General features: G+C 42.0%; 3 protein-coding genes across 7 annotated transcripts in view; all 3 read right to left on the bottom strand.

Moving 5' to 3' along the window:
* Positions 1-6,158: 6,158 nt before the first annotated feature.
* Positions 6,159-6,899, bottom strand: LOC148035077 (heat shock 70 kDa protein 4-like). The gene has a single exon (XM_087680775.1). The coding sequence runs from the start codon at positions 6,897-6,899 to the stop codon at positions 6,159-6,161; it is 741 nt and encodes a 246-aa protein (XP_087536901.1).
* Positions 6,900-44,520: 37,621 nt separating this feature from the next.
* LOC148035078 (uncharacterized) lies at positions 44,521-110,166 on the bottom strand. The gene is made up of 5 exons (XM_087679998.1): positions 109,346-110,166; positions 108,284-108,487; positions 94,965-95,150; positions 45,864-46,160; positions 44,521-45,547 (listed from the first exon to the last, which is right to left on the bottom strand). Exons 1-5 carry the CDS (start codon positions 110,018-110,020, stop codon positions 44,708-44,710), a joined length of 2,202 nt encoding a protein of 733 aa, XP_087536124.1. The 5' UTR covers positions 110,021-110,166; the 3' UTR covers positions 44,521-44,707.
* Positions 110,167-143,709: 33,543 nt separating this feature from the next.
* The window catches only part of LOC148035079 (5'-AMP-activated protein kinase beta-2 subunit protein), an 18,894-nt gene continuing 18,424 nt past the window's right edge, over positions 143,710-144,179 (bottom strand). For all 5 annotated transcript variants that reach the window (XM_087680001.1, XM_087680002.1, XM_087679999.1 and 2 more), the window contains one exon: positions 143,710-144,179. This exon is cut by the window's right edge and continues 30 nt beyond it. In XM_087680001.1, coding sequence (XP_087536127.1) covers positions 143,895-144,179 — 285 coding nt within the window. In that variant the 3' untranslated portion in view covers positions 143,710-143,894.

Raw genomic sequence — 144,179 nt, forward strand, 5'->3', positions numbered from 1 at the left:
TACCTTCGTCTTCCATTTCACTTTTGCCTTGGCCTTGTCTTCTACTTTAGATTTTCCAGATGTTTCACCTTGTTTAATAGCACCTGAGCTATCTTGTGGATAATTGCCATACATCTAATGGCTTTGAGCATTTGTGCTAGGATTGTCAATATGAGGCACCTTAAAGCATTAGCATATGTTGTCTGAGTAATGAGGCCGCTTAGGTTGACAAAAGGTTGTACAAAGCCACTTGAATGTCACCCCCATGATGCAAGAAGTATATTATTTGTTATTAAGTAGGAGAACAAACTTAGCATATGCTGTCCAAGTAACGAGGCTGCTTGAGTTGCAACTAGTGGTATCATTTCAGATTAAAGGATCAAAGCCATCTCATGGATAATCACCATACATCTAGTTGAAAGCACTAAGAACTCACTAGGGTTAATTGAAAAGGCTTGCTCTAATTAACACAATGAGAGAGAGAGATACTATTAATATTTAATTAGTTTGAGTTATGTAACATTAGTAACAGTTAATTAGATAGATTGTGCAAACTCTTTGGCATGCTCTATAACCTGTTTTTTTCTCATTTCATTTGGTTTTTTTAAAGTTTTTCAAGTATTGTTATTGTTTATTACTTTTATTTATTTATTTTATTAGAATTACTATTAAGAAGAAAAAAATCATAATCCTTACATGTAAAAAATAAACTATATTAAAAAAAAGAAATTACAAAGTATAGCATGTTTTTTCATGAACAATCGTACTGCAATTTTATGATAAAAACATATTGTTCTGATTACCATCAATGGATACTACGAAGAAATAAAGTCGCATGGCATCCTTCAAGACTTCTAGAAAAAGAAAAAATATAGCTTCTAGAAAAACATAATTAAAATCCTTTGTTGCAACTTGGTATGACATATAAAAATTTGAATAATCTTGGGTGACAAAATGTTAAAGCATAATTGGAAGACTAACAATATGCATATCCAGTGGTATAGTCACAATGCAACATCATGCTGCCAACTTGCAAAAGAACAATCAATCTATATAACAAATACAAGTGACAATGGATTTATCAAGCACTATTTTCATCGTTGCATGCCAACAACATGGAGTCAACATGATATTAACTAAATGCCAACCATATCTTGCGAAGAAAGAGAGTAACAAATATGTGTTGTCACTCTTACTAAACTACACAAAACGAATTCTCAATGCAAAGTCGTTTATAGCTTCAACTATTGATCATCATTGATACATCCATCTCGATTTGCGAAACGACAAGAGAGATTGTGAATGGAACCTTGGACCGTCGATCTATTCTCGACAACCCTCTAGTCTCTTGGAATGATGGATCACTTTCGTAGCCATCTACTAGAATTAACTTGACTACATTTGATATTGTAGATGTGTTCACATGCTACATAATGCATTGATCTAGAAGTACATGGCTATAATAGAACATCCACATCCAAGGACAGGGCTTTGCATCCTTAGCATGCAATCCATTGAAAGGATTATAGAGATCCATTGTGAAAGCTCTCCATTCAACCCAATGCTCCAAGCAGAACACGAGAATGAAACAGGTTACAGTTTGCTTGACAATGTAGTCAAGCCAAGCCGACGGGCATTCCAAAGAGATGATCAACATGAGTTCGCATGCATCATATTATAGAATAATAACCATCTCGTTGTTGAAAGAACATCAATGCTCAGGATGGACGGCTTGCTTGCAATAAGCTCACCCTATGTGGAGCCCCAAGAGAGACACCAAGGAAAATGGGTTTCTACTGCAAGAAAATTTATCTTGTAACATCAACAAGCTTTTGTTTCATTCTTTAGAGAACCACAACAAGGAAAAGAACACCACTAGCAAGAAATGTTCATGCAGCATCATAGAAAACAATTCTCCCACGGCTTTAACTTCAATAAAATTCATCATCCTCTTCATGTTCTCCATAGAATTCATCAACCAACAAAGGAAGCACAAAATAATACCCCACTTTGAATGGAAAAATATCACATAGTATTCATCTTCACGGTCTTCTTAGTTTTCTCTCACAGTCTCTCATAGATAGATACATTGTTTGCATAGAATTGGCTATCTCTAACTCTCTCTTTCTCTCTCAATCAATAGTACATCATATCCTTACTACAATACTCAATAATCACTCATAATAATCCTTATTTGGTTGTGGATGCCCCTTCCAAAAGGTGTGTCTGATATGAAAGGTCACCAGACCCACTACATTGACTCTTCATAGCTCATCACTGTCACTTCACTCTAGTCTTCTCTTGAGTCTTCAACAACTGCTTCTTCCATTTCATTGAGCTCTTTTGAACTTACATTCATATTTTTCCAAGGCTAGAAAACTTTCCCAAAGTCTCACATACATTTCATAATCAATATCATCTAAAACACTATCAAACACTTCCAAAATAATTTAACATAATTCAAAATCAATCAAAAGTCAACCATTTGAGCTTTAAAAACAACAAAAATAAACCAAAAAACAAGTCATTTCAGCATTCAACACCCTGCCTAGATATCACCTTGGAAAATGTAGTGTTTTTGTTCTTATTCTAACTTGGCTATAGCACCTATGATGGCAACATCTATCTTAGCAAATACATCAAGATGCAGGCTTCAACCTTGTTCTACGTGTATACCTTATGCAAGCGTTATATCCCGATTCTATACCAACTAAAACATGTAGTATTAAGGCGGTACACTGTACCGAAGGCACACAAACAAGCATAGTTCCAATGAAGAGGTCATCAAGCACATCCTTCGGTATAATGTTCCCACCTCAATACTACCAAGATCCCCATCTTGGCATCGTTGTAACTTGAAGGACCTCCTTATGTTCATTGTTTTGTAGAGGAGGTCACTAGTATAAGGTGGGCCGAGATCAACAAGTTGGAATGCATCGCAAACAAAGGAGTTCAATCCTGAATTCTCATGGAAAGACTGTCCCCTCAAGTGCGCCATCCTCTTCCACACCAAGTTCCATCTTTTCTTCAACCAGTACATCCTTGGCGAACCTGCTTGCGTTGGGCGCGTCCAGCACCTTATAATTAGGTATGAGATCCAACATAAGGGCTTCTTACATGCACACATAATCCTATGGTTACAAGAGGCAGATGTTGCAAATATGACAGACGAGATGCCATCCAACGATGATCCGTGAAGGTTGACAAGAAAATTAAGAGCCCTCATAATGGCAAAGCAAATTCATAGGTGCCGTCATGCTTGCTACATATGCAAAAGTAACGGCCACGATAAATGCAAGTACGGATTTTCATACGCCTCACACGATGATCTGGAACCAACAATAGACCCTAAAACTCAAAGATAGATCTACTACCATCCTAGATATGAGCACCAAAATGTTGTGCCTTATCACCCAATGTTACTGCTCCTATGGGGAGCACACATGAATATTCAATGAGAGTAACAAACTCTTCCATCTCTTACTACCTGCTCAAGTACACAATGAAGGTGGAGCCAATCAAAAAGATAAACATCTAGATTGAAGATGCCAATAGACTTAGATTGTAGGACTTGACTCAAACAAGCAGAAATTAATTTTTGCCACAAAATTGTGCAAGCAAGTGTCACCCACCGAAGCGGTGCTGAATTACTTATAGATCCCGATAGTCATCACAAGAAGCAACTTTTGTCGAGTACATTGACAGCTCCCTTGCACAAATACGACAATGGAAGCTCACAAAGGATAGGAAATATCATCATGCATCTTGTAGATCTTTATTGCGCTCGGCCATCAAGCTTAGAGCATTGACATTCTATCACTACTACAAAAACTACATCATAACCAAGACCATCATTGCATCTGATCACAAACCCACTCTTTCCAGCGATGCTTATCGCAATAGAGTGTAGGAGCATACAAGATTGGTATGTTTCATCGGTTTTCACCAAGGCTGCCAAATTGAAGGTTTATTCTTCAACACATTACTACAATGAATAACCTTCAAGTCAGAGAGCGAATTAATAAGCACCGAGCACTCGCCACAATCATACTACATTGCCAACTCAATGGTCTTGAGTCTGACAAGGAAGACTTTGAAATGTTCATCACGAACTATATGCAAAGAAACTTACTCACCTTGGACCAAACCCACCAACTGATGAACATGATCATTCAAAAGATCCCTTTCATCAAAGACAACCCAACAACATTCACAGTACCTTCGACAACTTTTGATTATGAAAGTGCCATCGCATCAATATGGATAAAGATGTTATCATTGAAGGTAGGAATGCAAATGAAGTTGAAGATAGGGTGCAGTACTCCAACTGAGCTAAGCAGAGATGGAAATGAGCTGAGAGGAGTGAAAGGAGAGTTGGGCCATGCTCAGTTGAGCTCTGATACCATGTCTTGTAAGCATAGACTAAACTCATGATGACATTGACTGAAGACCACAACTGTTACACAAGTGAATTAGGTTCCAAGATGGAAGCTTGGACTCATAAACACAATCTTGTGTAGGACTGACAAGTACAAGACTGACACTAACTGATTAAGGATTAAAACTAAGATGTCTTGAGATTCGTCGGATAACTATGACTTTCGCCAATCCAATGAAGGGTTGGGTTATTGATCAATGTAAGCGCGATCTATAGAACCTACATCGTGTACAGTGTTTGAACCCTTAACATATGCCTTAGGCGAAGAAGGGAGTGTTAAGTAAATTTTACATAGAATCGCTCTTTGATCCCAAGGGGGAGAGCAGATATGCGATGGAAATGTTATCGTGTCTATTCTCGCATTGTTTGGAGAAAATGCAATTGGTTTTTGTAGGTTGATCGAAAAACATCCTAAATGCTTTTACATTCAACTGATTGTTGGAATGTTGTTTGGATGATTATTCCAAATGCTTGTGATTGATGGTAAATTCATGGTGGGAGTCTGTGATGAAAAATTGCCATGAGAATAAAGGAATGTTTTCTTAGAAGATGATATTAGGGCTGATTGCCTTGATTGTGCTTGATTCTTAAATGAATTAATTAAGGAAATGATATTTTGCATGGGTGGATCATCTCCAAGATTGCACTGTGGATTAACCTGAGAAGGGCATTGCTTGATTCATGGGTCGAAGGTCGAGTGTGGTAAAAAGGCCAACCACGGAAATGGTGTTTCACTCCTAGGAAGCTTCTAGGTTAGGTGGAGCTTTGGACACCCCTTGCCAAGTCCAGAATGGAGTTGAGGACATCCATGGCCCCAATGTCTTTGGCATTGGAAGATCCTATTCTAGATAAAGGATGGAAATTATGGTGCCATGTGATTTGGACTGGGTACTTTTGTAGGGTAGAACAGACATATAATGTAATGAAGCAAATAAGGCCAATGGCAAACAATGACAGCAGGCTAAAGCAAATAAGGCCAATGGCAAACAATGACAGCAAGCTAAATGCCTTTGTGATAAAATTAGAAGTCTAGGGCTTAGGGTTTGCTATAAATAGGCAGCCCTAGCCAAAGTTAGGGGCCTTTTTCCATTTGGACATGTTATTCATGTAAGTTTTCTTGATAGTTACATTAGTTTTCTTGTCCTTCACCTACATGGAGGTGAGTTTCCATGGCACAAGCTTGGGGTGTGTTCCAAGAATCCTTTCTTGTATTCATGTTTTCATCATAGGTTAATGTAGTGATTTCTTCATTTTCCATTGTTCCATAGTTAGATTTTATGGTAGTCTAGGACCTTCATTACAATGGTATCAGAGCCTTGCTTTGATCCAAGGAAGGCTTTAATTCCATCATTTTCATGATTATGATCTTGCTGGGGAGGTCATTTTCATGGAAGATCTAGTTACAGGCATCATTTCTGTGTAACTGGACTTGAAGACACAGTTACATGGTTTGGTTTCTCCTTGACAGTGACTAGACTGGTTGTACTACTTCAAACTGTGGTTATTTTAGTGTTTCTTCACAGAGATATGGGGGCAAGATGGAGGTTCATAACTACTTTGACAGGTCGTCATCAAATTTTACCTCATTTTGAAAACATATGGATCAAAAGAGGGTCAGACATGGCTGAAGGACACTTAAACCAAGGTTACTTTTGAGAGGGAAGGGTTTGCTTCTAGACTCAGTCTTTCTCTCTCCTCTTCTCAAGCTTTTCTCCATGGCTTCTACTGCTTCTATCTTCTCTCAATGGTTTCTACTACCTAATGAGACACCACAGCTTGATTCTTCATGTATTAAGCTTCCTAAAGAGTAGACATATGCCTTGATCAAGGAAACTTTCGTCTTGAGGAAGCATCTGCGGACGGAAGCCATGGAACCAACATCATTCGTCGCCGTCGTCGTCTTCTTCTTCTCGGCAGGGTCCAGCCTCCCCGCTATCTTCTCGTCCTTGATGGTGTTCCTCATGTTGTAGGCATAATTCTCCAGGGAGTTCTTTGATTCTACCTTCTTCTTGTGCTCCTCGTCCTCGGACCTGTACTTTTCTGCATCCTGCACCATCTTCTTGATCTCCTTCTTGCTCAGCCTGCCTTTGTCATTGGTGATGGTGATCTTATTCTTCTGGCCCGTCGTCTTGTCCTTTGCAGACACATTCAAGACGCCATTGGCATCGATATCGAAGCACACATTGATCTGCAGGACCCCGCGTGGGGCTGGAGGGATGCCTGACAGCTCGAATTTGCCAAGGAGATTGTTATCTCTTGTCCTGCTCCTCTCACCTTCATACACTTGAATCAAAACACCGGGTTGGTTATCAGAATAGGTAGAGAAGATCTGCTCTTTCTTCGTCGGAATGTTCATGTTCCGAGGGATTAAGATTGTCATCACGCCTCCAGCAGTCTCTAGACCGAGAGATAGGGGTGTGACATCCAGAAGCAGGAGATCTTGAACCTTCTCATTGAGGAAGCATCTGCGGACGGAAGCCATGGAACCAACATCATTCGTCGCCGTCGTCGTCTTCTTCGTTGCTAACCTTCTGCTTCGCTCTCAGGATCAGCCACCGGCTTGCTCCACAGCAAGCTGCAAACAATGACAAAGCACGCACCAGCAGATTCTCAAAGGATTCCGAAACATCTGTTGGAGAAAATGCAGTATTACCATAATTCCAAACAGTTTACCCATATGAAGGGACCTCATGATAAAATCACATCTGTTGTCATTTCTTTAGTTCTTGCAGGAACAGCTATAGTCATGATGGCACGTGGATTCTGGAACATGGCTTATGGAATTGGGAAGAAAGAATAAGTTGGATTCCATGTGCATCTGATTAACCATTCTCATGAATTTTCATCAGAAAGACCAGCGCAATCGGCCCAGGCCAGACAGTTTCTGGCATTTGAGCGAGCAATCCCTCTTTTGAGAACTCACACCATCGCTGTCAAAGAAAGAAGAACAGGGAGAAGAAAAGGTAAGTTGCAGCAACAGTTTTGAGCTCGGGAAAACGAGAAAACACCTTCCATTCATTGTAGTGCCTAATTCCTCGCATCTCATTTACCTACTGGTGAAAGACTCTGAGAGCCTATAGGCCAAATCCATTTGGGGCTGCACGCCCTAGGGAACAAGTTATAGCTGAAAGAGAAGGCAAACAGGAAACATATGTGTTGAAAGAGCAAGCCAAAGAATGGAAGCCTCAGATTGCATTGATGGAAGCACAATGGGAGGAGAAATCTGGCAGCCTGGTCCTTGGCAGCCTGGTCCTTGGATGCTCATAGTCCTCATTTATGCCTAAAGACTCTGCGCCTGCTGTGGATGATCGAATCTCAAATGCAGTTGGTGGCCTTTGTACAGCATAATAGAGTGTGTGCAAATCGTTTTAGTGATATGCATTTGGGAGAAGAAGACTTGCAAAGTACAGGTTGATAAATTGAAAGATACAAGAAAACAAATCCTGCTGCTGTCTCTGGAACATTGCTTCCAATGCTATGATTTGCACTAGCAGAAGCACCAGTTTCATCTCCGCATCATCATCAACAAGAAGGCATTTCTGGTATCAACAAGCTTTCTTTCTGCAATAGCCATGGCGAGTGATCCAGAGTAGAATGATCCACATCGTCATCAACAAGAGCACGAACATAGCAAAGGCCAACAAAGTCGTGAGGAAGAGGCGGGCTGATATTCTCAGATTTCCTCATCTTGATAATGGGGCTTTTGGCCTTTGATGCTTCCTGAAGGTTCCTCATATATATAACCAACAACAGAAGTGTGATTTATGCAGCAGATTTCATGGACAAATGTACTTTGCTTTGGTGTACTGCTTGAAAATATGACATGCATGCTAGTCAACTTCATATCAGGGAAAAGCCTTGCATTCAAAAGGAGTTTGTAATTCACTGCTGCCCACATCAAAATATCCATGACCATTTCTTGAAGGTTGAAGAACTTGGACAACATAGACTGATGGAGCATTCTCAAGGGTAAGATGCTCAAGTATTTGGTTGTTTGATCAATGGAAATTGATCAATGAACATCTATGGACAAATGGTTCAATGTTATGGATGCAACATGGTAATGAAGAATGGCAGCAAGATGTATTCTCTCTTGGACAAATGGAATGTAGGGATGAGTATGCAATGAATGTACAATACAATCTACTTCAGCCCTACACTTTGGAAGAGTTAGTACTTTGATGTATGTAGGGGTATGAATAGGGCATACATGTTCATTGGCTTTCCTATGGGCAAAAGAGAGTCTCTTTCAGTGAATCTTGACTTGGATTCATATTGACCATTTCTTGGGTATTCTTAAGCAAGATTTGCTTCAGTTTTGGAATTGCAGAGGTTATTTTCATCTATTTCAATACCCTACAGCTCTTCCCTACTCCTTTGAGTGTTTTGGTGTTGGATATTTGCTCAAATTTTGATGAGAAGTACAAAAGACACTTGAAACAAGGCATTCACTCTTTACAGAGTGTGTCTGGCTGACAACAAAAAAGCATTTCCAGAATTGTCTATACTTATCCATTTGCAGAGCTTGATAACTCATTTGAAAGAGTATTGTATAAGCTTCAAACAAAGCCATAAAGAACTCAATTTGGACAATTGGAGCTCAAGTTATTGAGGATTTTCCACTGCTGTATACTCAGACTGCATGTATAAAATGGGAGACAGACATGGATATTTTGATGGAAGGGTGGATAATCATGCATATAATGATCCATGTGAGCAGTATGAAGCTTGTGCATTATGCATGAATGGTGGGCAGCATCAATCTTATGCATATGAGCATGATATGGGTGCAAATAATGCCTATGGCACACACTATGCAGGGTACCAAGGACAGCCAGCTTATGTCATGGATTATCATGAGGAAGAAGAAGTACTAACCCATCCTTTCTCCTTCAACAATGTTCACGGTACCTACTTTTCAAGCCGAATGTTGGATGATCTCATTTCTAGAGGTCTATGCTACAAATGTGGAGAGAAGAATGTTATTGGTCATCCAAATGTATGCAGGGCACAGCATGTTAGAATTTCAGTTATCTTAGAATGGCCTACTCCTTTTGGCACCCGAATAAAGCTTATACCTCATCAAGAGCTGATGGAAATGAAAAGACAACTCATATGCTATAAATGTGAGGGTCAATGGTCTCCTAATCATGAGAGTTACTGCAGGAATAGTCACTTTGCTACAGCCCTTGTATTGGAGGATTCTAATGTAAATGTATCTCAAGTGGAAGTGCAAGTTTGTCATGGACAGCAAGAAGATGATAAAGATGTTGATAATAAAGTTGAAAATGTAGTGGGAAAGCTTAGGGAAATGTTTCTTAATGCAATGCATGCAGAAATTTGTAAAGAGCAAGCATACTTGGAAGATCAAGAAGAAGAAGATGATTCAAATGACCAAGTTGAAGAGCAAGATGATGCAGCTGAAGATGAAGAGCAAGAGTATGCAGATTCAAATGAAGATAGTGCACAAGAAGAGTTTGTTGCAGATATGAACGACAATGTATATGTGCATGATGATGAGTTATCATGGGGTAATGATGAAGACATGTATCAGCCTATCCTTGATCATCATCAGCCCATAGATGATCATGAACTGCGACTACCTTATGATGGCATTTCGACTGAGTATGATTTTGGTTATGGGGCTGATATGACATATGGCTTTGATGTGTCATTTCCTTATGATCTAGGGATTTATCTTGATGATTATGAAATATTGGATGGATTTCCATATGACCCGAGAGGTTGTGACCATTATTTTGGAGGATTTCCATATGATCCCGGAGGTTATTATGGATGATTGGATGATGATTTGACATCCCTTGACCTGCAAATTTGGTTGATAGCTTGTCTTCATTGATTTTTGACATGGTTTATGGAAAAAAAAAAAACAGTTGAAGAAGCATGAGCTCATTGTTTAATACAGCTTGCTGTATTAAATTACTGTCATGAAAATAAATGGTCTGACATCATCAAAGTCATCATTTGATGATTGGATATGATGCTTCTAGGTGTATTCTTCAAAATGACACCTCATTTGTTGGATTTGGAGCTATATTTAAGAAGTTATGACTTTTTTTCTATCACTGCCCTTCTATGGACAGCATGAGCAACATGCAGGCAGTCATCAATTTCTTGGACCATGGAATCTTCTTCAAATTGTGCTTTCGGACATTCATGACACATCCATTGTAATATCTTCCCATTTGCAGCTTTGAGGACAAAGCTAATTGAGGCAGGGAGGGTTTGTAATGAAGCAAATAAGGCCAATGGGAAACAATGACAGCAGGCTAAAGCAAATAAGGCCAATGGCAAACAATGACAGCAGGCTAAATGCCTTTGTGATAAAATTAGAAGTCTAGGGCTTAGGGTTTGCTATAAATAGGCAACCCTAGCCAAAGTTAGGGGCCTTTTGCCATTTGGACATGTTATTCATGTAAGTTTTCTTGATAGTCACATTAGTTTTCTTGTCCTTCACCTACATGGAGGTGAGTTTCCATGGCACCAGCTTGGGGTGTGTTCCAAGAATCCTTTCTTGTATTCATGTTTTCATCATAGGTTAATGTAGCGATTTCTTCATTTTCCATTGTTCCATAGTTAGATTTTATGGTAGTCTAGGACCTTCATTACATATAATTTCTCCTGTATGGGCAGGAGGCAAAGATTAACTTGAAGATAACTTAAGGAACTTGCTTGTCAAAAGGATTGCTTGCTCTATTTTCGTGTCAATGCTATAAGTTATGTGAACGAACCCTGTTCGCTAAAGGTTTAATTAAGGAAATTGATTTTAAATGCCACACATAAATGTGATAGGACTTAATTAGATAACTAAAGGACGCCTATTTAGGGAAGAGGGTGGGTAGAACCCCTGACAGGTTTATCCTATGGCAGGGTGGTCCCAGAGAATTGGGAGGCTTCTCACAAGATTTTACCGACGTCTGACCCCTAGTAATTGTTAGGTTAGAACCCCGATTCATGTTGTTTTAGGGGACCGGAATGGGACTATACCCTACGGGTAGAGAGGTTGAGGGATGCATCCCTCTTGTTTTCCATTCTCTTTGAACCAAGTGTGGCATGGATCTGCTTTGGCTTGGGTATCTCTACTTAAAGTAAAATGTCTAGGACCCGATGCGAGAATGCTATTAGGAGACCTTGACCACTAGGGACCCAAGGTTCAGGTTGATCCTAGTGGGTTTAGCCATGAACGTTCCGTTGCGAGGCGGACTGGAGAAACCCTAGGTGACAAACCCCGTAACATTCCACGGGAGTGCTGGGGGGCGATGCTTAGATTCTCTCGATGGACCGGTCAAAACGTGCTTGGACAGCCGATAGATGGGCATGTTATGATAACAAAATTGTGAGAAGCTCTCGGCTTACCTAGACCACCTTGACTTAGGGCGGCTTAGGGCAGATCCATCACAGATCATGCCCTCTCGCTACCCTTGGTTGGGTAGTTTTAGTTATCTACTTATTTAACACATTTAAGCTATATACATAAAATTAGTTTCCTTAATTAATCTCTTAAATCATCGTGTTCATTTACATAATTTAAAATTACAATACACAAACAATGGAAACAAACCCTTTGAAAGATATATTTTTTATTTAATAAAATTTCTTATACGACTGTTAATCTTTTGCCCATACAGAAGAAAGGCGTGAATGCATTTATTTATCCAAGGTTTCCACCCCTAACTAGTACTAGGGCCTTAGGAAATCTATTTTGAGTCATGGAGGAGTTTGGGCAGTTTCTAGGAGCCTTAGAGTCTACTGACTAAACCCCCCCTAGCACCCTCAACTCCTCTTGCCCAAGGACTTCCTACAGAGTGACCTCTCCCCATTGGGGTTGGTCCAAAAACTCTTAGAGACGACAATCAGTTCCCCCCTTGGAAAGGGGTCTGCAACTAGCCTTGGGGGAGGTCTAGTGCACATTCCTTTTTATCCTGATGCAAATTTAGTATATTAGGGTTTTTTTCGTTATTTAATCAACTTTCCAAGTGCATTAAGTCAAACTTGCATGCATTACTACAAGTACAAGCAACTTCTTTCAAGTAATATTCCTAACAAATAAAGAGGCAATTGAGTGAGATCTTAACTTGGAAGCAACCCTAACTCGGTTCTTTTCTAACCCTTGGGTTTCTCCTAATTTCCCTTTAGAATTGATTTTTTTTCTAGAACTTCCCTCTTTAAACTTCAATAAACCTTCCTCTTCTTAGGTCATTTCCTTAGTTTTTGTTGGTCTTTTTTTGTGATCTTTCGTTTGTAATTCTTGTCAAGGATTGGTCATTAATCTCACCAATAATCTAGAGATTATCCTAAATTAGGAAAATTTATTGAATTTTTGGAATTTATAGTGGAATTCTTCTCCCTTAAGAAGGACCCCTAATTGATAATCTTAATAATCTATTTTAAAATTTTTAATTCACTTAATATAAGCTAAAGCTATTTTTTATTTATAAATACTAAGGGAATATTTTTAAATAATTAACAAATTTGCAAGCACAAAGAGAAATATCCTTGATATGGTTTTCACCATCCTTATGTTCACATGGTTTGTAAAAAACTGAAGAAACTATTATTAATGCAACTTCACTTATCCTAATATTTTACGTAAGTTATAAACGCAAAAGAATCATTCTTAATGGAACTTCCATATTTTTCATGTTTACATAATTTATAGATGGGAAAAAAAGAGAATTTATTCTCAATGCAACTTCTATCCTTCCAACTTTTTCATGCAAACAGTCTTGAGATCTAGATGGATTGGCAGTTCCTTGTGGGATCACAATCTCATTGGGGAGGAAGGACTTGTGTCAAAAATATCTCATGGGCCAGAGTGGTACTCTTGTGATTCAGGGATGTCCTTCTTTGTTCTCACTTCACCTCTTTCATTACTCCCCCTTCCCTCTATCCTTCTCTACCTCTTCAGCTTCCTTCCTTCTCTTCTTATTCCCTTTACCTCTTCTTCTCTCCTTTTCTCCTCTCTCTCACCCCCTCTGTACTTGCTCCTTTCTTGTTCCCTTTCTCTTCTCCCTTCTCCTCTCCTCTTCTTCACTTCTTCTTCTCTCCCTCTCCCTTCTTCTCTTCTCTTCTCCTTTCACTTCTTCCTCTCTCTTGCTTCCTTCTTCTCTTCCCTTCTTCTTTCACTTCTTCTTCTCTCCTCTTCCCTTCTCTTTTCACTTCTTCTTCTCTCCTCTTTCTCTTCTTCTTCTTCTTCTTCTTCTTCTCTCTCTCTCTCTCTCTCTCTCTCTCTCTCTCTCTCTCTCTCTCTCTCTCTCTCTCTCTCTCTCTCTCTCTCTCTCTCTTTCTCTCTCTCTCTCTTCATAAGCTTAGGCTAAGCCTTAGCCTATCAATCTATTTGACCATGAGGATTGCTTCTCCTCCTCTCATTTGTGGCCTACTTTGTGTATTAGTCCTAGGGGATGGTGGGATCAAGGTTCGTTAATAGGATCGAGGGTAGTGGTGGCAATTATTAGTCTAAGTGGCGGAAGATTTCAATCATTTTCTTTTCTTATTCTTTTCTTTCTTAGGATTTTTCTTAACCTTATAATCTATCCCCACCCCCTTTGACCCTTTAACACTAGTTCATTTGAAGGCGAGGGACATTACATCCTCCTCTCCTTATAGAGGAATCAAGATGTCCTAATCTCAAAGGACCTTAGAATTATTGATTCTAGCAGAAGCAAAGATAATAGTGCTTGTGGGTTAGGACTCATTAATGCTCCTGATGCGCTACATGACTAAATGCATCACTGAAGTTTTAAGATTATAAGGACAAGACATAGTAATTATTACAGTGCAAGTGTAAGATTTATGAAGAAGATATTTCCAGGGTCCTAGTCCTTTATTACAAAAGAAATTGGGGATGTTGTCTACATAGAGTATCCTTGCCTACCCAAGTGGCATCCTCCTCAGGATACTCTTTCCACCATTGGACAAGATATTGCCTAATGGTCTTGCTTCTAAGGGTGCATTCTTTTACATGAACTATATCATTATGTTGGAGCTCAAGGACTCCTTGGCTTGGCATTACAGCTTGTTGATCATTAAGAACCTGATCAGGATTGGTACATAACCTTTTAAAAGGCTAACACAAAATACATTGTGAACTTTTAGGTGAGTCAGGAAGGTGTGGCTTGTAAGCATTGAGCCCTACACTGACAGTCACCGCCACTGCACACTACAGGTGGCGGGCGCCCATCACCGTCACTTTATTCTTTATTCTTTTAGTGACAGTTTGAATAAAGGAAGGCCTGGTCACACATTGTGACTGTTGGAGCTCCCATTTCTAGTCTCTCCCTTTCTTGCTCTTGCTCTCCCACCATAGCTCTCGAGTCCAACCTTCGATTTGTCGCTCCCTTTCACTATCAACATGGTAAGAAGAAGCTTTCATTAAGAAAAGCTCAAATGAGATGTGCTTAAATATGTCGCTAATGCTTGAGTTGCCCATGATTCTCCTTTCTCAAGACATCCATGCTATGAAAAGACTATCAACATGGTAAGAAGAAGCTTTCATTGAGATGTGCTTAAATATGTGATTAAAGACCTGAGTTTCCAAGGAGTCAAGGCTAAGCGTGTGAAAATGCCAAGGAAGCTCCAACCACTTGACATTCCACAAATAAAGTAGGAATTTGTTGACATGGATTGTGTAGTTGGGTTACCTTATGTCCAAGGAGGATATAATTCAATCTTAGTCATTGTGGATATGCTAACTAAGGTTTCTCACCTTATGCCAATTAAAACCAACTACAAGGCTTCAGATATTGCAAGGATATTTGTGAAGGAAATCTTTAGGCTACATGGATTGCCTTAAAGGATCATTAGTGACCGTGATTCTCTCCTCACTTCTCGTTTTTGGAAAAATTTGTTTGAGACCATTGGTACCCAACTTCATTTCAACAGTACCTATCACCCTCAAATTGATGGGAAAACTAAATGAGTCAACCGAGTCATTGAAGATATACTCAAAGCTTACTACTATAGGGAGCCTAAGCAATGGATAAAATACCTACCTTTGGTAGAGTTCGCCTACAATGCATCCTATCATCAGAGCATCTAGATGACCCCATTTCAAGCTTTGTATGGACAATAGTGCCTAACCCCACTAAACTTTTTAGAACCTACCTTGAAGATAGAAGCTTCTAAGAAGATGTTAGAAGAAATAGATGAGCAAGTTAAGACTATCAAACAAGATATCTAGGCTACCAAGGATCAACAAAAAGCATATCTCAATTTAAGAAGACAAGAATAGATATTTAAAGAAGGAGACATGGCTTTCGTTTGTGTTCATCATAAGAAGAGCTCTTTCTCCTTAGGGAAATACAAGAAGCTAAGCCCGTGAACCCTATACATTGTGAACTTTTAGGTGAGTCAGGAAGGTGTGGCTTGTAAGCATTGAGCCCTAGACATTTGAGAATTGTATAGGGTCCACGGGCTTAGCTTCTTGTATTTCCCTAAGGAGAAAGAGCTCTTCTTATGATGAACACAAATGAAAGCCATGTCTCCTCCTTTAAATATCTATTCTTGTCTTCTTAAATTGAGATATGCTTTTTGTTGATCCTTGGTAGCCTAGATATCTTGTTTGATAGTCTTAACTTGCTCATCTATTTCTTCTAACATCTTCTTAGAAGCTTCTATCTTCAAGGTAGGTTCTAAAAAGTTTAGTGGGGTTAGGCACTATTGTCCATACAAAGCTTGAAATGGGGTCATCTAGATGCTCTGATAATAGGATGCATTGTAGGCGAACTCTACCAAAGGTAGGTATTTTATCCATTGCTTAGGCTCCCTACAGTAGTAAGCTTTGAGTATATCTTCAATGACTCGGTTGACTCATTTAGTTTTCCCATCAATTTGAGGGTGATAGGTACTGTTGAAATGAAGTTGGGTACCAATGGTCTCAAACAAATTTTTCCAAAAACGAGAAGTGAGGAGAGAATCACGGTCACTAATGATCCTTTAAGGCAATCCATGTAGCCTAAAGATTTCCTTCACAAATATCCTTGCAATATCTGAAGCCTTGTAGTTGGTTTTAATTGGCATAAGGTGAGAAACCTTAGTTAGCATATCCACAATGACTAAGATTGAATTATATCCTCCTTGGACATAAGGTAACCCAACTACACGATCCATGTTAACAAATTTCCACTTTATTTGTGGAATGTCAAGTTGTTGGAGCTTCCTTGGCATTTTCACACGCTTAGCCTTGACTCCTTGGAAACTCAGGTCTTTAATCACATATTTAAGCACATCTCAATGAAAGCTTCTTCTTAGCATGTTGATAGTCTTTGCATAGCATGGATGTCTTGAGAAAGGAGAATCATGGGCAACTCAAGCATTAGCGACATATTTAAGCACATCTCATTTGAGCTTTTCTTAATGAAAGCTTCTTCTTACCATGTTGATAGTGAAAGGGAGCGACAGATCGAAGGTTGGACTCGAGAGCTATGGCGGGAGAGCAAGAGCAAGAAAGGGAGAGACTAGAAATGGGAGCTCCAACAGTCACAATGTGTGACCAGGCCTTCCTTTATTCAAACTGTCACTAAAAGAATAAAGAATAAATTGATGGTGATGGGCACGCGCCACCTGTAGTGTGCAGTGGCGGTGACTGTCAGTGTAGTAATACACGGGCGACTAGGCAGAGGTGCCTTTACCCCCAACAACCTCCCACTTAAAGGCGAATTTTCCCCAGTGAGGAGTGAAAAGAAAAAAGAAAAAAGACAGTACAACATGTACACATGTACAACAGGATGAGGAAAGACGTCATCTCATCCCACGTCCATCAACCTCTTGAGGAAGGCAAAGCGCTCTGTAGAGAGGCTTTTCCTGAGCAGATCTGCAAGATTCTGGTCAGTCGAGGTCTTGACAAGATCAACAGACTTGTCCTCAACGACCCCACGTATGAAGTGATACCTCACCTCAATGTGTTTCGTCTTCGCATGGAAGATCGGATTCCTGGCTAATTGAATAGCACTCATAGAATCCGAATGGAGTGTAGGGATAGCATCAATACCAAGGTCAGCAACTAAATGACCCAACCAAATGGCCTCCTTGCAAGCCTCATTGGATACAACATACTTGGCCTTTGTAGTAGAAAGGGCCGTGCATTTTTGCACCCTGGACATCAAAGAAATAGCACCTCCAGAATAGGTGAATACATAGCCGGAAGTGGACTTCCTACTATCTGCATGTCCTGCATAATCAGAGTCAGTGTACCCCACCACTCCTGTATCCTGGCTGCCATAGCATATACACATATTTGCAGTGCCCTTTAGGTACCTCATGATACCCTTCACGGCATCCCAATGCTTCTTGCCAGGTGTAGCCATATAGCATGCCACAACACCAATTGCAAAGGCAATATCTAGACGAATGGCTATCATAGCATACATAAGATTGCCCACTGCGGATGCATAGGGAATCTTGGCCATCTCAGCCTTCTGCTCTTCTGTCTGTGGACAATCAGCCTGTGATACCTTTACATAAGAAGGCAATGGACAGCCAATAGGCTTTACATCCTGCATGCGGAAGCGCTCAAGGACTTTATGAATGTACTCCCTTTGTGACAAGTAGAGGAGTCCCTGATGCATGTCGCATGTAATGCACATACCAAGTATGTGAGCGGCCTGTCCCAGATCTTTCATCTCAAAGCTCTTCTTGAGCTGAGTCTTAAGAGCATCTAGCTCATCATGAGCTTTCCTTGCTATCAACATATCATCCACATAGAGTACCAAAATCAATAAAGAATTATCACGAGCTTTCTTGGTGTAAAGACACGGATCCATAGCACTCCGGCTATAGCCCTGTGACTGCATAAAGGCATCAAACTTATGATACCACTCCCTAGGTGCCTGTTTCAAGCCATAAATACTTTTCTTCAATTTTCACACTAGGTGCTCCCTGCCAGGTTCTGCAAAGCCCTTAGGCTGCTCCATATAAATCTCATCATGCAAGTCCCCATGTAAGAAAGCCGTCTTGACATCCATCTGGTATAAATCCAAGTCAAGCTGAGCAACCAAAGCCAAGACTAAGCTCAGGGTAGTCATCTTAACCACAGGAGAAAAGACCTCATCAAAGTCCACACCGTGCTCCTGCTTAAAACCCTTTACTACCAATCTAGCCTTGTATACCGGCTTGGGGTGTCCAGGGGTACTTTTTAGCTTGTACACCCACTTGCACGGCAAAGTTTTCTTGCCTGTAGGCAAGGAAACCAAATCCCAAGTGTCATTCTTATGCAGGGAGTCTATCTCAGACTGCATAGCCCTCTCCCAGGAGTGACTGTCACCCCTACGAATAGCCTCATCATAAGTGAAAGGCTCTCCTGCATCTGTAACCAAGACATGATGCATCGAGGGCTGAAATCTATCTGGTGGACGTCTGTCTCTAGTAGACCGTCTCATGGTAGGCTCTGCTGCCTGCCCAGCTGCATGTCCAACACCCTGACCATGAGCATCTGCTGCAGATGTAGGCTGTCCAACTGGCTATGCGGGAGCTCTCGGCTCCTCCTGAAATATGACCCTGCGGATGTCAACAACTCTCTCAGGCTGCCTATGCATTTTCTCTTCATGGAAGACTACATCATGATTGCAGATGACTTTCCGCGCGTGTGGATCCTAGAGACAGTAGCCCATCTCGCTTGCATCCCCATAACTAAGGAAAATGCATTTGACACTCTTGGGATCCAGCTTACTTCTCTTGTCCCTGGGCACATGGCAAAATACCTCACATCCAAAGACACGGAGATGTGTATAAGAGGGGGGTTTTCCAGTCCATACCTCCTCTGCAACCTGGAAATCCAAACCACTAGAAGGTGATCTGTTTATGACATGCACAGATGTACTAACTACCTCAGCCCAAAAGCTCTGTGGTAGGCTTGCATGGCTAAGCATACTGCGTACACGCTCCTGGATGGTTCTATTCATGTGCTCAGCCAAACCATTCTGGGGGGATGTAGGGGGCGGTCAATTGATGCTTAATACCTCTCTCATCACATAACTGCTCAAAAGCACATGAGACACACTCACCCCCATTATCTATCCTTAGGCATTTTAGCCTATACCCAGACTGGTTCTCAACCAATGCAAGCAATCTCTCAAACACAGCCAAGACATCGGATTTCACCTTAATGGGATAAGCCCAAACTTTCCGTGAAAAATCATCTATGAATGTAACAAAATACTTTGCACCACCCATAGACTGACAAGGCATAGGCCCACAGACATCCGAATGTACCAATGTCAAGGGCTCACTCATGCGTGGCCTACCATACTTCTTATGCGTATACCTAGTCTGCCTGCCATAAAGACAATGCTCACATGAATCAAAACATGCATAATCAAGGGCGGTAAGTACTGCAATCCAGAAAGCATTTTAATTCCCGTCAAAGACATATGGCCCAAACGGGCATGCCAAAGAGATACATGTGGGATAGAACCCACAGACAAAACATGATCAAGGGAAGAAGCTGATACAATCAAGGGGTAGAGACTGCCAGCCTTGGCACCTCTCGCAATCACAAGTCTCATGTCTCCAAAAGATACATGATAACCTACATCATCAAGCTGTCCAGCTGACATGAGACTGCATGTCAAAGCAGGTACATGACGTACATCCTGCATAACAAAACTGCTGCTAGAAGGAAACTGCAGCCTAACATCACGAATGCCCACAATATCAAGAGAGTTGTCATCACCCAAGCACACAGTACCCGAAACAGTACGGTATGAATGAAACCACTCTCGGCAAGGTGTCACATGAAAGGATCCACCTGAGTCTAAGAGCCAACACCGTGCATACATAGAGTGTATCTTTGTCATCTGCGAAGCACTAGAAGAAGCTGCAAGGATATAATCATCATCATCAACATCCTCAGGTTGCATAACATTGATCTCTTCAATTTTAACACTGGACTTTACAGGCACTATGCTGCGATCAGAAGACTTATCCTGCACTTTGTCTTTCCCCTTATCTTTGCGCCTTTCATTGTGCAATTCATGGCATTGTGGCCTAATATGGCTCTTTTTCCCACAATGGTGACAAGTAACATCTGCATTCCTGCCACGGGATTTGCTACGTGACTTTTCACGAGACTTGGACTGATATTTTTGAGAATCCCGTCCACGGCCACTGCCACTACCATGCTTTCCATATCCATCATTCCTGCCTCCAACTGTCATAGCATGTGACACACGATAGGCATTCAAATTCTTACGGTTAACCTCTTCTTGCAGAAGAGCACTCTCAACATCAGATAATTTCAAGGTAGCAGTAGAGGCACATAATGCAGTGCGGAATACATCCCATGACTCATTAAGAGTACCAAGCAAGAAAAGAGGAGTGACATCCTTTGCAAAAGTGATGTCCTGCGAAGTCAAGTTCTTGAGTATAGCATGGAACTGGCTCAAGTGAGCAGACATAGTCACATTCTCCTTCATGCGCAGATCCATAAGCTGCTTCAGCCAATACATTTGACTCGCTGGACTTTTCTTGTCATAGAGATTCTTGATTTTATCCCACAACTGCCATGCACTCTGTTCTTCCTCAAATACATTGTAGTGAACATGTTCTGTGAGAGACAATACAATGGTGGACTTGCATAACTCATCAAGCTCAAGCCATTCCTCATCTGGCATAGTTGCAAGCAGATGCCCGCTTAACCTCAAAGGTTTGATCTACGTTTTCTGCACCAACACCTGCCAAATCTGGCTCTTCCAATAAGAGTAATTCGTACCATCAAGCTTAGTGATGTTGAAAATAGCATGATCAGTGGACGAACTCGCCATAATGCACGCTGGAAGATTGTAGATAGTTCAAAACTGCTTACTGTTTACTGCAGAAAATGACCAAAAAATCACCAAAATCGAGGGAAAATGGCGAGGAAAGTGGAACCAAAGCTACTACCCACCAAGTACCAGTGAAAGTATATCATTTCAGAGTGTTTCAGTATGAAAAATCCATGTCAGTCCATACATATATGCTTGCTGTAATAAATTTCAGATTTCAGTAAAAGAGAGCTAACAGTGCCAAAATCGGATCCCAAGGCAATCAGATATTGCCAAGACCAAAGCTGGCATAATGCGGGCATAGCATAAGCATATGACGGTCGATAAGCATGAATCCAATACCCAAGTATGTCATACAAACATCCGCTCTAGTGAGTAGGCACACCCCCAGTCAACGGGGCAAAGTGTTCCTGCCACTACCAAAATTTGATACAAGTAGGTGTTAGTTCACAAAGATACAGATCCAAAACTGAGACTTAGCTCATAAGCATACAATGAACCAAGACATATGATGTATCATCCCAAAAGGTAAGAAGTCCCAAAGTCTCAAGTGTCTGTAACTGCTCAATGGCATGTAACGGCTCAATGCATAAAAGTACCGCTTGCTCAATGTCTGATAAGCATTCAAGAATTCTCCCACTAGCACAAAAGTTGTATGCACGAGCTCAAGAGCTCAGGCCAAGGCAAGACACAGTGCCAATGACATAAGTCCAAGACAATACATCATAGCATAACCCAAGACATACATTCGGAACCAATAGGCATATGTCAAAGCATGAAAGATAGCTTCAGCCCAAGAGTATTTAGCATGCATTTACTGTAATAAACTATGTATTTCCAGCCCCAGAATTAGACAAAATCATAGCATTACATGTAGCTTCAATCCCCCAATCAATCAGGATGCAATAGGCATCAAACCGATTATGTAGTCATGCCCAAACAAGCATAGGCATACAAATACATGCTGTCTCAGACCTGAAATCTGTTGCAGAAGATTTTGTCATCAGAATTTGGCAAATCCGACATCACCATCGCGTCCAGAGCGTGCTAAAACCCCAACTTAGACTCTTACCTGCCTGAATCGGGTTTCGAATGCCCGAGATATGACAAAAAGAGTGATTTTTGGGACAGATTTTGAAATAGGCACAAAAAAAACGTGAGCTGGTTGGGGGGGTTTGTTGTCCCACGTGTCAACAATGGGGCCCAAAGGGGGCACAAATGAGGGCCAAATAAGGCCTACACCAAGCCTCAGCAAGCCTTGATAGGCTGGAAGCAAAATCTAGGTGAAGGAAGCTCCAAGAGGTGTGAGCTATGGTTGCCCACAACTTGTTTACAGCCTGTGAGACCTGAGAACTGAAGTAAACCCTGAAGAAAATGATCAAATACCTCTGATGTGATGCCTTGAAGGTGCTTAACAGTGCCGGGAAGGTGCTTGAGAAGCCGGGGAGTAACGGAAGCTCGAAGGAGTCAGATATGGCTGTCGGGAAGGAGGCCCAATGCAAGTAGGGAGTCGATGGGATGCTGAGAACGCCACAAACCAAGCTCAAGAGTTGGAAAGCAAAGCTCTAATACTAGTTGAAAGGGAGCAATGGATCGAAGGTTGGACTCGAGAGCTATGGCGGGAGAGCAAGAGCAAGAAAGGGAGAGACTAGAAATGGGAACTCCAACAGTCACAATGTGTGACCGGGCCTTCCTTTATTCAAACTGTCACTAAAAGAATAAAGAATAAAGTGACGGTGATGGACACCCGCCACCTGCAGTGTGCAGTGGTGGTGACTGTTAGTGTAGTAATACACGGGCGGCTAGGCAGAGGCACCTTTATCCCTAATAGATAATCTTTGCATAGCATGGATGACTTGAGAAAGGAGAATCATGGGATTCCCAAAGTATCTTTTTCTTGAGGACTTAACTTGTTGGAATGCACAATCTTGTTTTGAAATACATATGTCCTCCTTCTATAGAGAAGTTCAAATACTTGAACTTGAATTTAGGGTCTATCTCTTTGGATAAGACTTCTCTTATCATCTATTAGTATCTTGGGTCCTTACCTACTTCTTCCTTAGCCATTTATATGATTGGGTTACTAAGCATTAACACCATTGTCATTTGAGGCCTTGCTTTGGAGGGTTCTTCTGAAATAAGGGCACTAAGAAATGCTTTGTGGCTTAGGTTATCCGCAACAACATTCTCTTTATCTAGCTTGTACTTGATCTTGAAATCACATTGTTGGCAAGACTTCAATAAATTGTTGTTGCCTCATGTTTTGATCAGGTTGAGTGAAGAACCATTTGAGGCTTTTATGGTCAGTTACTAAGGTAAACTTGCTGCTAAGAAAATAGTGTCTCCATAGTTTGAGAGCATGAATTACAACAAGTAGTTCCACATCATGGGTAACATAGTTCTTCTTATGAATCTTCAGTTTTCTAGAAGAGTAGGCTATCGACGGATGGCCTTCTTGCATGAGTACACAATCTAATGCAAGAGAGCTTGCATCAGTGACAACTTCAAATTCTTGGTGGGTAGTTTTAGGATAGGAGCTATGGTCAAGATTCTTGAAGCTAGGCTACTTAGTGGGAGTCCATACGATGGCCGTTTGCTTCTTGAGTAAGTTAGTCAAGGGTGTCGCAAATCAAGGCATAATCCTTGATAAAAATCATGTACCATCCAAGCCTAGAAAACTTTGGACTTCCTTAACTATCATTGGGGTTGCCCATTCTTGTACATCTTTAACCTGGGCAAGGTCTACAATAATCCCTTTGTCAAAGACTACAAATCCAAGGTACTCGATTTGCCTCTTACAGAAGGCACATTTCTTCTTCTTGGCATAAATCTTGTGTGTCCTCCTCATTTCAGGGACAACTTAGAGCTGAGACTCATGATCTTCATCCTTCTTTGAGTAGGCTACAATGTGATCGAAGATAAGAACAAAGTCATCACAGGGTTGAAAAATGTCTTGCATCAGCTTGTTAAAGGTTATGGGTGCATTGGTTAACCCAAAAGACATTACAATCGTAATAGTTTGCTGTACCTTGCATTGAATGCAATTTTAGGAGTGTCATCTTCTTTAGTCCTTACCTACTAATAGCCAATCTTTGAAAAGATCTTTGCACCTTGAAGGCGATCAAGTAATTCAACTATCCTTGGAATTGGATATTTGTTCTTGATTGTCACTTGATTTAGCCCTTGATGCAAAGATAGAGGGTTCCGTTCTTCTGTTGGAACAACATTGGTGCTCCCCATGGTGTTTGATGTAGCTTGATCCAAAAGTTTATCGAGTTGTTCTTTAAACTCAACGACTTTTGGAATGGACATACAATAGTGTCGCTTTGCTACCGATGCATGTCCTAGTCTTAGCTCGATCTGATGATCAACTTCTCTTGGTGGAGGGAGTTCTGTTAGCTCTTTAGGAAACACATCTATATATTCTTTTAGCCATGATGGATCTTCATCGACTTTATTCTCTTTCTCAACCTTATTAAGTTTGATTAGGTAGATAGGCAATCCCTTTCTTAGTCCCTTCATGATTTGAGAAGCTTTTGCTAGTTGAATTCTAGTGTTCCCAACTTTGCCTTAAGTGGTTACTAATTTCCTTTTTGATATAGGAACATGATTTCAACTTTCCCATAATGAATGTGAGCATCATTGAGGATTAGCCAATCCATTCCTAACAGGCACTCGTAAGCTCCTAAATTCATGACTCTAAAACCCATGTTGGGAAAAATTACCATCTAAGTTAAAATCCACTCTCCTAGTCTATTGAGCAGAATTTACCTCTTTTTCATTTGTGAATTCCGCTAATAATTTAGATGCAGATTCAGTGTTTACTCCTAGCCTCTTTGCACACTTTGGTGAGATAAATGAGTGGGTGCTTCCACAATCAATCAAAATCTTAAAGGTTTTACCTTGGTAGGTTATTGGTGTCTGAATTACTAAGATCTAATGGTTGGGGCCCTTTTTGTTGAGAGTAGCACATACTGTTGCTCTTTTCATGTCTACTTCTACGGTGGGATCTTCTCCTTCTTCCATCTCTTTATTTTGTCCCTTGAAGGTTATTCAAGCACAAACCCTTTGGTGGTTGATACTGATCGATTCTAGCCACAAAATTGTCATGGGCTAACTGGTTGTCCTAACTTTGGACATTGTCTTTTAAAATGGCTGGACTCATTGCAATGGAAACATCTTGGTAACTCCTTATTGCCGAAAGTAGGTATGAAGTTTCCAACAATGCTTTTCTTGGCCTTCTTCATTTGCCCGGTTTGGTATTGTCCTTGGATCCTCTTGGACATATCTTTGTAGCCCTTTGTATGGAGAACTTTGTCCCAAAATCTACCACTCTTGGATGTTGATTGTAGCTCTCGTGTAATGGGTCTTGATTGAATTAATGCATCTTGTAGGTTAGATAGGCACATTGCTTCAATACGAGTATCCAACGGAGAGTTTAGCTTGTGAAACTTTGACACCTATTGTGTGATGTCTATGGGTGGATCATACTTCAAAAGGGACAAAAATCTACAATAATAAGCCTCCAAGGTTAACCCAGATTTCTTCAAGCTAAAGAATTCATTCATTTTTAGTGTATAATAATAGGCTAGTGGGAGGGAGCACCCATGTATAGCTTCCTTTAGCTTGTCCCAAGTAATGGTCGCTTTCGCAACCCCTTGGTCTTTGCACCATTGCTTCCACCAAAGTCGAGCTTTGCCTGTCAACTTTAGCTTAGCTATCATTGCCTAATTTGGAGGAGCAGTTCCTATAGCAGTGAAGTAATCCTCCATAGATTCAATCCAAAATTTGACTTCTGATTTGACATCCTTTCCTTTACCATCAAACTCAGGCAGTTTGATTTGCTTGAGAATGAATTTTTCCTCTTGCACTTTGGTTGAGGTAAGCATAGATATGGAAGATGTAATAACCTGATTTAGTTAACATTCACAAGATTAGTTGCATGCTTTGAGCGCTTACAATACTCACATTTCTTTAAGGTCTTTCTTTCGACACTTGTGCCTATGAATCTTAAATTTATAACGTACGGTTAGTATAAAGTACACAATGTTGCCAAAAGTTAAGACTCTTTCATTGTTCACACGATTTGTGAGACAAGGATAATCAAATCTCTTTATTACATTGAGTAGATAGTCAAAATCAAGCTAGATAAACTTTTTGGGTTACAACAATTCTAATTGTGAAATTCAAATACATAAATGGTTTGGTAAGTTGGGGGTTTATCAAATATTTTCAAGATGTTGTACTTCTTGGGAAGATTCGAGAAGCCATCTTTACAATAATTGTGATAGCATGAGCATCCTAAAATGGCAACATGCTCTAGTGGGAGAATTTGGAGCAGTTAGTCATAATAAAGATAATGGTTTTAGCAAACTCATTCTCCACCTATGTTTAAGATGTGATTTAGGTGTGATTCTTCAAAGATGAACAGTAAAAGGTCCTTCATCCATTCGATTCTCTTAAGGTTTTTTTGAAGATAGACAAGTTGATCGACGTTAATGAAGCAATAGACCCCGCTTCACATCCATCAATGCTCTTGCTACTACAGTGGCGAAGCATTGTATACATGCTCAACGATCCTCATAAAGTGATCCCACTGATCAAAGTCAAGGGAATGCATTGTTGAGATAAATATTGCTCAGAATACCAAATTTTTTTGCCAATCTTCATGGTTCTGAAAGAGATTCCATCGATTTTTTAGAGCAAGTCATTTTTGCATCAAATGTTCTCTTAATAAGGTTACCAACAAATCTTCCTATACAATAGTTTTATGCTTTTTGTTCTGATACCACATGTGACATATCTGTTTGAGTTATCCTTGGTGACATGGTTTAGTGGTCCTTCGAGATGATCCTTTCTATGAAGTGCTACTTGATATCCTTTCAAATAACACAAGCTTTGTTATCTAGAATCTCTAAAATCCACTTCATAATGGATGGTCCTAGCCGTTCCCACAAGAATTGACCTTTTTTTCTTTTGTTTTTGCATCAGCTAAAGTCTCCTATTTGGAGTTAACTGGCATTAATCTTTAAGCAATTGCTTGTGTTAGATTGCTCGAGCTAAAGCAACTCATGTTGCACTTGATTTAAGGAGAGTGATAAACCAGGGGGAGTATGCAAATGCCAACCCCTCTATCCATAAGGTAAAGTTTCACTTTGTTTCCCTAAAACAATATGGAGTCAAGGGTCCTAGTTGATTCGAGGGTCAATTTCTCTATATTCTAAAGTAACGAATTTGTGAGAAGCTCTCTCTATCAAGGCCACCTTCCCTTAGGGCGGATCCGTCAAGGATCATGCCCTTGTAATATTTCCGCAACGAAATATTAACGACTCTAGATCCCACGTAAAAGCGATCCAAAGTAATCTCCCGCAACAAAAAAAAAAACTTTGGGCTAAGTGCTCCATCCTCGTGCACTAACAAATACTAGCCCGCGTTGTGCATAGGAGACCGTGACTAAAAACTGTAGCCCACCGTGGGAACACCCCTTCACGAGAAAAAAAGATAATGAAATAATTGCAAATTTTTTTATCATTCCCTCCCCTTCAGCCATTGCATGGCGGGGAGAGGGAGTATGTGTGGAGCTTGAGTTGTGGAGGGGCATGGGGGGGAGGGCATGCACCCTGCCACTTGTGTGGCCACCCCCCCTCCACCTTCCTCCCATATAAACCCCCCCTTCCAAGCTTGGGAGGGGATCGTGCTACCCGCCGTGAGGAGCTGCCTGTCACCGCCAGTCTGCTGCCACCGTCATCACAGGCTGCTGTCGCCCTCGTCACCATCATCACTATCATCATCATCATCATCATCGTCGTCGTCGTCGTCGTCGTCGTCGTCATCCTCATCATCTTCTCCATCTCATGTCATCTCCCTGTTTCTAGAAGCTTGAGAAGCTTCTATTGAAGCTTCTCTAGGCCAAGTTCACTCGTGCCTCCCGATTTTTTTCAAAACTGTATCTTGCAAGGCCTAATTCCTGTGCGGAAGAGGAAAACTCTTAAAGGATATGTTCGTATGCATCCATTCCTCTATCATCACCATGAATCTCCAAAAAGGTATTTTCTCGACGAGTTTAAATATCCAATCACGACCCTATCGTACAAATAATACACAATAAAGACACTGAATGCAAAACAACCACTTGAATGGCACCTCTAAAAGAGAGATATCACATTATAAATCATCAAAATACATCCAACGATATCAATGAAGGTGATCCCTTCTTATGTTGTTGATAGTGCACAAAGGAGTGATCTAGAGGAATAAATTCTTGGAACTGCTCAAAGCAAGTCCATAACAAATCCATTTTTGATCTGTGTGAAGGGCTCTTCCATTAGATCAAAATCTCGATGGTGAGAACTATCGCATCTGATGGGTTATGATGCTTGCCATTTTGGAGTCCTATGATTTAGGGGAGCTTGTTACAGAGGCTATTCATCGTCCTTATTTGCTAGATGAGTCTAGACAGTTGGCAAAGGCTCAGGCACATTGGGATAAACTCTTGCATTCACTCATTTTTATTTCTCTCATGCAATACAATTGTTATCTCTCATATTGAGCATTTGATGGTGGCCCAGGAGATACAACAAAAGCTTGATTAGATGTATAACTATATGACCATCATGAAATGAGTTTCTTTGAAAGTGTAGATGAGGACCATGAGCGTCAAAAAGTCATCTTCTATACGGGAGCATATTAACAAGCTCATGCAACTTCAAATGCAATTACAAAATGCAGGGAAGGTAATCACTTTTGAAGACATGGCGATAACTCTTCTTTCACAGTTATCGCCCCATTTCAATGGCTTTTATTCCACCTTGGTTGCTTCAAGGCGGTCTAAGAATCTTCGATGGAGGAGTTGGTTCCTATGGTCTTGGAGGAGCGGTTGAAAGGGATCAATGCTTCTAAATCTAAGGCCTTGGTTGGTCAGTCCTCTCAAAAGGAGGGGAAGGACCAAGAGAAGAAGAAGGAGGACAAATCAAAGAATGATAAGGTGTAACGTGCCCTGTCCAGGCACGTTTTTAGTGGTCCATCGAGAGACGAGTCTAAGCGCATTGCCCAGTACTCCCATGGAATGTTATGGGGTTTGTCGCCTAGGGTTTCTCGAGTCCTGCCTCGCAACAGAATGTTCGTGGCCGAACCCTGATTCCATGGTTACGGGGTTTGTTGCCTAGGGTTTCTCGAGTCCTGCCTTGCAGTGGAATGTTCGCGGCCGAACCCTAGGCATCAGTTTGGCCGTGCAACGGAACCAGTGGAACGTTCACGGCCGAACCCTGGGCATCAGGGTTCGACCGTGAACGTTCTGTTGTGAGGAAGGGGAAGGACCAAGAGAAGAAGAAGGAGGACAAATCAAAGAATGATAAGGTGTAACGTGCCCTGTCCAGGCACGTTTTTAGCGGTCCATCGAGAGACGAGTCTAAGCGCGTTGCCCAGTACTCCCATGGAATGTTACGGGGTTTGTCGCCTAGGGTTTCTCGAGTCCTGCCTCACAACGAAATGTTCATGGCCGAACCCTGATTCCATGGTTACGGGGTTTGTTGCCTAGGGTTTCTCGAGTCCTGCCTTGCAGTGGAACGTTCGCGGCCGAACCCTAGGCATCAGTTTGGCCGTGCAACGGAACCAGCGGAACGTTCATGGCCGAACCCTGGGCATCAGGGTTCGACCGTGAACGTTCTGTTGTGAGGCAGGACTCGAGAAACCCTAGGCGACAAACCCCGTAATATTCCACGGGCCGCGAACATTCCATTGCAAGGCGAAATCGAGAAACCCTAGGTGACAAACCCCATAACATTCCATGGGAGTGTAGGGTAGCGTCGCTTAGACTCGTCTCTCAATGGACCGCTAAAAATGTGCCTGGACAGCCAATAGAGCGGCCATGTTATAGTTGGTATCAGAGCAAACCAACGAATAAAACAACCAGGATAGGAATAAATCAAGAAGAGTGAAGTGATGTTTTCACTAGAAAATATTTTTTTTTCTTTCACTCATTTGCGGATTGTTACTACTTCTAGACTTACGAGGCATGGAGCAGGTTCCTCATATTTCATATCACGTTTGGGATGACTATGAATTCTTTAAGTTATCACAGATGAACCAACATGATGGGGATCCTGGATCGGCTCTACAACCCTTCGTCACTGTATGTGGAAAGGTGTTGGACTTGGAGCGCAGGTTACTATTACATAGATGCCAACCAGCTTGCCTATCTTCAAAACAATTTGAAGAGGTTAAAATGGTTGGAGGACTTGAAGATTATCAATTTATTCATCTCCATGAGGCATGTGTGAACTCGATCCTACACATCGGATGCCGGCAGGTAGAATAGACTCGCTACATCTATGAGGAGGTGGTCAAAGTCTTGCAAGTGGATAGAATTAAAGTGATGGGAAGAAACGAATGTCATGGCTATCAAAAACGGGGATTTCTTGAACTTCCCATGACTTACCGCTTCTTGAGAATCCATTCCCCCAATCCATATTACTCTACTATCCCTGTAGAGCTGAATCCAATACTAGGGATATTGAAGGCTCAAATTAAAAGGGCGCAAGGACAGAGTCAAGGCCAACGGAAGAAGCCGAGAGCAAATGCAATCAGTGACTTTGTCGCGACTCAAAGAAGTGACCAAGGCTGCGATGTTTTCACTACAATGAACCTAGGCACTTCAAAAGGGAATGTCCCAAACTTGGCGGAGATCGCCGTCAAGGAAAATTTAGTGGCCAAGCCAGGGCTACTTGTGGCCGCGGTCATGCAGCAATGGGAAGGGCAAAAACTTCCAATATCACCATTAAGGGAATGAACGAAGAAGAAGATCTGTCCATGGAAGTTGAGATTGAGAAGGCATCTGTTCATGCTGCTCTTCATAAAAAGGGGCCAAACCACCAATTTTCGGTGATCCAAACACCATCGGATTACAGAGATAAGAAATTCAAAACCATGATTGACTGTGGCAACACTCATTCTTTCATTTCACCAGCTTGTGTAAGAAGGTTAGGGATATCCACTGTAGCTGCATCTACTTTGCTTGTCAAACTAGCAAATGGGTGAGAAATCACTTGCACAACGAGACAAGCTGCTAAGGTGGAATTTCTACTCAGAAACGAGCCCACGTATGTTAAGTTCAAGGTAATGAATTTGGGAGTCCATAAGTGCCTACTCGGGATGGATCCAATGACGCTCACATCCATTGTGGGAAAGGACAAGTCTCCTTTCGGAATCCTAAAGGTGAGCTAGTTACAACACAAGGAGAAGCAGGTAAACCAAAGATCTAGCTAGCTAAGGCAATGCGAATAGTTCAAGGAATAAGAAAAGGATTACTTGTCTATTTGATCAAGCAAAACAAGCTGGAACAGACAGAGGACTCCAGTGAAGAACCACCATGGTTAAATGAGTACGTATATGTGTTTCCAAAAGAATTGACACAATTACCACCGCCTAGGGAAGTGGATCGTGAGATTAAGCTGATACACACCAGGTGTGAAAAGACCCTACAAGATGTCAATTCCTGAAACTATTGAGTTAAAAGAACAACTCAAACAACTATTGGAACAAGGGTACATACGCCCCAGTAGTTCTCCTTGGGGGGGACTCCAATCTTGTTCCAAAAGAAGAAAGATGGTACATTTTGCCTTTGCATCGATTATAAATAAATAAACCAAGTAACCATAAAAAATAAATATCCTATTCCAAGGATAGATGAGTTACTTGATCGACTACAGGGGGCAAAAATCTTCTCCAAGATTGCTTTGAGGTCATCAGGATACTATCAGATCCGCATCAAAGATGAGGATATTCCTAAGATGACATTCAACACCAGATATGGTCATTTTGAATTCACAGTGATGCCCTTTGGATTGATTAAAGCCCGTGCCACATTTAATAGGCTAATGCAGGACATTCTTAGACCATATCTCGATGATTTTGTACTTGTCTTCTTTGACGACACCTTGCTTTATTCCAAGGAAGAGGAGGATCATGAACCCCAAGTTCCCATTGTCCTTGAGACCATGAGGACACACAAGCTCTAGCTAAGAATAAAAAGTGTGCCTTCCTCAAAAGGCAGATTGAACATCAAGTGTTTATTGTGTCAGAAAAAGAAATCTGTGTAGACTCTACAAATGTTAAGGATGTCCAAGGGTGGCCTCACCAACCACTGTCAAAGAAGTGTGTAGTTTTCTTGAATTAAACAAGTTGGTACATGATCTTCATTAAGGACTATGCCTTAATTGCAGTGCCCCTCACAAATCTACTAAAAAGGCAAGTTGCCATAGCATAGACGCCCATCGAACAATCGAGTTTTGATCAACTCAAGCGTAGCTTAGTGACAGCACCAATTCTAAAACTCCCTAACTTGAGCAAGGATTTCGAAGTTGTGACGGATGCTAGCTCGCTTGCACTAGGTTGTGTACTAATGCAAGAAGGTCATCCTATAGCATATTCTTCGAGGAAGCTAAAAACCCATGAAAGGAATTATGCCACCCATGACATGGAGCTACTAGCAGTTATTCATGCCCTCAAAATTTGACGACACTATTTGCTTGGTAACAAGTTCTCTTTGGTCACGGACCATAAGAGCCTTAAATGGATCTTCACCCAGAGTGACCTCAATATGAGGCAATGTCGTTGGATTGAAGTTCTGTAGGAATATAACTTTGAGATCAGATATCGACCTGGAAAAGAGAATATGGTCACTGATGCCTTAAGTAGCAAGGCGTTCCTCAACTCTCTTATTATGGAGGAACCCTCAATGGTGGAATCATTAGCAACTATGGTGTCAATGCCCAACAACCCTATCCTTGAACTAGCTAAGGAGGAAGCTAGCCATGACCCATAATATCTGAAGATGATAAATGAGATTTTGGAAAAGGATCAAAACCCTAGACTTAAGGTCAAGTATCAAGAATTCTCTGTCAATGAGGGACTTGTCTATTTTAGGACAAGATTATGTATACCCTCAAGCAAGAAAATCAAACAGAGAATACTTTGGGAAGCACATGACTCCCCCTTTTCAGCCCATCCCGGATATGTCAAGACCCTCAACATAGTTAGTAAGAGCTACCATTGGGAAAAGCTTAAGGGAGACATGCTCAAATATGTCATGGAATGTTTGTCTTGCCATCGCATCAAGGCAAAACATGTCAAGATGCCTAGGAAGCTGCAACCTCTTGACATTCCCCGAATGAAGTGAGAATTTATCAGCATGGACGTTGTTATTGGGTTACCCTTAGTTCAAGGAGGATACAATTCAATTATGGTTATAATAGACATGCTCACCAAGGTTGCACACCTCATTCCAGTCAAGACAAACTATAAAGCTTCAAATATTGCCAGATAATTCATCAAGGAGATATTCAGATTCCATGGGTTGCCTAGAAGGATCGTTAATGACCACAATTCCCTCTTCACATCACTTCTAGAGAGGGATATTCAAGGCCTTCGGGACTCAACTCTGTTTCAGTATAGTCTATCACCCTCAAACTAATGGCCAAATAGAGAGAGTCAACCAAGTCATTGAAGATATCCTTAGAGTATATTGCTACTGCAAATCCATGAAGTGGATCCGATATCTACCATCATTGATAGAGTTCGCCTATAATGCTTCCTATCAGCAAAGCATTCAAATGAAACCTTTTCAAACATTGTATGGACATGATTTCCGTACTCCATTGAATTTTTCAAATCCTACCTTAAGGGTAGAAGCTTCCAAGAAAATGCTTGAGGAAATGGATGAGAAAGTCAAGGCCATCAAACAAGACATTAAAGCAATCAAGGATAGGTAGAAAGCCTATGCAGATCTAAATAGACAATAGCGGCTCTTCAAAGAAGGGGATATGGTTTTTATTTGTGTACAACCCAAGAAGAGTTCCTTATCATTGGGAGAATTTAAGAAACTGAGTCCAAGGTATTGCGGACCCTATAGGATCCTCAAGTACCTAGGGCCCAATGCCTACAAACTCCAACTCCCCGAGAACGTAAAGGTTCACGATGCATTTCATGTTAGCCTATTAAAGAAATATGTATTCAATCCTAGCCATGTACTCAATGATCAACAAGTTGTAATGCCAAGCCAAGGAGTCCTTGAGATCTAGCTAGATAGAATCCTAGACATTCAGGAAAAGTGATTGAGAAGTAGAACTCTCAGAGAGTACCTCATCCAGTGAAGGACTATCCAGAAGAAGATGTCACATGGATTGATGAGAATACTCTCTCCCAACAATACCCCCAATTCCTTTCGAGATGAGGATATATTGATCCCTTAAGGGGGGAAGGATGTAATATCCCCGCCCGTGATCTGTAAGACCCCCCTCCTCCTAATAATTAAAATGAAAAATTTTTAACTCTCTCCCTGTCCATGCCTCCAGCTAGCGGAAGGAGGGGAAGTTGCAGTGAGATGACAAGCATGACGACAAAGCTGCAGATGTGGTGATGATGTTGAGGATGCTGATCAGGACGACAGACACACCATTATTCCTTCTCTCCCCCTTAAGCACAGTCTGCATGGCGATGGCCCACCTAGCCACCTAGATGGAGATAAGGGGGGGGCTCCATGCCACACCATCCCCCCTCCCCCCTAAAAAAAAAAAACTATAAAATCCCCCCCTTAGGCAAGAGAGAACACATAATTTATTCTCCCCTTGCTGTCGGATTGGAAAGAGAGAGAGAGAGAAAGACAGAGAGAGGGAGAGAGAGAGAAAGGGAGAATCTTCCAAGCTTCCTCTCCCCCTTTTTGAGAGGGTCCCCACGGCTGTTCTCCTACGAGGAGTCAACTCCTTAGTAGTCGTGTGTGTATCCGTGAAGGAAAGGTCGAACTATACGATGCCTCCTAAGCGAAGTAAGGTCCAATCGAGCATGAATCCCGCATCAACTGATGGAGCTATGGGTCAAGGATTTGCGACACTTGGTAACCAAGTGCATTTCATAAATCTTACTTTCGTAGGAAACTTTTAAAACATAGATTGACTACATTAGGTAGGAAGAAGTATTCATGTAAAAATATATGATAGCTAACCACCAATTAGGTTGTATTATAAAATCATGTTGGAAATTGTGTTTTATCGCACTATGGCATGTTATAGAATGAACAATTTGCATAAAAGATTATGCATTGGTGCACACTGAAATCAAGGATTTTATTGATTGTGTTCGTAGAACATTAGATTTATGCACTAGCATTGGCATGCTTGAGAGGTAAAAGGAACTGAAAAATGGGTTATCGAGTCTAAATGCTAATTTGACACTCTAGAACCAGGTACTATTACGATGTCAAGCCCTATGAACGGAATGATAAAGCATAGTCATCGTTAGAAAGAAATCATACTTTTGCATCACGTAATTTGCATAACTGGAAAAGTAGGTGTAAAGGCTTGAATCAAGTTCATGATGATCATGAGTTGCCACGGATCGACTAAGTATCTATGGGTTGTTGCAATGCTAAGCCGAGTAGTAGGCTCGAATTTTTGCAAGTGCATATGCAAGATCGTGCAAGACGATGGCATCCTATAAACCCTTAAAGAGAAGTAGCTTGCATTTGCATTAGGCATGATGATTTCATGTTCCTCGCACAAAGAAAAATACAAGTTACAATTTACGATTTGCATAAGTGCATTAAAATGAATTTCCAAGAATAGAAGCTCCGCATTGCATCATCAACTCAGGAAAGACTCGCATCTAGATTTGTGTGGCATCATGGATAGTTTCTGTTTGCACTACATAATAGGGATTCATCTTAAAAGATAGATTTAAGATGCACATGTGAATTGCTAAACTTAATTGCATGAGGTAGTTCGATAAATGAAACCCCATCTAATACGTAAGAATAGGGTTTAATTCAACTTATTTAGGGTTTAATTGTAAATAAGTCAAATTATTGTTATGATCATAGGTTGACTTAGAGTCAAGTAAACACGCTCATTGGTCTCTATCCTATAACTAGCAGTGATAAGTCCAAAACATCCTTGGAGATATCATCTTTAACCATGATGCAACTCGATGTCAATACAAGAAGACTTGTGTGTTGTATCCACAAGAAAGAACGACCATTCACCACTTGTCGATTAATGCTCGTGACTGTTCAAGGATTGCAAAGGACCTAATTTGCTCTTGGCTTGCGGAAGGAATAAAAGTTTCTATTACGAATTCTTAAGGGAGTGAAACCCTAGGGTAAACTTAGAAACACTGATAAGGTTCCAATGAGAAAAATGGTTACCGAATAACCAATTAAAATCCTAGGTTGAATTATTTAAGACCTATGATCCCAAGACAAGAACCCTAGATTAAAGGCTAGCAAATTAGGGCAGCTACCATCCGAAAACTATCAGATATATATCCAATAGCGTAATTGCTCACTCCTATCACATAGGAAGGATCAAAATGAGGGTTTCTCGAGGCCCTATTACTAGTGTAGAGATGGAAACTTAGAGGAAATAAGACACATCCTCACGGATTGCAAAAATCGTCCTTTTTGGACAAGCTCCTTATTCTAATAGGTGGTTTACATTGTCCAAGAAAAATGAGTCATTGAGATTGATTCAAGATATGTAGTCGATTGATAAAGTGACCATTAGGAATGTAGGAGCAAGTCCTATTGTGAATGAGTTTGTAGAGGCTTTAGGAGAGCTATACACTCTTTGGGTGACTTATAATCTAGTTATGAGTAGTTCCACTTAACAATTGAAAGTAGGGATCTCACTGCCATAAAGACACCATTGGGATTAGTGGGGGATGTGTTATTGTAGGGGGAAATGAATTCCATTATACACATAATGAATGCAATGTATCCTAGTTAAAATGCTAATATAAAGTTTGCTTCCAAGAAACCTATTTGAATTTTTTTTATGTCAGTGCCATAAGTTACATGAACGAACCTTGTTCCCTAAAAGGCTTAATTAAGGAAGCTGATTTTAAATGTCATACATAAATGTGATAGGACTTAATTAGAAAACTAAAGAATGCCTATCGAGGGAAGTGGGTGGGTGGAACCTCAATGGGACTGCAAGGTGGTCCCAGATAACTAGGAAGCTTCTCACAAGGTTCTACAGTCGTACAACTTGTAGGTATTGATAGGTTAGAACCTGACTCATGCCATTTTAGGGGACAGGAATGGGACTATACCCTATGGGTAGAGGGGATTGAGCAATGCATCCCTCTCGCTTCCCATTCTCTTTGAACCAAGTGCCGCATGGGTTTGCTTCGGCTTGGGTATCTCTACATAAAGTAGGATATCTAGGACCCGACGCTAGAATGCTGTCAGGAGACCTTGTCCCCCACTAAGAACCCTGATTTCAAGTCGATTCTAGTGGGTTCAATTGCAAACGTTCCATTGGGAGGCGAACGTGAGAAACCCTAGGAGACAAACCCCATAACATTCCATGGGAGTGCTGGGCAACGTTGCTTAGACTCGTCTCTCGATGGATAGCTAAACACGTGCCTGGATAGCCGATAGGCGGGCATGTTACATAAGGAAAAGGATTCCACTTGTCACAAATGTGGTAAGACAAGTCATTGGAAGAAGGATTGTCTCAACAAGGAGAAGAAGGAGAAATCTTCAAAGGATTCCGAAGTGATGGTGGCTGCTCCCTCATCAGTTGCTTTCCTCCACTTGGAGGTGGTTGAGAAATCGACCTTGAAGGCTTTTGATGTTGGGTTGATGGCCCCATACACTCGGGAGTGGATTGTTGATAGTGGTGTCTCACAACACATGACTCCTTCAGTAGGTGTTGCTCATTTGCAGCCTCGCATGGCCAGATTCTCATTGGTGATAGTTTTTCTATCCCTATTCAAGGACGAGGTGACATGCATCCTATTCCTCCAGATGGGTGAGATAGTCCCCATACATCTAAGGTACTTTATGTGCTGGTCTTGGGATGCCATCTACTTTTGGTACACAAGATTTGTGCCCTCGGCCTCTTGGTCGAATTTGATGTGGATTCTTTTTGGATTCTTGATCATGGATCAAGATAGGTTCTTTCTTCAAGATATGAGGAGAATGGAGTCTATAAGTTGCAGTCTCTTCTTCTGTCTTGACGTCTCTTCTTCCTACCTCTCAAACTCAGTCCGAGCTTTGGCATGCTCAATTTGGCCACCTAAACTATGATTATCTTTGAAAGGTATATAAGGGACAACTTGTTTGAGGTTTGTCGGATATTATAGTGAGCCAACAACATTGTGTATCTTGCATCCATGGGAAGCCTCCTCATAAGAAGATCATTGGAGTCAAATGGGTCTTCAAGACCAAGTATCACAGTGATGGTACATTGGACAAGCACAAGGCCTGCCTTGTTGCTAAAGGTTTTGCACAGCACCCATGTATTGATTTCCATGATACTTTTGCCCCTACAGTTCGGATGGCTACTATTCATGCAGTTCTTGCCTTGGCTAGCAATATGTGATGGCCAGTCTATCAGTTGGATGTGAAGTTTGCATTCTTAAATGGGGAGTTGAAGAAGGAGCAACCTCTAGGCTTTGGTTCTTCTGATGGTAAGGTGTACAGGTTGAGGAAGATTGTCTATGGCCTTAATCAAGCTCCTTGTGCTTGGAATGAGAATATCAACTTGTTCCTTGAAGAAAAATTGGGGTGTCAGTGTTCCAAAGTCGATCCCAACTTTATGTTCACACCTCAAGTTGAGGTCGTGTGTTGTTTGTCCTTTATGTGGATGACTTGATTGTTTTCAAGTGACCATATTGGGATGGTTGAGCAGATGAAGGCAACACTTCATGAGAATTTGAGATGACGGATATGAGACTTCTTCATTTCTTCCTTGGTCAAGAGATTTATTAGACTTTGAAGGGGATCTTTATTTCCCAACAACGATATGTACAGGAACTCTTGACTACGTGTGAGATGGAGGGACGCAAGTCTCTTATGACTCCTATGGAATCAAATTGAAAGGCTGCAACTCATTCCGATTCTCCTTTAGTGGATGCTACCCATTATAGGCAATTGGTTGGCTCCTTGATTTAGCTTCTCAAAACTTGTGTTGACTTATGTTGTGTTGTAGGTGTGTTGGTCGGGTTCATGAGTGAACCCAAGATGGTGCATTAGCAGGCTACTCAGAGGATTTTACAGTTCCTATGGGGGATCCTGATCTTGGGATCTATTATCTGATAGGTATACGTGCTATAGACTTGGTGCTTATTACAGGATAGAGTAATTCAAATTGGGGTGGCGATGTGGATCATCGGAGGTTCATGATAGGTTATTACTTTAACCTGGGTGCTGGTGCTGTTTCATGGAGCAAAAAGAAGCAACCCACGGTTGCCCTATCTTCAATTGAGGTGAAGTATTGGGTGGTGTCTTCTACTACATGTGAGACAGTGTGGCTTCGTAGGCTCGTGGAGGAACTTGGCTGCCCATAGAGAGATCCTTCTATTCTTTAGTGCGACAGTGAGAGTTGCATTGCCTTGGCCAAGAACCTTGTGTTTCATGCTCAGACGAAGCATATTGAGATCTGGATCATTTCATTTGGGAGAAGATTTTGGATAAGACTATTGCCCTGGTCTACTCCAAGACAAGGGAAAATCTTCCAAACTTCTTTACAAAGGCCCTTTCTCAAGCTTTACTTCGACAACACTCCAGATCCCTTAGCCTTTTGTCATGTCCAACAAGATTTGAGAGGGGGTGTTAGAGATTGACATTTTTTGGACAAGCAGGTGCTTCGTAGGCTCTTGGAGGAACTTGGCTGCCCACAGAGAGATCCTTCTGTTCTTTAGTGTGACAATGAGAGTTGCATTGCCTTGGCCAAGAACCTTGTGTTTCATGCTCAAACGAAGCATATTGAGATCAGACCATTTCATTCGGGAGAAGATTTTGGATAAGACTATTGCCCTAGTCTACTCCAAGATAGAGGATGATCTTGCAGACTTCTTTACAAAGGCCCTTCCTCAAGCTTTACTTCGACATCACTCCAGATCCCTTAGCCTTCTATCATGTCCAAGATTTGAGAGGGGGTGTTAGAGATTGACATTTCTTGGACAATCAGGTGCATATTTAAGCAATTTCTAGTAGTTGCATCAAGCAACCCACATGATAGGAGCTAATGATAGTAGCAGGTAGCAAGACACGTGGTAGGTCGGATAGCTGCAATTGGTCGGACAGTTTTGTCTAGTCGACTACATTTAATGCAATTGATTTGTATTATTTGATGCATTATTTTGTGGCCTATTTATTGGCCCTAATTCCACATCCTTGTTGAGCTGTGCTCTCAGATTTCATGCTATTGTAGACCATGGAGATTGCCCTCGAGGTTCATGGAGTGTGAGATCTTGGAGGTGGAGACACACGTAGACATTCTCTCTGCACCTGTGTATATACCTGCATCCCTATACAAAATTCTTCATTGTAGATTTTTTGTGTTTCACTGTCTCTTTCTCTCTCTCTCTCTTCTCTCTTTGTTCACTCTTTGTCTTGGTCATTTGCTTCCGTAAGTACTGCTTCACTCTGACATCATTGTGTATGCATAATTGACATGCAACTTCAACGACTTGTTAAAGGCAATACAAGTGTAAAAATGGACATTCTCAATGCTAATCGGAAATATAGCTTCCCAATTCTTTTCAAGATTTGACCTATTTAATAGTGTCATAATTGAATATATACTTCAAAGTCTTGAGATTGCCATCTAAGTGCCAATTAATGTTGAATTCTTTGACTCCTTCCATGTAGAGCTTCTTCTCACTTATTTTCTTGAAAATTATATTTAGATATGGAGTACGTTGGAAGATCTAAGAGAGAACATTATGGGTGTCCTTGGACACTTCAGTTGTTACCAACTACCAAATTTACTTTTCTAGTTGCACACTAATGTGCTTTATTTTGCTATGAGCCAATGCATTTTCTATCATACTATATGATGGCCTTATAGTCATGTTGACTAACCTTGGTTGTATCAAATGCTATTTGAATTTCTTCCACAAATAAACTATTAAGAATATTCATAAGAATCTCATTTAAATTTAGCAAGGCAGAGGACTTAATGTCAACAGTCTCTAAAAATTTCAACCAAATGCTTGCATTTTAAGAACACCTTTAGAAGCTCCATCTGCTAATCTTCACCCTGGCCTCTAGCATCATCCAAACAAGAGATATTTTAAAGAAATATAATAAATTTAGATTATCCTTTAATAGAAAATGATAAACATTAATGCTTATACGTCTTTTCACATCCATTTAAGGATAGTGATAGCATTATTAGTACTTGGTGTTTCCTTTCCTTATAACCCATAGGAGTTTGCTTACACCTTTACAACTTTGTTTCTACAATATTCTTATCATTCTCCATTTGCTACAAAAGCAATTTAGTAAAGCATTTTTTCTCCTCCAAGATTGAACTTCTTTGTTTGTTCTCTGCCATCTCTTGTCTCGTCTTTATATTGCTTCAATTCTTTTTCAAGCTTCTACACTTTGATTTCTTAATCTTGAAAGGCTTTTTGCAACACATTAAAGAACCCTAGGTTTATAACAAAATAATATTTATTGATAATATTGATGTATATAAATACTTTCACATAAACATTTGTAATAACCTAGTATATCATTTTTACCATTCCCAACAAAAGTGAGCAACGAAGAAGTGGAATGAAAAGATGGATTTAGTTGAGTACTAGGGTCATTAGAATACAAGGAACTACCTACCAAAAGATTAATGTTTTTTTTCTCTCTAAATGATATTGAAAAGTAGTTGTATCTAAATCAGGCTTGTTATAAGAAGACTTTGTAATAGCATACTCTTCATCTACACAGATATGCAAATCCACCTTTCTTTTACAATTGCTTATTTTTCTAAGCGATTCCATTAAGAAATGCAAGACAAAAATAAAAATGAAGCAGATTCAATTTTTAGTATAATATTGATTTAGAAAGATTAAAGGACAAAAGAGAGCATGAAAAATGCTTAGATTATATAATATTTTTTTCACATCACTAGAGATGAAAAAACCATGTTTGAAGAGAAAAAAAGCACTTTTTAGAGTCATAATTAGTCTACTTTGCTAATGTGACACTTAGGATTAATGGAACATAAAGTGGATATGTAACTACCTTTGTGCGGACCCAAAGTATCACGTGTGGGTTTTGAAAAAATATAAACAAATTTAGAGAGAAGTTATATTAAAAAGTGTATAGAAAATGAGTATTTCAACTTATAACATGATTGTGTATCTTTTAAGAAAAAAATACATTTTGTGTAAAAGTTAAAAAGTCATTTTAATGACAAAAATAAATTCAAGTTGGTATTGACACTTTTAAAAGAGTGATAGTCTCATCTTAGAGAATGAACTAATTTAAAATGCATATAATGTAAAATAAATAAATAAATAATAAGCATTTCAACTCGCAATATGGTTGTCTTTTAACAAAAAAAAAATATTTTTGGTAAAAAATTAATAATAATAATTTTGTAAAGATAAAAATAAATCCAAATTGATGATGTGACACTTTTGCTAAAGTGGTGGTCCCATTTTGGAGGATGAAAAAGACTAGTTACTAAGAAGAAAAAAAAAACCCTCTCCTTTCTATGTGGAGTCCACAAAAAGTAAGATGGAGCCTAAAAATGTAGGGAGCCATGAGACAAAAGGCTTACAATGATGACAATTGAAGAGACTAATCCAAGATTAAAGATTCCTAATCAATTTCTTATGAGGCTATTTTAAGTCCATATTCCCCCTCATGAAGACACTCAATCAGCCACATTTTTAAAAAAATAGTATTGACGAATCTTATTATAATTATAGGCTTCTAACCACTAATTATAATCTTATTATAATTATAGGCTTCGTTAAATAAGAGCTAATAAGATGTTGACTTGATAACAACACCAATATAAGTATTTAAAAGCGGTAGTCGACTTCTAACCACTAATCCAACCTAATACTTGATTACAAAATTCTTAAGGACAAATTCCCAACTTAGAAAGTTAGCAAGGAGAAACAAAGTTAGTCAAGTTTTAATGAACCATGAAGCTTAACAAAGGCTTTAATTGGCTATATTGCACACAGGTCACTTTTAGGCATATGTATATATCTCTATGCAAATCTAAATCACGGTCAATACAAAGGGTAATCCAAGTAAGGATTTCAAAATCTTTGCTTTAGTACTTGCGTGTTAAAGGTTTGGCATTGCAAGAAATTGTAGACTCTTGGCTTATTTTTGATGTTGAAAGATCTTTTATTTATATTAGAGGTAATAATCTATACTATCTTATCATTGACACATCTACCAAAGCTACACGGGCATTGTATAATAATTGAGCTTCATTACAAAAGGAGGAAATTAGGCAATACAATTCAAGTTTCTAGCCATTTCCCAATCATCCATTTTTTCTAAAGAACACGAAGTGCCAAGGAGGTATCATTTTAATTTAGAGACTGTAATCTCCCATTCGACTTCTACACTCTCACTCACGCCTTCTAGGCTCTGTCGGCGGCAGAGGGAGACCTTTTAACCTTGGCCACGTAGTTGACTACCAAGACAAGACCACAAGTTACAAAATACCGTATGGTTTTAACTTTCTGTGCTACTTCTTGCCATTTATTCATTTTATTTTATTTTTTGTTTTTTGGAACCCAATGTCTGTTTGTCACTCACTATGCAAATCTGCCCCCCAAAAGGCCTTGTGTGCTGGAGGAGGAGAAGCCTCAACAAGTACTGTCCTCGGTTGGTTGTATACACCCCTAGGCTCTATTCATATACAAGGAGCAACACACACTACCTCCACTTAGTTATATAAACTATCCTCCAACTTATTCGGCTTTACTTCTGGAAAGATGCTTGTAGGCTAAATTTTAAAAACACAGAAACTTTGTTTCTCTAAAATACATCATTCGACGGGAATCCATTTCCATATTTCTGTTGGCCCAGATGTGTTTTACGGCCATTGCTCGAAAAATGTTCCATACTTTGGGGGACTGACTTCATCCTCATCTTCACTCATGTGAAAATAACAATGGATCTGGATATAAACAGCTCCTTCGGAAGAGTGAACTCTTGCAACAGATACATGGCCTGGACAGTGCAAGGGCAACATACAAGCATGACAGAAAACATAGGTGTCTCCATGCATACAGTGGGGGGAACTTCAAGACACAACCTCAATGTTTACGAGTCCAAGCCATCACCAGTACACTGCCATTCCAACCAGATCCTGTCAAATCATGGAAAACAGAATGTGCTCTCATTCAAGACAAAACCACATTCATCTTTTTTAGGCATGAATCTCTGTTTATCAGACATGCAAGGAAAAAATCCCAGAATAGTAATAGCAAGGGATTAACGTCTACAGCTCATTACATGCAATATTTCTAAATTTTGCAAAATACATGAGATTAACTAGCAGCATTGGTTTAGTTGAGCTTCATGAAACCCAGGGATCTGAAAAAAAATTGATTTGCTTTGAATACCGACTAAGAGTTCAAAGATCCAACAATAAATCAGCAGCCAAATGTTTCGTGGAATCAATTGGACAAGAGTGATGTATTTGGAAGATAAATATCAAACCTAAAGATACAGATTGGGGATTATTTCATGGACTTATCAACATCTAGTTGTTAAACCTAGAGCTTTTTTCAATGCGCCCTTTGCCATCCAATTCAATACATCACTTGCAGCAGCTTGAAGTTTCTTTGAACTTTCTAGTGACTCCACAAAAGGAGAGCCACACTCCGTCAACATGGAGAGTAGGGTCAGTTTTACACCCCCCACCTGAGTTTCTCGAGCCTTGTGCTCAGCAACTTGAGACCATGATTCACCACTACCAGTGATGATTACCATCTTAATGCCATCTAGGAGCATCTGATTACTTTCTCCCTCCACAGAAAGCAGCCAGTCAATTACAGCAGCTTTTGCACCTCCAACAGAGAAACCTTGAACATTCAGAATCCATTCCATGGAATGAAATTGAGGATTCGTGTAATCAGCATAAACACCCCTTGCTCTGCCCAGGAGCATCCTGACTACTCCTATCATGCCTCTTTCCCAAAAGCAATCAAAAAATGCATTGTAAATTGACATAAGAGCATTAGCATCATCTACAATTTCCCATCTTCCAAGATAAGTCACCACTAAATCTATAACCTCGGATTCCATCTTGGGACTCTCAGCCTCTTTCAGGAACAGAAGTGTAAGTAGCTTACAGACCTCAAATTTGCTGGCTTGGACAGCCAAGGCTATTGGAAGCTTCATATCATCAACCCTTCCAAAAAAGCGAATAAGTAGTCCATTTGATGTGACATCAAGGTTAAATCCTTTTCTTTCAATTTCCTTGAGCAATACAGCTGCATGATCATACCAGTTACCCTCGATATAGAGAGCCAAAAAAGTCCCATAAGCCAAATCACTCAGTCGTACCCGAGATTTGTTCAAACTGAGGTATATCTGTATCACAGTCAAGGATGCCAATAAGAAACACACTTCAGAGGACCTGTTTTTACTGCACTTCTCTAAAACACTAGACTATTCAAGAACCTTACTTGATTTATATATCATACATCACTAATGTAAACTTGATGATGAGTACAACAAAAGGCTACACGTCCCTCTTAATTTGGTCAAAGAATCGAAGTTTATCTAGCAAAACTTGTAGGGTAAATTTTTCCATCACATGAGGATCTTGAACATCAAGTACAATGCCATTAAACAAGATATATACTATTGGCATCTGAAATACACCCAAAAGTGTGGCAAGAATTACCTCATGCCCAAGCTTAGTCCATTTGCGCTTTGTATAGCAATGTGTCATAAGCATGAGGACGTGCAGGTTTGGTTGAATGTTATGACTCAGCATCCTCTTATATAATTGGTCTGCCTTCGTAAATCTTTTAACCTTTACCATAGCTCCAATGATGGAACAGTAGCTTACAACATTTGGTGTAAGGCCTGAATCACATAAGTTAGCATAGAATTGAACCGCTAACTCATGAAGGCCTCGTCTCCCACAAGCATCTATCATGATGTTGAAAGCCACTAATGATGGTTTGACATGAGTAACCTGTTCATAAGAGATTTCAGAAAATTGCTGAGAACCTCATCTGATTGATAAAAATAACACACTCATTGCTAGGTCAGCACATACTACTAATTATTGAACTGCATTGATTATCACTGTGTGCTTGACATTACAAAACATTTATTAACCGGTCCCTACAGCAGAACATTGGGAGTCTTTTCATTTGGACAGCTCAGATCAGAAAGATATAAAGATACAGAAAGAAGATACGGAGTCTTTTCGCTTGAAGAGCCTGGTGAAATCAGAAAAAACATCGATACCACAGGAATATTGGAGATTTTCAGATTGCACCTGTTGAATTCATATTCCTTGCTGATTTTTGAACTGATCGTAATACCATGGAAGTTTTCAATTAAGTTAGTATTGCTCATCAAGATGTCACCAGGATGTAGTGTGTCAAGCTCAAGATTAGCATCTGATTCACCCCTAGCTCTTTGGCAAGGCAGGACTGCAGGGTTGAGGAGAGAGAGAGAGAGACCTAAGGTGGATGCAGCTCCATATGAGAGAGAGAGAGAGAGAGAGAGAGAGAGAGAGAGAGTTGCAGACGTGTCACCAAGCTTCTGTGAGAGAGAGACAGACAGACTGATGGAGACCTCCTGTGGCATCAATATGAATTTTCTGGATCAGCACTTGGTTGGGGTAGAAGGTAAAGATGATTTGGATTCAGATGAGGAGTCTTGGGCTGAGGACATCCCTGAAGATGCTGAAAACGATGAAGTGAGCAAACATCGAAAGATAGAGAACGAACCTACAAAAATGACTGTTTCGGAACCTGCGCATCGAAAGATAGAGAACGAACCTACAAAAATGACTGTTTCGGAACCTGCGCAGCATGGCAGTTGCCCTCCTTTGCAGGAGTAAGGGGACAAGTACCAAGGTGACACATCTCAGCAGGGGGTGTGTACTCCTTCCTCGCAGACTCTTCAGTATATGCTTGTTAGTGCGAATAATCTCATGCATGATTATGCACATGCAAATGACGGAAAAGCAAGCTCTTTGCCAGATGGTGATCTTATGGTAGCAGTCATGGGGACAGAAATTGTATTGCAGCAGATTGCTGCCTTCCATGAGAGGTCAGCCATCTTTTATTTTACGGAAAGGATTCCTTTGATTCCCCGGATTAGAGCATGGTTGCAATCCATGCTTTTGACTAATGATGCAAGTCCAACTAATGCTTTGGGGCAACTGCAAGCTCCTTTTGTAGAGGAGATTTATGATGGTCCTAAGGGGTTTTTTGAGATTCTCTTTTGTTTTTGGATGGTCAATTGGTTCATGCCATCCCATGGAGGAAGAGGAATTTCAGGATATCCTTAGGTAGGCATGCTCGATCTGGGTGGAAATGGTTAATTTCCCTTCTCACCTTTGGAAGGTTGTTGGGTCATTTCGTCTTTGAATGTGATCATGCTCTAGAGGGTTTGCAACGCGTTTTGGATGTTGAGGTGGATATGTAGAGTGTGAACCCCAAGCTGTGTCGCAACACTCCAATCCTCCCCTTGCATCTCGAAGGCAACATGCAAATGCTAATATAGGTTCACTTCACGGGCTTGCTGCTGAGTCACGTTCTGTATGTCAAGATTAGGTGCCTAAGGATGATCCTTGGGTTTCTGTGATCAAATGACATGCTCGACAGGAAGCTCATTGAGTTCTTGCACATTTGGCTTATGACAATATCACTTAGACTTTTCAATGTAGGGGTAAAGGATTCTACTCAAAACCTCACCACAATCTTCTCAAGTACTTACAGCTGGAGTGGTTGGTAAAGGTGCTATAGATGCTAGCAAATTGCTAACTCGTTTGGATGCTTTGCATGATAATAATTGCACGATTCATCCCTTTTTTGCTCATTTACGTCAAAAATATGCCCAAGAAAATATTGTGCGATTGATAAACGAGCAAGAAAAAATGATTATTGAGCCCACATCCATCATTTAGATGTGCCTTGAATACTATAGATCCTTGTTGGGTCCATAGGAAGTTCTTTTTGCTCGAAGATTGATTTGTCAGGCCTGAGTGGAGGGATATGATGGAAGCAGATATCATAGAGAAAGAAGTGGAGAAAGAGCTACCTTGTAGGAAAAGCTTGGGTTGGGATGGCCTCCCTAATGAGTTGTTTTCAACCAATGTGGAACGACTTAAGGACCTGTTGACTCGTCTTTGCCAGCATGTTTGGAGATCTAGATTGATGTCTACAGATTGGAAAATTATAGTTATTCATTTGCTGCCCAAGGTTCCTTCCCATCCACTTTGAAGGAGTAAAGGCCTATTTCAATTATGGGTTCATTATATAAAACCTTTTCCAAAGTCATTGCCAACAACTTGTAGAAAGTGTTTCCACAATTGATTCATCTTTGTTAGTATGGGTTCATTAAAGGATAGAACATCATGCATAATATTTTGAATGTTCAAATGGAGATTGATTATGCCCAAGCCTCTTGCCAATAGGTAATTATGATCTAATTAGATATTGAAAAGGCTTTTGATCATGTTAGCTGATCCTTCATGAGGCAACTGATGTCTACCACAAGCTTCGGTCCTTGTATGAGTTCACTTATTGACACTATTAGTCATGATGTAGTGGCACATGTTGCACTTAATGGGGGAGTCACAGAAGAGATTGCTTTATCTCGTTCTCTTCAGCAAGAAAGCTCTCTCAGTTCTTTATTGTTTGCGTTGGTCACTCACCCCATGTTTTCTTTGCTAGATCAATTGGTCGAGGATGGGGACATTGTCTTTTTATCTCTTCTTGGTGGCTCTCAACTTTTGGGTCAATCTTTGGCAAATGATTCCTTTATCTTTCTCAAGGTTGGTCATGAACTAATGTCAATCACGTAATGGCAATTTGGAGTTTGTTTGGTTTGGCTTAGGGCCTTAATATTAATGCTCAAAAATTAACATTGATCTCTTGTACAAAGACAGATTTGCAAGAATTGGGATGGCAAGGAACTATTGTTTTCAAAGGAGATATTAGGTGGCACTTGGGATATCCCATTGGTGTGGAAGTTCCTCCCTGAGCACTACTTGATTGGATGTCCTCTAGAATTCATGATAGGTTTATTTATTGGAAATCTCAGGGCTGGCCTCTTCATGTGCGGCTCAAAGTCGCACAATCTATCATGACTAGTATGATCTCTTATATCCTACTCTTGCTTCCTTGGACTAGGAAGTCTCTCTTGGAATTGGTGCAACCTATCCATTTTATGTTATGGAAAAAGAAAGACAATCATTTGGGTCAGGTGTGGATTCATGGCAGCATATTGCTTTTGCATGCATATTGAGGGGATTGGTTATCTCCCATGGTCGCACGGCTATCTAGGTGTCTTGGTGGCACTTGTTGAATTCTACAAGGCCTCTTAAACTGTCACAATCTTTTCTTTTGACTCATTTGATTGCCTCTTGGCAAGAGATACTTCGCCTTACAATTTGGCGTCGTCCCGGTCTTTGAAAGGAGACTAATTCATTATAGGTAGAAGTGTCGGCCACATCTAGGCTGCTTCATATGCCAAACAAAGATTTGCAGCAAGATAAACTAAATCACATGGCTCGATTGGGGCCGCAATCAGTACAAGATGCTATCATTACGAGGTCGTCTCGTCTTTATTCTTTCCGACGCATACACTAGCACTTTTGGGTGGCTAGAGGATATAGCTAGATCTGGTCGACACTGCAAGACCTGCTTCAATGATATGCTCCATTGCTTGCTTCACTGTGGCAAGATTGGATGTTTGTGAACCAGATGATTTTCAAAAAAGATTGGCTAATAAGATCTACCACAACATGGTAGAGGACAAGCAATGGGTCATTCAGAAAGCAAATAAAGTCTCGCATGCCTATGATAGTAAAATCTTGCAAGGCCATTGTGTCTTTTGCAGTACTTCTTATGAGACATCGATTCACCTCTTCATCCTTGCCCTTTGGTGAGACACATTTAGAGCTTTGTTCCCCATGTGTGGACCTTAGTGACTCGTTAGCACAACAAATGCCCATCCGTTCTTGGATCTTGGGCAAGATACCTTCATTGCCTTCTTTGCATTCGGATTTTACTTGCCTTTTCCAGTTTCTCAAATGGCTGGCACATTTGGTGTACTTGCTTTATTTTCAATTCCGCCTTGGGTATTCATGACATGTAGCCCGTGTTCGAGGATTACTCTTATGGAAGATTTCTTCCATGATTGCAATAGATGTCATCCTCCCTAATGATGCTGCTCCTTGGCTGGATATTGTGTGCTCTACTCCAATTATTCCACAACCAGCATGATGTTTATGTGTTATTTTGTAAATAGCCTTTTGGTTTTGTCTTGTGCTTGATAGGATTTTCTTGGCTAGCCAAAAGGCCCAATGTGAGATTTATATCCATCCTTTCTGTTTGGATGGCTTGAAGGCCGGATGTAAATATTCAAACATTAATATACACTTATTCATGAGAGAGAGAGAGAGAGAGAGAGAGAGAGAATGAGAGAGAGAAGATAGCGATGGCGAGAGAGGCTCTTCATTCTTTTGTGTGTGTGTGTGTGTGTGTGTGTGTGTGAGAGAGAGAGAGAGAGAGAGAGAGGAGAGAGAGCGATGGCAGAGAGCTTGTGCGATTGCGGACCTGGGACCCCCGTGACCTAACGACTCGCTTTTGGCCCCTGCGCAACCGTTGAACCCTGCCGTCAACCCCTGTCGTTGCTGGGCCGCCGCCCCGTTGACTTCCTTATCGTGGGTCTGCTGCGCACTGTCGACGGCTCCTGCGCCCGTCGTTTGCTCCTTTGTCCGTTGCCTGCACCTGCGCTTGTCGCCTACTTCTGCACCTGTTGCCTACACCCGCGCTCGTCGCCTGCTCCTGCGACCCTCGCCTGTTTGCTGCACCCCGCCTTCTCATCGTTGGTCTGCTGCGCCCGTCGCCAGCCGACTGACTTCGCCTGGGTCTGCACCGCCCGTGTGCCCCCTCTGACCCGTCGTGTGACCTGCCATCCGTCCTGCCTACCATCAGGGACGACCCCGTCTGTAGCCGCCCTGTCTCCCTGCCATCGCCTGTCACCGCCCTCGTGTCGTCACTCACAGGCTCCTCGCCTGCATCTGGCAGCCCGTCAGTTGCGCCTCCAGCCCTGCTGTCGCCCGCGTGCACTGCGGGCTCTGCGCCTGGTTCACGCCCGTCCGCCTTGTGCGTCCGGCCTTTTGCCCACGCCTAATTTCTGCCCACGCCTGAGGTCCGCCCTCGCCTGTCGGTCGCCCCCCTCGCCTGTGCGTCAGTCTTCCTTCGAGATCAGCTCGTCATCCAAGATGGCTGGATTGGATCTGGATTTCATAGACCAAACGGTGGCAGCACTTGGCCCGGATTCTGATGCTGAGGAACCGGAGGATATGGTTCCGTGCACTGAAGAGATGCCCCCGGGTCCTGACATCCAGCCTGCGGGTAAACGTACCAAGCATACCTCGGCAGAGATAGGTGTTATTCAGGATCGTTCCTATGCGCAGGTTGCTTCGGATTCTGTGGACTCTCAGGATGTGGACTGGGAACATCTGCTGGAATTTGCCAACACTCTGCTTGGCGAATATGTTCAACATAACCAGGAAGCCTTTTCTGACTCTGCACCTGACGATGTTCTGGAAGCTACCGTTGACCCAAAAACCGTCCTACGATCTTTTTCAGTGTTTTATGAACGCGCTGTGATACTCTTCTTCACTGGTCGAATCCCGCTGGTTTCCCGTATTCGCCAATGGCTGCAGAGTCTGCTACAAGGAGAATGTGTTGAAGAGATTTTTGTTGGGTCCCGGGGTTTTTTTTGAGGTCCTCTTGAAAACTGAGACGCACCGTGCTACTCTCCTGTCTAAACTGCCTTTGTTTTTTGATCGTCGGTTGGTTCATGTGGTTCCATGGCGCCCGATGGCAGATTTTCAGCGCCTGCTGCAACGTGAATGCCCTGTGTGGGTAGAAGTGGAAAATTGTCCGGCTGTTTATTGGCCGCTATTGAAGGATGCTATGGCCGCTGTGGGCACGGTTCTGGTCCCTCCCAGTCTCAGGGCTGTGAATCGCAACCGCTTGTGCATGTTATGGGATACTGCAAGGAAAAGGCCTGCTTGGTTATGCCTCAATTGCTCTGGCATGCATCCGTTACACTTTCGTTTGAAATGGGGCAATTTTGCAGGCCATTGCTTTTCCTGTGGACAATTGGGGCATTTTATGGCAGAATGCCCAGAGCAGCAACACATTTCAGATGCGGGCCATGTTGCTCCGCCCATGGAAGATATGGTGTGTGATGCTCCGTCGCTGGATACTATCCATCCGCCCCAAGTTCTGGCTAAAGGTAAACAACAGGTTTCGGGTCTGGATTCCCGTGCCACCGATTGGGTTGAAGTTCGTGCAAAAAAAGGCAACAGGATTGTTGCCGGCATGGAGAATACTGTGCCTACTACCTCATAAGATTCCATGCGTACATATATGCGCAGGAAGGAAATGTTATCTTCCGAGCGCTCTGCTCCTGCTATGGTTTCTTCGGCCCCCCGTCCTCAGCCCGCCAGGAAAATGTATTCGGATCGTCTAAAGGGTCCACCTGCAAAGCTGGCTTTTGATACCAGAGGCAACGTCATTACCCCATGGGACCGTCGGTATCCACGTTCCAACCCCAAACAAGCAGATATGCTGTCGACTTCCAAATCTGGTCCTCAGAACTCTTTTGCGGTGTTGGCGGATTTCTTGGATGAGGGAGTCCTGGACATTCTCGCCGACAAAGTCAAATCGAGGCAAGCTGTGCCTCGTACCTCATTTTATTTTGCATACACATGAAAATAGCCACGTGGAATGTGCGAGGAATTTGTTCTCGACACAAGCAACATGCCATGTGGACTGCCTTGTATGAGAATCAGTGGGATGTCCTGTGCGCTGTTGAGCACAAGAGTCACGGTGACGCCGGAAAAGTTGTGGATTGCCATGGCTTTCGTTTGTTCTATGCAGGAACACAGGCCATGCATTATTCGGGTGTGCTCATGATTGTACATGCCAAATATCAGCCTGTTCTTATTAAAAATGATGTTCATGGCCGCTTTTTGGTGGTTGAAATTTTATTCGAAGGGGAAATCTTATGGTTACTTGGCCTCTATGCTCCGAATGATTCCTTATCTCGCCGGGAGCTTTGGCAGACTTTGCAGACTTGTCACTTGGCAGACGGGGCTTCTTCATGGGGGATTTCAATATGTGTGTTGATTCTTCCTAGTCCACATCGGAGCACTCGGTCATGGATGCGCCGGAAAGTCGTATGTGGCATTAGTTGGCTCTTGCTGTTCTTAAGCAAGATCTCTGGTCCTAGCTACACCCGTCTTCTACCGGGTTTACTTTCCATTCGGCCCAGTATGCAACAACATGGTCGCGGTTGGACCGTATATATATCATGCAGAATGATGATTTTCTTCCTGAGATGCTCGAAATAAAAGTGTTGCAGCAATATGCCTTGTCGGATCATTTCCCTCTGCAGTTCGAGTTGCTTGCGCAACCCATTGCACCTTTCAAGCAATTTCTGGAGAGACTCCCTTTGCGTTTCAACTCGTTCTACTTGAAGCATGCAATTTTTCAGGGCTATATGCAGCAATTGCTTGACAGATTCTTCTTGGACTTCTCTTCTCAGGGCACTGCATCATTTGACAGATTGCTCTCTAATGTGCAGCGGGTTGCTCGGCAGTATGGGATCTATCATGCCTCTCTTTGTCGGCGCCGTCGACAGGCAGCGGAGGACCTGCTGGTTTTGGTTCGCTCTCTGCTGGTGGACACTCCGGATGATGCATTTCTCCTTGCACTGGCCATGCGGGTGGCCGATCTTATTAAAGAATTCCAATTAAAATCGTATCAGCAGGCCAAATTGCAACATCTGACAGAGACTTTGCAAGATAGTGCATGTCAGACCCATAAGTTCTTTCGAGCTCTCCATGCCTCTCCTGCTCGCGAGAATATGACCAGACTCGAGGATGCAGAAGGCCACCTTATCCTGGATCCACAGTCTATTGTGCATATGTGCAGGAATTATTTCCGTGACCTTCTCGGTTCCGCTTCTCCACCTTCAGCCCAAATTACTCAGGCCCGTTCGGTTTTTTATGACCTGGTCCGCAATCAGCTTCCGCAGGACATCCAAGCTACTATGGAGTCAGATATTGGTGAGGCAGAGGTTATGGACGTCTTGTTACACTTGCCCAAAGATAAAAGTCCGGGTTGGGATGGTCTCACCAATGAGTTCTTTGAAGCTTTCGCTACTCAACTGGCCAAACCATTGCAGGCTTTATTCCAGCAGGTGTGGGAAACGGGGATCATGCCTCCCTCATGGAAACAAGGACTTATTAAACTACTTCCAAAAGTTCCTTCGCCATCTAAGTTGACACAGTGGCGCCCAATTTCTTTGATGGGTTCAATGTACAAAATCTTTTCCAAAGTAATAGCAAATCGGCTCCATAAGCATCTCCCTGCCCTTGTGCACCCTCTCCAGTATGGCTTCATTAAGGGCCGAAATATTCTGCACAATGTTTTGAATGCCCAATTGGCCATTGATTATGCCAGGCATTCTAATCAGGAGGTAGTACTGGTTCAACTGGACCTGGAAAAGGCTTTTGACTATCTGGATTGGTCTTTCGTTGCTGAACTTATGTCTGCTATGGGCTTTGGTGCTCGGATGTCTCGTCTAATCTACACCATTAGTGCTGCGGCATCTTCGCGAGTCATGCTGAACGGAGGTGTTACTGAGCCATTTGTCCTTGCCCGTTCCGTCAGACAGGGGTGCCCTTTGAGCCCTCTATTCTTTGCCCTGGCGACACATCCAGTTCTTTCCATGTTATCTCATATGGCCGCCTCCTCTCAGTTGGCTGGACTGTCGCTTCCTACAGGACAGCACTTCATTAGCCAATCTCTGGCGGATGACACCTTTATGATTTTGCGTGCGGACAAGGATAACCTTCGAAAAGCATTGGATGTTTGGGGTCTCTTTGGTCAGGCGTCAGGCCTTCGTATCAATGCGCTCAAATCAGCCATTCTAAGCTGCACGGAGTCGAATTTGCAGTCCTTGGACTGGCAGGGTCTGGTTGTTCCTCGTGGCTCCATTGTCAGACATCTTGGATACCCTTTGGGTGTTGATGTTCCCCCAAAGCAGCTTCTGCAGTGGATCTCTCAGAAAATGGTGACTAAGTTTATGTATTGGAAGTCTCAGGCCTGGCCCTTCCATGTTCGCCTCAAAGTAGCCCAGATCATTATGTTGCCAATGCTCACCTATTTCTTGCCATTGTTGCCTTGGACTACTACGACTCTGAATGCTCTTACTCAGTCTATTCGCTTCATGCTATGGAAGAAGGACTCATTGCATGCAGGTATTTCCTGGATCTCGTGGTCGCATGCGTGCACCCCCCAAACGCATGGGTGGCGGAGCTATTTTAGATGCCCAAACTCACATGCAGGCACTCCGTTGGTCTCTTTTCCGTGCCATGTGTTCGGATCATCATCCATGGGTCGATATAGCCCGTTATTTCCTTGAGGCCCATGGGCTTCTGCATGGCAATACCCAAATCCGGAGTTCTTGGTGGCATGTTCTTAATGCTGATTCGCGGTTCTCCACTTCTTCTTCATCGCTGCTTACTCATTTGGTATGTTCCTGGAAACAAGTCCTTCAAAAGGCTCAGTGGCATCCAACGGAGGATCGCTTGGCTACTAACTCTTTTCAATTGGAATTACTGGCAGTCCCGCGTTTACTTTCGTGGGAAGGTAAACATGAGCTTAGACCACAATTCAACAGGATGGCACGTTTGGGCTTGTCTTCGGTTGCGGATGCCACCCTTGCCAGTCGCAATGTGCTTATATCGTTTCGTACAGCTAGCAAGCTTTTCAGGATCCCTCGTGGATATAGGCCTTTATGGGAACAGCTTTTGACGGCGCTCCAGAGCAGACAACCCTTTCCTGCCCCTGCTTCGGATCGTCCCTGGCAGGATTGGGACCTACAAGGCCGGCTGAATTTGAGCAAAGCTTCTGCTAACCAAGTGTATCATCTTCTGATTACAGATCATCAATGGCTAGTTCCTAAAGCGAATGCTTTATGGGGATTGCGTAAATCCCGGTCATGGTGGAGGGCAACTGTGATGGAGGGCTGGTTGAACAAGACGCCCTTTAAATATAAAGTCTTTCTTTGGCGAGTGATGATTGGGGGTCTTCCGCTTGCTTCGGCTCTTTCCAAGCGACGAATCTCCAATGGCACCTGTTTCTTTTGCACCACTACTATGGAATCCGCCCGCCACCGATTTATTTCTTGCCCCGTCGCTAAGAAAGTCTGGTTATTTTTTCGGCTGTTTGGCGAGGGGTGGTTGGTATCACCCTGCGTCCCTTTCATTGGGTTTTTGGCCAGCCCAAATACCCTACTCCCGCACAGCCCCATATGAAGCTCATGTATCACTTTCTTCGATACTGGGGCTGTTGGCATAACTGGACCATTCGGAATGCTTTTCTATTTGATTCCGCCTATAATGTTCAGCGGCATATTGTGAGGCTCAAGGGCCTCTTGTATTGGCAGTTAGCTCTTCTCCATCGTTCTGATTTGCTCTCTACGGAGGACCTCCGTCCCTGGCATATGGCAATTTCCTCCGCATCCTTGCCATGACATTGTAACTTGTAGAACTTAGAACCTCTTCACATGATGGCTTGGATTGTCGCCATGTATCTTGTAATCCAGTAATCTTGTATTTTTTTCGTAATTAATACAATTACCTTTTACGAAAAAAAAGAAGATAGCGATGGCGGGAACTGACAGGATACTGCGACCTGTCCTCCGTCGTCTGGCCCGTCTGGCCCATCGCCTCCATCGCCTCATTTGCCCCGCTGTCGTCTGCGGGCTCTGCGCCCGTCCGCTCTGCTCCGCGCCCGTGCGCCCTGGTTCGCGCCCGTCTGCCCTGATTCACGGCTGTCCCGTCTCGTCCCGTCCCGCTGTCGTCTGCGGGCTCTGTGCTCGTCTGCCCTGGTTCGCGCCCGTTTGCGGGCACGCTTCCCTGCCCTGTGTGCAGCCTCAGGCCTTCTCTCAGGGCTGTGCAGGTTCGCCTCGGCCCTGTGTGCAGAAAAAACGAGAGAGAGAGAGAGAGAGACTCGCCCTGTCCTGCCCTGTCTTCTGCCCAATCGCACTGCCCAAACACCCTGTCTTCTGCCCATTCGTCCTGCTGGTCCTTTTCTGCTGAGGCGCTCAGCTGCAGTAAACCCTAAGCCAGACAGTTGGCAGAGAGGCAGCATCTCGGCCGGAGTGCCCACTGATCTATACAAAGACAGAGAGCGAGAGAGAGTGTGAGCGCCAGTGAGAGAGCAAGAGAGTGAGAAACAGAGAGAGAGGACAGAAGTATGGCTGGGCTGGATCTGGCTTTTATCGACCAAATGGTGGCAGCCCTTGGTCCAGATTCTGATATAGAGGAGACGGACGAGATGGTTCCTTGCACGAAGGAAATGCCTTTTGGTTCTGACCTGCCGCCTGCGGGCAAACGCTCCAAGCATACTTCCGACGAGACAATGGGTCCTCAGGAACGTTCCTATGCGCAGGTTGCCTCTGATTCTGTGGATTCGCAGGAGATTGACTGGGAGCATTTGCTGGAATTTGCAAATACTCTGCTTGGCGATTATGTTCAACATAATCATGAAGCTTTTTCTGACTCGGGAACTAATGAAGTGCTGGAAGCCACGGTGGACCCGAAAACTGTTTTGCGATCTTTTTCGGTGTTTTATGACCGTTCGGTCATACTCTTCTTCACTGGCAGGATCCCAGTGCTTTCCCATATTCATCAGTGGCTGCACCATGTATTACAAGGGGAGTGTGTTGAGGAGATCTTTCTTGGACCCCGCGGATTTTATGAGGTGCTGCTGAAATCAGAGAAGCATCGGGCTGAGCTCCTGTCCAAATTGCCATTGTTCTTTGATCGCCGCTTGGTCCATGTGGTTCCATGGCGCCCTATGGCAGACTTTCAGTGCCTGCTTCAACTTGAATGCCCGGTGTGGGTTGAAGTGGAAAATTGTCCGGCGGTCTATTGGCCATTGTTAAAGGATGCGATGGTAGTTGTGGGAACGGTGCTGGTTCCCCCAAGCCTAAGGGCCATGAATCGAAACCGTTTATGTATATTATGGGACACGGCCAGGAAAAGGCCTGCGTGGCTTCGCCTCAACTGCTCGAGCATGCATCCTTTGCACTTTCGCTTGAAATGGGGCAACTTTGCAAGCCATTGCTTCTCCTGTGGCAAATTGGGGCATTTTATGGCTGAATGCCCAGAGCGGCAACCGTCTTCAGATGATGCGCATGTTGTGATGCCTATGGATGACATGGTGCTTGATGCTCCGGCACAGGAGGCCCCCTAGCCACCTAATGTTTTGGATAAAGGTAAACAACAGGTCGTGGGTTTGGATTCCCGTAGCAATGTCTGGCAAGAGGCACGTCCTAAAAAAGGGAAAAAGTTGGATGCAAGCCTGGCGGATTCTGGGCCTACAGTTTCACAGGATTCCGTGCGCACGTATATGCGTAGGACAGAAATGTTCTCTTCACAGCATACTACGCGTACTATGGTTCCTTCTGCCCCTCGTAATCAGTCTACAAGGAAAGTATATACAGAAGGTCCAAAGGGCCCACCTGCTAAGCTAGCCTTTGATACTAGAGGTAATGTGATTACACCCTGGGATCGTCGTTATCCCTGTTCCACTTCCAAGGCAGTGGATATTCCCTCTACCTCTAAAGCGGGCTGCCAGAATTCTTTTGCAGTGTTAGCTGATTTTCTGGATGAAGGTGTCCTGGACGTTCTCACGGAAAAGGTGAAATTGAGGCAACAGGTGCCTCGTTCCTGATTCTCTTTTTTGAAGATATATGAAGATAGCCACGTGGAATGTGCGAGGCATTTGTTCTCGTCATAAGCAACATGCCATGTGGACTGTCTTGCATGAGAACCAATGGGATGTCTTGTGTGCGGTTGAGCACAAGAGTCACGGTGAAGCAGGAAAAGTTGTGGATTGCCATGGGTTTCGCCTGTTTTATGTGAGGACACATGCTATGCACTATTCTGGCGTGCTTATGATTGTCCATGAGAAATACCAGCCTATTCTTATAAAAAATGATGTATAGGGCCGCTTTGTGGTAATCGAAGTTTTATTTGAAGGAGAGATCTTATGGTTGCTAGGCCTCTATGCTCCGAATGACCTTGCATCTGGACAGGATCTTTGGAAGACTTTGCAGAGCTCCATGTCACTTGGCAGAAGGGGTTTTTTGATGGGGGATTTCAATGTGTGTGTTGACTCTTCTCAGTCCACTTCAGGGCATTCGGTGATGGATGCTCCGGAAAGTCGGGTGTGGAATGACTTTGCTCTTCAAGTACTTAAGCAAGATCTTTGGTCTTGGCTCCACCCTTCTTCTTCAAGGTTTACTTTTCATTCCGCTCAATATGCAACTACCTGGTCGCGGTTGGACCGAATGTATATCATGCAGGGGGATGATTTTCTTCACGAGATGATGGAAATGAAAGTCTTGCAGCAATATGCCTTGTCGGACCATTTCCCTCTCCAGCTTGAGATGCTTGCGCAACCTATTGCACCTTTTATGCAGTTGCTGGAAAGACTCCCTTTACGTTTCAGCTCGTCCTATTTGAAGCATCCAATCTTTCAGGGCTATATGCAGCAATTAATTGAGAGATTTCTATTGGACTTCGCCTCTAAGGGCTTGGCTTCTTTTGCACGGCTGCTCTCTAATGTGCAGCGGGTTGCTCGGCAGTATGGGATCCATCATGCCTCTATTTGTCGACGGCGTCGACACGCAACGGAGGACTTACTGGCGTTGGTTCGTTCGCTGCTGGTGGACACCCCAGATGATGAATTTCTGTTGTCACTGGCAATGCGTTTGGCTGATCTTATTCAAGTATTTCAGTTAAAATCTTATCAGCAGGCCAAACTGCACAACTTGACTGACACATTGCAAGATAGTGCTTGTCAGACTCATAAGTTCTTTCGTGCATTGCATGCTTCTCCTGCTCGAGAAAATATGACTAGACTCCAGGATTCAGAAGGTCGCATGGTCACTGATCCGCAGACCATTGTCAATATGTGCATGAATTACTTTCTGGATCTTCTTGGTTTTTCTCCATCGCCTTCTAACCAAGTTGCGCATGCACGTTCAGTCTTCTATGATCTGGTCCGCCAGCAGGTTCCGCTTGATATGCAAGCTACTTTGGAGGCAGATATTTGTGAGGAGGAGGTTATGGATGTTTTGTTACACCTGCCTAAGGATAAAAGCCCTGGGTGGGATGGTCTCACCAATAAATTCTTTGAGAACTCGGCCACCCAACTGGTGAAGCCATTGGCGGCTATGTTTTAGCAGGTTTGGGAAACAGGGATCATGTCTTCCTCATGGAAAGAAGGCCTTATCAAACTACTTCCAAAGGTTCCTCGCCGTCAATGTTGCAACACTGGAGACCAATTTCTTTGATGGGTTCGATGTATAAAATCTTTTCCAAAGTACTGGCAAATCGGCTTCACAAGCACCTTCCAGCTATTGTGCATCCTCTTCAATATGGTTTCATTAAGGGCCGCAACATTCTGCATAATATTTTGAATGTGCAAATGGCTATTGACTATGCGAGGCACTCCAGTCAGGAAGTGGTATTGATTCAACTGGATCTGGAAAAGGCTTTTGACTATTTGGACTGGTCTTTCATTGCAGAACTTATGTCTGCTATGGGTTTTGGTACTCGGATGCCCCGATTGATCTACACCATTAGTGTTGCGGCTTCTTCGCGCGTTATGCTCAATGGTGGGGTTACAGAGCCATTTGTCCTTGCACGCTCGGTGAGACAGGGTTGCCCTTTGAGTCCTCTCTTCTTTGCCCTGGCGACCCACCCAGTTCTTTCAATGTTATCTTCAATGGCAACTTCTGCTCAGCTAGCCAGATTGTCTCTTCCTTTGGGACAGCACTTCATTAGCCAATCACTGGCTGATGATAGCTTTATGATTTTGCGTGCGGACAAGGACAACATTCGCAAGGCATTAGATGTTTGGACGCTCTTTGGTCATGCTTCTGGTCTTCGCATCAATGCCTTCAAATCAGCCATTCTCAGTTGCACGGAGTCTGATTTACAGTCATTGGGCTGGCAAGGTCAAGTTGTTCTCCGTGGCTCCATTGTCAGGCATCTTGGATACCCATTGGGGGTTGATGTTCGGCCAAAGGAATTGCTGGAGTGGATTTCACAGAAACTGCAGCTAAGTTTATGTATTGGAAGTCGCAAGCGTGGCCATTCCATGTCCGCCTCAAAGTGGCTCAGACAATTACGCTGTCGATGCTCACATATTTCTTGCCATTGCTGCCGTGGACTCCTACTACTTTGAAGGCTCTCACTCGCCCCATTCGTTTCATGTTATGGAAGAAGGATTCATTGCATGCAGGTATTTCGTGGATTTCATGGTCACATACATGTACCCCCAAACGCCTGGGTGGTGGCGCTATTTTGGACGCTGAAACTCATATGCTGGCTCTTCGTTGGTCTCTTTTTCGCACTGTGTGTGTGGATCATCACCCGTGGACCATTATAGCCCGTTATTTTCTTGAGGACAGCGGGCTCCGGCATGGTGATACACGACTTCGGTGCTCCTGGTGGCATGTCCTTAATGCAGACTCTCGGTTTTCCAGTCCCTCCTCCTCTCTGTTACTGCATTTGGTCGGCTCCTCGAAAGTGGTGCTCCAAAAGGCGCGTTGGCATCCAGTGGGGGATCGCTTGTGTGCTAACTCCTTTCAACTGGAATTGCTGGCAGTCTCGAGATTACTTTCATGGGAAGACAAACATGAGCTCAGACCAAGATTTAACCGCATGGCCCGTTTGGGTGTGACTTCAGTTGCGGATGCCACCCTTGCCAGTCACAATGTCTTTGCATCGTTTCGTACTGCCAGGAGACTTTTCAGAATTCCGATTCTTCATGAGTATGTCCCATGCATCATTTGGAGAACTGCATCCAGTAATCTATATAACCATAGCATTGGATACCGTGATTTATGGGAACAGCTTCTGTCAGTGCTTCAGGGCAGGCAACCCTTTCTTGCCATGGCTGTGGATTATCCTTGGCAGGACTGGGACCTTGCAAGCCGCTTGAGTCTGGAAAAGGCACCTGCTAATCAGGTGTATCATCTTTTGATTAAAGATCATCAATGGCTGGGTGTGAAAGCTAATACTGTATGGGGATTGCGGAAATCTCAGTCATGGTGGAAGGCAACTGTGATGGAAGGCTGGTTGAATAAGACCCCTTTCAAATGTAAGGTCTTTCTTTGGCGGGTCATGATTGGTGGTCTTCCTCTTGCCTCGGCCCTTTCCAAGCGTCGAATCTCGAACGGCAATTGTTTCTTCTGTACCACTACTGTGGAATCGGCCCGACATCGATTTATTTCTTGCCCGCTCGCCAAGAATATCCGGTCGCTCTTGTCATAGGTTTGGCGCGCAGTGGTGGGATCCTCACTAACCCCTTTCGATTGGATTTTTGTGCGCCCAAAATACCCCACACCGCCACAATTGCATATGAAGATCTTATTCCACTTCTTCAGATACTGGGGATGCTGGCACATTTGGACCACTCGGAATGCCTTTCTTTTTGATTCGGCATCTAATGTACCGAGACACATTGCCCGGCTTAAAGGTCTCTTGCATTGGCAGATAGATCTCATTCGGCACTCGAACTTGCTTCCCTGGCATATGGCAATTTCCTCTGGGTCTTTGCCATGACTTGTGTAACTTTTTCGTGGCCTAGTATTGGGTTTTTACACACGTTGGCTTAGGGCCCTCGTGTATCTTGTAATCATGTAAACTTGTACATTTTTTTCGTAATTAATACAATTACCTTTTATGAAAAAGAGAGAGAGAGAGAGAGAGAGAGAGAGAGAAAACACTTGACCAAATGGGTGTAGCTTAGTTGGTTAAGTTTTTTTTGCAAATAAAATGTGGCTCATTATATTACTCGAAAAGATTGATTACAAATAGGGTGCTTATGCTCGACAGACTAGCTGGAGCTAGTGCAAGGTCATAAATAAATCATGTGTACAAGCCTCTCAAGGCGGTCTGGGAGCAAGAAGCCATTCAGGGGGGGGGGGGGGAGGGGGGGGGGGGGGGGGGGTTATCACCATTTGGGGTTGCCTGACTACATCATGAAGAACAGGTCCTGGCTGCCCCAAGTGTGCATGAAATGAAAATGGAGCTCTTGACGAGCTCGAGACTCGCCTTGCACCTGGTCCCATCGGCCGCGAAGGGAGTGAATGAGGGAGGTTTGGAGCTTTGCCAAAGTCACCTATGCAGAAAGTCTCTCCCCACCAAAAACCTCATGATACTGCACCTTTTAGATGTGCCATCTAGTAAGACTCCCTACGATCTCCCATACCTCAAAGTGGTTTGCTGTGGGCTCCAGTACCTGGCGGATGGGTAGAGCCTCCAAACCAACCACTGCGCAAGGCCCATCCTCAATGATGAAGATCGTGTCCTGTAACCTAGCCTCATACAAAAGGTGACAGCCCTGGCTGACTGCTTGCCAACAGAAAGCTCCCCATAAGATACATCCCAAGCTGGGTGCTATATGGCGGAGAATGCGGCATGCTCCTCTCCACATGAGCTGCGCTATCTCACACGCCCAAAGGCAGTGTTTGGAGTTTCTAAAACTTGCTATGTGCAGTGTTTACAACCTCCATCCTTCTGCATCTGGGCTAACTAACTCCCCATTGCCAAGCCTTCATGTGCCAATAACAATAAGAAATATGAAACCCTCCTCCGTCTCTAGCTGTTCGATAGGCGGCGCCAAAAAGTCCATCGGAAAGCATCCGTGATACTGTGCTCCGCCAAGTACCTACTACGCGAAGACGCCCAGTCCATGTCCTCCTACATCAATATGTGTTTGCCAATCCTAGTGGCCCATACCTCACCGGACTCTATCGCCTCTCGTATCGGGGGATCAAGCCACTCTTGAGGTATTGCTGTGTCAATCTCCCTTCTCCTCAACTCAACTCCTCTCTAGCAACCTGATGCTTGCTACAACACCTCTTGGTCCACCATCTTGTACACCTCCCACCATGTCCTGATGGTACGAGCCGAGCTGGCCTCCCAACCAGCTCACTGGATGTGGGGGCACTCGCCCATCTGTATCCCATCCTGATCTCTGACTTGGGAGTTCCAGATCACCGACTGGCGGTCTTTCTCCTCCTGGCATACTAGGGGGCTCTGAATTAGGGCCTTACGGAGGCCTTGCCACACACGAAGTAAGCTGTGTAGGAAGGAGGATCTAGGGGCGTGATCTGGGCCATTGTGAAGATCCATCTCAAGGACGGCCTCCAATCACCGCCAACAAGCCTCGGTCTACACTCCCAAAGGCCCTCTTGCAATAGGACCTTCCATGTCTGCCCTCCTAGTGTGAGACCGCGGACTACTAGCTTGCCCAAAAGGGCCAGACTCTGATATTCTAGGTCTATGATCCCAAGTCCTCCCTTTGATCGATGTTGGATGATGGTCACCTACGCCACCTTGGCCCGAGAGTCCTTGGAACAGTCAAACCCGACCCAGAGAAAATTTTGCACTAGGCGGCGAAGCTACACTACACAAGATGAAGAGAAGCACCAACACGAGGCGATGTACCAAGCCGTCGCTAGGAGGACCTGGTTAACCACCAGGGCTCGGCCTGCTAGGGAAAGGCGAGCTGTACTCTAGTAGGTCAACTTCCTCCGAATAGAGTCAAGGACAAGAAGAAATTGTTGGGTAGAAGTGATGTCGAGTCCCACCTGGAATCCTAGATAACAAACGGTCATCCATCTAAATCCCAAGTGGATGCCCCACTCCGTGCTGGAGTCCGGGTCCGTCAGGAAACCGACTGACTTTCGTCAGATGATTTTCGCTCCCACTGCAGTGCAAAACACCTCGAGAGCTAGTCTCACTTTCTCCAGCATTAGCTCATCGTCCTCTATGTAGAGTGTTGTATCATCTGCATACTCTGAGTCTAACAGCTCTGTCTCCTCTCTCACCGAAAGTCGAAAGCCATGTAGCCCGCTCGCACGTGACCTGAGAAAGTGCGACATCGTCTCTGCAAAGAGTAGGAACATATACAAAGCCAAAGGGCAATCCTGTTGGACCGATCTCTCTAGCCAAAACTCCTCCCCTCGCCTGCCACCTATGAGAACCCTGCTGGTAGCCGATCTGTAAAGTGCGGAGACCCTACGGATCCATGCCTTGGGGAAACCCAAGCTTACCATGGTGCCCTCTAAGAAGTCCCAGTCAACCCTATCATAGGCTTTCTCGAAATCTAGGAGCAATACCGCCAATCCCTGACCACAAAGTTGGGCCCACTCTGTCGCCTCAAAGAAGGTGAAGACATTGTCTAGGATGCTCCTATCCTGGACAAAGCCTGTCTATGTGTCATGAATAATGTTTGGAAGCATAGGGCAGAGTCGCCTACCAATCATCTTTGCCAAAGCCTTGTAGGCTATTGACAACAAGGTGATCGGTCTCCACTGGGGTAGCTCCAACTGGTCTCCCCCTTTGGGGAGGAGACTGATAAGACCTGCCAATAGACTCCCTAGCATCCATCCTGAGATCTCCTGAAAGGCCACGTTACGGGATCCTTCACCACCTCTCACTAGGTAGCGAAGAAGGCCTTAGAAAGATCATCCTCTCCCGGGCATTTCTGCCTGTCCTGTGCATGGAAAGCCTCCTCTAATTCCTTCTCTGTGAAGGGGTCTAGGAGGGAGTGACCCATCTCCTCTGTGACGAGGGACAGCATGTGGTCCCAAACTTGGTGTCTACAACCTTGTCCTCTGGCCGAGATTGCCTCTTGCTGAAAAAGGTGTTTGTAGTAATCTGTGGCAATCTCCATCACCTCATCTGGGCTAGAGAGGACCCTCCCATACTGATCCCAAAGGCTGCGAATTTGATCTCTTGAAATGCAAGGCTAATGCACCTGGAAAACTCCCTGCACATCGTGTCTTCTTTCCTTGCCCAAAAAGCTATTGCGATACGGAAGGAAAACTCCAAGTGTCTATCCTCGAGGCCGACGAGGGCTGGCCGTGCGCACACCTCCTGTGCATGGAGAGTGGGGTCCCCCGATGCCTCTTGGAGAAGTCTCTGCGTGGCTGCTAGGTCTCATCAAAGTGCTCTCTCCTCCTCCCAACTCTGTTGCCTGGCCTGTAGAGCTGCCTCCTGGCAGATCTTGCTCGACTTAGTTGGTTAAGTTGAAGATGGTGGTGACTAGGAGGTCTTCAGTTCCCTTCCGATCATGGGTGGCTGACTCATGACATGAAACACATAAAGAAATGAAAATGGAAAGGTCTTACCTCAAAGAGGCAGTGTCTAATTCCATGCAATGATTTTGGAAAATGAGTTATATAAGTGAGAGAGATGCAACGTGAGGATGAAATGGTCCACCGAGAAGCTCAGGACACTTGAAGAAAGACATGGTTCAGTGGTGCGTGTGTATGTCTCAAAGGTTGATCAAAGGCCAACATACCTTAGAGGCTTTCAAGATTGAACTCAGAGGTCATGCGTAAAGTGGTTGCAAACCCCCTAAAATAGAAGTCCTAATAGAATCATAAAAGGAAAGTATAGCTCTTTTTGGATAAAAATTCGAGCAAAGTACCCTACACAGTAAATAGACGCATTTGGAAAGGTCATAGCACATGCGTTGGTATGGTCAGTGTTTAATTTCAAAACACATTATTTACTTATTCATTGATGATTTAATTCAAAATGCATATTGATAGGATTCATCATTGGTAAGAGACAATAATTGAGCAGATACATTAAGAGCCTTGTCAGATATAGTAGGTGGCCTTCTTAGGGTCGATATTTGTTCGGTTAGGGTTATGTAGCACACGCACACTCACACATACATTAAGAGTCTTGTCAGATATAGTAGGTGGCTTCTTAGGGTCAATATTTGTTCGGTTAGGGTTATGTAGCACGCGCACACTCACACACACTCACAATGAACAAGTGCATAGCAAGAGAGAAGAGAGTGCCGGAAGGTCACATCCACTATGTGAGAATGAATAAAAGTACAATCCCTAAGGTACTAAGTACCACACTCACTAATGGATATTCACACAGGAAAAAAACATTCTCCAACTAGAAGGTAAAAAGTACCCGTGAGATAAGGGAGCCTTCACACTAGAACATTAGAGGAACACAATAGTGCAACCAACCCCCCCTTAAGTGAATGATGTGAACGTATAAAAGGAATAGGCAAATCAATCCCTAAACAATATCAAGCTGAGATCCTTGTGAAAGGTTCGAAATTCTCTCTAGAGAGAGCTTTCTTAAACACATCTGCCAAGTTGTCCTATGTAGGGATATAAACCAAGTCAATCTCACCTATATGGAGCCTCTCTCTAACATAATGATAATGCACCTCAATGTGCTTAGTGCGAGCATGAAAATTTGGATTTCTCGCAATTGCCATGGCACTCTAACTATCAATGTAGATAAGAGTGGGTAACTACTGTCCCACACTAAGATCCACCAAAAGGCATCTAAGCCATACACATTCCAATACAAATGCTACCCTATATTTAGCTTCATAGCTAGATGTGGCCATTGTAGCTACTTCTTGCTCAGTCAAGAAATGCATGAATCACTGAGCATGAAACAATTGCCACTAGTGAACCCCCTCATGTCAAATCCTCCAGCCCAATCACTGTCTGTAAATGCATGCAAGCAAAGAGCAGTGCCTTTAGGATAAAAAAGGTCCAATGTTCAAGCGTCTTTGAGATAACGAAAGGCATGTTTACCTATTTGCCAATGTGTAGTACCACGGCTGTGCATAAAGTGTGCCAATTGAGGGACCCCAAATTGAATATCCGGCCATGTATTACACAAATACAATAATCAGCCAACAACCTACTAATAAAGAGAGGCATCCAAAGGTTCTCTTGCATCCTCAAGTGTAAACCTCTGGCTTGTCTCAACGCAAGTAGAGATAGGCTTGTAGTCTTGGATCTAAAAAAGCTCAAGAAGCTGCCCATTATACTTAAGACTATTGCAAAATAATGCCCCTCTCAATTGAGTAAACTATATGCCAAGATAGTAGTGCAAGTGGCCAAGATGTGTCACATCCAAAGCATGCTGTAATTAAGCTTTCAAAGCTGAAATATATGTCTCATGAAGTCCAGTCAACAACATGTCATCCACATAAAGAATGAGAATCAAGAGGCTATCCCCATCTTTGCGGACATGAAGTGCGCTCTCAGTGTGTGAATTACAGAAGCCAAGAGCAATCAAGTATGCATGTATCTTCTCATATCATGCCCTAGGTGCTTGCTTTAAACTATAGAGGGCCTTATGGCACACTTTGCTTTCTGAACAAAGCTGGGAGGTTGAGTTACATAAACCTCCTCATGAAGATCACCATTCAAAAAAGTAGTCTTCACATCTAACTGATGCACATGCCAATCATAATGAGCAGCCAAAGCAATGACATTGCGAATGGTGGTTATACATGAAGTGGGTGCAAATGTCTCATCATAGTCAATCCCATGCTGTTGGACATACCCTTTGGTAACAAGACATGCCTTGTAGCGATCAATGCTACCATCGGATCTGCGTTTTAATTTGCAAATCCACTTAGTGCCTATAATATGCTTGCCGAGAGGCAAGTCACATAACTCTCATGTGCCATTTTTATCAATAGAGTTTAACTCTGATTGCATAGCTGCCATCCATGTTTGTTTTGTACAGCATCATGTAAAGAAACAAGTTCTTCATTGCATGCAGTAGCCACAAGTGCTTCTGCAACTAAGTTACCTTCTGCAACTAAAAAGAGGGATAGGATGTTTGTTGTAGCAGTCATGTGTGTCTTGTGTGGTCATCTCCTGCCTTTGAGCCTTAATCAGAGTCAGACGAGGACACTAGGAGCTTTGACATTGTCTATCTATCATTTTATGTGTTTTAGACACTTGAGATGGAGGGCACATTAGTGCATTTCTTTTTGTGCACTTTTTGGCTATTTTTTAGGGGTTTGACCACATTTAGGGTTTTTCCTATTTTTCACGTATATATAGGCTGCTTGCTCTCTCGCTTTCATTATCCATCATTGATCCTTCATGATCAACCAGCCCTCCTCATTCTTCCATACCCTGCTACTATCTAGCATCCACATTGACAAAGAGCTACGTGTTGGGGCTGACTGTTGCAACCTTGTGCCTTCAGCCATAGTAGTCACATTGTTCATTCTCTCTCCTACATTCTCTCTGCCTCCTCCTCTCCATGTTCACTTTCCTCTTTCCGTTACACACTCTCACATGGTATCAAAGCCACGTGGGTGCCAGAGATCTCAAAGAGAAGCATGCTGTCTGCCACAAAACTAGACCTTGCACTTGGAGTCAAACAGGGCAGGGTGGCATGTTTCTAGCCCATTTTTAGGCTGCATTTACCAGGGAAAATTTGCATTTTGCTCCTAGGCAGCCTCTACTAGGCTGGGTGGCACCATTACTACATCCGGGTGGCATCAAACAAGCTAAGGGGCCATTCTATTGGTTGCGCAACACCAAAACAGACCTGCCTTTTCTGCAGGCAGCCCCTGGCACACGTGCTGCAGAACCATGCCCTGTATTACCTGCGCTTTTGTGCAAGCAACCCTTGTATCTCTGCGTTTTGTGCAAGCAGGTCATTGGTCTTGCTGGGTGGCACATTTGGAGGCTGGGCGACACCTGTTCTCTGTTGGGTGGCCTGTTTAACAGGTGAATGTTATTTCTTTGCTGCGTTCTCATATTGGCTGGTCTTTGTTGACCAAGGTGACTTCTTTTTGGTGCTGGACAGCCTCCATTGCAGGCCCACATGAGGGCAGATTTGCGTTTACAGCAGGGACTCGCTTTCTGGGCACTCCTTGTCCTTGATCATCCCCTGGATTGGTTGTGTTTTACAAGTTGAAGACCTATTTTCCTCTGCATTTATTGCTCCCATTCTCTACCCAACATTGTGTGTTCCCTTCCGCATTGGAAACTCCCCATCTACCTTGCCTCAGTCAATTTTCTTCTATAACATAGCCCGACACATCCCAATTATCCCAAGGACACCTCTTATTGATCACCTTTATTCCAGTGGCAGTATCTTCTTTTGTTTTCTTGCAAGTACTTTATTGAAAGACATCTATTGCTGACGTATATGCTACGAGGGATTGTGTGGTTCAGGATCATTCAAACCGACCACCATCTTATTACTCTTTCCCATCATGTTCTTCCAGGACTTCTAGTCCCCGATTGGCATTTATGGCATCTCTTGAGTCCTACCCTCTCTCTCCGCATTTGAAGCGGGATGGGACGAACTACCCTCTATGGTTATGCCGCATGGAGCATCTCCTTGACGATTGTCACCTTTGGGATTTTGTTATAGCCCCTATACATCGACCTACCATGGATCCTCATGATGGTGTAACCGTGGATTCGGCAACTTTATGGGATCAGTTGAATGCCATAGCCCACTCTCTCTCTCCTTTTGAGTTGTATAGATTCTGTGCTCGTGCATATTAGACATCACACGGTTGCAGAGATTTGGAGGAGATTGACATCTCTCTTCTGGATCTAGACATTTGGGTATCAATCATCTCTTGAATTGAAGCTACAACAGCTTTTTGTTGTAGACTCCCTTACAATGCCGGATCACATCCACAAGATGGAGGAGATTTGGGATGACATTTCATTCCTTGGTATAGACATTTCTTCGGAGGACATAGCTGTGACAATTCTCTTACATCTTCCATCACCAACATATGATGTGTTCTACACCAGTCTTCTCACTTCTTGTAAGACATTTCTTCGAAGGACCTAGCTATGACACTTCTCTCACATCTTCCGTCATTGACATATGATGTGTTTTACACCAGTCTTCTCACTTCTCATAATTGGGAGACTCTCACTTGGGAGGAGCTAGTCCCTTTGGTTCTTGAGCATGATGCGCATTATAGTGAGACAATTTCTTGCAAAGCCCATGCATATGGCCATACTTTGTGGCTTAATCTACAAGTACAGGACACACCAAGCAAAAGAAAGGGAAGTAGAAAAAGTTGGAGTCCTCTTTCAACTTTGATACAGATTTTGTGGAGAAGCGTAGAGGATATCCCACATGTTCTCATTGCCAAGGTGACACTTTTTGGTGCTGGGCAGCCTCCATTGCAGGCCCACATTAGGGCAGATTTGTGTTTATTGTAGGGACTCGCTTTTCAGACACTACTAGTCCTTGATCATCCCCTGGATTGGTTGTGTTTACAAGTTGAAGACATGTTTTCCTCTGCATTTATAGCTCTCTTTCTCTACTCAGCATTCTATGTTCCCTTCAGTATCAGATACTTCCCGTTCTCCTTGCCTTAGTCAATTTTCTTATGTACCGTAGCCTGACACATCCTAAATATCCTGAGGACACCTCTTATTGGTCGCCTTTATTCCAGTGGCAATATCTTCTTTTGTTTTCTTGCATGTATTTTATTGAAGGACATCTATGGCCGACATGTATGCTATGGGGGATTGTGTGGTTCGGGATCATTTAGACTGACCACCAACTTATTACTTTTTTCTGTTATATTCTTCCGGGGTTTCTAGTCCCCCAATTGGCATTGATGGCATCTCTTGAGTCCTACCCTTTCTCACTGCATCCGAAGCGAGATGGGACGAACTACCCTCTATGGTTATGCCGCATGGAGTATCTCCTCAACGATTGTGACCTTTGGGATTTTGTTACAGTCCCTATAACCCAACCTACCATGGATCCTCATGATGGTGTAACAAGATTTGGCAGCTTTATGGGATTGGTTGAATGCCAAGGTCTGCTCTCTCTCTGCTTTTCAGTTGTACAGATTTTGTGCTTGTGCATATTAGATATCTCCAAACGGTTGTAGAGATTTGGAGAAGATTGGCATCTCTCTTCCGAATCTAGACATTTGGGTGGCGATTATCTCTTGAGTTGAAGCTGCGACAACTTTCTATTGTAGACTCCCTTACGATGCAGGATTACATCCACAAGGTGGAGAAGATTCACGATAAGCTTTCATTCCTTGGTATAGACATATCTTCAAAGGACATAGCTGTGACACTTCTCTCACATCTTCCATCACCGACATGTTCTATACCAGGCTTCTCACTTCTCGTAGCTGGGAGACTCTCACTTGGGAGGAGCTAGTCCCTTTAGTTCTTGAGCAAGATGCACATTACAATGAGCGAGTTTCTTACGGAGCCTATGCACATGGCCGTACTTTCATGGCTTTATCTACGAGTACAAGACACGCCAAGCAAAAGAAAGGGAAGTGGAAAAATTTGGAGTCATCTTCCGACTCTGATACAGATTTTGTGGGGAAGCGTAGAGGATATCCCATGTGTCCTCATTGTGGGAAGCCCTTATACACCCCCACTATTTCCACTGAGTCAATGTTTCTACACATTTATCAGGTGGAGCCTTCTTTGAGTGTCTCTTCCTCTAAGCAACCTTGGCTCATTGCTAGTGGTGTCTCAACTCTTACGACTCCCTGAGGTGATTTGTTTCAAGATCTGCATTTGTTAGAGGGTATTGTCACTACTGATAACATTTCTTCGTTGCCTATTAGTGGTGTTCACACCTTGCCTCTATTGTCCAACAGTCCATTGGGCTCTGTTTCTAAGGCCGTACATGTTCCGAACTTGGGCCTTCATCTCCTCTTAGTTTCTAGCCTTCCTAGACTCAAGACCCGTGTTGTCTTCACCAAGCCCGCTATCTTTGTTGAGGTTTCTTGTACAGGAGCCACTTTTGTAACTGATTCGCCGGAGTGGGGGCTATCTATGCTCCATTCCCCTTCCATTGTGCACGGCCCTTCGAGGCAACTTTCTACGACCACAACCGTTTCCAATTATGCACCATTTTTTCCATAGATTCCATCCCATCCCCCACCATCTTCTCTAGTGGTTCCCTTGTACCTCCCATCCCTTTCAAAGGGGGACGATATTGGTGATGCGGCTATGGATTTTTTGGCCCTTCGTGTTTTGGAGCGGGCTTCCCAGGATCGCGATGAGTTTCTTCAAGGTTTCCCATCTACTTTGGGCCTTTCTTTTATGCAACTACCCCTTTTCTTCGTCATCAAGCCACCATTTCCCTGCTGCTCAGCCCTTGGTCCCTAGTGTTTCTATGTAGCTTATGGCACCTTCGATAGTTCCTCACTATCGACTAATAGTTTGGTTAGAGACTTAGCTCATCCATCGCCAACTAGAGTTTTTTGAAGTGATCCATTCGAGGTCTCTACATTTCCATTGTCCTTTGGTGGCCTTTCATTTGATCGGTTGTTTATATGGAGAGGGGGTCTTGCTCCTTGGCTGGCTTTCTTCATCGATGGACTACATCCACATTGGCACTCTTCCTGTCACCCTTGGATCTACACCTCCTTTGGTCTTCTATCACACCCAGAATTTGAGAGGGGGTGTTAGTAATCATGTGTGCCATGTGTGGTCATCTCTTGCATGTGAGCTGCAATCTGAGTCAAACGAGGACATTAGAAGCTTTGATATTTGTCTATTATTTATATGTTTTAGACACTTTAGATGGAGGGCACATTAGTACATTTCTTTTTGTACACTTTTTGGCTATTTTTAGGGATTTGACCACATTTAGGGTTTTTCCTCTTTTCTGCCTATATATAGGTGACTTGCTCTCCCACTTTCATTATCCATCATTGATCCTTCGTGATCAACCAGCCCTCCTCATTCTCTCATTCCCCTACTACTATTTGGTGCCCACATTGATGTGTAGTGCTGCGTGTTGGGACTGACTGTTGCAACCTTGTACCTTCAGCCATAGCAATCACATTGTTTCTTCTCTCTCTTGCGTTCTCTCTTTGTCTCCTTTTTCTCTGCGTGTTCACTTTTTTCTTTCCATTGTGCACTCTCACATTAGCTTCCCGAATAGCAGCCCTCTCATCAGCCTCTTCATAATCAGCAATGCCTTGATCAATGGGCTGAAAATCAAGTTGTTGTTCAGCATGTGTTTGCTATTGTAAATCCTTAATAGGTTCCTGAAATTGACCAAAATCAGGTTCACCTTGCTGAAATAAAGGCAATAAACTATCAAATATGTCCATAGGCCCCACATTGGGCTGATTTTTACATTCCATGAAGGACTGACCAGCATGTTCAGCGAATACCGCATCTCTACTGACAAAAATCTTGTTGGTGAAGGGTTGGTACAAGTAGTACCCTTTACTTCCTGCACTATAATCAATAAAGATCCATTTGACAACCTTGTCTTCCAATTTATGTCTTCGTGGTTGTGGCACTAAAGCAAATGCCAAACAACCAACGACATTGATATGTGACACCGCTGGTTTCCAGCCATTCCAAGCCTCATAAGGTGTACAATCAACCAATGCTTTAGTTGGGTTGCGATTCAACACATACACTGCATACATCATAGCATTAAGCCAAAACTTTGAGGGCAGCTTATTGTGTGATAGCATACAACGTGTTGTTTCCATCAAAGTGTGATTTTTTCTTTCAGCCACACATTTTGTTGAGGTTTATAAGGCGTAGTACTTTGATGGATAATGTTGCTTTCAACCAAAAAGGAGTTGAACTCCTTTGACATATATTCCCCCCCTCGATCGGTACATAGTGTAATTAGCTTACATCTACTACCATTTTCAGCCAAGGCCAAAAAAGTTGTAAAGCAAGTGAACACTTTGGATTTGTGCTTCAAAGCATATGCCCAACAATGGCAATTCATGTCATCAATGAAGGTAACAAAGTACAAGTATCCTTCGAAGGATTTGACATACATGGGCCCACAAATATCACTACGAAGAAGTTGTAATTTCTAATCAGTAGGCATAGTATCATCCTTGGGAAATGAAGCATGATGCATTTTGCCAAGTACACAACTTTCACATACATTGTGAGTAAGTGCTTTCAACAGAGGAAGCTTGAGCACCATATTTTTGCTTCTTAGACGTAGCAAACTGCCATAATTAAGATAACCAAACTGAGCATGCCATAACTCAATGTCATCCACAATGGTAGCATCAACACGTAATGCATCCTTTGATGCTCTCCTCTCATATAAATCAAGCTGATAGAGTCCATTGTACAAAGTATCAATGACAATGAGGGCATCCCCATCACTATATTCATAGACATTGCATCAATCTATGTGGAATTCAACCACAAAACCAGCACATAATGGCTGAAACAAAAAGTAAACTTTTTCTTTATGTCTAATACATACAAGACCTTTTCAAGCATGAAAGTTTTTCCATACACTGCAATAATGGGAATCTCACCAATGCCTTGAATGGCATACAAAGCATTGTTCACACATACAACTGATCCTCCTTTTGTACATTTGTGTATGATACAAACAAGTCACAAAAGGACGTTATGTGCTTAGATGCGTCACTATCAAAATACCAAGTGCTGCAATTTTCAGCAACTGGAAGACCATGCTCATGTGAAGAAGAATCATATGAACAATGCACGACAAAGGCATAAGACTGACCAATATCCAAGCTTGCCAAATGTGCAGTTGCATCCTTTGCATTTGCTGAATTTTCAGCAACACTCATACCCAATTTATTTTTTTTTCAACTTGCTATCCTCTTTTTGTACTCTTCAATAACATGCCCCTTCTTCTTGCAATAATTGCGCCTCTTTTTCTTAGCACTATCATCCTTGGTGCTTGAGGAGTCCATAGAAGTTGTTTTGCCTTTTCCTTTGGAGTTTGAGGGCTACCATGACTTCCCTTTGTTACCATGGCTGGTTGCAAATGCTTGATTATCCATACTTACATTAGAGCAATTCAGCCTTGATTACTCTTCTTGCAACAATAGTACCAATGCATCAAACATGTAAGCATTGGCGTCTCCTTTTGCAAGTAAACAAAGTGTAGTTGCAAAACTCTAATAAGTATCAGGTAGACTATCAAAGTCCGTAGATACAAGAGGTGCATTGGGAATAATTGCATCAGTATTAGCAAGTTGCTCTATGATGTCCTTGACACAAGTAATGTAGGCATCCAAAGAATACCCTCTGTAATGTGCTCCATCTCAAGCTACTTACGCAAGCAGAATACATGAGCCTCATTGCGCACCTAATACAGTGAGGCAAGCTTATCCCAAGCATCCTTGGCCGTTATGCACAATCGAGTATGTGGGATAACATGTCTCTTGTACAAAAGTGCAATCAAAGCATGAGTTTGGGTATCACACTTGTCCCATCTTAGTTGATCTACTGTGGGAGGTGCAAGAGGAGCTAGAGCTGAAGATCCACTGATGATTGTGGATGAGCCACAAGAAACTGTGACATTCAGTATAGCAAGGCTTACAAGTCTAACTTTCGAACCATATATATAACCCCAACGTTGTTTGGCAACAAGTACATACTTTATCATGTATGCCCTATAGGGATACTTAGTGCCATCTAATTTGTACAAGTTCCCAGATATGTTGAGTAAATCATTTTGCCCGGCCATTGCTTGCTGAAATTTTTGGTTTTTCTATAACCAATTGATGTCCAAAGTACAAACACAGGTGCAAGACAAAAAGTATTGATGTGTCTATTAACCCATGCCTGCCTTCTTGACTACACTACTCCTAGAAGGTAATGGGCTATAATCTGGTCTTCCTCTAACTGCATCAACTTTTGTAGCCTATTATGAATTGATTCTTCAGGGCACAACCTGTAATTAACTGCTACTCTCAAACTAGGAACCAAGAACTCCATGGGGACAACGGCCTCAAGACCATAAACCAACTTGAAAGGAGTCAAACTTGTTGAGACCTTATATGCTGTATGGAAGGACCATAATACTGAATCCAACTTTGTGCCCCAATCCTTATAGTTATCAACAACTATCTTCTTAAGAATTCGAAGCAAAATCTTATTAGAACTTTCAGCTTGCCCATTTGCCTGAGGGTGGTAAGGGGTAGACTTCTTATGCAGAATCATATGCTTAAAAGTCAGCTCCCTAATCACTTCATTCAAAAAATGTTTACCCCGATCACTTACCAACTCTATGGGGCATCCAAAGTAAGTCATGATGTTAGAATACAAAAACTGAGCTACACTTACTTCTTTGTTATCCCGCAAGGCTTTGGCTTCAACCCATCTAGTACAATAGTCACTACAAACCAAAATATACGAATTCTTACTTTTTACGAGCAGCTAGCTTGATGGGGCCCACAAAATCAATATCCCACTTTTGAAATGGTTCCAAAGGTAAAACTGGATGATCTTGCATTCGATCCCTAGATTGAGGTTGACCTTCCCTCATACAGGTAATGCATTCCTTGGCATACTGATGAGTGTCTTTAAGTACAATTGGCCACCACAATCCTGTTTAAAAGGCTGTAATCTCACCAGAGACCAATCCAAAAGGCTGAGAAATGCTGAGAATGCCGAAAAGGTGAGAATGCCAAAAGAGAGGGATGTCTGATTTTCACACGAGAAAGGCCTTAAATCTGATTGTTGACTGTACCAAACAGCATTTGATGCTGTCAACAGCTGCCAGGAGGTCTCAAACTGCTATCGCCTACATCAGATGGCTTGATTCTTGCTACTCCAACCTCCAGAAGATCCTCCACTGCAAGAAAATCATACCAACAACCTGTTCTCTCCCTTTCTCTCAACCTAAACAAATTGAATTTCTCTCTCCAACCTCCAAAAACGTTTCTCAATCTTGCATGGGCATTTTTGCCAAGTAGCAACCTTCTAAACCCATCTTCCAACATTATCCAACCATTTAATTAATTTTCAGAATTAAATGATTCTAAAACTTAAATTCAGCCCTTCTAACCCTGCCCAAAATTAATTGTACCCATCCATAATTAAATTGGCTAGGCCATTTGCAACCAAGTGGTTCCCAATCTCTATTGACCCTTAGACTAGCATTAATTAATTAATTAATGCTAGTCCCTAGTGTCATCACCGACACTTATTGGCAAAACAACAGTCCTATGGTCAAATCTAATTCCAATTGACCAACAAAACCTAATCGACATAGCTTATCACAACTTTTTCCTTTGACACCCACTGTACCCTTAGGGTCCTTGGCCTATTACTATGGAATATCTGCCATGTGCATCACAAGTGCTAAACAAACTTGCACATTTGGTTAATAACTTAATCAAATGTTATCAGCAAGATTAAAGCATCTCAAAATTTTACATCCCCATGATAGATCTCCCCCTTGAAATCCATGCAATCGTCCTCGATTGCACTACATTGTGCGAATGGAAAAGCATATAGCACTGGAATTTCCATAAGGCATCACAATCACAACATTGGCCACTATTGTCTAACCATGCCACATGCCCCAAACCTTACTGAAAATTTCTAGTTAGCATAAACATGACATAAATCTAAAAAACAGTTAAGAAATGTTGCTAGAAACCCATTAGATACATACATAACTCATGTTTCTCAACTATTCTGACTTTACAACCATAGTAAAGCATATTTTTAGTATAAACTATGGCTAAAACAATCAATGGCATTTACTAACATCCTATCGTTCCATGGAACCAGCTGTAAACCATTGAAACTATCAATGGCATTTACTAACATGCTACTGTCCATGGAATCAGATGTAAACCATTGAAAACTGAGCATAATCTAATCATAAAGTAATCACTTGCTGATTTGAGAACTGATCACAAACTGCTACAAATGTAAGCTCAAACTGATCACAAACTAATTGCAAGAACTTATCAGCAATTGATGCAAAATTTGATACAAAACTGATCCCAAAGAGACCATAAACGGTTCTCAAACTGATAAAAAACTGAAGCCTGAGCTTAAACTTATCAGAATTTTTGTCTCAAAAGTAAGGCAAAAACCCATGCCAAGCTAATCATAAACTAGCGCAAAAGTATAGTTACAGTGCCCAGGTGAAACTCACACTCATTTGCATACATCTCACAGTGACTAGTACACTAAGTAGTGACCTCATGGTAGACATATTGTCAACACACTACCTTGAATGCATACTAAATACATCCGAGATCCACTACATACGAGAGCTGTCTACAATTGGCAAAGTGGAAGTGCTACCTCCCCCTTGAGCATCAGGCAATACTCCAAACCCCTACTCTGTTGAACTTGGTTGAGCCCGAACTAAAACTGGCTGTAAAACTGAAAGGCATCTAGATAAAGCTTCAACAACTGAGGATAGTCTGCCAAGCCATCCTCTTCAATCCACTTTGCATCTATTGGTGAAACAATGTTGAAGCTTCACCAAGAAGCATATGGAAACTTTACCTCTTAACTTTACTTACCTCGAAACCTCCACTAGGTTATAGGCCTTTCTTCCCCTTAAGCATTGCGATGCTTTATACTTTCACATTGTTGCAATTCCAACTTTAATAATATGCAACATTGCATCCAATTGACTAGCCCCTCATGTGTACGTAACATGCTAGGAGCACTACATGCATAAGAAAATATTCTTGTTTACATACTTTGGACCATTGCAATGTGACTGTGCATGGGAATTTGTATACTACATATCATACCAAGGTACATTTTTCCATACATTGCATGCATTACTAGCAACATTTTTTCTCATGACCAACACTATACAGAGCATTTGCATAACCAGCATTAATACCATGAGTCCCAAACACAATGGACTGCATATATGCATTGCCAAACTTGCCACTTTGTGCCCCAACACCATGCAAATAATGCCATACATGGGGTTATGCATATTACCAGCCATACTTGGATACATTCGGCCTTGCAAACCATGCATTGGCTACTGCATACCATAGGGATTTGTGCCATACCTTCCCATATGCACTCCTTATCCAACCATAGCATGAAACATTGTGCTTCCACCAAAGTATCCTCACTACCCCATCATAGCATGCATGCCTAGCTGTCCAAAATCCATTGGATTGGCACTTCCATGATGGCCTTGCATTTGCATTCCTTGCCTTGTAAGAACCAATTATTTTGCCTCATTAGCATCTTAGGGAGCTTCAAATGAAGGCTTTGGTGTTACCTTCCATGCACCTTGCTATCTCGAAGGTGTAGAAGATGTCTTCTTCTTCTTGCCCTTGCTGTTCTTTTTCGCAGCATTCAAAAATCCGGTAAATTGAGGATCCTTTGCCGATTAAGCAAAGAGATTTGATGTTGTCCTCATCCAATTCTTAAACTCATCAAATTCCTCTTCACTTAGATTGTCATCAATCTCCTTACGCCCTAAAGGCCCTACATCTTGCCCAAAAGCAACATTTTCAGCTTGTTATCCATGGTCTTAGCCTTGTCTAAGATCAGTCATTGCATTTCCTTCATTCCCATGTGAATATTCATACTGAGAGGCATCATCACTACTTGACTGCATCATATTGTACGAAGACATATTGCTGTAATTTCTCCACTGAGAGCAAAAATACGCACTAGCACAAAGCTTTAGCTTGCAATCGGATGCCTTAGGCCCACCAAATCAAGGGAGTGGTATTCCAACAATAAAGACCATGAAATCATCCTTTCTTCTTGGAAAGGGTGGTAATTTCCTAATTAAGCACTTAATTACAACAATCAGCAACAACAATCAGCAAATGAGCATAACTTGAAATGCACAAATTACCATAACAAACTTGGACATTGGACACCCTCTTGGCCCCAAAATTAGCGCCCCTTCGGTATTTCTTTAACTTGATTACTAATGAAATGAGTACAAGCCGAATTCCACAATCTCCTTTGTTATTTCAAAAGCCCCTTGCTGTAGCAACAATCAACAATCAATTTGGGCCGATTACCCCTTGATTTTTCACCCAAGACTTGCATGAATGGAACCTCCAACTAGCCAAATGCTACCCCCAATTACAATGAATGGGTTGGCATCTTAATTCCCCCATAATTACACAAATTTCAGGTACTGAATTTAGTTTACAGCTACTAGGAGGCCTCAAACTACTGTCACTTGCCCCAAGTTGTTGCCAACTCCTGAAGATCCCAAAATTGTTATCGCCAGCATCATATGGCTTGATTCTTGCTGCTCTAGCCTCTAGAACCCTCCACTATAGGAAAAACATACTATCAGCATGTTCTCTCCCTTTTTCTCAACCTGCATAAACTAAATGTCTCTCTCCAACCTCCAAAAACGTTTTTCAATCTTGCATGGGCATTTTTGCCAAGTGGTAGCCTTCTAAACCCATTTTCTAGCATTATCCAGCCATTTAAAATAATTTTCAGAATTAAATAATTTTGAAACTTAAATTCAGCCCTTCTGACCCTACCCAAAATTAATTGTGCCTATCCATAATTAACTTGGCTAGGCCATTTGCGACCTAGAGTGGTTCCCAATCTTTGTTGACCCTTAGACTGGCATTAATTAATTAATTAATGCTAGTCCCTAGTATCACCACTGATACTTATTGGCCAAACAATTGTCCTAGGGTCAAATCTGATTCCAATTGACCAACAAAAACTAGTCAGCATAACTTATCACAACTTTTGCCTTTGATACCCACTGCATCCTTAAGGTCCTTGGCCTATTACTATGGAATATCTACCATGTGCATCACATGTGTTAAACAACCTTGCACATTTGATTAATAGCTTAATCAAATGTTATCAGCAAGATTAAAGCATCTTAAAATTTCACAATACATGAGGGTGACCATCGCGGCCGCATGGGCTTCGCAAAACATGTGATACAACTACAGTCTAGTGTATCATAATGGCATCATGCATATAGATACAATGATAGTAGATACAAAAAAAAAAGAGAGACCTATGAATCTATGATGAGGCATCACTATCATCATCATCATCAGAACCATTTGAGTGCTCATTAAGAGAGTCTGAAGACCACTCCTAGGTATTGAATGATGAAACGCACTCATCATCACTCAGGAGATTACCATCATCAACAAATGATGGCTCCCTAGGTGGCGATTGCGTAGGCAAGGAGGGGATGTCATCATGACGCACAGGATGTGAGCTACTAGAGCTTTACCTTGCATATATCTGCAAGCCACTCAAACCACCCCTCCTCGATGTTGGAAGGCATCGAATGACTATGCCCCTGCTACCACCTACTCGAACTCCTCACCCACGAGCACACTGACTACAAGTGTCACGAGCATCTACTGCTATAAGCTCTCTATAGGCGTCAAATGACGATGCCCCTGCTACCACCTACTCGAACTCCTCACCCACGAGCACACTGACTGCAAGTGTCACGAGCATCTGCTGCTATAAGCTCTCCCTCTGCAAAAATCGTCTCCTCATCCACCTCCTAATATACACTCGAAAGAGTGTTGCCCGTCAACTTGAATGTATCAACATTCACCTACACAATGAACGTAAGATTGTAAATGTTGAAGTCTAAATTGTAAGTATAAGCTTCAAAGTTCAACTTTTAAAACAACGAGTTTTAAATTTTATGGTTAAGTGTTTAGACTTTACCTGCTTCGAACTACCCATGCTCGTCATAACCCTCATCATACGTAAGTTAGAGCGGCAATAGACTAGCCGCTCTAACTATCGTATGCTAAGCTGATTGAGAATCTTTGTGTGAATGACAGAATAGGCACTCCAGTTTCTCTCACATGCACCTGAAGAGCAATCCTAGACAAGGACCCTCATAGCTAAGGGCTAAAGGTTCTCCAATGTATATCCAAAGCTTTGCCACTAAAACAAAGGCTTCACAAGTAACTCTCTCCTCCAACAAGTAGGAGAAGCAAAAGCCATATGCCCTCTTTGATCTACATAGCATCCTAGCTCCTCCAACATTACATTGTGGTCATCCATAGGGACCAACCAAGTCAAATAAGCAAGTTGGTCCGAACGGAGCTCTCTATTATCCATAACCGCCGGCAACTTGTAGGCTGATGTACCAATGCGGCAAAACCATGGTGGATTGGCTTATGCATCCATGCCCATCTCCTCTCTGCAATCTCTGAAACATGTGCACGTTGTCTCTGTGATCATTGTATAAGCACGTGCCTCCACCAATGTCACTCTAAAGAAGTAAACGAGAAGGCCCATCGTAGACCCCTCGCAATCACTTATACGTAACACCCTATAAACGAGAGTCATAACAATGAGAACAACACGGACTTTTTGCCAAAACTACTCATTAAGACACAAGCGTTGCATGGCTTTGGCCTCCTCTGTCTCATGCTCATCCCACTCATTCCATAGAGTGGACATCACTGTTTGATGAAAGACAGACCATACCTCTTAAAGATGCTCCAGCAATAACCACATATAAGCAAAGCAAGTTGAAAAAGGTTTCTTCAACTCCAATGTGCTATGCTCATGATACATCGCAAGCACCTTTACCTTTACCGTGAAGAAGTTGACAACTGATGTAGCCTTGCGGACCACACTCTTCACCCCCTTGAGCTTCCTAATATCCTCCATGTGCAAGTCCAAACAATGACTTGCACATGGAGTCCACACAATCATGGAAACTCGATCTCAAGCAAACGGCCCATGCGCCAACAATTCACTACATTGTCAATAACAACTTACACCATATTCAAGGGGTCCACCTACAACCACAATTTACAAATTACAAGTATACTAACAATACTTGGAGATTAGAGAGAGAAAGAGAGTTTAGTCTTTCAAGTTTCAACTTTCAAGATTCAAGAATAAAGAGAGATGGGGGTTGGGGCCCGGGGGGAAACAGAGAATCGAGATAGATATTAGAGAGATATTAAAATTTAAAATAGGGAGATAGATAGTTATGCATAAATCAATTATCATAATGAAAGAAAGTGAAACAAATTTAAAAGGCAATGTATATCTCAATGATAGCTTGCCAAATGTGGCAGTAGATGAATGCGCCCGTTGTTTTCCTCCCCCTCTTACCAGTATCTACTGCCCGCGAAAAAGTAAGTGCCGAGTGGATATGAGACGAGTATGTGGATGATGCCCCGTTTCTTACGATCACTCCATCCATTGGTGAGAATGGAGCAACCATATTTTATCCATGCAGCCCGAAAAGGATTTAAGGGCTCTATGAATCCTCTCCTCTTCATCAATCTTTTTCGTCCTCATGTCGTTGTATGTGACACCGGTTTTCTCCTTCACATGGACCCACATTGGCAATGGCTTTTACTATCTTCTTACATTGCCCTTACTTTAGGATATTGAATGCAAGATTGCACTCAATCACCATCCGTGCAATTTTGATGTCCGCAAGAAAGGCAACCGATCCACGCACATGATCGAGAGCTTGAAAGAGAGAGGATTGTCTCTCCAGCGCCGCATGAGCTTCTACTCTTTGTCTTTTACTGAAGTTGGATGCAAATGTGCTGCCCCCACCACCAATGATAGAGACCTCTCCCACATCAATTGAAGATACGCTCACATTCAATGCTTCCTCGTTAATAGGCATAGGAGTTGGTGCCAATAAGCCGCTTCCTCCTCCTCTTGTGGATCCCCCTTTCATCTTGGTGAGAATCTCCTCCATGATGTTTTGAGGGATCTCCTTGCATGGAGCAACTTGCCCCCTCGTCTTAGGAAGATGTTGGAGAAACCAAGTTGCACCACTTGTTTCCACAATTGATTGACTGATGGAGATTAATCTTGTCTATAGATGCTAACCTTCTTCTAGAGAGCCTATGCATTATGACACTCCCAAAATAAGTGTTTAATAGATTTATTTTGCCTCCTACAAAACACAGAAACATGTGATACTTAATAAACTTAGAGGCCTTATCACAAGTAGCAAGGTCGTTGGCTGCTATCCTCTAGAGGAGGACATTGATCTTATATGATGGTGTGGAAATCCCTCACTTAATGTTAAATCTATCAAAACTACAAAGCCCTCAAAAAATAATAAGGTCCATAGCTGATTTCATCCATCTTTGCAAGACTTGGTAGCCCACTGGGCAGCCGACGTGCACCCTTTGTCCAATGCCCTCGTCTCTTTGGGATGATTACTTGGGCTCCCTTGGTAAGATAACCATCGCCTTGTGGTCTTAGTAGGCCACTGGGCAGCCGACGCATACCCTTTGTCCGATAGTTTGGCTACTTTGGGGTGGGATACCTTGGGGTAAAAGTTTTTTTTTTTTAGCACAAAAGAGACTTGATTGGCCTCCTCGTGGCACTGTTGTTGGGCTTGAGAGGGGATGTTGAGCTAAAAATGCATTAGCTTTACTTAAACAACCCCAAAACATGCTTAATTAAGAAAGAAACCTTGTTTATTTAAAAAGAAATGTATTCCTAGAGAGTGTTTGTATCCCATAGGCACAAACCCACTTGGGAGGGCCCAAACTTTCTATAAATAGGCATGTTGCCCTCCATTCAGCCCTGATCTTGTTTTTGCAAGTTTTAAATGTTTTCAGCTTGCTGCCCACACCTTGTTCGCGGAGGACATCGCAATCCAAGCTATCCATTGCAATCTTCACTCTTCACTCATCTGGCGCCTGTTTCCAACCCTTCATCATCAATTTGCTACTGTTTTCAACCAGGTGACTATTGCTATCCGTCATCTAGCAGTCATATAGCCTGCCACATCAACAACTTCTGCGTTTGCAAGCCCTAGCTACCGCCTTGCAGATTTTCTCTCTCCTCTCAGCTGCTGTTGCAGATTTTCTCTCTCCTCAATCTGCATTTGCTGTTTTCTCTCTCCCCACCTGCGTTTTTAATCTTTCTCTCTCCTGCACTACCGTTTGCATTAGATCCATCCTTCCTTGGCTACATTTGTTGGTGTTCGACATCCGATGACTGCCTTGTTGTGATTCGGGATCCGTTCGGAGTACGACATACTCTCCAACTCATTATGCCTGCCTTAATCCTTGAGATACACAAGTTCGAGGTACAGTATTCATTCACTGCATAGTATGTTTGCTGCATAAGCATTGTATATTCAACAATCATATCACTTCATTTATTTTCTATGTTCATTGTCTCTGAGTTACCCTAAACCTAACTATGTTTTTCTATCAGTTTGTGCTTTGTCGTACGGTGTTGTTTGTGTTTCTGTGTTAGGGTATTTTCTTCACAAGCGGCTGCAAGGAGGTATGGCTTTGATACTAGTGTTAGGTTAGGGTTTAGCAACATGCACACACTCACAATGAACAAGTGAATAGCAAGAGTGAAGAGTGCTAGAAGGTCACATCCACTAAGTGAGAATGAATGAAAGTACAATCCCTAAGTTACTAAGTACCACACCCACTAATGGGTGTTCACACAGGAAAAAATCCTTCTCTAGCTAGAAGGTAAAAAGTGCTCGTGAGATTAAGCAACGTTCAACCAAAATACAAGAGAAACACAATAAGTGTAATAGGTATTAATAGGGACATATTGGGAGTGTTGTTTGTCTTGTTACTTATCTTTCTTCTTGTAGCATTGATCAGCAGTGTGGCCAATACGCTTGTAATATTGACACTTGGGCAACTATTTTTTGGTATAGAAGGCTGCCAGTGCTATGCTAGCATCTTTTTTACGTCTTTCATCATCCAAAAGAATGGCGACCATCTCCTCCTATTTCATTTAACGAGCCACCTTGAAAGCTACCACAATTTCATGGAATTGTGATTTTTTCATCAAGCTATTAAGAAGTACATCCTTTTTATCGTTGTCATCCAGACAATTATTGAGAGTGGTCAATTGTTGTTAAAGGAGACTTCAGTGATTGAGATGCTACTTAGGAGTTTCTGAAAGATTGTAGGATAAACTAAACAATGAGCAGACTGGTCATATTGCGTCTGATTGTCTGGACAAGAATAAGAGACCAGCTGATGATTATAAAGAGGACAGAAAAGGAAAGAAGCCCAAACCTTCAGCAGGTTTAGTGCTAGATATGCTAGGAGACAAGCCACATTCGGATGCTAACGAGTTTTGCAGAGCTTGGGGTAAAGTTAGGGATCAACATGTACTTATTTTCTTTGATCCTAGAGCTAAGGCAAACTTTATCTCACCAGAGTTGGCTTCTACTTTGGGCATCAGAGCAGATGAGATGGGCTACACAGCAGAGGCAGGGTTGGCATGTCCTGGCCACTCAGAGTCTGTGACACCCATTCTTGGAAAGTTGCGTCTTCATATACAGTCTTATGTTGATGCAGAAGAATTTTATATCATGCCACTTGAAGGCTGTGATGTCTTCTTGGGAATGCCATGGATGTTCAAGAAGCATGGTGTGTTGGATGCCTTTAACAAGACACTGACTTTGGAACATAGGGGAAAGACTCATGTGCTTGATGTGAAGCTTAAAGGAGAGTCTGTACCTGTTGTATCGGCTTCTGCCATTACATCTGTAATAAAGAATCATATTTCTGCGTACTTGATTTTTGCACGTGATGTCAAGGATAATGATGAGTCAAATTTCTCTATGTTAAATAGAGACATGTCTACTTTTTTGTCTCAGTTCAATGATTGTTTTTCTGACTCATTACCATCACAGTTGCCACCAGAGAGGTCTGAGGATCATGCAATAGATTTGGTGCCAGGCAATAGCCCACCAAATAGACCTCCGTATAGGGTTAGTGCAGCCCAACAGAAAGAGATATTGAGCCAAGTGAATGAGCTCTTAGAAAAAGGGCTGATTCAGCCAAGTTCATCTCCCTTTCGCTCACCAGTGCTCTTAGTGCAGAAGAAGGATGGCTCTTGGCGCATGTGCATAGATTATCGAGCGTTGAACAAGAGTACCATCAAGAACAGGTTTCCCATTCCAAGAATTGACGACATCCTTGACCGTTTGGAAGGAGCGTCAATTTTCAGCAGGATAGATTTGAAGAGTGGATACCATCAGATCAGGATTAAGCGAGAGTATGTGCATAAGACTGCATTTAGGACCACGTTTGGTCTCTATGAGTTCTTGGTAATGCCATTTGGACTTACTAATGCTCCTGCAACGTTTAATCGAATGATGGACAGGATTTTTCGTCCATACAGGCAGTTTGTTGGTACATTCTTTGATGACATGATTGTCTTTTCAAAGAATGAACAGGAGCATAGAGAACACTTGAAAGCAGTCTTTGATGAGCTTTGCAGTAATAGGTTGCTTATCAATGGCAAGAAGAGTGAGTTCTTCTTGGAAGAAATCCAACTCCTGGGGCACATAGTGTCAAAGGATGGTGTCCGAATGGATCCTGCTAAGGTTGAAGCAATTAGAACATGGCCAAATTTGAAGATTGTCCATGATGTTAGAAGCTTCTTGGGTTTGTGTTCTTAGTATAGGAGGTTCATTCGCAATTTTGCAGAGATTGCTTCACCTTTACATGCTTTACAGAAGAAAGAAGTCTCTTTCCAATGGACGCAGAAAGAGATTTCAGCTTTTAATCTTCTTAAAGAAAAGATGACTTCTAGTCCAGTGATCATTCTGCTAGATCTTAGGAAGTCATTTGTTGTCTAGTGTGATGCCTGTGGCAATAGCATTGGTGCAGTGTTAATGCAAGATGGCCGGGTAGTGGCTTATGAAAGCAGAATCTTGCGAGGGCCAGACCAGACTATGCAGGTCTATGAGAAAGAATTATTGGCTGTGATTCATGCGCTTTCTTGTTGGAAACACTACCTACTTGGGGCAGATTTTGTTGTCCAGACAGATCATCAGACATTGCGTTATTTCTTAACTCAGACTAAGCTGTCAGAAAAGCATATGCGTTGGGCAAACTTTTTGTCAATGTTTCATTTTCAGATTGTGCATATGGAAGGCAAAAAGAATGTTGTGGCTGATGCTTTGTCAAGGAAACCACAAATTTCAGCTGCGTCAATTCCTTATCATCATGAGCTTGATGATATGAAGGAACAGTATGCCGATGATGAAGATTTTGCAAGGATCTTTGATCAGCTTGTTAATGGACAACATCATGAGCATTATCTTCTCAAGGATGGTTTCATGTTGATGCATGGTAGACTATGTGTGACTATGCCATTGAGACGGAAAGTTATGACAAAGAGTCACTCTCCACCGTATGCAGGGCATCGTGGTATTGATGCAACAGTCAAAGCAGTAGAGACATTCTTTTATTGGCCTACTTTGAGCAGAGACGTGGATGCTTTTGTGCGGCAGTGTTTGATTTGCCAGAAGATCAAGTTTGACAGGCAAAAAGCACCAGGGCTTTTACAACCATTGCCTATTCCAAATAAACCATGGGAGAGCATAGCTATGGATTTTATCTTTGATCTTCCAAGGACACAGACAGGAAATGATGGGATATGGACTATTATTTGCAAGTTTAGCAAACAGGCTCATTTCATTCCTATCAGGAAGAAGATAAAACCAGATCAGATGGCACGTTTGTTTATGTGCAATGTCTTCAAGTACCATGGTATGCCACAGTCTATTGTCAGTGACCGTGATCCACGGATGACAAGTCTATTCTGGAGAGGCATATTTGAGAACATAGGCACAACGCTTAAGTTCTCATCGTCATTTCATCCACAGACTGATAGACAGTCAGAAGAGGCAAATTCTATTGTCTTGGATCTGCTTAAGTGCTATGTGTCAGAGCACAAGTCAAAGTGGGAGCAGTATTTGCCTTTGGTCGAGTATGCATACAATAATACTGTGCATTTGTCAACAGGCAAAGCCCCTTTTGAAATTGTTGAAGATGGTAAAAAGGTTCCTTCCATTTTACATACAAAGGATAAGATCTTTCAGGCAGATCAGTATGTGCAGAGTATGGGTGAAATGTATCAAAAAGTTAAGCATGCCCTTGAAAGGACTCAGGCAAAGCAAAAGAAAGCTGTTGATCATCACCGTCGTGAATTGATATTTTCACTTGGTGATTGGGTACTGTTGTGGTTTGAAAAGGCACTTAAAGAAGCGGAAAGGCAAGGAAAGTCTTTTCACTAAGCTTAGTATGCGATATTATGGGCCTTTTCAAGTAACAGAGAAGATCAATGATGTCAGCTATAGGCTGAAATCGCCTAACAATTGGAAGATTCATAATGCTTTCCATGTAATTCTTCTTAGACCCTATGTGGGTGCCAGAAGATATGCCAGCTGAGGAACAGCCCGAAGTTGAGGAACTTGATGAAATTCTTGTTCCAGAACAAGTATTGGCACACAAGGAAAGGAAAGTGAAAGGCAAGGTTGCTAGAAGGTATTTGGTTAAGTTCAAGAACTATCCAGCTATAGATGCTAAGTGGATGAACGAAGGTGAACTTGCAAAATCACCTAATGTGTTGGAACTCTACCTTGAAGCATTTTGCTTGCAACCTACCTTGACCCCTTGTATCTCCAAATTGAAATAGATTGTCAAAGTGACAATTGCTTGAGAAAGAGATTTATGTACAGAAACAGATTTTGTACACGTTAACACTTATTGTGTCCATATGGTTTTCTCAGTGCTAAAGAAGTAAGTATTGCTTGCAAGAATACAGTTTTTACTTCTATTGAATTGAATACATGTTGTAACAATGGTTACTCGATCGGGCATGTATTCTGTGAATTGACTCAGTGGAGATATCATTTTGATGTACCGGCCACTAGATCTCTAGTCAGGGTGATGTGGAGTCATCAAATGGGAATCTCCCACTATGGGGATATCATTGTGGTGTACCAGTCACTATATCTGGAAACAGTGATGTGGAGTCACATGATGATAGTCTGCCATGTTTCACAGTTTGAACATACATGTGTTAACAGTGTGTTTAGTACACAATGTTGATTGATAGCATGTATGTGTTGTACATGTGCTGCCAAGTGTAAGTTCACTGGGTTAGCTGGAAGCATGTATGACATTCATGCAAACGAGGACGTTTGCGATTTCGAGAGGGAGGTATGTCACAAGACTGTGACAACTATTATCTTTTTGCTGATTTCTTTATTACTACTTTATTTGGTTTTTCTTTTTGGAAGAATCCCTCTTGAAATCTAAACGCCTGAGTTGCATGGCCAGTATGTGAAATGGACAGGAATGTCCAGTGAGTCAAGACTGGACAGTTAAGGTCCAGTACAAGTTTGGAAGAGACTGATGGCACTGTAGATTGACAAGCCTGGAAGAGACTTGTGAAAGTGTATATGGACAAGTGTGTTGAAGAACTAGCTTGGAAGAGACTAGTTCAAAGTAAAGATGGACAAATCTCCAAGAGATTAGTCCATGTGGGGTCATCAGTGGAAATTCACTTTCAGTTGAGCTACATTACAAATTTGGATGTAGCCATAGTCTGCAAAGATGGTCAGAAGACTAGTGGGATGCAATGGAAGCAACTCCTGAAATTTAGGGAGTTACTATTTTTGGACCTCAGAATCTGTTCACGTTATTATCTTCGTTTTTGCACGAGGATTAATCCTCTGGTCTATGCCAAGGTCAAATTTTGAACAAAGGATGGAGAATTTTAGACCAGAAGGCTAGAATGGGAAACACCTTCCAGTGCTGCCATTTGGCACAAATTTGTGCACTTACCTCTTTAAAGAGGGGCTGGCGTGCAGTTTTTTGGGTATTGGGGGCTCATTTGTGAAAGGAAAGATGGATAGCTGCAGATGGAGAGCTATTGAGAGCTAGCCTACCTTGTCTATGATGCACAGATGGAGAAGCTTGCTCCCTACTTTCTCTTTCTCTCCCCCTGACAGTTATGGATATGCCTCAGTTGAGGGCCTTTCTGCTGATTCATGTACAGTTGTGTGGGAATATGTTGTTTTTGCATGAGGCAAGAGCCTCCTTTCTCCAAGAACAGGAGCAGTTGTTTGCTGTCCCCAAGCAGGAACAGATGAGGGTGGTAATCTCACCACGAAAGTGTCTGAAACAGCACTGAGTCAATACTGATTTTGGACTGTTTAGGGGTTATTTCAGAGCCCAATTGATGCCAGAATCAAGGGGCACTTGGCACAGATGTTGGAGAACAGTACAGGGAACAGTATGAGCTGAAAACAGGTTTCAGAACAGGTCTAAACCAGTAATTACAGTGGGCTGAATAGTACAGGGAACAGTATGAGCTGAAAACAGGTTTCAAAACAGGTCTGAACCAGTAATTACAACGGGCTGAAATGGTCAATTCTGCACTCCAACCAGAAGTTTCAGACTTGGGCAGAGTTTCCCCTCTTGGTCAACTTGTTTTGGGTCAGTAATTGTACTGTTATGCTGCCAAATTTCACCCAGAATAGGTGAAAGACAACCCATTGTATTTTCTCTCTTTTTAAAAATAAAGAAATACCGCAAGGGGCGCCTGACTTAGGGGCCAACAAGGTGTCTATGTCACAACAGGAGCATTCTAGCTTCCTGTATGTCTTCTTGATTCTGTGTCTTTAAGTTCAGGTAAAGTGGGCAACTGTGAATTGGGTGAAAGCATTTACATATTTTGGTTGTACACTACCGCTCTTTCCAGTGAACAGGCCGGTTACAGGAAACAGCAGCAGGATGGCTATGAATAGGTTGGAGGCAGCATTTGGGGAAAATGGTGATGGCTAGCAAGAAGGATAGTACCTCCAGGATGATGGTAGATTGATGATGGTAGCAATTGTTGGTAGAAGGGATTAAGAGTGCATATTGAATCCCTTTTCTCTCTGCCAGAAGAATTTCTAGAGTGTGGTACAAAATGGCAAAAATACCTTTTTGGGGCTGTTTTAATGAGCTGAAAATGCAGAAAAATATGATAATTAAGAGGCAAGGTTTGGTAGCTCAACACTTAGCATTCATGAGCATCTGAGATTGCAAGAAGAGATGTTTCAGCCATCATCACTAAAACAATACCCTTAGAGCCTATATTGTCACTATTGATATTCCTCTCACTGGATGCTTTGGGGGAATGAAATCCACAGTCTCTGTCCCAACCATAAAATTCTCTTAGATTGAGGGGATCCCTCCAAGATCCATGCACATTCTCACTCAAGATGAATATGCTGAGATTCTAAGACATAGACATCAGAGAATGAAATGAGGATTAAGCCCTTATGCTCAAGATCTACCTCGTTGTACTCCTATCCCTTCAGTGTATCATCCCAGTGACTGTTTACATCCCAAAGGAAGGTGCACAGTAGTTTTGAGTATGGGGCTAACAAGAATCCAGAACTCCCAACCCAAAGAAGACACACTGACATGGGAACAAAGCCATGTCCCATCTATTGAGTCCCACAAGATTTTGTGTAAGGTGCATACATTTTCCATTAAGCTAGTCGTTTGCTAGCTTCATCTAGTGTGCACACCATGGGTTTAAATATTCATGATAACATTGACCCATACCAATATGTGAACATAATATAGGTGGTTCGAGAGCAAGAAGATCAGGTAAACCCTCTCATTCACATGCAAATTCTAGATATTTTGCTTGCATCGAATTATTCATAAATCCCACCCACATCTCACATTCTTTCCATTGAATATCCGCATTCACTTTCCAAAATTCCACAATACACTACCCTAGGGGGTATTTATCATTTAGACACGCATTTCATAGGTGCAATCCCTATCCCATACCTAGGTGGTAGATGTCACACATGCAACAGTGGTGGGGGTCTACCCCCAAAACCAAGCACCCATGGAGACCTACTCGCAAAGGTGTCCATCTTGAGCATATCAAGCCCTGAACATCATTGAAATGGCCACATAGTTTTACCATATTCAATGGGTCACCCGCTTTGGATCTTGATTATTGTGTGACGTCTTCTGAGAAGTTCACACCGCCATTGCTGCTGTTGTGAAAGTGGCATCCCCTTGAGGAGCAAGCCATTTCTTTCTACTCTGTGGATAATTACCCAGCCATGCGTGGGTCTATATTGTAAAGGGGGAAAATCGCAAGCTGTCAATATGGTTTAAAATGGTACACAAATGACTAGTGCTCTTAAAACCAAATAGGATCATGTTCCTTGAGCTGCATGCTCACATTTTACAACACTTGCATGCTAACTAGGCAGTAAGAAAGCCAAAAATGCTTCAGTAAAGCTCTTTCCATGCATTATATATACCGCATGTCACAAGTTGCTAGAACGCTTAAGCACTTCTGCTATGATGTCAGCTCTATTGACGCGAATATCATCTGCAAACTCATGTTAAATTGGAGCATCACAGCAAACAAAAATAGAACATTGGAATCGGATTCAATTTATCAAAGTCGGTTAGTAAACAGGTCTGTTGATCAAATCATGAATGACAGAAAAAAAAACATTTTTTATCAAGCTGCGAGGTAAATTAGGAGAGAGACAAACAGAAATCTTCCTTTGTTTTAAGAACTTTCCAATCATTCAGCTTGAAGCTGTCATCAATGATTCAAAACATTATTTTGGACAGCATGATTTACAACACTGCTCTATATTGGTCGTAGTTCCTCAACCTAAATCTCTGTTATGTTTTGCTGTTATTTGTAGGGCTGGCAGGAAATATGATCATTTCTTTTTTGTGAAGCAAAAGTTTGGGCAGTGGAGTAGAAATCATTTCACAGAAATAATAACAAGAGCAAAACATGTGGATATCCTTCTACATAATCTTCAATGTTTGCCAGAGAAACCAGTGTACTTAGAAAGCAATGGCAGAGCTGGATCATACCATCAACGTGTCAGTAGCACACTAAATGATGTTTTGTATGTTTACAAAACAATCAAACCAACTAAGAAAGTAATGGACACCAAGTGAAATAGAACACACAAGCACATCCAATGAAAGTTGACAAGCTTTGATCTAGATAAGATACAAAATGACACAAACCTCACTGTCATATAAAATTACCTCTATACAAGATTTATGATCTCTTACAACTTGGACAAGCAGTTTTATCAGTCAGGCCCCTTCACATGTACACAAAACTGGACATTATCACAATTAGAATATATTATAGATGCTGCAGACACTCATGCACTCCTCTTGAAAAACCAGTCTTGGTAAGCAACTAGAATAGTCACTATTGTGAAAACTTAGCATGTTTATGCTGCTGAAAATACTGGACAGAAAGCATGCAATTACAAATGAGCATTAATGAATGTTAGATGTATGCATACCGACTCATATTTTTGAAAGATTTTCTGTGCTTCCTCTATCAGATCAGCTTTGCAATAGGCTAGAAGTATATTATCATAGGTGGCCCCGTTTGGCGTGATGTGCAACTTTTCCAGCAATTGCAGTAGTTCCAGATTCCTTGTATAATTTCCTTTCCGACCATGAAGTTGCATTAACTTCTGTATAACCTGTAGGGTGCAGACTCTCAGTTATTTCTTCCAAACTTGTGTATTTGGCATACACAGCAATTCACTTCTGCTTCTATGGTTGTAAAGTAGAGCACAAGGGAAAGATTGTAACTCCGTCTTTTCCCTTAGTGCATGTTAGTTCTAGTTTAGAAAAAGGAGAAAAAAAGAGAAAGACCAATACACACAACAAACAAACAAAAATGATAAAAGATTTGGATCATCAGTCATTGCCTATCAACTGAGTAAAATTTTCTCTTCATGTACAGTGGATGGAGTAACACAAAAACAATGGACTATGCCCTCATAAGACAAGTTAAATCCATAGTTAAAACTTGACAAAACAATATACATAGTGAGGAATTTAATGTCTAGAAAGGTTGCACACCTAAGAGAGCTAGTCATGTAATGTCTAGTCAATCTATGCATGTAAGAAGGAACTATTAGACTGTGGGAGATTTCTTGACAAGCCCTAAATATGAGAAATGAAAGCAAATGCCAATCATCCTATGATAAACTCTTGCTCAGAATTTGAGATCCTAACCTGCACTATATGATCCTAATTAGAAGTCCATGACCATGGGTCTATCCTCTACTTTCTCTCTGCAGCCCACCAGCATTTTGAGTATACATAATCCCTTTGATCTCTATAGATGGACATGTTGTACATTGTCTTCTTCTGTGTACATCTCCAGGCTCCTATTTGTAAGTCTCAGTCTTAAGTAAAACGAGGGCCTGTTCATATTGCACATGGATCATTTAACACTTATGCCATGTGGTAGTAGGGGTGCTCATTTGCAGCCAGTGGTCGGCCATATTTGCTGGTCAAACATCTGTCTTGGCAGATTGGCCTATTTGCTGGTCATTGCATATTTATGGCTGCCCTCAGTCCATGCTGTTAAGCTAAAAAGATGCATTAACATTTAAAACTTTCATGAACATTAAACAGCCCCAAAACTCAAATGCACAAGTGTGCTTAGGTGTCCCATATGCAAAACCCTAAACTTTGGTTAGTTCCGTCTATACATGGAGTGTGTACTATGTCATTTGCATCCCACTTTTTTTTTCAGTCTACCAGCTGCTGTCATGACCATCTGAAGGCTGCCCAAATCTGCATTGGGTCCCAGCTGCTGTCGCTATCACTTCAGCCCCCTTTGCTACTGCTCCAATCTCTGTCAGAGTGTTCCCAGCTGCCCACCCTGATCATCACAACCTACTGGATTGCTGTCTTTTCATCAGAACAGGCACCCTGCTGATGTTCGTTATCTTGATAACATCTACATTGTTGACATTGGTAGGTGAAATGGTAGCTGGCCTCTCATCAGCTTGTCTCATGCCTCATGGAGTTTTCCAGAATGAGCCATCATATCATCAGCCAGCCAGCTAGCTTTGATTGTAGCTGCAAATGGCATTATTGCAAGCTGTACAAATAAATTCAGACTTGCAATTTCTTATTCCTTCCAGGTACACCTCCTGTAAAGCACTGCTATTATTACTGTTGTAGTCAGACATGCCCGATCAGTGAAAAGTAGGCTTGCTGCTACTGCTGTTACTGTTGCATCTCTGCAGTATACAAGAGAATACAAGTTTACACATGGAATCCAGACCCATCATTTCCATGATCTATCAAAGACATCATGATTCCTTTTCCTTTTGCATTATAGTTCAGAGGAGTTCTCCCATATATTGATCTCAAACATAACATATGAATGACCAGCCTGCACATGTTTTCTACCCCAGCAATCCAGAAGTACAATACAACTACCAAGAAAACTCCAAAGCAGACATTGATCTTCTACTTCCTGTGAAGTTTGAACAGACTGCACAGGAAGCCACCTGCTGTCAACACAACTCAGAAAAGCACCATTCATCTCAAGATGCCATTTGGCTCCTTTGTATTTGGTTTGGGCATCTATTACATCATACTCCTGCAATTCTCTTCATCAAAGATGAACGCTTTAAGCTGTCTTCAATTAGTTTGAGGGCTTATGCTTTCAGCCATAATTGTTAGGTATGAAAGGTATGATACGGTATGGTACGATAAAATATAGTACTAAATAATACCTTATGATTTTATAAGGTATGGTACAATATTAGTATGGAAAAAAAAAAACTTGATTTTTAAAAAAAAACATAAATCATTAAATGATAGAACACATGTTTAAAGTGGAAATAACCATTTTCATTACAAAATAAGATGAATACATGAGGTGGGCCCTTGTGATCGCATGCGCTGCACACAACATGCAATACAACTAGAGTCTAGTACATGACAGATTCACATGATAAAACGGGCCATTTCTGGCCACCATGTCTGCGTGTCATCCCACATTTTGCTTGCACTTTAATCCAATGCGTTCTGCCTGCGTGGCACTTTTGGGGGGTGGGAAGCCTTGGATAGCACATCTCACCCCCTTTTCCAGCTATGCACTCCCCCCCCCCCCCCCAGCTCTCCTTGGATTCCATGCAGCTGGCAGCCCTCTTGGACTGTTTGACCCTTCTCTCATCTACAAAAGGTGCTCCCTCTCCTCCATGCTTCCACACCAATTCAACAAGCATTTGCCATTCTCATCTTCCTCTCTTGGATCTTGAATTGACTTGTGATTTTTCATTCTCATCTCCCATCCCCTCTTTCCTGCATCCTATCAAAGCATTTGCCATTCTCATCACCCATCTCCTCTCTCTCGCTTACCCCAACCCTCGGGCCTCTCCCTCTCTTTCAACTTTCAAGTTTCAAGAGTCAAGACTCGAGCATCTCTCTCTCTCTCTCTCTCTCTCTCTCTCTCTCTCTCTCTCTCTCTCTCTTTTCATAAATCTCTCTCTCTCTCTCTCTGACCTCTTCATCCGTCATCGGCACCGTGACTTGTGAGAAGCAAGAGGCCTTCAATTTGCATGTAATCCATGTGTAGAGGGACACAAAGAAGTCCAACTCCCACCATTGGACATACAAGTATTGTAGGAAGTGCTATACAAGTGGTGCAACTCGGCTTCTCCAACATCTTTCCAAGAGGGGGGGGGGGCAAGTTGCTCCATGCAAGGAGATCCCTCAAAACATCACACAAAAGACTCTCGCCAAGATGAGAGAGGGATCCACAAGAGAAGGAGGAAGTGGCTTATCGGTACCAACTCCTATGCCTACTAATGAGGAAGCATAGAATGTGGGCGTATCTTCAACCGATGAGGGAGAGGCCTTTACCATTGGTGGTGGGGGTTCCACATTTGCATCCGGCTCCAGTAAAAGACAAAAAGTGGAGGCTCATGCGGCGCCGGAGAGACAATCCTCTCTCTCTCAAGCTCCCGGTCATGTGCATGGATCGGTTGCCTTTCTTAGAGAAAGGCAGCGACTTGCGGATATTGAAGTTGCACACACGGTGATTGAGTGCAATCTTACACTCAATGTCCTAAAGCAAGAGCAATGGAAGATAGTAAAAGCCATTGCCAATGTGGGTCCATGTGAAGGATGGACCGGTGTCACATACAACGACATGAGAATGAAAAAGATTGATGAAGAGAAGGAGAGGATTGATAGAGCCCTTGATCGGGCCACGTGGATAAAATATGGCTGCTCCATTCTCATCAACGAATGGAGTGATCATAAGAAACGGCGTATCATCAACATACTCATCTCATATCCATTCGGCACTTACTTTTTGCGGGCCATAGATATTGGCAAGAGGGGAAGGAAAATGACAAGCACATTCATCTACCACCACATTTGGCAAGCTACCATTGAGGTATACATTGCCTTTCAAATTTGTTCCACTTTCTTTCATTATGATAATTGATTTATGCATAACTATCTATCTCCCTATTCTAATTTCTCTCTAATATCTATCTCAATTCTCTCTTTTCCCTCAGGCCGCCCAACCCCCATCTCTCTTTATTCTTGAATCTTGAAAGTTGAAACTTGAAAGGCTCAACTCTCTTTCTCTCTCTAAATTTGTAAATTGTGGTCGTAAGTGGGCCCCTCGAATGTGGTGCAAGTTGTTATCGACAATGGATTGAATTATCGTTGCATGGGCCGTTTGCTTGAGGCCGAGTTTCCCACGATTATGTGGACTCCATGTGCAAGTCATTGTTTTAACTTGCTCATGGAGCACATTGGGAAGCTCAAGTGGGTGAAGAGGGTGGTCCGCAAAGCTACATCAGTTGTCACCTTCTTCACGGTAAAGGTAAAGGTGCTTGCGATGTGTCGTGAGCATAGCACACTCGAGTTGAAGAAGCCTTCTTCAACTCGCTTTGCTTATATGTGGTTATTGCTGGAGCGCCTTTATGAGGTGCAGTCCGCCTTGCACCAAACACTGGTATCCACTCTATGGAATGAGTGGGATGAGCATGAGACAAAGGAGGCCAAAGCCATGCAACCCTTGTGCCTTAATGAGCAGTTTTGGCAAAGAGTCAATGCCTTTGTCATCGTTGTGACTCCCTTTTATAGGGTGTTACATATGAGTGATTGCGAGAGGTCCATGATGGGCCTTCTCGTTCACTTCTTTAGAGTGGCATTGGTGGAGGTACGTGCCTATACATTGATCACAAAGATACACTGTGCACATATTTTAGAGATAGCAGAGAGGAGATGGGCATGGATGCATAAGCTTATCCATGGTTTTGCCACATTGGTACATCTAGCCTACAAGTCGTCGGCAGTCATGGATGATAGAGAGTTCCGTTTGGACCAACTTGCTTATTTGACTTGTGTGGTCCTTGTGGATGACCACAATGTAGTGCTGGAGGAGCTAAGATGCTATGCAGATCAAAGTGGGCATGTGGCTTTTGCTTCTCCTACTTGTTGGAGGAGAGAGTCACTTGTGAAGCCTTTATTTTGGTGGCAAAACTTTGGACACACATTGGAGACCCTTCAATCCTTAGCCATGAGGATCCTTGCCCAGGATTGCTCTTTGAATGTATGTGAGAGAAATTGGAGTGCCTATTCTCTCATTTACACAAAGATTCGCAATCGGCTTAACACACGATAGTTAAAGCGGCTAGTCTATTGCCGCACTAGCTTACACATGATGAGGGCTACGATGAGCATGGATAGTCCGAAGGAGAGAAAGTTTAAGCACTTAACCATAAAATTTGTAATTTGTTGTTTTAAACTTTGAACTTTGAAGTTTATACATTACAATTTAGACTTTAGCACTTACAATCTTACGTACATTGTGTAGGTGAATGTTGATACATTTAAGTTGACAGACGACACTCTTCTGAGTGTACATCAGGAGGTGGACGAGGAGGAGATGATTTTTGCAGAGCTCTATAGAGAGCTTATGGCAGTAAATACTCGTGACACTCGCAGTTTACGCGCTCGTGGATGAGGAATGTTTGGTAGCAAGGGTATGGTCATTCAATGCCTTCCAACATCGAGAAGGGGTGGTTTGAGTGGCTTGCAGACATATATAAGGCGAGGCTCTAGTAGCTTACATCTTGTGCCTCATGTGATGACATCCCCTCCTTGCCTATACAGTCACCACCTAGGAGCCATCATTTAATGATGATAGTAACCTCATCAGTGAGGATAAGTATGAGTGTGTCTCATCATCCAATGCCGAGGAGTCATCTTCAGACTCTCTTGATGAGCACTCAAATGGTTCCAATGATGATGATGGTTCCTTGCCTACACAGCCACCACCTAGGAGCTATCATTTGATGATGATAGTAACCTCATCAATGAGGATAAGTATGACTGTGTCTCATTATCCAATGCCGAGGAGTCATCTTCAGACTCTCTTAATGAGCACTCAAATGGTTCCGATGATGATGATGATAATGCCTCATCATAGATTCATGGGTCTCTCTCTTTTCTGTATCTACTATCATTGTATCCACATGCATGATGCCACTATGATACACTAGACTGTAGTTGTATCACATGTTTTGTGCAACCCATGCGACCGCGATGATCACCCTTATGTATTCATCTTATTTTGTAATGAAATGGCTATTTTCACTTTAAACATGTATTCTATCATTTAATAATTTATGGCTTTTTTTAAATCATGTTAAAAAAATTTCGTACTAATATGGTACCGTACCGTGCTATATCATATCTTTCGTACTGGCAACTATGGTAGATACAAAAAAAAATCGAGCTATGAATCAATGATGAGGCATCACTATCATCATCATCAGAATAATCTAAGTGCTCATCAAGAGAGTCTGAAGATGACTCCTTGACATCGGATAATGAGACACTCTCATACTCATCCTCACTGATGAGATTACCATTATCATCAAATGATGGCTCCCTAGGCACCTCCTGTGTAGGCAAGGGAGGATATCATAATGCAGCATAAGATGCGAGCTACTAGAGCCCTATCTTACATATGTCTGCAAGGCACTCGAACCAACCCTCTTGATATTGGAGGACGCCGAATGACCATGCCCCTACTACCATCTACTCAAACTCCTCGCCCACGAGCATGCTGACTGCAAGTGTCACGAATATCTGCTACTGTAAGTTCTCTATAGAGCTCCATAAAGATCATCTTCTCCTCCTCATCTACCTCTTGATGTATACTTGCAAGACTATCACCCATCAACTTGAATGTATCAACATTCACCTACACAATGCACATAAGATTGTAAATGCTAAAGCCTAAATTGTAAAGTATAAACTTTGACATTTAAAGCAACAAACTTTAAATTTTATGGTCAACTATTTACCTGCTTTGGACTACCCATACTCATCATAGCCCTCATCATGCGTAGGTTAGAGCGAACTAGCCACTCTAACTATCATGTGCTAAGCCGATTGCAAATCTTCGTGTAAATGAGAAAATAGATACTCCCGTTTCTCTCACATGCACCCAAACAGCAATCATGAGCAAGGACTCTCGTGGCTAAGGGTTGAACGGTCTCTAGCTCATATCCAAAGTTTTGCTACTAAAATAGAGGCTTCATAAGTGACTCTCTCCTCCAATAAGTAGGAGAAGTAAAAGCCACATGTCCTCTCTAATCCGCAATGCATCCTAGCTCCTCCAGCACTGCATTGTGATCATCCACAAGGACCACGAGTCAAATGTATCCTAGCTCCCTAGGTACCTACTATGTAGGCAAGGGGGAATATCATCATGAGGCACAGGATGCGAGCTACTAGAGCCCTATCTTACATATGTCTGCAAGCCACTCGAACCAACCCTCTCGATGTCAGAGGGTGTCGAATGACCATGCCTCTACTACCACCTACTCGAACTCCTCCCCCACAAGCATGTTGACTGCAAGTGTCACGAATATCTGCTGCTGTAAATTCTCTATAGATCTCTGCAAAGATTATCTCCTCCTCCTCATCTGTCATGAGGACATGTATTTTTGAAACCTCACTTAACATGTGGATTAATTTTTAATCACATGGTTAAGTGAATGTTGCACATATGAGGTGTAACTCGCGTTAGAGTAAATTTACAAGCCTGAGACCCGAAAAAATCACAGGACGTCAAAGGCAAAAGTTGCTATAAGTTATGCCGCACATGTACTTGGTAGTATCTAGTGCCAGTCGTTGGCCTGGGTCATTCACTTGGCCATAAGTGTCAGTTGGTAATACTAGAGAAGTGGTATTCAACTGTACTTAATGTCAATCTGATCGTCAAAGATGGCGTAGAGACACTCAAGAATGAAAGTTGCCTAGCCAATTTATTGGCCAATCTCATTATTTTTCAAGGCACTAAAATAATTACTAGATTAATTTTCAATATTTAAAGACTGAAACTTAATATTTAATTATAGATAATGCTGAAAGAACCATTTGGAAAGGTTGCCACTTGTCAAAAATGCCCATGCAAGACTGAAAAACGTCTTTAGAGGTTGGAGAGAGGCATTTTAGTATATTCAGCCTACAAGAGAGGGGAAGGAGATGTTGTTGGTCTGATTTGCAGCCGTTGGAAGACCTTTTGAAGCAGCAAAGGGTAGGAGAAGACCAATCAACAACAAGTGACAGCATCTACGAGCCGTTGAGACAAGGCAGCCACAGTAAATGACTGCTTTTCTTCAATTCTTTGCATCTACAAGCTGTTGAGACAAGGCAGCAACAGTAAACGACAGATTTTCTTCAGTTCTTCAAAAAGAAAGTTTGAATTTTCTCTTTCCTCAGCATTCTCTCTCATCTCCTAGTCTTGCTCCGAAGATTACACCATTGAGATCACCTGAGGCTGAGAAATTTCAAATTTCTTCACTGTAAACCCTAATCTGTAACAGAAATTAGGGTTAGCAACAACCTCAGGAAGCGTGCCAGAAATTGGAAGCTCCAAGACTTGGATTCAACAAGGTTGAAACTGTTTTCAGTCAAGTTCAGGTGGAGGGGCCAGAAAATCAATGAATTTGGGGCATTTTCTATCTCCATCAAAGCGAGAGAAGGCCAATTAACTGCCCGAATCAAGGGAAATATTAGATTGAAGACTTGCTGGTCATTTTGACAGCAAGGGGAGTTGGAATATCAAAAGAGATTGGGAGAATCCCATTGTACATCAACTTTTTCTTCAATTAAGTTAAATAAATACCGAAAGAGGCACCAGTTTTGGGGCCAACAAGGTGTCCAATGTCCAAGATTATATGGTAAAATGTGCATTTCAGTTTTATGAATTTGTTAATTACTATAAATAGTGCTTAATCAAGTTATCTACCACCCTATCCAAGAAGGAAGGTTGGTTTCATCATCTACCTCTTGATGTACACTTGAAAGAGTGTCACCCATCAACTTGAATGTATCAACATTCACCTACACAATGCGCATAAGATTGTAGATGCTAAAGTCTAAATTGTAAAGTATAAACTTTGACGTTTAAAGCAACAAACTTTAAATTTTATGGCTAATTATTTACCAGCTTTTGACTACCCATGCTCATCATAGCCCTTCTCATGCATAGGTTAGAGCGGCAATAGACCAGCCAATCTAACTGTCGTGTGCTAAGCCGATTGCAAATCTTCATGTGAATGAGAAAATAGATACTCAAATTTCTCTCACATTCACCCAAATAGCAATCATGAGCAAGGACTCTCATGGCTAAGGGCTGAACAGTCTCTATCTCATATCCAAAGTTTTGCTACTAAAATAGAGGCTTCGTAAGTGACTCTCCTCCAACAAGTGGGAGAAGCAAAAGCCACATGTCCTTTCTGATCCGCAATGCATCCTAGCTCCTCCAGAACTGCATTGTGATCATCCACAGAAACCATGAGTCAAATAAGTAAGCTGGACTGAACAGAGCTCTCTATTGTCCATGACTGCCGGCAACTTATAGGCCGGATGTACCAATGCTACAAAACCATTTATGGGCCTATGCATCCATACCCATCTCCTCTCTACTATCTCTAGAACATGTGCACATTGTGTCTCTATGATCACCATACAAGCACGTGCCTCCACCAATGCCACTCTAAAGAAGTGAACAAGAAGGCCCATGGTGGACCCCTTGCAATCACTCATGAGTCATATGTAACACCCTATAAAAGCGAGTCTAAATGATGACAACCTCTACCAAAACTGCTCATTGATGCACAAACACTACATGGCTTTAGCCTCCTTTGTCTCATGCTCATCCCACTCATGCCATAGAGTGGACACCACTGTTAGGCGAATTGCACCTCATAAAGGCACTCAAGTAATAACCACATGTAAGCAAAGCAAACTGAAGAAATTTTTTTCAACTCAAGTGTGCTATACTCGTGATACATCACAAGCACCTTTACCTTTACCATGAAGAAGGTAACTATCATCTTCACCCACTGAAGCTTCCCAATGTCCTCCATGAGCAAGTCCTAACAATGGCTTGCATATGCAGTCCACACAATCGTGGGAAACTCGGCCTCAAGCAAATAGTCCATGTGCCAACAATTCAATGCATTATCTATAACAACTTGCACCACATTCGAGGGGCCCACCTGCAACCACAAATTACAATACTTTGAGACTCTTGCTTTAGGACATTGAATGCAAGATTACACTCAATCCCCGTGCATGCAATTTCAATGTCTATAAGTTGTTGTCTTTCTCTAAGAAATACAATTGATCCACACACATGACCGGGAGCTTGAGAGAGAGAAAATTACCTCTCCAATGTAGCATGCACCTCCACTCTTTGTCTTTTGCAAGAGCCGAATGTGAATGCCTCTCCAATGTGGCATGAGCCTCCACCCTTTGTCTTTTGCAAGAGCCGAATGTGGATGTGGAGCCCCCACCACGAATGGTGGAGCCCTCACCCACATCAATTGAAGCTACATCCACATTCGATGCTTCCTCATTAGTAGATATAGGTGGTGGCGCCCATACGCCACTTCCTATTCCTCTTATGGATGCCCCTCTCATCTTGACAAGAATCTCATTCACAATATTTTAAGGGATTTCCTTGCACGTAGCAACTTGCCTCCCTGTCTTGAGAAGATGTTGGAGAAGTTGAATTGCACCACTTAAGTAGCGCTTTGCACAATGCTTGCACATCCAATGGTGGAAGTTGGACTTCTTTGTGTCCCTCTCCATATAGATGGCATACAAATTGAAGGCCTCGTGCTTCTCACGAGTCATGATGCTGATGGACAGGGAGAGTCACAAGTGAGAGAGGCCCATGGGATAGTGAAAGGCTTGAGCCTTGAGCCTTGAGAAAGAGAGAGAGTAAGAGGCTTGAAGTTAGAGAGAGACGGGGTGGGAATCGGGATAGGCTTGAATCTTGATAGATAGATAGCTTGCTTGAAGAGAGAGACTTGAGCAATGAGAATGCTTGTTGATTTGATGTGGAAGGATGGAGGGGAGGAGCACCTATTATAGGCTAGAGAAGAGAGTGGAACAAGAGAGGGATCCAAGGTGGAAGAAGAGAGAAGGCTCAAGAGTGTGGAAAAGAGCATCCAAGGTTGGAGCATGGGATCCAAGGGGATTGGGATGGCAATGGACATCCAATGGCCCAACCCAAGGTTGGAGCATGGGATCCAAGGGGATTGGGTTGACAAGTATGCCACATGGACAAGAGCATGGGATCCAAGGGGATTGGCAAGCGGCAATAGGTTGACAAGTATGCCACATGGACAAAAACGGGACAAAAACATGGGCAGAAACAAGCCAGTCATGTGTAGAATTGACTTTGATCGAATGCCGAACACTCTAGACACCGTGGCCCAAAAGTGGCAGGTTTTTATTATGAAAACATACAATATTGTACAGTACAAATCATACGAAACAGATGGGTCTGTACTACATACGAGGGCAACTATGCTTTTAGCTTAAGGTATTAAAAGAGGAGAAATCACATGCTGCCATTATTATTCTGTGCGCCTCATATTGCTACAACTCTAAACTAGAATATCCTTTCAAACAATAAAGATACTTGGAGCCTCAGTATTCAACATGATAAAATTAACAATGAGACAAGCATCTACAACAATCTTCTTCACCCAATCAAGTGACCCAATATCTTCCATTAGAATATCGATGCAATGGAAGGCACATGGGGTCCAAACAATAGATAGGAATTTTGCTTCTAACAAACGTCCCATCCTTCCACAATAAGCCCTCAAACTAACCACTCCTACTACTACATCCTACCATTATGACTCTGCATACCTCACATTGCTACCACAACTCTAAACTAGGATATCTTTTCAAACAATAGAGGTACTTGAGCCTCAATATTCAACATGATAAAATTAACAATTAGGCAAGCATCTGCAACAATCTTCATCACCCAATCAAATGACTCAATATCTTCCATTAGAAGATTGACGCAATGGGAGACACATGGGATCCAAACAATGGATAGGAATTTTGCTTCTAACAAGTATTCTATCCTCCGATAATTAGATACATTGTCGGTGACCACTTGCATCACGTTGGCCACACCAACCTACATGGCACAAGTGAACAAGGAGGTAGGTAAGGTTTAGGATGTAGATGAAGTAAAAGAGGCAGAGATTTATGATTGAGGTAGATTGTGCAAGGGGCATTAGGATACGTGAATCATGAAAGAAGAGTGTATGGATTCTTAGAGGAGGTAGAAGAATATCAAGTAATCTAAAAATTGAAAGTTGAAACATAGAATGAATTATGAACTAAAATATAAATTGTGATTTTTATGACTCACCTTGATAATAACTTGCTGTATGTATTTATATATGAAAGCCCCTTATTGTTCTTTCTTCTCTTTGCTCCAAATCCACAGCCCATAAGAAAATTGAGCCAAGCAGTGAACATAACTTGACAAGAAACTTCCAAAATTAACAATCTAAACACTAGCAACTCAAATATACCAAAATCACACACTAAGTAGAGCATTGACAAGTATCAAAGCATTAAGATTTGAGTCCAAAGAAAAACCACAACTAACATCATCAGAGACTGCCTGCTGTGTTTTTGGGATCTGTTCAAGGTACGAAACACTCTTGGAGCTGTCATCGGTACTTCGGACTTCTCTTCCAACTCACCTCATCCTTGGTTCATATGAGACACAAAGGCTTGAGGCCCATTGTATCATACTATAATCTTGGTACTATTGGTTAGTCAACTAACATCATCAGAGACTGCCTGCTGTGTTTTGGGATCTGTTCAAGGTACGACACACTCTTGGCGCTATCATGGATACTTCCGACTCCTCTTCCAACTCACCTCATCCTTGGTTCATATGAGACACAAAGGTTTGAGGCCCATTGTATCATACTAGCATAGTCTGATTACTCGACCTCTTATTCTTCACTCTGAGTTCTCTTCACCTTGAGTTCTACTACTTTTACTGTGTTATTGTCATTACAACTCAGTTGTCCATCTCTGTTCAAGCATTTCTTAGATCAAAGGCTTCACTGTAGTGCCTTGTATTCCCTGCTCATATTGGTTCTCAGCTGCAATTGGGCCGGCAGTTGAACATGGTTTAACAAGGAGATGGTCAAGTTCATACAATTTACTGCCCTATTATTTTGGCTTCAATTGACTGAGTGACAGGACATGTTCCATAGTAAAAAAAACTGCAAATGCATTCATGGCAGACAAAATTAGCTGACAAACTGATGAAAGAAACTTATTTCCCAACTGCTTGTAACACGACACTTCAGTTGCAACTTTCAAGCATCTGAAGCATTCCAATGGGCAAGACAACAAATTCAGGGGGGAACATAGTAAGTGACAGACAACATCACTCACATCAAATAGAAGGCATAAGTTAGCGTGCCTTCAAGTCTGGGATCTGGCCTGCAGTTTGCATGAGTTCAAAGACTTCCTCGGCACCATCAGGATTATCTACACTCCAAAAGGCTTTGATCAGGTTCTTGAATGTATTGATACCAACTGGTAAGCCCTCCTTCACCATATTCTTGAGAACTTTGATCGGCAGGTCAAGTTTTGCATTTTTGTCATGCAAATAAGATGAGATCAGCTGATACAACAACAACCACTACATCAGCATTGGTAAACAAACAATTACCTAAAAACAACAGTGTGCATGTATCTTTCCGAACTATGCACATGCTGACAAAGACATGCAGTGTGGGCACAACTCTCCAACTTCAAAAACATGCACAGAATGCATAACTGTACTAAAGAATAATAGGAAAACTTTGAATCCCTTTGATTGGTAAGGTTTATGTAATGGATAAGAATAAAGATGCAGAGCAAAACAGACTCCACAAAGGCGACTGACTCATATCATCAGGACATACTTTTATCTTTACATGTAGGATATTCCAAAAGTCACAATTCCCATCTGAAAGACGATAATACATGGTCTAGCACCTCTTCATATGTGTGTGCGTGCGTGCACACATGTGCACATTCACATATGTACACTTGTGTATATAGTTTCAATCCAAACTGTGTGTGCATGAAAGAGCTTCTCACTCTGTTACACGTGAAACATTTCATCTCGTATTTGAGGATTGTTTATTTTAAAGGCCCCTCTTGTTTATGGGTTAGACATTCCTTCAGTGAGTTTATCCAGGACAGACCAAGTTGTTAGGCATTCATTCACCAAGTTTATCCAAGACAGGCCAGGTATCTGCAATGCAGCATGAGAGTTGCTAGCTGGAAATGTTAATCATTGAAAAACTCAACGCATATTCTACGTGATCTGCATTGTAATCACCAAACTCCCCACCCCCTCCCGGTTAAAGAAAGGGGGTGGGGGGTGGGGGGGGAAGAACTGATCCTGTGTCAAATGGACAACACGAAGGGACCTCTGAAACAGAAAGAGATTGATTATTCGATGGCTTTGAGACAATGTGAGATGCTAACTCACTGCTTCATAGGTCAAACGATCTGCCTTCACACCAGCCGCTTCCATCTGAAGCAACCCGTTAGAAATTTCAGCAACCAACCCTTGGTTTGCATATGCATGAAAAATGGCATTATAGAAAGTAACATCGGGATTAATAGATGCACTCTTCATCTGGGCTTGCAACAAGGTAAGTTCCTCCTTTCTCCCCCTTTTAGCCAGCACCTTGGCAAGGGTGGTGTATATCTTCAGGATCTGCTTGACTCCTTCTCCTCCTGCCTCTCCATTGCCAAGAATCTGCTTTTCATTATTGGTCCATGCGAAATTCTTCTCCCTAATCAGTGTAAAGGCACGCCAGGCATTCTCCCAATTCTTGGCCCCGATGTCTGCAATAAGCACGTTCCAATCTTCCATGGATAAAATGTGAAGCCATGGCTCCAAGGTAGAAGGAACGTCTACGGTTGCATCCCTTAGCTTGTAAGTCAAGCTAGAGACGTGAGAGAAGCGCCTTATGTGAGGGGGGGAAGGAGCTCCCGGAGTTACGGTAGCAGCGTTCGCATGGATAGCGAACAGAAAGACGCTGTGAGAAGATGACGTTTTCAATTGAGTCCTGGTGCAGACGTAAGAGGCTATGCAGCCACAGACGTGGTCGTTGCAAGCTGACGTGCAATTCGAAGAGGGGTAAAGCCATGTCGCCATGTATCACAGATTACAATGGAAGCTCTCCGAAGCGGATAATATGCGAGCCGAGGGAAATATTGGAGCGTTGCTCCTTTTTGTTTCCAAGAAGAGTTCTTAGGCCGGGTTTAGATGAGCTCGGCAGCAGAAATGCAAATGGTTCTGCCATCTGGGTCTTAATTTACACGATGAATTAACCAGCCGAAGTTCCTGGTGAGGTGGCATGGTTACTCCAGCAAGGTGAATTACTTCAGTGGATGTGTGTGAGTTCAAAACCTAGTATGGGTGAACTATTTGGTCATATAGCAAGCGGCAGCAAAAGCTTCTGAGGGGGGGTCGCCTTGCGGAATTTTTAGTAGCCAACAGAACTTTGCCACATATAATTTTGTCAGCCTTTTCTCCCTGCCACCGCCTAGTGTGAACCCAGCCTTAGTATAGTTAGATCCACACCACGCTTGGTGTGGAGGATCAACCATGGAAAGCTTGCGGCCTGCTTGTAAAACATACTTGTGTAAAAAATACATTTTAAAAATAATAGATATTATAAACTAGGTTGACACATGCAGTTCAATAAAAGAATATGAAGTTTTATATGCAGTTCTTACCACTTATTTGCATAAATTTTGGATTACATGTTTCTTAGCATTTTTTCTTTGGTCAGCTTAATATTAGCTTTGGGTTATTTTAATGAAGAAGTCACATGGCTCTATGTTTGGAGAACTATGTCTCCAAAATCTGACATTTCTAAAATTTGATTGAAGCTCTTGAATAAATGGCATTGCCTGCGTGCAAGGATGATGATTTTTTTTCTTATTAATAGTAACTAGTGTTCCTTGTGCGAGGAACGATATCCCGCTTGGCGGGGTGCAAGGGAAGTGAAGCTACCGTGCTATCGCACGGAGCTTCACTTCCTTATCACACAGTGGGTAATGTTATCACAAAAACAACACATGCTTTACTCTCCTCTACTTGCAACCCTTCTATTTCTCACCCCTTTTACACCTCCCCCCTCTATATCCACATTCACTCACTCAATCACTCTCTCTCTCTCTCTCTCTCTCTCTCTCTCTTACACACATGTATAAAAGGCCAGATATGTCTTTACGTCCAGGAGTACATAGACTCATATATACATGCAATGACCATGCACTAAACTTGTATCCATACTTGCTCAGCACAACAATTAGAAGTAACTCTAGATGATCCTTGGATGCTACAATGAGAAATAACATTACTACAGTGAAATGAACCACAAAGGAAAGATATATGAACCACACCACAAAGTTTAAGTCTGTCTAAGCATTACATGCAAACTCTCAGTATTAATAACCCACACAGATGAAGCAAAGCCTAAAATCAAACTTTGTTCTAGAGACTGCGCCAATAACTTTGCACCACAAATTCAAGTATCAACAAATCACAAAGTGTCACTCCTTGATTGTGCCTATGCATCTATATCCAAATGTTACAAAATTTTTAAAACTTTCCATGGGGCCTAACCAAAATGAAGCTTTCTTTTCTTTGAGAAATAACTAGGAAATTTTTCACTCTCCAATATAGCATGGCTAGGCAAAGCAAGCCCCATCGCCACTCTTCATCTTGTTGATGGTACAGGGGACATGATAGTCTTTCCTCTCTTTCTTGCACCTAAAATTTTAGAAGCCCACAATGTAAATATAAGCACATCTAACAACCAACAAAGACTACTTAACATTAAAATAACAATACCTGGCCTAACATCCACAAACCACTTGGTAGGCATTGTCATAGCTTGATGCAATGTCAAAAACCAATCGAGGTCTTTAGATTCATACATCGCCCACCCTGTTGGTACTCTATCAGTGTGAGATCGTTGGAACCTCTTATCCTATTCAGCTTCACCCATATGCACTTGAAAACACTGAGTATATCCACAATGCATTCCTCCCTCCCCTGGTCTATGCCTCTCCTTTGTTTGTGACCTCTCTCACACACAATTTTTACATCTCTCCATGTCTTTTCACACACACACACACACACACACTCTCTCTCTCTCTCTCTCTCTCTCTCTCTCTCTCTCTCTCTCTCATATGTACACATGCATAAAAGGATAGACATGCATTTGCATCTAGGTGTATAGAAACTCACATATGTATACAATGCCTTTTATGCACCAAACTTGTAAACTTTACCCATATGTACTTTGCATGATATCTAGAAGTAGCTCTATATAATCCTTGGATGTTACAATTGAAAATGACATTGCACCAAACCATAAACAAAAGATATACGAAATGCATATTTTGTATCCTTGAGTGCAAGAAACCATATACTTGCTTACTATATTCTCTCTACCCCGAATCTCTCTCACCATTTTTTGCCTCTTCCTCCTCACCCTCCCCCCTCCATTTGCAACTCTTCTCTCGTATACTTGTTACCCATCTCTCTTTCTTACATTTATCATCCTCATTCCCTCCCTCCTCCCTTGTTATCTTTCTTCTCTCTCCGCAACCTCTATCTCTTCCTCCCTTCCCCCTTTTTACCTCTCCCTCCCTCCTCTCTTTTATCCCTCTCCTCTACTCTATCTCTCATCCCTTTTACACCTCTCCCTCCCTCCCCTCTTTTATCTCTCTCCTCTACTCTATCTCTCATCCCTTTTACATCTCTCCCCTCTCTATTCTCACTCACTCACTCTCTCCCTCCCTCTCTCCCTCTCTCTCTCTCTCCCTCTCTTACACGCATGTGCAAAGGGCCAAACATGCATTTGCATCTAGGAGTACATAGACTCAAAGATACATGCAATGACCATGTACCAATATTGTAGTTGCATCCATACTTGCTCTGCGCAACAGTTAGAAGTAGCTCTACATGATCCTTGGATGTTACAATTAGAAATAACATTGCTATACTGAAATGAACCACAAAGTTTAAGCATATCCAAGCATCAAATACAGACTCTCAGCAATATTAACAATCCACACAGGTGAAGCAAATCCCAAAACCAAAGCTTGCTCCAGAGCCAATAACTTTGTACCATAAATCCAAGTATCAACAAATGACAAAGTGTCACTTCTTAATTACACTTATGCATCTACGTCCAAACACTACAAAAATGTTGAAACCTCCCATGGGGCCTAACCAAAATGAAGCTTTCTTTTCTTTGAGGAATCACTAGGAAAAATTCCATTCTCCAACACAATATGCCTAGGTGAAGCAAGTCCCATTGCCACTCTTCGTCTCGGTGATGGTACAAGGGACATGGTAGTCTTTCCTCTCTTTCTTGCACCTAAAATTTTAAAATCCCACAACGTAAACGTGAACACATCTAACAATCGACAAAGATTACTTAACATTAGAATAACAATACCTGGCCTAACATTTGCAAACCACTTGGTAGGCATTGTCACAGCTTGATGTAGCATCACAAAACAATCGAGGTCCTTAAATTCATACGCCGGCCACCCCCTCGGTATTCTATCAGTGTGAGATCATCGAAACCTCTTTTCTTGCTCAGCTTCACCCATATGCACTCGAAAACACTGAGTATATCCACAATGCCCCACCTCAATAAAAACTAGAAGTAAAATCTCTATATTGACATCATCATATAAATGCTCAATGAACCTTGCAAGCATTCTTCTTATAATATCATGCGTTGTCACTGCACGCAATATACACTGTAGTTCCTTCTAATACTCAAAAGTTGGATAATAGCCCTAGCTTGGAGTAGACATTTGCAAAAGTCAAGCAAACACTTATATACAGTATATACTCAATCACCATCGAGTATATGCCAACCGAATATAGCACAAAGGCCATTTCACATATATGCCAAGCAGGGACTACAAAGCCGTCAAAATTCAGCAGATACATCTCTACAAAAGTGCAAGCATATCATTCCATCCTCCAAAAAATACATCTTTGCAAAAAAGCAATGCACCTTATTGCATCTTCTGAAGTACATCCTTGTACACAATGTTTGTCCTAACATTCCCAATGCTTCCATTCTCATCCAGTAAGACCCTCACACTACATGAGGATTTCACCCTTGAAAACGCAACATACAACTGTCTATGTGTAAACTCTGGTGTCTTTAAGTAAATACCAACAACAGACAATGTCTGGCCTTGCGACTTATTGATCATCATAGCAAACACCAATCGAAACAAGAAATTGCCTCCATCTCATAGTAAATGGAAATTGCAAGGTGGTAGGAATAAAAGTGATCCTATGAATGAAAACCCATTCCCCTACATTTGTCCATGTTATTATCTCAGCATCTATCACCTTTTTATTGAATGCCTTACATATCAACCGTGTACCATTACACAAACCTTTTGCTGGATTTAAGTTTCTAAGCAAAATAATAGGTGCATTCATCTTTAGCAACAATTGATGGGGAGGAAATCCACCTCCAAGATCTAGTGTATTTAAATACTCTACAGAGTATAAAAATGAGCTATCACCTGTCTCTGCAATTGAATCCGCACTTTAGTACTATATAACTTCTCCTAGCATCGATTGCAATGCACAATGATTCAAAGAAGCCACCTCTGTATTCCGCGCTGCAAGTATAGCATGCTCGCTGAAATTTGCTCCAAAGTCTCTCACCTTGGACACTTCACCGTATACACTATTAACCAAGGTTTCAATAAAGTATCCTTTTAATACAATGCTCGATGGAATATGTAACTTATCACAATTCTCCGTAATACCCACTCCATCCCCTATCCCTTGGATCCAACTAATAAATCCATTATCTATTATACCACCAACAGTTGACATTCTCATATTCCCAGATAATCTTAGTATCTTAACATACTACCATAAATGAGAGTAACATAGTGACGCATTAACAATATCTTCATAGGAGCCCTTCATCACGACGGGCAAGATCTGCTTAAAATCACCTCCAAGCAAAGTGACCTTTCCACCAAATGGTTTATCACAGCTCATAACATCTCTTAAAGTTCTGTCAACAGCTTCAAATGCAAAAGTGCATCATGGGAACCTCATCCCACAAAATAAGGCTCGACTATCTGAACAGTGGAGCAAGATCGCTCTGAATAGGAATATTACAGTTGGATCAATTACATAGTTCCAATGGAATTTTAAACCGCAAGTGAGCAGTACGACCGCCTTGTAGAAGCAAAGGAGCAATGCCAAATGATGTTATTGCTAATTTTATATGTCGATCATTGCGCAACCTAGCAAGCAAATACTTGTAAAGAAATGTCTTTCCAAACTAGAAAAGACCATTAAAAAAAAAACATCCCCAGAGTTTCCACCAATAGCACCTATAATTGCATTATATGCAACTCTCTGTCTGTCATTTAACATTGCCTCCATAGAAACACAAACTCTACGTTGCTCTAGTATATCATATGCATATTCATCTTCTAAAAGAGGGTTAGTACACAATTGAGAATTTGTTCGACAAGGTTCTGGAAATCCATCAAAGTCAGATAATCTTCACCCATGTTGTCGTAAAAGATCTTGAAGATGCAATAAAGCCCTATTTGATGCCTCTTGCTGTATGTAACATGCCATAGGAAACCCCCCTATAATTTCAAAAAAAAAAAACTTATTGTCATTAGTACAAATTTTTTTACTCCCCCCTCTCTCCCCACCAACAGCATGTCGGGGGGGAGAGAGAGTGGGAGTGGTGGTGATGGGGGGGAGGCATGCAACCTTCAGGTGGGAGGGGTGGCCATGCCACCTACCTCCTCCCCTCCCCTATATAAGGGGAGGCTTCTCCCCTCCCCCGGCTAGAGACACAGGAGGCTACGTCCCCCCCCTTCCATACGTTGTCACCCCCCGTTACTTGCTGCGCAATGCCCCTGGGCCTCCGCGACTGAAGGCCATTGATCGCGGTAACAGCACCTCCCCCCCCCCCCCCCCGCCCCGGGCTTCTGACCATAGCCACCTCCTCCCTAATTGTTAGTCGCCGCGAGTCTAGGTGAAGGAGAGAGGGCCTTCTCCATCGTGTTGTCCGGAGGCTCTATGTCGCCGAGTTGTTTGATGCCGTTGTGACTCGAGCCACCCCTGCCCGTTTGCCAACCAGTTGTGGACCCGTGAGGAAGTGAAGAAGAAGAAGTGAGAGAAAGGAAGTAGAGGGAGAGAAGGAGAAGAAGAGAAGGAGTAGGAGAGAAGTAGAGGAAGAAGAAGAAGAGGGAGAGAAGGAGAAGGAGAAGGAGAAGGAGAGAGAAAAAGGAGTGGGAGAGTGAAGAAGAAGAAGTGAGAGAAGGAAGTAGAGGGAGAGAAGGAGAAGAAGAGAAGGAGTAGGAGAAAAGTAGAGGGGAGAAGTAGAGGAAGAAGAAGGAGAAGGAGAGAGGGAAAGAAGGAGTGGGAGAGTGAAGAGAAGAAGAGGGAGAGAAGGAGAAGGAGAGAGGAAAAGAAGGAGTGGGAGAGTGAAGAGAAGAAGAGGGAGAGAAGAAGAACGAATGGCTCCCAAGAAGAAAGTCGCGGGAAGAAGCGTAGGTGCCAAAGCTACCGGTAATGTTGGAGAGGCGAGCGGAGCGACCAACGCAGCAAACACAAATCAAACCCAGGTTTTAAGCTTTAAAAATTAGTTAGGTAATATTCCTCGTGGAAGAGATGAAAGGGTTTGTGACGTGCATGGAACTAGAACGAGTCTTAGGGTTTTTGCTTACTCTAAGCACTAAGTTGCATGCGTGAAATGGTAGAGTATGGAATTCGCATGAGATTATATGCATGAAATGATAGTTTTTACGCACATAAAATGATAAGGCCTTCGTATTATTTCACATAAAATAATAGCTTTTGAACCAGTTCAGTGCATGAACAGTCATTTAGAATTCATGCTTCGCATTCATGATTAAGAGAAACACATGAAATTTTAGTTTCCGTTTGCACCGTCGAAAAAGAAACCTAGACTTCCATATACGCAAGTCACATGTGATCCGGTGCATTAGAAATAAGTACCCATTGCCAGGAATGATGAGAGACAAGGGTTGTTTAGGACGTTCAACTTTACTAAGTGCACCATGTGTATGATGGATAAGGTTGATTGGAGAATTCTACATGGAACTGCACTAAGAGAAATGGAGGAAATCGCATGCATCTAGACTGTAACTTGAAGGCCTAAATGATGAGTCCTGTGTTGCCAAGTGTAATAACCGAACTTGGTTAGATCTAGAAGAGTAAAAGACCTTTGGTTAGGTTATGAATGAAGGCACGATCGTTGCCTTGATTGTCCAGTTAATGCTTGGGTTAGGTTAAGATACCATAAGGAAGAACCCAAGGAAAGAGCAAGTCAAAATAAGTTAACTTACATTTGCTTGCGCAATCTTGTTTGAGACTATTGGGATCTCGCCAAGTTGCGAAAAGACTCAAGATCGGATGCTGGGAGCATCCGGGGAGAAAGGAGTCACACCTTAGTAGTTGGTCGTACAAACAACCTCCGAAATGTTCGTGCTTGTACTTAGGTACATTATTTGATCTCTTTGCTCAAGGAACTAATTCAAGGAAAACACTTAATGCTTCAGGTTGAAAGCCAGGAGGGAGAGGCAGGAACAGTTATCTCCAACTGTCTGCCCGGCCCTATCCAAGGGGGTTGTTAGCCACGTCGGGTATACGGACCTAACCCGCCGCCAGAGGTCTCTCCGTGGGTGCTGCTTGGAGTGGGAGGTTGTTAGCCGCATCGGGTATACGGACCTAACCCGCCGCCAGAGGTCTCTCGATGGGTGCTGCTTGGAGCGGGAGGACGCTTCAGTGCTAGGGGAGGCTCTAGTTGTAAATCCCTTGCCTCCGGATCCCGCACAAGAGGCCGACGTGAGTCGAGATGGGATCTCGAGGCCCGTGTACTAGTTAACGGGTGAAACTTGGAGCACTAATCCATTAGATTGCTGGGATAGCCTTCGGGCGTGATATTGGATGTACTCCAAGATTTTTATAAATAAAGAGCAGATATTGGAGAAAAAGGAATTTGCTTGACATTGTTTTTGTGTCAGTGCCTAAGTTGCGTGAAGGAACCTGTGATTAATTTGATTAATTAAGGAAGCTGCTTTTGCATGTCAAACATAATGTGGTAGGTAATTAGATAACTAAAGCAAACTGAGAAAAGTGCGGTGGACGTGACTTAGGTCCGTCCTACGGAAGGGTGGTCCTGGTTAGCCGGGAACTTTTCTCAAATGATGAGATAATAAGACTATGATGGCCTAGTGTCAGTAGATGTAGAATCCCGGTTTATCCTGTTTTAGGGGAAAGAAATGGGACTATGCCGTATGGCAGAGAGGTTGAGCTTCGCATCCCTCTCATTTCCCATTCTCCATGAACCAAGTGCAGCATGAATCCGCTTCGATTCTGTTGTTCCTACGCAAAGTGATACGTCTGGAGCTCGACGCTAGCTTCTTCCTAGGGACTTTGCTGATAGGAAAGGAACCCTGACCTCAGGTCGATCCCAAGTGGGAACGGCTGAACACTTCTGCTCGGGGGCAGACTCGCGAAGACCTAGATCACAAACCCTGTATCATTCCCTATGAGTGCCAGGCGGAGCCTTCTAGACCCTCCTTCTGATGGGCTACTAAGACGTGTCCCACAAGCAGACAAGCGGACACGTTACAGTTGGTATCAGAGTGAACCAACAGGATCTAAGATTTACAAGGGAACTTAATGGAGGAAAAATAAAGGGAATAAGGGGACAGCTAGGGAAAGGTGAGTGGAATAGAGCAGTGTTTTTTGTTGAAAGCATTCCTTTACTCACTTATGGATGCTGGGTTGCAGAGTCACAAAGCATGGAGCAAATTCTTGGTGTTCCAGGTTATGTTCATGACTGCAATGCGTGCTTCGGATTATCGTCAGAGGTTAGGCATGATGAATATTCTGGACCGCATCTATAATCCTTCACCCCTATACGCGGAATGGAGATGGACATGAGAATCAAGAATATACTACATAGCAACCCACCGACTTGTGCACCTTCAGACCAACTTGAAAAGAATCAAGTGGATGGAGGATTTAAAGATCGTGAAGCTGTTCATCTTTGTCGAAGCTCACGCAAACACAACCCTGCATGTTGGCAGTCGGCAAGTCAAGCAGAACAAGTATGTGTATGAAGTAACTCGAGTGATCCCTGCTGACAGGATCAAAGTGCTAGGGCGCTATGAGAAGAACGTGTATCAAAGGAAGGGATACCCCAAGCTTCCTTAGACTTATCGTTTTCTGAAAATCCATGACCTCACTCCATATTATTACTCAGTCCGTATAGCCAATTGTAACACAGTCCTATTTTCCCTAAACTGATGTATCAATCAGCTTGTTCTACTTTCCCAAAATAAATGTACTCAAAGGGCTATGCCCTCATGAATGAACAAGACTTTTACTATCGTCTATCTTGATTGTAAATGTTAGCTAAGGTGTTAAGCGATTAAATCACTTGGCTAAAAGTTGTGCTAGTCATATTAATGTAATATGGGAAAAGTTTGATGAGTTTTTAACATATGTGCATGCATCCCTAATGTTGGGCAACACATAGAAAATTATTAGACTCGATAGAAACCACAACCTTGCACTTTCCTAGAAGTTTGTAGGGTTGGCCTCCATAAGGGGTGAGACTAGCATTAGTGGGCTGCAACAACGGTTTGGCAAGTTGCAATGAAGGTCCTAGACTACCATAAAATCTAACTATGGAACAATGGAAAATGAAGAAATCACTACGTTAACCTATGGTGAAAACATGAATACAAGAAAGGATTCTTGGAACACACCCCAAGCTAGTGCCATGGAAACTCACCTCCATGTAGGTGAAGGACAAGAAAACTAATGTGACTACCAAGAAAACTTACATGAATAACATGTCCAAATGGCAAAAGGCCCCTAACTTTGGCTAGGGCTGCCTATTTATAGCAAACCCTAAGCCCTAGACCTCTAGTTTTATCACAAAGGCATTTAGCCTGCTGTCATTGTCAGATACCATTGTAATGAAGGTCCTAGACTACCATAAAATCTAACTATGGAACAATGGAAAATGAAGAAATCACTACATTAACCTATGGTGAAAACATGAATACAAGAAAGGATTCTTGGAACACACCCCAAGCTGGTGCCATGGAAACTCACCTCCATGTAGGTGAAGGACAAGAAAACTAATGTGACTACCAAGAAAACTTACATGAATAACATGTCCAAATGGCAAAAGGCCCCTAACTTTGGCTAGGGCTGCCTATTTATAGCAAACCCTAAGCCCTAGACCTCTAGTTTTATCACAAAGGCATTTAGCCTGCTGTCATTGTTTGCCATTGGCCTTATTTGCTTCATTACAAACCCTCCTTGCCTCAATTAGCTTTGTCCTCAAAGCTGCAAATGGGAAGATATTACAATGGATATGTCATGAATGTCCGAAAGCACAATTTGAAGAAGATTCCATGGTCCAAGAAATTGATGACTACCTGCATGTTGCTCATGCTGTCCATAGAAGGGCAGTGATAGAAAAAGAGTCATAACTTCTTAAATATAGCTCCAAATCCAACAAATGAGGTGTCATTTTGAAGAATACACCTAGAAGCATCATATCCAATCATCAAATGATGACTTTGATGATGTCAGACCATTTATTTTTATGACAGTAATTTAATATAGCAAGCTGTATTAAACAATGAGCTCATGCTTCTTCAACTGTTTTTTTTCCATAAACCATGTAAAAATCAATGAAGACAAGCTGTCAATCAAATTTGCAGGTCAAGGGATGTCAAATCATCATCCAATCATCCATAATAACCTCCGGGATCATATGGAAATCCTCCAAAATAATGGTCACAACCTCTCGGGTCATATGGAAATCCATCCAAAATTTCATAATCATCAAGATAAATCCCTAGATCATAAGGAAATGACACATCAAAGCCATATGTCATATCAGCCCCATAACCAAAATCATACTCAGTCGAAATGCCATCATAAGGTAGTCGCAGTCCATGATCATCTATGGGCTGATCATGATCAAGGATAGGTTGATACATGTCTTCATCATTACCCCATGATAACTCATCATCATGCACATATACATTGTCGTTCATATCTGCAACAAACTCTTCTTGTGCACTATCTTCATTTGAATCTACATACTCTTGCTCTTCATCTTCAGCTGCATCATCTTGCTCTTCAACTTGGTCATTTGAATCATCTTCTTCTTCTTGATCTTCCAAGTATGCTTGCTCTTTACAGATTTCTGCATGCATTGCATTAAGAGACATTTCCCTAAGCTTTCCCACTACATTTTCAACTTTATTATCAACATCTTTATCCTCTTCTTGCTGTCCATGACAAACTTGCACTTCCACTTGAGATACATTTACATTAGAATCCTCCAATACAAGGGCTGTAGCAAAGTGACTATTCCTGTAGTAACTCTCATGATTAGGAGACCATTGACCCTCACATTTATAGCATATGAGTTGTCTTTTCATTTCCATCAGCTCTTGATGAGGTATAAGCTTTCTTCGGGTGCCAAAAGGAGTAGGCCGTTCTAAGATAACTGAAATTCTAACATGCTGTGCCCTGCATACATTTGGATGACCAATAACATTCTTCTCTCCACATTTGTAGCATAGACCTCTAGAAGTGAGATCATCCAACATACGGCTTGATAAGTAGGTACCATGAACATTGTTGAAGGAGAAAGGACGGGTTAGTACTTCTTCTTCCTCATGATAATCCATGACATAAGCTGGCTGTCCTTGGTACCCTGCATAGTGTGTGCCATAGGCATTATTTGCACCCATATCATGCTCATATGCATAAGATTGATGCTGCCCACCATTCATGCATAATGTACAAGCTTCATACTGCTCATATGGATCATTATATGCATGATTATCCACTCTTCCATCAAAATATCCATGTCTGTCTCCCATTTTATACATGCAGTTTGAGTATACAGCAGTGGAAAATCCTCAATAACTTGAGCTCCAATTGTCCAAATTGAGTGCTTTATGGCTTTGTTTGAAGCTTATAGAATACTCTTTCAAATGAGCTATCAAGCTCTGCAAATGGATAAGTATAGACAATTCTGGAAATGCTTTTTGTTGTCAGCCAAACACACTCTGTAAAGAGTGAATGCCTTGTTTCAAGTGTCTTTTGTACTTCTCATCAAAATTTGAGCAAATATCCAACACCAAAACACTCAAAGGAGTAGGGAAGAGCTGTAGGTATTGAAATAGATGAAAATAACCTCTGCAATTCCAAAACTGAAGCAAATCTTGCTTAAGAATACCCAAGAAATGGTCAATATGAATCCAAGTCAAGATTCACTGAAAGAGACTCTCTTTTGCCCATAGGAAAGCCAATGAACATGTATGCCCTATTCATACCCCTACATACATCAAAATACTAACTCTTCCAAGTGTAGGGCTGAAGTAGATTGTATTGTACATTCATTGCATACTCATCCCTGCATTCCATTTGTCCAAGGGAGAATACATCTTGCTGCCATTCTTCATTACCATGTTGCATCCATAACATTGAACCATTTGTCCATAGATGTTCATTGATCAATTTCCATTGATCAAACAACCAAATACTTGAGCATCATACCCTTGAGAATGCTCCATCGGTCTATGCTGTCCAAGTTCTTCAACCTTCAAGAAATGGTCATGGATATTTTGATGTGGGCAGCAGTGAATTACAAACTCCTTTTGAATGCAAGGCTTTTCCCTGATATGAAGTTGACTAGCATGCATGCCATATTCTCAAGCAGTACACCAAAGCAAAATACATTTGTCCATGAAATCTGCTGCATAAATCACACTTCTGTTGCTGGTTATATATATGAGGAACCTTTAGGAAGCATCAATGGCCAAAAGCCCCATTATCAAGATGAGGAAATCTGAGAATATCAGCCCGCCTTTTCGTCACGACTTTGTTGGCCTGAAACACAGAATTCCAAGCTGCAGCCTGCTGAAGAAGATGTCCTCAGCAAAAGACCAGATTCTTGATCTTCTCCAAAAAAAAAAACAAAGACTTTGCCGCTACTAATGATGAATACAAGGTTCTCTGATTGCTGGATTCCAAACACCTTCATCCACTGATGATCTGCAGAACTCTTGTAGCTGCTTGTTCTGTCTCTATCAACTTGCTCTGAATTGCTCTCTATTACCTTGAGTAGGTGGAACAAACCAGCATCAAAGAGATCAGATAATGCTCTCTCCTTGACTTTGTACTTATCTAGTCTATCTGATAGATGATTCTGATGTGATCAGCTTTCACTATTGTTGCAATTTGAGAACTCTTTAGAAAGGAGCATACTAGAGTAGTTACTGTAGGCTTAAAGCATGCTTGCTAGTTGGCTGAATACACGCTGGTAAAAGCTGGTTGATCATGCCAATGTCATGCCATAAGAGTGCCGCCTCCTGGAATTCATAACCCCTACCTGCTTGCCTTTATCTTGCTTTGTCAAAAGCCCTGTAATATTGTGATATGGAACCTGAGAATGATGTCACGGAACACATTTCCTGCTCTCTGCATAACTGGTGCTAGGAACATCATTCCCACCTTTCTGAATATTATCATAGTTCTCCACAGCTCTCTCATGCAAGAAAAGCTTCTGTAAGCTTTTAGCTGCTGCTTCAGGATATTCCCTTCAATTCTTAGATATTCTTGCTACTACTACTCTGAACTTTCAAGGCTTGATGAAGAAGCTTTAGATGACCATTACAAGTAGAAGCCCCTGCATCACAGTCCCTTGGCCATGTTCGATCTAGTTTTGCTCGCAATAGATCACCTATTCATCGGCTAGATCTTCACACGGAATTAGTCGGCTCATTTGGTGGTTCAACAGTTGTGAAGCCAATGGCTTGCTGCCTTGGGGATTTTGAATTCAATTGCACATGTTCTTCCTCCTAGTACCTTACCAAACTTCTTGTTCCAAAATAGCATTAAGCTGGACAGACACATTCCTTTGCTCAACAGAAGCATCATCCACTACCGCATTAGCAAGGGAGTGATGAAGCTTCTGCCATTCGTGTGTGTCCTTCTCTTGCCTCGCAGCGGAAGTCACATCTGTCGTACCTTCCCCAAGCATCCGACATCACCAGTTGCCCATTAGTACCGGTGATGTACAAATCTTCATATCCCAACGCCTTCAACTTTTAGGAGCAATGATGATCATGTGCTCTACTTTAGGACTGAAATTTCAGAAACATATGCTTGCATAATGGCATGCCCCTGGTCTATGAAAAGATTGCCAAGACAATTCTTGCAAAGCTACAAAATGGGACTTCCACAGAAGGATTGCGAGCTTCTCGGCCTTTGACAGGAAAGAACCCCATTAGCTACAGTGCTTTTGCATTTCAAGACCGCAATATTGAGCATTGGTCAAAACCACAGAGAACGTTGCATTGCCATGAACCTACGGCATCTTTCCGATGGTTGCTGAAGGGAAACAAGTGTGAAATTAAGATATGATTCGTCTTCTAATCTGCAGATTGTTCCATACTTGACCTGATGAATGAATTCGGTGATCAATACTATGCTTCAATGTTACTCTCTAGTCATCCAGACTGAGTAGACGGAACACGTCAGGCAGGCCATGATCATTAGTAGCCCAGCCAAGCCACCGATGAAGCAACAGAACTCCACATTTGCAGAGGCCATGGCGAGTCTTGAGAAGAGGAGAAGGAACGGCAAGAAGTTGTTTGCCCTCCTTCACGAACCGGCACCAAGAAATAGAAAGAACGGGAGCTATTTCTGTGTTAACTACACTCTGCTACTACTGACTGTCGTGGTTGCATTCAACCTCATATCGAATCCTGTACCGCTTTTCTACTGTACACAATGAACAGCTAGATACTGCTCACAAAGCATCCTACCCTTGGAAAGGCAATCCTTGTGCTGAAAGTCTTGCACAGTTTTTGTCATCGCTTGCTTCGGCTCCTATTGGGGTTTTGATGATTGTTGTGATGCATTGCTGCAATTTTCATCACTTCCTGTGATATTGGGCTCTGCCATTGACCAAATGAAGCTCACAAGGGGTCCTGAAATCAACTGCCTTCTTTCAAAGCCTCCACCCTCAATGGGAAGTAGAAAGATTGAAAATGGTTCTGGCATCCGGTGATGTTGAGGCTAGAGATTCAGCAGGTTTGAACTTTGACCCTCGCTTCCAGTACTCCTTCAAACGCAAACTCAAGATACCCTCGCTTGTACAAGGGGCTTTCACTGGCGGCAACAGGTGAGCCTGCTTCAGCCTCATTGAATTTGAGCCTGGTCGATAGCAAATGCTATCAGATGCTGCGTAGTAAGCATTGTCGGCACTGCAATAGTAGTTATGGTAGATAGGGAGCCAGACAGGGAGCCCTTCGATTCTCGATTCCTAGCGAAAGGCAACAGTGGATGAAGCTTGCATGGCTTACAGAAGGGAATATGCTTCCAGTGGTAAACATGGAATATCTCGGGGTTTGTTAAGGAGCCGCCACCTGAGATCTTGCAAAATGGTGCTCCCTTTGCTCGTTGAGATGCAAGGAATGATGCTTTGTAGGTCATAGAGAGAGATTAGGTCATGAAGAGAAGATCAGGTCAAAGAAAACTCCATGGAAGCTTCAGCAATGAGGAGAAAGGAAAGTGAGAAACCCTGGATCTCAGAAAAGAAGCTATTGTAGTTGTCTCGAACTCCAATCCCCTTCTCTTTTGACAAGAAAGGCTCCAAACATGGCTTTAATTTGATGTTGACTTGTTTCAAATAGCAAGAAGACCACCATTCTTTTGCCAAGAACCTCCATAATGTCTTCAACTACAGCCATGGCTAACTGTGAAAATCTTGCAGTTAGACTTGGCACAGCAACCAAGATCTGTAACCAGATCTTCCATGAAATTGACCTCCCCATGCAGATCATAATCATGAAAATGATGGAATTAAAGCCTGCCTTGGATCAAAGAAAGGCTCTGATACCATTGTAATGAAGGTCCTAGACTACCATAAAATCTAACTATGGAACAATGGAAAATGAAGAAATCACTACATTAACCTATGGTGAAAACATGAATACAAGAAAGGATTCTTGGAACACACCCCAAGCTGGTGCCATGGAAACTCACCTCCATGTAGGTGAAGGACAAGAAAACTAATGTGACTACCAAGAAAACTTACATGAATAACATGTCCAAATGGCAAAAGGCCCCTAACTTTGGCTAGGGCTGCCTATTTATAGCAAACCCTAAGCCCTAGACCTCTAGTTTTATCACAAAGGCATTTAGCCTGCTGTCATTGTTTGCCATTGGCCTTATTTGCTTCATTACACAAGTTGGGTCCAATGGTCATGGGTTAATATATTAAAATCAGCTCCCTCATCAATCAATGCATTGATGGTGCATGTGTGCTTAGTGGTGATCATCATGTTGAGGTAGTCTGGTTTTGCAACTTTCTCATCCTCACTGTCCATCTTAGTGATGGTGGCTACTCACATGCAGACAGGGGGTGCTAGCATTGGGGGCTCGTGCGATGGGTGCATGGGAGGGAAGTACTTCTTTATGCGACTACCATTGAAGAAGCCTATGCCCTCACCCTCTAGGGTTTCGAGTTCTATGTTTCTTGTCCGACTGATGGTTTGTGTCACTAAATTGATTGCTTATTATGCATTCTCTATTTAATAAATTTATGCCAATAAATTAATGACTCACTTTTCTTTAAGTGTTGATGATGATCTAGCATGGCCATGAGACCATTTAGAGACCGGTATTCCTAGTGCATCACTTAATGGGGTGATCAGAGCACTGTGATGGGGATATCTAGTACAGGCAGTACAAGTTATGAAGGGGGAAAGAAGTGTCTGCCAAGTGTAAGAGTGTACACAAGAACCAAGGAGTTACACATAAATGAAGATGGATTAAGTTCCAAGAAGAGGAAATGCATTAGCATTTTGTATATGCATTTCTGTGTGCATCCGGGGATGCCTTTGAACGCTTACTTGTGTTATGTAATGAGCATTACATTCATTTGGGGTCATCCTCTCCCTTACAAGTCAAGGCTTAAGGTCTTTTCTTTCATTAAGAAAAACGAGAGAGGTAATTCTCTCACTAAGAAAGATGAGAGACATGATCCTTTGGAAGCGAGGAGAGAAGTGATTTTCTTTTTCTAAGGTCTAAAATGACACAAGCTTTTGTGTGGAAGTTAATCTTTAAGGTTGAGGTCCAAGGCAATTTAATGAACTCTCCTTAAGGTGTTTGCATGGACCACAAGTTAAGAGTATAAGTTTGAGAAGCTGTTAAAAAAAAAAACATGGTGAATCCATTTTAAAAATATCTTGTGATAGAAAGACAATCTCTAAAAATGGCCCATGAGGATTATTGAAAACAATGACATCTACAACTTTTGTGTTGGACGTTTTTTCATCCGAGCAATACATAGAGAGATAACTCGAAATTGGTGTTACAAAGTAGGTCCTAGAACAGCCACATCTTACATGAAGATCAACTCGTCTCTCTCTAAGAAGGGAAGCTCTTGAAAGCCTATAAAAGAGGATGCTCTCCTTGGCTGTGAGAGAGGTGAAGGAAGCATCACTTTGCAATCAAGTTTCAAGCATAGAAGAGAAGAGGAGGCTCTCCTTGGCTGTGAGAGAGGTGAAGGAAGCATCACTTTGCAATCAAGTTTCAAGCAGAGAAGAGAAGGTGCAAGTGCTGTAGAAGCTCTACTGAAATCAAGTGTTGCGGAAGCTCCACTGAAATCAAGTTCCAAGAGTTGCGGAAGCTTTGCTAAAATCAAGTTTCAAGAGGAGAAGAGAAGGTGTGAGTGCTATGGAAGCTCTGTTGAAATCAAGTTCCAAGAGGAGAAGAGAAGGTGCAAGTGTTGCGGAAGCTTTACTGAAATCAAGCGCCAAGAGGAGAGCCCTACACATATTGTGTAGGAGAGAAAGAGACTCAAGAAGGATTAAAAGGTGTTAGCTGCAGATGCAGTTGGTACACTGCCCATGAATAATAGCTAGATGACAGCTATCCTTATCTACTCTAGTTCGTGGCTCAGTTAGTATGCCACCTTAGTTAGTTGAGTTTGGTTTGAGACCCATATATAGGGTTCTTCTATTTCTATGTACTAGAGTTCTTTTTGGCTTACACAACTAAGAAGAGGAAAATTGTTTTCAGCCTCCACCTGTGTGTGTATTCCCCCATTGTGCAAGCAAGAAAGCTACAAGTGAGACTCCTTCCTTCTCTCCCACAATCATGACATGGTATTAGATCCTGGTTCGTAGTAAGAAGCTCAAGAAAGCAAACCAAGTTCGCGGTGTTCTGGTAAGAGGACCAGTGTTGCTTTCATTTTTTGAGTTTGGGAGCAAGTCTCTGCAGGTAGCACAGCCAGAAAGTGCAATAGTGCATCGTCTCAGATTGAGAGACCCCTCGCGATGTAGCAAGAGGGTAGTATATGCTGCGGGCGAGGGCTTTAGCCCATCGTTGCCTTGTTTTTCTGATTCGAGGCCATTTCGGTGCCTGTTTTAGAGGCGGAAGTTTTCCGCACGCACTCAGTAAAAGGCCCTGTTTTTTGCTGTGCGACCACTATTCTACAGATCGATGAAAAGTTATTGTAGAAATTGCATCGTATGCCTGTGCGCAGAGACATTGGGAGTTACAGAATCATCCTTGTTGCCTGTTGATGCAAAATCGTCACTAGGAAGTGACTATGTGGTCAAATACCACTTTCGTCAGTTTAGAAAATTTTGGGTGTATTTTATGAAAAAGAGAAGTGAAGTTTTTAGGCATTTCAAAACTCTTAAAGCTATGGTTGAAAAAGAAACACGCCTGCAAATAAAATGCCTAAGGTCAGGTGGAGGGGGAGAGTACCTCTCAAATGAGTTTGCAAGGTTCTTGCAGGAGCATGGCATAAAGCAGCAATATTCATGTAGTCATACCCCACAGCAAAATAGGATCGCAGAAAGAAAAAACAGGCATATTGGAGAGGTATCTCGTGCCATGCTCAATGAAAAAGACCTGTCAGATTTTTACTGGGCTTAGGCAGTTGCTGCAGTAGTCTACATAATGAACAGGACTTCCACTGCAACAATACATGGCATGACTCCAGAGGAGAGGTATATTGGTAGGAAACCACATATTTCTCATTTGAAAATTTTTGGTTGCATTGCCTATGTTCATGTGCCAGATGAGTTGAGATCCAAGTTGGATCCAAAAGCTAAGAAGTGCATCTTTATTGGTTACTCTCTGCAGAGCAGAAAGGGTATAGATGCTATAACCCTTCTATTCGTAAGTTTACAGTGAGCAGAGATGTTGTTTTTGATGAGATGAGTAGCTGGTATAAACCAGTAAATGTGATTGATGATGTAGATGCACAAAATGGTAATGTTGCACAGAATTCACAGCAGCAGTCACAAAATATTAGTGGACCTGGAGTGTCCTCTAGCAGTGGTTCACATTCTTCACCATGGACAGGCAGATTGAGATCAAGAGAATCTCCTCAAAACAATACAGATAGTGGTATGCAGGTTTCACGAAAAAGAAAAGAGAAGGTAGATCAACCCATGTTTGATGTGAATACAGGTCACTCTTATGTGGATGGTGAATCCAGTGGCTCAAAACAGAACATTGATGATGAGTTGGGTATTCCTTCTATTGTTACACCTGGAGTAAGGAAGACCAGGGAAGTTTTGAGAGCACCTGGGAGTGAACCTACTTTGCGCAGGTCTACCAGAGCTAGGTATCCTGTGGATAGGCTGAAATATGATGGATTTACAGCCATTCACTATGCCTATATGGTCAAAGTGATATAGAAATCAAAACCCACTTCTTTTGAGCAAGCCATGGGAAAAGAAAAATGGGAGAAAGCCATGGATGAAGAAATGGATGCCTTGGAAGCAAATGCTACATGGGAATTGGTATCTTTGCCTAAACATAAGAATGCAATTGGTTGTAAGTGGGTTTATAAGGTGAAGCACAATGTAGAGGGTTCTGTGAACATATACAAGGCAAGATTAGTAGTCAAGGGGTATGCACAAACATATGGCATTGATTATGAAGAAACATTCAGTCCGGTTGCAAGGATGGCAACCGTAAGAGCAGTCATTGCTGTGGCTGCATCAAAGGAATGGTCTTTACATCAGATGGATGTAAAGAATGCCTTCTTGCATGGTGATTTGCAAGAAGAGGTATATATGGAGCAGCCACCAGGTTATGTGCATGCTGTTCATCCCGAGTTTGTTTGCAGATTGAAGAAAGCCTTGTATGGCTTAAAGCAAGCACCTAGAGCATGGTCTGACAAGATAGGACAGTATCTTATCACTATTGGCTTTCAGATTTCCAAGACAGATTTCTCACTTTATGTGAGAAAAACAAAGAAAGGTATTATGCTACTTGTCATTTATGTTGATGATTTGATTATGACAGGTGACAGTGATGAAGATATCCTTCATGTGAAAATGCTATTGAAGCAGAAGTTTGAGATGAAGGATTTGGGAGAGCTGTGTTATTTCTTGGGCATTGAGGTGATTAGATCACCAAGTGGGATACGGCTCTTGCAAAGGCAGTATGGATTGGACATGCTGTCCAAATATGGGATGACAGGCTGTAAGCCTATTTCAGTTCCTTTGGAGCAGAATGTGAAGCTGAGTGCAGATGCAGGTGAGCTTCTCGAAAACCCTACTATGTACAGACGCATAGTAGGAAGTTTGCTTTATATGACTATTACCAGGCCAGATTTGAGCTATGTTGTTGGATTGGTAAGTCAGTTTATGCAGGCTCCAAGGAAACCGCATTTGGATGCGGCTAGATGCATACTCAGGTATGTGAAGTCCACATTGCAATATGGACTATTTTATGAGACTGGGGTTCAGATACAGTTGCATGGATACACTGATGCTGATTGGGCTGGTAGTATTTTTGATAGACGATCTACCAGTGGATATGTGTTCTCTTTTGGGAGTGTTGCAGTCACTTGGAGCAGCAAGAAACAGCCTACAGTTGCCTTGTCGAGCACAAAGGCTGAGTACAGGGGTGCAGCAATGATTGCATGTGAGGTAGCTTGGTTGCATAAGCTACTTTATGATATGCATCAGCCTACAGATGGGCCAGTTGTCATTTATTGTGACAACATGAGTAGTATACACTTGGCAAATAACCCAGTCTATCATGCTAGAACAAAGCACATTGAGGTGCATTATCACTATGTGCAGGAGAGGGTTTTACTAGGTCTTATTGATCTAGTTTATGTCAGCACAGAGGATCAGGTAGCTGACATATTTACGAAGGCATTGGCCGCAGAGAAGCTGCGCAAGTTCAGAGACCTGCTTGGTGTGCAGGAATTGGGATTGAGCTCGAGGGGGAGTGTTGAGATATCGAGCTCCACTCGTGATATGCCAGGGTGACCGTTGTGCATTTATGTCACCCACTTGTTAGCTATAGATACGGTTGATACACCGCCCATGAATAATAGCTAGATGACAGCTATCCTTATCTACTCTAGTTCGTGGCTCAGTTAGTATGCCACCTTAGTTAGTTGAGTCTGGTTTGAGACCCATATATAGGGTTCTTCTATTTCTATGTACTAGAGTTCTTTTTGGCTTACACAACTAAGAAGAGGAAAACTGTTTTCAGCCTCCACCTGTGTGTGTATTCCCCCATTGTGCAAGCAAGAAAGCTACAAGTGAGACTCCTTCCTTCTCTCCCACAATCTTGACAAAAGTAGATGATCCTACTAATGGGATTGACTCGGGAACCATTTATATTGATATGTAGCCATTTGTAGAATGATCATGTGGAGAATACACCAATGACCAGGGGTATTGCACCACACCTCATGTTCCTTTTACTGACACTAAGCATTATATCAACAATGTTAACATAATAGAAATTAGATCCCTTTTGAAACATATCAAATTCTACTCGACCATAGTAGTAACTCTTTTACAAGTGAAAATCAAGTTTGCTTATTACCCTATTTGAAACTATGTACACAGATGTATCATGACATCTTTCTTTTTTACTAGCAAAATGGGTAAATAATCAATGTTTTCAATGGTTTTCTTGAGGTATCTACCAAGTAATATCATTCACTTTGATAGGTTTCTTTAATTAATATGATAAAGTTAATCATGTATATGTACTATCTAGTAGATAGAAGGCAGGCCTACTTTCATATAATCAACTTAATGTAGCCAAGCAAATCTTGCATAGAAAGCTAGCTCTACCATGTGTGAATGGTATAGGCTAAATAGATGCTTTCCAAATCAAACATGTGAGTCACCCATCATATGGGTATCTCATTGCTCGATGGATGTTGCCCAAGCATAGCTATGTAGGCATGCATCTCAAAAGAGTGTTGTTTTTAACAAAGTATAGCATATGGTGGTATACAAATTTCTTTGGTATTATTTGGCATATGTGAGGTGGCTTTTAATTGCTAGTAGGTTTTCAAATAATCAACAGGTGGTATAGGCCCTTTGGTCTCTTGAAAGCAAGATCTACTCCTAGGATCTTATTATTGTTTCCTATATGTCTTGCCCGATGCTGGATTGGATATGGTTTAGTTTTTTATTTTTAATCACATAATTAATTATCCTTTATTATTTGTGCTATAGGTTGTTTTCTTTGTTAGTTCAATTGTTAATTCCATAAAGATATATGTTTTTAATGCTTATGAAGCATGGCCAAGTGGTAAGGCAAAGTTTTTTTATTTTGTCATTCGAAGGTTTGAATCTTTTTGGTGGTTTACTCACTATTTTATCTATTTGATATATAAATATCCATATCTACATCAATCAATAGAGATTTCCTTTTATATAGATACAATTTTGCATGCCAAAAAAAGAGTGATTGCTTTGCTTTACTTGAGTAGGTGCTTTGTGCCTAGATTCTCTTTGTGCTTTGTGCTAGTGTTTTCCAAGTGTTTCACGTTGATGTTCTCTCAGTCACTACTTTGCACTAAATCTCAAAGCACTTATGTCAATAAAACAATTGGGACACTTTGTGTCCTAATGCATGTTTCATATACTTGTACACCATCACCTCCACAGAGAGAGAGAGAGAGAGAGAGAGATTACATAATATAAATATAAGATAAATGTCATATATAAATATAGATATAATTATGTATTAATTTATACCTATATTAATAATATATTAATGCATATTAATAATATTATTATATATTATATATTATATACATGTGTGTGTGTATCATGCCAAGCTCATTGTACAGTCATGGGCAATCGCGGCAGCTATGTTGGGTAGCATTCTATCATCCCATCATCTTTTACTTTAGCCAATATGAGCCTACTTGGTGTTAGCACCTTCACTGGTGATTTTCTTATTCCATTGGGAGCTTTTTAGAAAAATACAAATATTTGTGGCTACATTGGCAGCACTTGGAATGGTTTTAAGCATAGCCCATTCCCTTTGGTAGTCGTGATCTTCTCAGGCAAGTGTGAACTTCTCAAGAGTCGTGCAGGGACTCTTGATGGTGTAGGTGTAGTCCTCTTCGTAGGTCACGAGGTGACAGCGTGGCAACCTTGCGGTCGTCACCTGAGGGGCACAGAGGGCTACCACGTGGCACCTGCCCAACCTTAATATAATCTTTTTGTTAAATTAAAAGTTCTATGTGAGAAAACATGGTTGGACTACTCCTTTATGATTTGAGGATTGAGATAGATGGAAGTGATGCTCTAATGTGACAGCATAAACAACATCATGTTGGTTAGAATCTAGTCCACCATGTAAGGACAAACCACATTGGAGCTCACATATCGCATCAAAATAAGTGACTAAGTGGCAGATGTCTTTACCAAGTTATTGGTTAAAGTTAAGCTCTATTACTTTAGGAGTGTTTTATGTGCAAGCTCATACTAAGCTTGAGGGGGAGTGTAAATATATTTGTATTACTCTATTAGATTTCTACTACTACTATATCTAGGTGTGGACCAATACAATAGGTGGTTATAGTGTGAAGCTACTTTATATAGGTGTGGAACAATAAGATAGGTGGAGATAGTGTACTTTATGGAAATGTCAACGTGAAATGCCATCCACCTTTTTATCTCAAAGTGTATGAGTCATACAAAATGAAGCCATGAAGCTATGAAGAATGAAGAAGAAGAAGAAAAAGGTCAAGCCCTCAATCTTGCCAATTTATTATATATCATCTACTCTTTCAATTTGTTGAAAGGGCTTGGATAAGTTTTTTCCCAAAAAGTATTTATCTTAAAGCTTATTATCAAATTAGGCAACGATAATTCTAATACGTATGATTTACAAATAGGTGACAAAGACATTAGTTGATAGAATAAAAAGTTTTCTCTATGGTGATGGTCCATGGACTACACCTTGTTGAGTATGACTTGTACCAAGAGACAAATCACTGAAACATTAGTGATGTATATGTTTGCCTTAAGTGTGTCATACATTGAAAAAATGTGTTTGATCATGCAAGTTGATATTGGAAAATCCTTTGATTTTGTGAATTAACACTACGTTGCACAAACTTGGCAAATTTGGGCTTTGGTCTTGTAATGAAAAATTTTGGGTGGCCAACCAACATTTAATGTTAGTCACTAAAGAAAAATGCTAAAAAATAAAGGTGAGCCCGAAAAGATCCCAAATGACAATGACAATGTCTGGCATGTGTAAGCAGATTGTGGAACCACAATAGCCACCGCCTCACCCCAAAGGGAATGAGGAAGACCTCGATGCTCTAACATTGATCAGGATGTCTCTAAAATGGTTTGATTTGCATGCTCCACCACACCATTCTGCAGGGTGTGTTCGGATGGTTATACTCCACCCAAATGACGTGATCCCTACAAAACTAAGAAAAGAGGTTAGAAGTAAACTCTCCACCATGATCTACTCATACACCATAAACTTTGAAAGTGGTCTATGCCTCCACAAATACCTTCGACTCATAGAAATGGGAGTAGGCCTTGCTCTTGTACTCCAAAAAATAAGACCACACATAACAATTGAAGTTGTCAATAATCAACATCAAATACTTGGCCTTTCGAAGGGAGGCCATGCCCATATGTCTACAAAGGTCGGTGTGAACCAAGTCAAGCGGGATAGAACCCCTCCTTGTGGAAACCTGGGGATGAGGCTGCCTATGTTGCTTGCCCCTCAAACAGCTAGGGCACATAGTGCAAATAAGAGGAAAATCAGGAAATCCCTCCACCATCTTCTTTCAAGAAGCCCATCATATAGCGTAAAAATCGAGGTGACCATGAACAAAAAATAGGTTAAAACCCTAAATCTGGTATATAGAGAACTTTGGTTGAAGAAGACTTCCTATCTGGCAATAATAAAGCAATAGTGGACCACTCCTTGAATGGGAACAATATAGTTATCACCAATGGTAATTGTGCCCCCTCTGGCACTCAAATCTTGAAGCCGATATCATTTGTAGGTCATGTGAGAAGAGGCCCCATTGTCAACAAGCCAAGGCTTCTCTTGAGTAGAAGAAGCAAGAGTTGTATCCTCCTCCGCAAATACATGCACAAAGACAAATGCTATCATCATTAGGGCAACCTTTGTATCCTTTGAATCCTTCTCCTTTGGCTTCAAATGGGCTTACTTTTGCCAACACCTCTCTTCAAGATGAGTGCCCTTCCCATAGTGTGGACACTTGGGCTTCTTCTCCTTCTTCACATATTGCTTCTCCTCCTACTTCTTGTCCTTGGCATGCACCTTCTTCTTCTTCCCTCCACATGTACCTATAGTAAATGCCTTGATGTAGCTAGAACCACTTACCCTAACCTCTTTGAGTCGCTCGTCATGCTCCTAGACAATTGGTGAAAGCTTCTCCCATAAGAGTGTCTCATAGGTCCTCAATGTGAAAAGGCTAGTGTAGAAGTCATTGAATCGAGGAGATGGCAGCTAGGTCAGAAGGATCATAGCCATGTCTTCAAAGGATATCATTTGACCAATAAAGGCAAGCTCACTTCTCATGTCCTCCATCTTCGTGACATGCTTCTTCATAGAGGAGGAATCATCAAGATTGAGCATCCGCAACTTCTTCTCATGCTAGAAAATCTTGTGGGCAAACATCTTGTGCTGGTACAAAGGCACAAGCTTCATCCACACTTCCACTGTGGTCTGCAAATATACACAAGGAAAAAATCTCGCAAACTCATAAAGAGAAAGGATTGGGCTTGAGAGTTGAGTTGATCCCACAAGGCTACTCAGTCTGTAGAAGTCCCATCTATTGGATCATCCTTAGGATGGGGGATGGAATCGGAAACAAGAGCCCAAAGATTAAAAATGTCAAGTATTCCCTCCACTTTACATGACCACGATGAATATTTCAAACCATTGAGTTTGTCTTCTTTGGGTAATAAAGGTAAGATAGGAACTTGTACCATGGGCATCAAGGATGACATGTTCACTTCAGACCAAGCCTTTTGTGATAGATGAATAGAAGAGGGACATCTGCAAATGGGGACTCCTTTTAGCAACTATAATTGTGATAATTGTGTCTTTGCTCAAAAGAGTGTCCAGAAAGAAGGTCCTCCTCTAAGTCATCAAAGCTCATGAACTGGTAAAACATCGTTGACTACAATCCCAAGAACAAGCCATCTACAATTGGATAGGATAAAGCCCCAGAGACAACAACTAAGAAAGAACAGTTACCAGTGCCCACACCCATATTTGATATACTTGATGAAAGAAATATAGTTGAAAGATTTGACTTCTCAAAACAAGAGGCAATTGAATCACCACAACCTAGCAATATAGCTCAACATGACCTAGGAAAGCCATAGAGGAGACATGAAGAAAAGAAACCCCTAGTGAGCTATCCAATGGCATGGTTGCCAAACCAAATGAAGGCACAAAATCCCCTAAGTTTGCACCTTCATTGTCCAAGAGAAAGAAAATGAAGCAAAAGAAACAACAACAATGAATGGCCATGCAGAAGCCACAAAAATAGAATTCAAGAAAAATAGCGAGAAGTGGATAAACCTGATGCACAACCAATCTATACGCATCCCCATTCTCATTTCTCCCAGAAGTCTAAATCAATGAGTGCTTCTGAAGGTTCCAATGACTCCAAGCAATAGGTGATTTCAATTGTTTCAAATAAAAATTGGACCACCAATAATGAAGAGCCTAATATTTTATCAAGTATGGAAATAGAATAGTCATAACCATTAGTTATGACTACACCTACCACATTTGACAATGATCAAGCAATAGTAGCTAGGGAGCCTCAAGATAAACATAAGAACCTTGAAAGAGTGTGCAATCCTATATTTCTTCAATCTTATCCATCTTGCCTTGAACCTCCTGCCATGCTAAAGCCCAAAGCAACCATCAAAGCTCTAGAAGAAATGGAAATAGAGCAAGCATGCTAATAAATTAAGAATGCCATTGAGTGTCTCACAAAATTAAATGTTAGGTTGGAGTTGCTTGCATGCATCTATGTCCACGCTGACATGGGTGCATTGCCCAAAGAACACAAGGATATACCTAGGATATCTACTAACCTACGAGGAGAAAAAACATCTTAGCGAGCACTATGATGAGCTTCCAGACAATCTTCTGCAACACATCTTAGACGTGGAAGCTAAACAACACCACTTAACAGTTACACTCAATGAAGTACTTTGTCATCATGACACTTCGAGATTGAAGAGTTAAAACCACAAGTTGAGAGATGAAGCCAATTGAGAAATGTTGGTTTAATAATCATGTTTCGATGGTGGCTAAACTCAGAGGTGAGCTGATAACTACATTAGAGGAGTGAGGAGCCATATGGCAGTCTCAAAGAGACTCGACCTATGTATCCCCTATTTCCTTTTATGTATTGGCTACTATTGGAGGTATGGCCTTAGCAAGATCCATCTTAGACCATCCATTACTTGGCAAAATTTTAAAGAAAGAGAAGCTGCATGTTTTTGGTAGGCTAGGCTAAGGAACGGTACTCCTCGATGTCACACAATACTTATCCTTCCTAATAAAGTGTCGATGGCTCCCCGATGCTTGTGCTACATGAGAACGTAATCCTGAGTTCTATAATTGGCTTCTAACGTCTTGAAGTAATACAGATTCATGGATTGTAAACATGTACATACATTAAACATGGTTCCAACAATTGGGGTGCATATCAAACTAAACTTAAAAAAACCCCATACACCTTACAAGAAATGACTGTCAAGAAGAGGTAACCAAAATCAAAGTCAACACAATTGGACTCAAGTAGCATAGCCCTATTAAGATGAAGTTTGGAGCATATCAATTGCACATACTCTCATATTTCTATCAAGTGAATGTAGGATAGTAGATGTGATTATGCAGATTGGAGGATCCAATGTTCAAAGTCCCCAATGACTAAAGTCCCCTAGAAGAATTACCAAAAGCGCCACTGAGTAATGAAGGCCTACTCGGAACATACCATTGGAAGAGACTATAAAAACCCATGTGTAAGGATCATGCTCCATATACAAGTGTGCCTCCATAGGCATTCTCTTAGCTACTCTCTCTTCCAACAAATAAGGCACAATACTGATGAGAAGATAAGATGTTATCAATGGTGAAAGCTCCTTCATCAACTAAGGCATAATTTCAATGACACCCCGTCTCAAGTCCCATGAACCACTTCATCATTACTTCTTCAACATCAATTGGGTTATCCCTACTTAAGAGCCTCCTTAAGTCTCTTGATCTTGTTGTATTCTTCTGACTAAGGTTGGAAAGTCCTTTTGTACTACATTGGATTTCAAAAAAATATATAATATAATATGCACACATAAGGACAACACCACATCTAGGGGTTCTTAAGTTAGGTATTCTCGATGACCTTGCTCAGTCAGCTCCATTCCTAACCCCCTAGCCCCACTTCGTGTTCCCCCATGTGAACTCAGGTCATGTCAAGGGCACGACACACCTAGGAAACCTTGGTTCATCTAGGCATCTATCTTGTTGAGTCACTCACATAAGTTCTTCCAACCTTTTCCAATCTCTCACATCTATAGCAATAATATAAGAAGAATGACTTCAACAGTCAACCGGGTATCACTCAACATTGTAGTCCTAGTTAGCATTGTAGTCTCTGTTCAATAAAAGTAAGCTCTATCATCACACTGATGATTGTGACTCCTATAGATCTCACAATACTTCAAGGTCCCTCTCATGATGCCCCATTTTCTCCTTTATCCCTTGGCAATGACAATAATTCCCATCAGCCACTTATCAACCAATGCCCTACTTTATTGATAATTGACAAATGCCATCATGTTGTATCCTAACTATTTAATAGCATATGTAAGCATGTGCAATCACATAATAATTGCACCATGACCTTTACATAAATTGGGTCCTCCAGTGTGCGCTTCGGCTATAGATATTGCCCCCACCAGGTGGCCAAGTTTGCTAAGGATTAAATCCTTCCATGGATACTCAATTGGAATCTATGCAACCCAAGGATATTCAAGACCCTCTCCTTAGATCCAAAGCTTTGATCCAGTTTAAATAAAGGTCAATGTCTTGAAGATAATGACCTCTCAACATACTCCAAGGAAGACTCGAATGATCTAAAGAACCACGGGAAGAGATGCCACAAGTGCAGAGAGCTAGAAACTTCCTGAGAAGTTTCCCTACTTGTCATTGTTTCCATTTCAATGAGCCAGTGCATATCCAAGTTGATGTAAGCAAACTTGTAACTCGCATAAAAATTTAAGTTCTAGGCGTATGGATGAGCCGTTGGCTCTTGTGCATTTATATGTTTGTGGTCCGATGCCTTATTAGGCATTAAGTGGTCAAAACTATTTCATTACATTCATTGATGATTATTCACATGAGGTCTAGGACTATCCCATGAAGTAAAAGTCACAAGTTATGTCTACAGTTCAATGCATTCTTACTATGGTTAAGAACTACTGTGGGCATACGTTGAAATGCATGTGATCTAACAATGGAGATAAATAGGTACATAAGACATTTGAGCAATTTTGTGATGAGAGGGGTATTAAGCATTAGTTGGCCGCCCCTTACATCCCACCCTAGAATGGTGTTGTAGAGTGCATGAATAAGACTATTCAAGAAAGAGTCTGTAGTATGCTTAGTCAAGCATGCTTACCACAACATTTTTATAGTGAGGTAGTTAGTAGTACCATTCGCTTGATTAATAGATCCCTATGAATTGCTCGTGGTGGTAGAGTTACAGAGGAGGTATGGTCTAGTAAACCTCTATTGTATGAACACTTGTGACTCTTTGGGTGCGAGGCTTTCTACCATATTCCCAAAGACAAATGCAACAAGCTAGATCCAAAGTCTATCAAACGTATCTTTCTTAAATATGGCGATGTAAGTGAGATGAGCTATCACCTTTGGATCTGCAGGTTGGAAAGATTATCCGTAAACATTGTGTTTCATGAGGATAAGATGTATATGAGACCAAAGCAAGTGGTTGAGATGCACAGGGTGATCTTTCAAGAGGAGCCTCGTGTTACAGTATAGTCATTCCTAGTTAGACAACCTGCAATTACTGATGATGTAGTAGCTTACTTATCGTATAGAATCATAATGTTAAACAAAGAGAATATGCAATATAAGCTCCATAGCTAGTTTTGAGATGCTCTACTAGAGCCTCACGACCTCTTGATCGTTTTTGCGCCCTTTGATTTACTATAAAAAAATCATACATAAGACTCAGTTCCCTTGCTAGATGGTAAACATGTATTGCCATGTAAGTAGGTGTCTAAGTTAAAGAGCACCCTTGGTCACCCTAAGCTAATATAAAAGGCCCATTTGGTCGCAAAGGATTTTAAACAAGAAAAGGGAGTTGACTTTGATGAGATATTCTCCCTTATAGTCAAGATGATTATCCTATGCTTGGTTTTGGCCTTGGTGTAAAAATAGCTTTCTTACACGGGGACTTGCATGAGGATATCTATAGTTGCACAATTAGATCTGGAGCTTTATCAAATAGATGTAAAAACAACTTTCTTACATATGACTTGTATGAGGATATCTATAAGTAACAATCTAAGGGCTTTATGGAAAAGAGCAAGAAACACCTAGTATGCAAGTTAAGAAAGAGTCTCTATGGACTTAAGAAGTAGACACCTTACACATGAGCACAATTATTCCCCTAGTGCTATGGATCCATGTGTCTATATGAAGAAGGCCCATGATAGTAGCCTTATCATTATGGTACTATTTGTTGATGATATTTTGATTGCTACGAGTACTCGTATTGAGCTAGATGCTTTGAAGTCTCAGCTCAAGAAGAGCTTTGAGATGAAGGATATGGGGCGTGCCTCTCGTATACTTGGTATGCGCATTATGTGCAATCGTTCTAAGGGACTTCTTTACTTGTCTTAGAAGTATATCCACAAAATACTTGAGCGATTCCATATATAGGATGGTAAAAAATTGATTGCTAATTACTTTCTCATGTGAAGGTTAATCAAGCAGATTATCCCCAGTCGTCAAATGAGAAGACCGAGATGGCCAAGATCCCATTTGCATCTTCAATGGGCAACCTAGCATATGCCATGATAGCCACTAGACATAACATAGCATTGGCAGTGGGAGTTATGGCTCGTTATATGGCGACACTAAAAGTCTCCCAATGAAACATTGTGCCTTTCTTAGAAAAATGGTGGACGTAATATGAGATGGCATCTATTCCTCATCTTCTTGTACTTACTTTGTCACTCTTTTCTTATTTTCTCCTCATTGAGGCACATTCACCTTTAAGTAAGAGGTTGTTGGAAATTAAAGGCCACGTGCGTAGTTGTTTGCTTAAACCTCTATAGCTGTTGCAAGATTAACTTTGATAGATTTTGTAGTTAGTTTTCTTTTTGGTGCGAATGGCACCCATTGCAGTGAGTTCATTTTGGTATCGATGGCAAAGTGGATTGAAACTAAATACTTTAATTTGTGTCTTTGTCCTACACGCCTTTAGGGTGTCTCAAAGGACATTAATACAACCCCCTCTCTCTCTCTCTCTCTCTCTCTCTCTCTCTCTCTCTCTCTCTCTCAGCCAACATGGCACTCCAATAGTAGCAAGCGACTGCATTTATTGCATTATTGGTGGCACATTTTCAAATTGAGCAAACAACTTTCAACTTGGGCAAATCGTTCGTGGGTAAGCAAACCTAGGCGAACATTCATTTTGAGCAAGGTGTCCACTTTCTGGTCCAATTGAGAACACTTTATACAATTGAACTTGCATTTGCAAGTTGGGGCACTTATGGGTTGCAAGTCAACCAATAGGTTACTTGCTAGGCTATTTATAGCCTCTACAATTTTTGCTCTCATCACTGCAATCTACAACCAGCTTATCCTCTCCTCCCTACTATCATTATCATCATTTCACCCATCATCATTTCCTCTCTCCTCTTCAAGTCAAACATTCTGTCTCCTGTATAACACTGCAACACGCTCATTCACGTGGCGTCCATAGATACAACAGCTATTGCATTCAACCTTCTTTGCATTCATTCATATCAAAGGAGATGTTCACTAGTCACTTTCCAATGGGGCACAATTTTCAAGAGTTTCCCATTTCCAAATGCAAATTGAGGATACGCACAGAGTTTCTCAATGGGAAGGGGGACTTTCCTAGAAAGTTGGAAACCTCCCACGTGACCTTGAAGGGTTTCTGGTTTTTGGAAAAAACTTTTCAGAAAAACCCCCATGAGAGCAGCTCCAAAGTTTTGTTCCCTTCATTATCATGTGTTTGTCTCTCTATGTTCTCTGGCTTCTGTATTACACACTCACACGAGGCCCCCTGTATCATGCATCAAGTCAATACACCCTCATCATACAGCATTCACTAGATTGCATTTATCGCGTGTCAAACATTTCATGTTTCTTTTGTTTGCTCCAGAATTTCAGTACATAAGTTACTTAACTCCAAGTATGAGTGAAGACAGGCATGTCAAACACTTGCATGTGATGGGTCAATTAGAAGAGAAATAGCTCAACAATGTGGAATACCTAAAGAAAACTGCTTATACAAAAGAAAATCCCAAACCCTGTGAGTAGATATCCATCAATCTAACTCATAAAACTCAGCTAAAGATCCCCATCTTAAGTCCTTATATTAACAGCCATGTAAAGAAGACCACTGAAGACTCGTGTGAAGTATGAACCATGTTTCCATGTCAATGCATGAAGCCACCAAGAAAGAGTCCATGCTTATTAATGTCCAACTCCAAGGTGGAATCTCCATAATAATAGAGCATGTTTGACCCATCCATGTTAGACTCCCCCAACCTCCACAAAAACAGCAGTATGTTTCCTCATCATTAGTTATGTCACTCTTGGCTTTTCAACTGATTGTACATCTGACATTCGTGCAGCTTTTTCTTTGTCTGCAGCATTCGCTCACCCATTCTTCATCAATACTCTACTTGCAAAAAGTAGTCATACACGAACAAGCAAATTGCAAGCTGCCATAACCAAGCAAATGTGTTTGGGCAAGGGAGCAAAAGGACCTTTCTTCATAATCTCTCTTTTCGCATTTTATGAAGGCCTACTAGCATTGGCGCATATGCCAAAGCAACATATACTGCCTCTGACATAGTTGAAACAGGTTTCTAAAGGTTGCAAATCTATGCCGATGCATTAGCTCAAATGAAAATTCCGAACACCAAAGTAGGGTATGTTTCACTGAAAATACTTACTCGGAGCTAATACTAATCAGCAAACCATGCGCATGACATATTCCAATGATCCAGAGTCAATATAGCAGCCCAAGTTCATGATCGCCAAACACAAACAAACTGATGCTTCAATTTAATGCATATGGAACTTATGTCTGTATAACAGGTATCAAATCCACAGCGCATGTATTTGTATGACACAGCACATGTATTTGTATGATTATGGAAGCTGTATGTTTATAGCATCATGCTCTGATTGGCAGATAAGAATTGCATAAGAATTCAAACTGGCAGTAGCATAGAGAATGGTGTGCCTCCAGTAGCCAGTCGTCATAGTGTAGAATGTTCCATTCAAATTTATACACAAAATGTACTTATTTGGGAATAGGTTTATACAACACAACAGTGACATACTTGGATCGAAAGCGGTGAGTCAGACCAAGTGCAAGGACTGACTTTGCTATCTCTCCGTTTTCTATATAAAGATGATTCAATAAGACATGGGGAGGTCTTGTTGAATAGCTGCCATGATCATTATGTTGTGTATTAAGCAATGACCTCTGCAGTAAATGAGGAGGAACAGATGGAGGCTCTTTTGAATCATCCTCCATTTCAGGAAAGGGGCTATCATAACTAGCCTCTGGAGACCCCGGAGTTTC

This window comes from Lygodium microphyllum, chromosome 6 (assembly GCF_053477565.2).
Source record: "Lygodium microphyllum isolate KBCC chromosome 6, Lygodium_microphyllum_v1.1.10, whole genome shotgun sequence".
NCBI classification, from domain to species: domain Eukaryota; kingdom Viridiplantae; phylum Streptophyta; class Polypodiopsida; order Schizaeales; family Lygodiaceae; genus Lygodium; species Lygodium microphyllum.

What these genes read in the sequence shown, in the direction of transcription:
- LOC148035077 (XM_087680775.1), bottom strand. Translation starts at nt 6,899, where the DNA reads ATGGCTTCCGTCCGCAGATGCTTCCTCAATGAGAAGGTTCAAGATCTC.
- LOC148035078 (XM_087679998.1), bottom strand. Translation starts at nt 110,020, where the DNA reads ATGGCGACATGGCTTTACCCCTCTTCGAATTGCACGTCAGCTTGCAAC. An exon ending in GCCAGATCCCAGACTTGAAG is followed by an intron (nt 95,151 to 108,283) that starts GCACGCTAACTT and finishes TGCACCCTACAG; the next exon opens with GTTATACAGAAGTTAATGCA. An exon ending in GGACTAAGCTTGGGCATGAG is followed by an intron (nt 45,548 to 45,863) that starts GTAATTCTTGCC and finishes ACTGTGATACAG; the next exon opens with ATATACCTCAGTTTGAACAA.